The following is a 113490-nucleotide window of genomic DNA, read 5'->3' as shown; positions in this document are numbered from 1 at the left end:
AAAAAAAAATCCCATTGTTTTTCCTCATGGATATTGAATATTGGAAAACCACTGTACATCTAGTATATTTCAACAAAATGAAATATGATTTCTTTAAAGCAGAAAATTATTTCCATTAGTTACATCAGATAGAAAGCTTTTACCTGTAATTAAGTAAATCAATTCTAGGCTTGAAACCCAACCTATGCCATAAATTAGACTTACAAAATATGTAACCTTTGGTTGACCTATATTTCATTTTTTAAATTGGGCCCCATCACAATCTGGTGACCAATAAATAGAATACCATGAACAGTATCCCTTCTATGTGTTAGATATTATAAATGATCTGCCTGGTGCATGCAGAAAGTAAAAGCTATTGGTCTTAACATTTGGGGCCCATCTCTGAAAGCATAATATATCATTTCTACTTTATAGCTTTCTGTATGCAAGGTACCCATTTCTTACCCTTAGAAATGATGCAGCCATAAATTCAAGTACAAATGCCTCACAAACCTAACTCCTGAAATATGTATTTATTTTGATAACCTTAACTGCCTCCAGCTTTGGGAGAGTGAAGAGCTCCTGTATTTCTTAAGGATGACCCTGCTCTGTTTTTGAGAAAAGCCATCTCACATCGGCATGTGACGTACCCAGCATTTTCATCCCAGCACCTGCCACACGGACAAACATCACACATTTTCCCAATAGTTTCAGAAAGGAAGTGAGCCTAGTAGGTAGGTAAGAGCTCTAGCAATGGCAGGCAGTAAGGAATTTGAAGAGCCACTTGGTCACTGACTGGTGTGTGGCCTTAGGCAAGTGACTTAAATTTCAATTTCCTCAGCTGCAAAATGAAAGAACAACCCCTGAGATTGTTGGAAGATGGTGGACAACTCAGCACAGTTCCAGCACATGGTAGGTGCTTGATAAAATAAACGTTATGTAATGGTATTAATAAGATTTTTTCAAGATTAATATACAGCCCAATCAACATCTACAAAAGATTTCTTTGCCCCTATTTCCCCAAACCAGAAACTCCACCAACACTGCCTTGGGAATTATGAAAGACTCTATAAAAGAGGGCAAAGTGAGTCAATAATGTTGTCCTTCCAGAACTCAGGCCAACGCTTTAATGCTCCTGTGTATCTGTGTTTACCCATGTGGAGTCTCCTCTGTTTTGGGGGGCAGGAGAGGTGATCTCCTGGGATCCAACTGATTTTGAAGTAGACTTCTGTAACTTAGTGTCTTTGTGAGGACTGTTTTCGTGTTCAACATGAATTTAGCCTTTACTAAATCTTTGACCTTAACATCTCTGACCATATTGTTTTCGGTTTAATTAAGATCCTAAGCTCATGAAGAACATGTGTCTGTTTAATAGCTTGACAACGTTTAAATACAGAGATGCCTAGAGAATCAGCTGGTGGATAAGTTCTTTCAGATGTTGATGACTATAATATTGTGATATGCTTCAAAGACCTTCCTTCTCACAATAGAATTGCACATCTCTCCATGCTAGGAATCCCTGAATGGCCAAAGAACGACAGACAGAAGACTAAGAACCACCTTCCAGGGCCTTGGGGCATACACGGATGATCTTGAGAAAGCGAAGGAATGTTTCTCCCCAACAGCATTCCAACCCCGCATCCTGGCTGCTTCTCATTCTAGAACCTTGCTGAGAAAAAGGGAGATGATGTGGGGTAATGACACTAGTGGTCCTGGCAGATGGCCAGAAAGAGCGGCTCTGCACCTGGCAAATGGGGGTGTCAATGAATGCCCTGCCTTTAGCAAAGCACTTTGTTAATGATGAGCCTGTGGTAACAGCAAGAGTATGTACTGTAACCAAAAACAACAGGTTGCAAATTATGGACAGGTATGCACACAGGCCCATACACACATGCATAATACCACATCAATTATGTAAAATAAAGCATATTAGAAAGCACAAAAGCAATATACGGACACAGGAGTTGTCAATGGAGTTAGAGATTATGGGTACTATTTTTCTTTCTACTTTCCTAATACTTTTTTTCCAATTTTGTACAATCATGTATTGCTTTTATATATGAAAGATTCACTTAAAACGTAAAAAATAAGTTTGGGAAAGTTTACTTTTAAAGTAAAGGGCAATGAATGTTCACTTTTCCCCAACAGAAATGATATGTCCCACAAAACACTTTGACCACTGCCCTGATGATAAAGGTTAATAATCAGTAACTAGGAGTAAGCTTTCCAAACATCGATGTGAACAGCCTGCCCAGACCCTTCTCTCTGGATCAAATTGTTCTTTTTTTCTATTAAACAGTGTGGTCAATCATAGATGATTGAGAAATGTGGACAGAGTATGTGTGAGGAGAATAAAACTATTGGAAAGAAGTTAGTAAGGTAAACAAACTACAGTTCAAACTACTTTGAAAGCCTGTACAATTAATATCTTGACGAATAGCCTGATTTGTTTCACACACAAGAGTTTAGGCCTTAAGGATATCAATACCTTCACCCCAAAATGCAAGCCTCAAGGAGGGCATGGGCTTAGCTTTAACCAAAGTGCTGAGTGGGGTTGTAACTTTATGTAGCTGTAAGGCAGCCCAGTTTGTCTCCAGATCTTATTTTCAGGAGCTTTGGAGAAACGTTCAAGGTTCTTTTCATTGAGCAGAGCCTCTAGGCCTTTGTGTCTAGAGAAACCCAACCCTCTCCCACCTTGGTTTGATGATCTGATCCTCCTGCACCATCAGCCAAGCCCCAGGTGCTCAAGCATCAAGAAGGAGGTCCATATTCTGTATCTCCTGGGCCAGCTGATTAAGAAGAAATGGGGCCAGGGGCGCCTGGGTGGCGCAGTCGGTTAAGCGTCCGACTTCAGCCAGGTCACGATCTCGCGGTCCGTGAGTTCGAGCCCCGCGTCAGGCTCTGGGCTGATGGCTCGGAGCCTGGAGCCTGTTTCAGATTCTGTGTCTCCCTCTCTCTCTGCCCCCCCCCCGTTCATGCTCTGTCTCTCTCTGTCCAAAAAAAAAAAAAAAAACGTTGAAAAAAAAAAAAAAAAAAAAAAAAAAAAAAAAAAAAAGAAGAAATGGGGCCAGGTTGCCTGGGCACCTGTGTGAGTGCTGGGGAGACCATTCCTGGAATATTTCTCTTCTAAATTCTTGTCAGGGGGCGCCTGGGGGCCTCAGTCGGGTCAATGTCTGACTCCGGATTTTAGCTTGAGTCATGATCTCACAGTTCCTCAGTTCAAGCCCCCCACCTCCGGCTCTGTGCTGACAGTTCACAGCCTGCTTGGGATTCTCTCTCTCCCCTTCTCTCTGCCCTTTCCCTACTTCCTCAAAATACATAAATAAACATTAAAAATAAATAAATAAATTCTTGTCAGGGCTGTGTCTTTTCCACTGGAGGGTGGAGGCAAAGATTGTGGACCCAGTAGGCTACCAGCCTGCCCAGACTTGTCATCCACTACCCAGCATACGCTGCCTACTTGGAGTCAGGCAGTATCTACTAGGGGAACGGATTTTTCATTTGGTTTTGGCTGGGGGTGGAAGATGGGGAGAAATGGCTGGGGGTGCCGGGTAAACAGAGAGATTGTAGAGATAGTATGGAACACTTGCGGACTTCCATAGGACAGCAGCGACAATGGGGAAGGCGCGGGGAGGGAAGGGGGTAGTTGGGGAGTATAGGGTGCAGAGAACTGAGGGCGAGAGGATAGGCTGACTTAAACGTGTCAAATTACCCAAAGCGAGGAGTAGCGGGCGTGTGGCTTGGCCTAAGCTGGGGGGAAGCCAGCGGGAAGGGGAGTCTGGTAGAAGGGCGCTCGCAAGGGACCGCCCACCCCGGCCCTACGGCCGCTCGGTCGCGGCTGCAAGGCTCGCTCCGGCCCCGCGGGCCCCTAGGCGCCCGGGGGCTCCGGGGCAGCTGGGGGAGGCCCGCGGGCTCGGCGGGGCACCCGGGGTGCAGGGCGCGGCGGCGCTGATACCTTGGTGCCCTGGTGGAAGTCGTCCACGGACCGCGCGCCCATGAAGGGGAACTGCATGTGCGTGTGCGTGTCGATGCCGCCGGGCAGGACCAGCTTGCCGGCGGCGTCGAGGACCCGCAGGCCGGCGGGCGCGCCCCCGGGCGGCAGCAGGTCGCGGCCGAGCGCCCGCACCACGCCGTCCTCCACCAGCACGTCGGCCACCTGCGAGAGGTCGTCGTTGACCACGCGCCCCCCGCGGATCAGGAGCCGCGACGGCGCCGCCATGGCGAGGGGGGGCAAGGGCTGCCGACCGCGCATGCGGGGTGGCCTCCTTCGCGGTCCCCGAGAGCGGCCGACGGCCTTGGCTCCGGGACCCCAGGGGAGCGCGCAGCCCGGGCGCACCCGCCCGCCTGTTTATCTGCTGGCCGCGGGGCGGGCTCCACCCCGGGAGGCGAAGCTGGCGCTGGCAGGCTGGGGCAGACCGGCTGCGCTCGGTCACCACCCCGACTGTTCCGTCGTCCCCAGTCTAGGGGTCCGGGTCACTGGGAGGGAGAGTCTTGGAGTTTTAAGCGTTTGTTTTCCCTTGTAAGAAAAGGCACTTTGGGGAAAGAAATCCACCTTATTCTGCCCCTTAAAGACGAACGTGCCTGTCCCAAGACACATAGACACAGGCGCTCTCTCTCTCTCTCTCTCTCTCTCTCTCTCTCTCTTTCTCTCTCTCTCTCTCTCACACACACACACACACACACACACACACACACACACACCCCACCTGCAGCAGCAACAATGAAAATACCCACGCCAGAAGGAACCACTTGATACTTGATCTGGATTTCCTTTTAAAAATATTTTTTAGGGGCGCCTGGGTGGCTCAGTCGGCTAAGCGTCCGACTTCGGCTCAGGTCACGATCTCACTGTCCGTGGGTTCCAGCCCCGCGTCGGGCTCTGTGCTGACGGCTCAGAGCCTGGAGCCTGCTTCCGATTCTGTGTCTCCCTCTCTCTCTGCTCCTCCCCCGTTCATGCTCTGTCTCTCTCTGTCTCAAAAATAAATAAATGTTAAAAAAAAAATTAAAAAAAAATATTTTTTATGAGGAGCAAATCATCCATCACACAACCCCAGTAATTGGCAGACACGGAGTGAAAGTTCAGAGTGAAATATTTAATCTCTTTGAAACTAAAGCAGCTTGGTATCAATGATTCTCCAGATTTTAAGAATGCAATAGGTACCAGCAAGTTTTTCTTGGAAAATAGCAAGTAATGTAATTCTAAAGATCCGGGTTTTAGTCCGATTTTTCACAAGACTGGTTTAGAGGTCTTCTGTTAAGTCTTTCACCCTCTTGGGTCCTCAGTTTTCTCATACATAAAACTGAGATATTTGTTCTCCCCCTCCACCCTTGCAGACTTCTTTGAGAAGCGGATATGGTGATGGATGTGAATGCACCTTAATAAAATGGGAAATACCATAGAAACCTAATGAACAAATACTGGCTTTGTAAGGACTGACCATGGAGGGGATTGGATGGGCAAGGGGGTGGGGGGTGGGGGTAAGGGATAAAGATAAATATCATCTTGTCCTCAAGGAGCCAGCCAATGGTGACACACATTCGATACTTCAATAGATGACAAAATATATAAAACAGAAAATTCTACCTTTGAGAGAGGATAAAGATAAGAGTTTGGGGGAAAGGGAGAGTCGACTTCTGTCTTGAAGACAATTGGATCTAGAAGATTCACAGAGAGGTATTTGAACCAGGATATAGAGGACACAGACATAAAGAGATGAGGGGTGGGGAAAGGAATGGCATGCTAGGCCATGGGAACAGAGTACGTAAAGGCACAGAGGAAGGATGGCAAAGTTGAGTCTGATAGAGCTAGACAACCTTGGACCAGCCCTGCACCCTACAGGGGAGGAGGAGGAAGCAGAGACAGAAGAGGGGTAGTCAGAAGGGGTATGGGAAAGCAACGTGTGAGGGAAGACAGCAATACAGAATTTCAAGAAGGGCAGCAGAGCTGAATGCTGTAGAAGGGTCGGAGAGTGTGGTAGACATCTGCTGTTCCAGCACCTGTTCTTGTCCTTATTCTGCTAACAGGCCCTGGAATTTCTCTGTGGGAAATCCTTCACCCAGGAGTCCTCACAGTGATGGGATGGGCACATGTCCCAGGCCAGCTGACTGTGCCTAGTAAGAGCAGATTCCAAGACTTTTGTTAGATGGAGCAGATGGGGACCTTATTCCTTCCTGCTGGACTTGAACCTGGAAGGTTATAAACAAGAGGCTTCTGGGAGCCGTGTAGACAACACAGGGAAACAGTCTTGTGAACAGAGCCAACACAGAGGACATGCAGGAGAGATGGAGAGAGGCTGGTTTCTCACAACATGGTTGGAGCTTCCGGAACCACCCGTGCCTCAAGTCCCCCCTCCTCTAGACTTTCCACTCTGTGGCAGTTGGTTGACTTCGGGTCTTCTGTCACTTTCAGCAGTCAACTGACAGAGACTGGGAAGATATCTTTTGAGTTTAAAGACAAGGCGGTCACATGTGACCTCAGGGATGGTGTTTCCAATAGTGGAATGGACGGTATCGTTGCAAATTTCCTCATCTCTCAGATTACACATACGTCTAAGTGATTAAAAAATTAGAAAGCCTCAGTAATTTCAGATTCCTGATTTGGCCATCAAGCCAGAAACAAGAAATCCAAGAAGGTTATGCAATTATTGTGAAAAGGCTGCTGTGTAAAGGTGAAAGGAATAATTATAAATGTAATGAAACTCCTGTAAGCTATCGAAATAACACACCACTGTAGGAAAATAAGATGGGATGCCAGGGTGGTTGCGACATCCTTTCTGAAACTGTCCAGGTGAATGACTTCAAAGGTTTCTTTATTTTATTTTTTTTAGTAGAGTCTTTTTCCCCCTTTTTTCCCTTTTAATTTTATTTTAGAGAGAGAGCTTGATCACGAGTGGGGGAAAGAGGCAGAGGGATAGAGAAACACACAGAGAGAGAGAGAATCTTAAGCAGGCTCCATGCTCAGCATGGAGGCCAACATAGGGTCAGTCGATCCCACAACCCTGAGATCATGACATGATCTGAAATCAAGAGTCTGATGCTCAACTGACTGAGCCACCCAGGCGCCCCACAGAGTCTTTTTCCCCCCATGTTTATTAATTTTTGAGGGAGAGAGAGAGAGAGAAAAGAGAGAGAGAGAGAGCACTCATGGGGGATGGGCAGAGAGAGACAAAGAGGATCCGAAGTCAGATGCGGGGGTTGAGCTCACGTACAGTGAGATTATGACCTGAGTCAAAATCAAGAGTCGGACGCTTAACCGACTGAGCCACCCACGTGCCCCTATTTTAGATACTTTACATCAAACCAACTTCCCATGTTTAATTAACTCAAACTTTTATCAGAAAAAGGGCTTTGTAGAATGTCGCTGAAGCAGGAGGAAGTGGCTCATGGAGATTCACCGACAGCAACACGAGACAGAGTGGGGAAGTTCAAGGAGAAGTGTTAGTTCACAGAAAGAGCTCTCCCTGATTCACCAGGTGGGATGAGCCTGGACAAAAGTGATCCTTGGAGGAAGCTTGTCCTCAGAACAGCCCCTCCTCTCTTCGCTTTGTCCTGTTCAGCCTCCTCCTTACCCAGAGGTCTACTTAAGGCCTCACTGGGCAGTAACAAGGATTTGGGAGAGAGAGACGCAATACTGGTGGGAAGCAAGACTGTCATTTTGCCTTTTTCTTGCTGGGGGAAGAGTCGGGTTGGTTGACTCACAGAACAAAGAGTGGAGGACTCACTGTCACCCAGAAGATTACAAAGATCGATGCTTAACCACAGAAATCAGCCCTGACTGATGATTTCAAAGGGCAGCAAGGTAGAGGAGAAAATGGCGACTTCCTTCACTGAGTGGCTTGAGTTTTTGGGAAAACAAATCCATCAGACCCAGGGGTATTTAAGTCCTCAGCAAGCCCAGAGTCCAGGAGTTTGCTTTCCCTATTCTCCTGAACTGGCCGGCTCCTGCTCTAGGACCCTGTGGCCCTGAGAGGGTTTCAAGCCACTGTTTATGGGCAGAGGGAAGGAATCTTCTCAACTGAAACACAAGGAGTGAGGTTGACAGGAGCTTGTAAGACCCACCCTCTGGGCTTTTAGAGTTTTGTGACTCTGGGAACAGGGACAGAAGCTCATTCAGAGAGTGCCTGGCAGAGTCTTCGAGTTTAACTCTTCTTGGGTCAAGGTGTGTGAATTGGAGACAAAGTAAGACTTGCCTTTGAGATCCAGGACTATTTTATTTCTGGTCCCTCCACTTCATTGGAGGCCCTTCATGGAAAGGGTGCCATATACAGAGTGTGAAGCCTGCAGTCATCATCAGGGAATGATGCTTGATGGAACTGATCCTGAAGTCTGTGTGCTGATGCCCAGGGGCAACATGTTTATCACTGCTCAGCAATGACATGCATGACAGGTGGGAACGGTCCCCTGCCTGTGGAGGGCCAGAGAGAGAGAGAGAAAGAAAGAGAGAGTGAGAGAACTGGCCATTGGACAACTCCAGAGGGCACCCTTCCCTGAAGCACCAGTCTTGGCCGGAAGGAAGGATGCTTGCCCTGGATAACAATACCAGCACCAGTAGCAAAGATTTATCCAGCACTCACGTCAAGTCAGGACTGGCCAAATGCTTTATGCACCTTATTTTACTTCACTCTCACAACTCTCTGAACTGAGTACTGTTTTTCCCTTTTTGAGGTCAAATGATTTGCCCAAGGCCGCATAGCAGTAAATGTTGGCAGTAAGCCATTCTGGAACTTGTGATTTGCCCATTATGTGACTCCGGATTCCAAAGCCAGGTTCAGATCCCGGCTGCACTGGGGCCTCAGGTGACGTAAATGGATACATGATGACCCAGAAATGAAATCCTGCCTCCCTGACAGTGACTTCTGACCTATAGCACCCGTGATGAGCTGTTTCAAAGCTGCTGCACAGTCGCCTAGATTGTGATGACTGTATTGTGGAGTGATTCTGTGTTCTTGTTCAGGTCACCAAGGACATGAGTGGTTAAAACAATTTATAAAGCAGGCAATACCGACCTGCCTTGGGGGAAAACTTTCAGACATGTTCTGGTGTGATTCCAAGAAACTCGAGGAAAAATACTTTACAAACGTTCTTATCTCCTATACAGTCTGGTATTAACATAATTTTTGTTTGTTCTGCTTCTGGTTTGTTTGTTAAACTATTCTGATGCTGAACTGGAAGTTCAGGCATGTCTTGGAAACGTAGGACAGTCCTTCTGCATTTCCTCTGGCTGCTCGAACAAAGCACCACAAAGGTGACAGCTTGAAAGAACACAACTTTGTTTTCTCTTGGTCATGGAGCCAGAACTCCAAAATCCGTTTCCCTGGACTATAGTCAAGCTCTTGGCAGTGTTGTTTCCTTCTGGGGTCTCCGAGGGAGAATTTGCTTCCTAGCCTCTTCCAGCTTTTGGTGGGTGCCAGCATTCTTTGGCTGTGGCCTCATCACTCCAGTCTTGGTCCATGATTGCAATTGCCTTCCACAGCCTCCCTCTTATAAGGACACTGTGATTACAGTCAGGGCCCAGCTAGGTAACCCGGGATAACTTCCCCCATTTCAAACCCCTCGATTTCATATCTACAGAGTCCCTTTTGCCCTATAAGGCAACATCCACAAGTTCCAGGGTCTAGGAAGATATCCGGGTATCTTCGGGGCCCCTAATTCAGCCTAAGATAGTGCCTATCATCATTCCCCTGAACAAAAAGACACTGCTTTCTCAAGCGAAGGGCTGGGAACACCACGCTGGGTTCAGAGGTTTCTTCTGCCCATCTGCCAGCTTCACTAGCTTGTGCCTACAGAAACCCTCCTGCTCCTTTAACTCACTCAGAATGTGCCACGGTTTCCGAGTTATTTTAATCTTTCTTAGCAAAACTTATTGCAGCAATATGATAATACGTAAGGAAATAGTGAAAGTGTACCCTGGGTTACAAAGGGTATAAAAAATAAATAAATGAGTAAATAAATGAGCTGATCTGCATATGAGTTCTGGCTTATCACCTATCACCTATGGATTCTTGGCTAAATTTCTTGGCCATTCTAAGCAAGAGCAAATCATTAAAAAAAAATGCCACTTGGATTTTTGTTGCATAGACCAAAATAGGGTTTGAATACTGTATTTTATATTTAAAAGTTTAAAAAATAAAAACAGTAAAATACATACAGTAAAATTCATCTTGTTTAAGTATATAGTGCTATGAATTTTGACAAAGACATGCAATCTTTTGCAGGCAACTACCATCGCAATCAAAATGGAGAGTATTTCCATCAGCCCCAAAAGTTTCCTTGTGCCTCTTTACAGTCAATCTTCTCTGCCCCCAGCTCTGGCCCCTGGCAACCACTATCTTCTTTCTGTCCTTTGAATTTTGTTGACTTTCGACTTGGATACAAAGTGAGGTGTAGAGTATCTGCAGGGTTTACCTACTTTGGTTCTAAAAGTCATCTTCAACTTAGTAGCGTTCTTCCTGTGCTGTACATCTAAAGCAACCCCACTCCCTTCCCCTTTGATGCCGTCAAGATACAAAGCAAAAGGGATTTAAGGCAGACCTTACTGGAATTTAGTCCAGACCCCAGCTGGGGCTGAGGCAGGGATAGCAGGCACTCTGCTGGAACCCTCCCAACACTGTATAAAGTTATGCAGACATGACAGTGTTGAGATTCTGATGCCCCAGGTGTGGGAGGAATCAGTGTACAGGCAAGAAGATGAAATACAGACACAACAGTCTGGGTGCGGCCCCTCTTACATGCACTGGTCTCATCGACACCCACGCCCTCTGAAGCAGAGACTTTCGACCTCTGCACTGGCCATGCCATCTCATTTTATGCTCTTACTTCTCTCACGTAAGGTAGTGGAGTTGTATATCTTCCTACTTCATTAAAAACGTTGTGCATCTTAAATTCTTGGGAAAAAATTATTCCTTTGCTGTTAAGCGGTACTTAGTACTAGACATGACAAACACAGTGAAAATGCTGTAGGTCAAGGATAATACCTAACTACCCATCTACTATGTAACTGTGTATTTATGGCCACTAATCTGTGATGTTATTTACCTGTGTAATCAAAAACCTATCGATGGCACACAAAAAGAGCTCACTAACTTCATGTTCACTTTGTCAGTATCACAGCACAGCACATGGAGGAAATGTTCAGCGTTGGGTCCACATTAATTAGATCACAGTTAAAAGTTTCTTTTAGACTTCTTTGGAGCTCCAAACTGAGCTTCAGCCTTATTTACTTTTCCATTCACACATTTGCCTTCAAAGAAGTTCATTGGAGTGTTACTAAAAACAAGTATTCGACTAATTGCGTTCCAAAATAAATGACTGTAATGCTAGAATAAACCACTAGATGGCATCTCGAAAAGACCAACTGTTCTTTGGTTCAGAAACTTTTGTGAATAACAGATAAGCCACTCCTGGTAACCTTATATCTGTATTTATATATAGTTATTATCCTCTCTTTAAAGTTGGAAAGGAAAATAGTTTCCTTGTTCCCTTGAATAGGACTAATGAATCCTTTTGTGGACATGTTAATGTACACATTCATATAATTTTATATTATATAAATTCATATTTATATAATAATTTCATATTATATATTCAAAATTCATATTATATATTTCAAATTATATATATATACTTATATATATACTTATATATATAAGTATAATTTCATATTATAAAATTATGATTTTCTAGATTTACAAAATATATGCTTCATATTAAATAAAGTCTTCACATTATGATTTAAAGAGCATATAGAGTGAGCAAACATAGTCCCTCCATAAATATTTATGGAATAGTTAATTGCTGAGCTTGAATCCAATAGGTACTGGGCTGAGGTTCTTATAAATGTTATCTCATCTTGACAGGAACTCCATGAGGTAGAAAGCATTACTTCCATTTTACAGATGTAAAAACTATGGTTCAGAGGGGTTAACTGCCAGAGTCACACAGTTAGTTGATCAGATTTCAAGGCCAATGGAACCGACAACCACTATATGGCTAAATAGATGAAACAATTACTTTTATCTTGCAGAATAATAAGCAAGAATATTTGTACACGAATAGCATAGACCTAATTCTAAAAGCAAAAGGAGAAAGGGAATATTGTTTGTGTTTTTGTTCTCTAATTGTTAATTGCTTTATGGAGATAAATTATACATCACAAAGTTCACCACATTGAAGTGTTCAATTCAATGGTTTTTTAATATATTTACAATATTTTAAAAATATTCACCTAATCTAACTTCAGAATGTTTTTTATCAACCCCAAAAGAAACTTGTACCCATTAGAAGTCGCCAATCCTAACTCTCCCATCTCCCCATTCCCTAGCCCTACGTAACCAATAATCTACTTTTTGTCTCTACAGATTTCAGGACATTTCATATAAATAGGATCATAGAATTAATTGGTGGTCTTTTCTTACTGACTTCTTTCACTTGGCATGATGGTTTCAAGTTCCTTCATGTTGTAGGATGTTTTCCACTTCATTCCTTCTTATTGCCAAGTAGTATTTCATTTTCTGGATATATCATGCTTTCATCCATTTATCAAATCATGTACATTTGGTTGTTTCTACTTTTGGGTTATTATGAATAATGCTACTATAATAATTCACATACAAGTTTTTATGTGGACATATGTTTTCATTTCTTTGGGTATGTACCTAAGAGTGAGATTTCAGGGTCAGATGGTAACTTTATAGTTAACTTTTAAAGTACTGAGAAACTGCTTTCCAAAGTGACTGCACCATTTTATATTACTGCCAGTGATGTATGGAAGGTCGTTTTTCTATATCCTTGCCAATGCTTGCAGTTCCCTCTCTGCTTGACAATAGCCATCCTAGATTGTGAAGTGGTTGTTTTTAAATTTTTGTTATTTTTTAAAAAGTTTATTTATTTATTTTGAGGTGGGGGGACGCAGAGAGAGAGGGGGAGAGAGAGAGAGAATCCTAAGCAAGCTCTGCGCTGTCAGCGTGGAGCCTGATGCAGGGCTCAGACTCACAAACCATGACATCATGACCTGAGCTGAAACCAAGAGTTGGATGCTTAACCAACTGAGTCACCCAGGAACCCCTAATCTTTTTGTTATTTTTTAATAAAGCAAATATGGTTCCAAAGAAAACAGAAATGCTCACTATGTGACTGTAATAAAATCTTAAATATAAAGTAAAATTTCTCCATTATTCTCTGTGCGAACATGTAGTAAAGAATTAGTTCATGTTCCAAGAATTATACTCCTTCCAACATCAATGACAAAGGCACTTACTGCTGCTGCCGATACTGCTGCTTCAGAGGACAATATCTACCACCCAGACATGTTCTGAGGATTAGAAATGATGTACATAAGGCATCTAGTACTACCGTTGGTGCTCAGGAAGTACTCAACACATGGATGCTTATTTTCACTCACTCCATTCAAGAAAATGGTTACAAAGAATCACTTTGCACACATGGCAAACAATTCTAATGGCAACTCATGAGCTAGAGGAATGGAAATTATATTGTATGGTGAAATCTCCATAAAAAACAGTAATAATGCAAATCCAGCCAAAGGAAACTAATAGGAACACAATGATGTTAACACTCATACGATGCATAATAACCAATACAAAGTCTGTATTTAAGTCAGACTTGGAAAAACTAAATCTAAAAGCCAAAAGAAATTTCAATGTTCTTTTTTTAAATTTATTTTGAGAGAGAGAGACAGTGAGAGTGGGAGAGGGGTAGAGAGAGAGGGAGACAGAGAATCCCAAGCAGGCTCTGTGGGGCCAGCGCAGAGCCCAATATGGGACTCAAACCCACAAAACCGTGAGATCATGACCTGAGCTGATACCAAGAGTTGGGACACTTAACTGACTGAGCCACTTGGGCGCCTGAGAAACTTCTATGTTCTTTAAAATCAGGGCTCAGCAGATAAGGGAAATATACATGATCCTATTGTAGTGAAAGTGAAAAAAGTTTTAGAATATTATTTATATGTTGCTTATTACCATAGTTTCTGGATACAAATAATTTCCCTGAAAGCCTGTTATTTATACTATTTATATTAGCTCAATGCATGTTACTAAGTCCATAGCATGTAGCCACATCTTTTCTGTTCAGGGCCCTGTGGAAATTCTTCACTTTGGCCTTTGTAAAGTAAAATAGATGTCTCTGCCAAGATACCACTTTTCATTGGGATGCAGACATAAGTGGCCCTGTAATCAAGAAAATAGGACCATGGCTGTTGTAAATCTGCTCTTTTGAGAAGCTCTACTAATATACAAAACACATAACACATAGTGGAGGGGAGAACAAAACAAAGGTATTAATTTGGAAAATGAATCTGTAATATTGACAACTAAAATGTATTTTCAACCTGTTATGCTCTGGGAAAGTCTTCTGCATAGTCTTTTTTTTTTTTTTTCTTTCTTTTTCTTTTGTTTAATCCTTATAGTAGTAACTCTTAAGGGTAGGTATTATCCCATGTTCCAGATGAGACAGCACGGCTGGCTGAGATCAGATGATGTATTCAGTTCTAAAACTCTTTAGCAGCAGAGTCAGGATTCAGACTGTGATGTGTCAGACTCCAAAGCCCATGCTTTTCCAGCTCACTCTATTTGTCCCTAGTAAAGCTTCCATGTCACTTTTAGGAAAACATTAAGCTTCTTAGGGCTTGAGCCTTCTTTCAGCACATGGGAAGATCTACCCTAGTTGACATCTCAGTAACTTCACTTGAAGTCACTCTTAGTAAATTCTTTGCGAATATATTTATTTCAGTATCTTAAATAAACCGTATGTGCCCTAGGTTAGCATAGGGTGACTTGGTCCTACAATGTTCTAGCACTGGTTTCCAAATTTATTAATCCCGAAAACCTTTTGTTAAATGAAATCTTAGTTACTTTTGGCAGAGAACAGGGCCAGCAGTTTATTGATAACCTGACCATCAACCATAACTATGCTTATTGAGCACGACACTACATTTAACCTCTCCTGTCTAACTTGCTTATATATATTATTTCATTTAATCCTCCAATCCACTGTTATTTCCAATTTAGGAACCGGTCGACAAGTTAGGAAGGTATTACTCTGTGGGTAATGGAGAAGCCTGTGACCGGTGCATCATGTAAGCAGAAGTCGAGGTAGCCAAGCCAACCAAGGCTTGTGCCGTTGCTCAGAGATATGACACTTTTTCTCTTCCTTTCCCCAAACCTTTAAAATGAGGCTCCTCCTTTTGCACTGGTGTTGGAAATGCAAACTGGTGCAGCCACTCTGGAAAACGGTGGGGAAGTTCTTCAAAAAATAAAACTACCCTATGACCTAGCAATTGTACTACTAGGTTTTCAATCAAAGGATATAGGGGTGCTGATTCAAAGGGGCACATGTACCCCAATGTTTATAATAGTGCTATCGACAATAGCCAAAGTGTGGAAAAAGTCCAAATGTCCATTGACTGATGAATGGATAAAAAGATGTGGGGGGTGTGTGTGCGTGTGTGTGTGTGTAATGGAATATTCGGCAATCAAAAAGAATGAAATCTTGCCGTTTGAAACAACATGGATGGAACTAGAGTATATTATGCTAAGCAAAATAAGTCAGAGAAAGATTACCCACCATTCACCTCTAATAAATTTAAAAATAAAGATTTCAGAAGGCGAGAGAGAGAGAGAGAGAGAGAGAGAGAGAATCCCACGCAGGCTCTGTGCTGTCAGCACAGAGCCCAAAGTGGGGCTTGATCTCATGATATGTGAGATCACAACCTGAGCCAAAATCAAGTCAGTTGCTTAATTGACCGAGCCACCCTGACGCCCCTTACCTTTGTAGTTGTAATCAATATGTGGACAATTGATGTACTTGACATATGATAGGAGAGCTGAGTTGATTTGATCCTTTTGGCAAATGAGCTTCTTCCTGGGACTGTAACACTGTTATTCTTAAAATATTCACTGGCAAGTTAGTGTTTATGTGTCAGGTCCTGTGGTAGATTGCAAATGCCACGAATTCTTTGCTGTGTCCACTATTGAGAGTGGGGTCTAGCACTCTCTCTATTGGATCTGGTTTGGCTTCAGTGATTTGTTTGGCCAATAGGAGACGGCAGAAGTGACATCCTGGGCCTTCTGAGACTAGGTCATAAGAAGCCTTGTAGCTTCTGCAGGTGCCTTGGGACACTCATTCTTGGATCCCAGTTTCCATATTTAAGGCAACACAAGCAGCCCCATGGAGAGGCCCACGTGGACAGGATTCAAGTGTCCTGGCTGAGCTCCCAGCCAACAGCCAGCAGACTTGTCAGTCATATAGGTGAGCTTTTTTTGTGAGTATATCCTACAGCTCCGTGGATGCAAGGAGCAGGATGAACCAATTGCACTGAGCTCTGCCCAAGTTACTGATTTGTGAACAAACTGAATGACTTGTGGTTGCTTTAAGTATAAAGTTTGGGAGAAGTTTGTTACACAGCAATAGATGACCAGAACATGTGCTAAGGCCTTTACAAATGTTATCTTAATTTATTCCTCACAATAATCTTATGGGGTAACTGCTATTATCCTTATTTTAAAATGAGGAAGCTGAAGCTCAGTGAGTTTGCATAATAATCCAGGTTTGTTAGCTCCAATTTGAATATGGGTATTTTTCTTTACTGATATTACTTCATTCTATGGTTCATCTTATTCAAAAGACAACTGTTGAGGCAGACAAGACTAAGGTCAACTCTTAGTTTTGTCCCATTGTCTTAGTTTAAGTCCTTCTAGGACTTCTGTCCTATTGGCACAGGACTGTGAGGATCCAAAGATCCATATAATGGGCTTGACAGATGGTAGTCATTCAACAAGGGGTAAATAAGTATGTGCTTTGAGAATTCTTTCCTATGACAAAAAAAACAGCTGGTGGTAAAGGACTCTTAGAAATGGTTTTTGATAGTGTGAACATGGGGATACACTCATTTAGGTCAGGTATGTGCTAAAACATGTCAAAAAGAATGACCTTTAAAAAAAAAATCCATAACATCACATAATGGTTAAACCACGTGTGCATATATGGCTTATGTTACAAGGCATAGAAAAAATACAGATTTCATTGAATTGGAAAACATTACTGATTAATCAGCTACATCTGTTACTTCCCTTCAAAAGATTCCTTCCAGCTCTGAAATTCTGTGAATTTTACTTTGCCTCATTCTACCTTGAATGTTGAGGGCCTCAGAAAAAGATGCAATCAGCCAACCTCCAGCCCCTGGTAGTAGCCACATGCAACTTGTAATTTGTGTGCTATTTCTGAACGAGGGTGCAGTTACTCCAAGAACCAACCTCTCTACTGCCTATCAATTGTTACACAGGGTAAGTAAAACAGGTCCTATGAAGTTGCTGTCATTGTCTCCCTTGAAGTTCAGGGGCAAGGGCGTGAAGGAACCAGCAAGCAGCTAGAATGGAGCTCTTATCATCACCGTCATCATCACTGGGTTTGTGGTAGGTACTCAACAAATACCTAGCAAATTGAATGTATAGTACCTTTTTCCTTGTCCTTTTAACCTGTCTCACCCATTTATTTCCAGCTGAACAGTGGATGATGGGGGTAGCAGTGGTAGAAACTGAAACTCCAGAGCTTGTAGAAAGACTCCCCTTCATCCTGTGCTTATGTTCTCAGTCCCGGCTGATGACAAGCGCTAAGGCAGGGCTGCTGGCCCAAAGAATCCTAACACAGCCTCCTTGGTTTCTAGTCTCTTCCAAACTAATCCTGGAGCCCTGACTGATGGACTGATAAGGCAAGACAAAGTACTATGTCATGATAATCTGAGTAATATCTACTAAAATCTGTATCCATAAACAGAGAATGTACTTAACAGTGTTCCTGGAACACTTAAAAAAAATGAGAAAGGACAAGAAACTCAAATCTCCCCAAATAATACATATAACATTTCCTGATCTTGATGCCATAAAAATGAAAATTAATGTAAGAACCAGAAAACAAAACTACTATTCACACCAAAATTCCATTATCTGAGGAAAAAAGGAACAAAGAAAAGAAAAAAGGAAAAAAATTTTCTTCTGTAAAACAACTTTTGGATTAAAGTAGAAATAAACACTGAAATATCACAATACCTAGAATATAAGAGTCATGACAACACCAATACATCTAAGTAATTCAGTTTAAACAGTGCTTAGAATTGTCTACACCTTAAATCTCACATTAATAATTAGAAAATAAAAATGAATGAATGAAGTGCTAACTCAAGGAGTCAGGGAAAAAACAACAAATGAACTAAGGAGAGCAAAAAGTAGGAAATTTATTAAAGTGGAAGTCAGTTAATTGGAAAACAGAAAAATTATAGAACAGAGATATTCAAAACATACCACTCTGGGAGAAACAAACAAAAAGTTCAAAATGTCAACTGTTAGCTATCTTATTTAAGAAGATAATAGGGCAAACATAATACACAAGGGAGAGCCATATGCACAAAAGAGAAAGAGAGAACTTTGCTCAACGCTATGCAACTAAATTTGTAAACTTGGATGAAATGGAAGATTTATGATGTCAGCTAAGATATAAAAACTACACAGACCAATTACTACAGAAGATAGCAACAAAGTTGTTAAAGAGCTGCTAGCCAAACATCCATCAGATCATTTCACTGAAATTTTAAGGAACAGAATATTCCAATGCAATTTAAGCTGTTCTGGACCAAAGGAAAAGGAAGTTTCCAAATTAACCGGCATAAAACTAAAAACCAAACTTCTTAAAAGACAGCACACACATATAAAAACTACAGACTAATATCACTGATGAATACAGTTGCAAATATGCTAAATAAAATATAACGTAGCAATATATTAAAAATATACACATGGCCAAGTAGTTCATTTCAGGAATGCAAGAATGGTTCAAAATTACAAAATATATTAATAAAATTCAACGTATTAAAAGATCAAAGGAGAAGAATCATATGATCATCTCCATAGTGAAAAGGCATGTGATAAAATTCAACATGCATTCTTGGTTAAGTTTTTTTTTAAATATAGAGATCGGTGGATCAATTGATTCTCCTTAACGTGATTGACTGATATATTTAACATTATTCTAGAAGTACTAGACAATGCAATTAAAATGTAAAGAGGTATGCAAGCTGGAAAATATGATTGTGTAACTAGAGAACACAAAAGAAAAAAATATTACTAGCTATAAGAAAATGGTAGTCTGGTAGCTGTGGAGAAAATTAATGTAAAGAAATCATTAGGCTTAACATATACTAAACGCAGATTGAATTATAAAAAGAATAAACTCTTAAGAACGAAGATCATCTCTATAAAGTAAAATGCGAAACATGTCTAAAGGAAACAACCACAAAAAGAATGAATGGGCACCATTTTTACATAGGTACCATGATTTAGACAGAAGCTTTAACATGATAATGATGTCCAATTTCCCTAGGTTAATCTATAAAAATTAAAATTGTCTAGGGGTACCTGGGTGGCTGAGTTGGTTGTCTGACTTCGACTCAGATCATAATCTCAGTTCTTGAGTTCGAGTCCCGCGTCGGGCGCTGTGCTGACACGTTGTTTCCTGGAGCCTGCTTCAAAATCTGTGTCTCCTTCTCTCTATCCCTCCCCCGCTCATGTTTTGTCTCTAATATAAATAAACATTAAAAAAAAATGGTTCAAAAAACCCACATACTAATGGGACTTGTTTTGTGAGACTTGAGTAGGTCAATTCTAAAGTTCAAATGGAAAAATAAGCAAGAATATTTAAAACATTTAAACATTACAGTTATTAAAACAGTATAGGGCTAGTATAAAAAGAGAAGGGTAGATCAATTGAAGAGAATAGAATTGGAGTCTAGAAACATATCCAAGCAGTATATAAATTCTATGATAAAAGTGTCATTTCAAATAGTAAGGAAAGAATGTATTATTTAATAAAGAGCTGCAGGATAAAATTAACTGGGGAAAAAATGGAGCCTTAAATTCCGGATTGATTGTGATTTAAGTGGGAAAATTGAAATAAAAGAAATACCCAACTTTAGTTTTAATATTCAAACTTAAATAGATACATTTTTCTCTTAAAAAAAGTACAAAGTATGCATAGTAGGTTACAATTTGTATTATTATATATGACATTTATATATATATGGACACATTTATGGATTTACATGGTACCTTTGGAGGGGTATACAGAATTTGGTATTGGTACTTGTCTCTTTGGAAGGGAACTAAAAGATGGGTGTCAGGGAAGGGGAGAGACTCACCTTCTACTGTTTGAACCAGGAAAATGTATTAGTTAATTATAGGAAGAAATTAAAATAGAAATGCCAGGAAACAAAACCAAGAAACCTATACAATATATTATTAGTAGGACCTAAATAAGATTAATTTGGTGATACAAATTCTGCTAGGAAAATATTCTATACGGGTCTGAAATGCATCTGAAAATCATACAAAGAGAACTAATTGAATTATTGCATCTTATAAGAAACATTAATTAAGAAGTTTTCTCAAAGGCAAATATATTCAGCTCCTTAGGAATTTTTACCCTCAAGTGCTGGTATAAGCTACCACCTTATTCTGAAGAAGACTGCCTGCCCTTCAATGTTCTTCTAGACACAGCGCAGTATTTTACGGCCTCAATCTGCACGTGCACCAAATTGCAACAAAAATAAAGAGCAACTCTGATTTAGAAAGTACCTCAAGGCAATACAAAAAAAGTGATTTTTAATTTTGGATACATATTAAAACATTTCAGTCAGTTCTTTCTGACAGCATAACACGACAAATACACAAGACCTCAAACATGCTTTAAAATGACATTCAGCAAAATATTGAAAATTTAATAAATAGCAATAATCACACACAAATACATATTTCATACTCAATCATTAAGCTATTAAAACAGACAGCTAAAGAATAAATAAACAAGAATAGACAATAAAAAAATATGCGGGGTTTGCAATTCATTCTACTTAAAAAAGGGGGGAGGATCTGAATGATTTCGTAATTTGCTTTCTGACGTGTAGCATGATCCTTCCCCGCAGTGAATAAAATATATCGAAAATCACTCTTACAATAATGCAGTCTTTAAATACAACAAATAAATATGAAACCAGCAAAGCAATTTCAAGTTGTAATAAAAACGCCCCCCCCAAAGCTATGGAAATATATAGTCATTGTGGTAGCAAATGACAGTATTGAAAGTGATAGTGCTTCTGCACTGAACTCATCTGTGACCTTGACATGACGTTAGTGCAAATCCCTAGGGTCCAATACAAGCATCACCCTGTACCAGGGAAGGATATTACCAGTTGGAACTTATCTTGTACAATTTTTGTACATTTTTTATAAAGTTCAAGATTTAATGCATAGTAGAATATCTTCATCTGCTTAATTCTGTCCCGAAATAGGGATGAAAAAAGAAATGACTTGGGATTTTACCATTTGGTTTGTACCATATTAGAGTATTAAAGTCAACATTAGAAAATCTATAAAAGAGTTTCACTTTTGCCATTAATTTTTCTAACTCTATCTAAATTTCACATCACAGAATGTTAAATGTAAGAGAAAAATTTGTAGACAAAGGTTTTTCCCTTTGAGAAAGCTCATATTATGATGAAATCCAATAATATTTAGACAGATGTCACCTAAATAAAAAGTCAGGTGAATATAAGGGGCTTTTTTTTTTTTTTTTTTGTACATTAACCACCTTGAAATGTGATATATTAAGTTACAAGATGTAATGGCAAAAAGCATAAAGGGTTCAATGAGAAGAAGGTATTATTTTGTACAAACAAATGTTTTAACATAGGATAGATAAACTGACAGTTGAATGAGTCAGCAGCCATACATCTACTGTGAACTACAGTACCAGGATAAAAACAATTAAAACGAATGGAAGAACATTATTGAACAGTATGAATACATAATGCAATTTTAGCTGCTAAAATAGTAAACTCTAAAGTTCATAGAGTTACAAGTTGTTTAATTTAACCATGCAGGCTAATATATAATAATAAGAAATCACCCTGCATCTTTTTTGCTTTTAAATTAAAACTAGTTTAATTGTGAAGTTTACAAAACAACGAACGGATGCTGCTCCGACTCGTACATGGCCTCGCTCGCTGTGATCCGTACCTAACAAAGTAACAAAGCCTCATCGTCACTTGTTTCATTTTTCAGTGTTGCTTCCAAGCAAGTGTCTGGGATCTGGGCAGTGTGGACGACGCCACAGCGCGCGCAGGGGCCGTCTCGATTACTTGGCCTCGCTCCAGGGTTCGCTGCGCTGCATGGTTGTCTAAACCCTTGTCCTTGCTCCGAGGCAAGATCGAGAAGAGGCCTGGAGCAGTCATTCACATCCAAGTCTGAAGCTCCATCGGACACCGGAATTAGCATTTCAACATCATCATCTTCTTCTCTTCCGTTTGCCCCATGATCAAGCTGTCTCAAAGGACTCTGGTTCTGATTTACGGAGCTTGATCGCCCTAATGTAAAACGTACCCAACGCAGCCCCTGAGTCATACGACTTAGTGCACTTGTGAGCTGGTGCCTCGCAGGACTCACACCTGGGGGTTCTACACTTGTCACATCCCTTCCACTATCTGTGTGACCACCTCGGGTACTCTGAGTTGAGGAACTTCCACTTGCTCCCACTGTTGCTTCTACTGCTGTCGTGGGAGGGACTTTTTGGGGCAAAGGAGCTGCAACCCCACCAGATGCTCCTGCCGTATCTCTTCTCTCATTTTCTGTGTCTGTGTCGTCGGACTCCACAGAAAACAAACTTCTGTGAGCATGACTTCTTTCAGGTTCTCTGCTGGTACTCTGACTAGGGACAACCTCATCTCCATCTGCTGAGACCAAAGCCAACGACCCTGAATGACGTGATCTTGCAAAATTAAAAATACGATTCCAAATATTGCTGGATCTGCCTGCCATTGGAAGCCTGATCGAAGTGAATCCAAGCTGAGATCGTACTGCCAGCCTCAGGTTTTCCAAAACAGAAGCCTACAGAAAATAAGAGGAGATCTTAAGATCGCTAACAATGAAGTATTAACACAGAAAACATGCTTCTAACAAGAACATGTTGTGGGTAAAGACACTATTACTCATTGTTAGAGTCTATGAAGGATGAATTCAATTCTCTCATCTGTAAAGGTTCACCTACCACAGAATCTAATCTATAACTCGTACCATTGCTCACTTAAGATTTTCCTGACACTGCATTTTATACATACAACTTTAGAGTGATGTTTCATATCAATTACAACAACTGTTTTATTTCAAAACTGGACGCTGTAATCCAATTCTAAAAGTGTGCCAAAGGGACAAAATTATTTGACACTGCTTTAGCTAGGAATGTAAACTAGGCTCTTTATCTGGTCTATGCCTTTCTTGTTTTTAAACACAGAACAAGTCAGACTTGATTTACAAGGTTGAAACTTTCCCAAACATGGTAAAGTTATATATATATATATATATATATATATTTCACAGCTGGTTCTCAAGGATTTGTTGAATGAATGGGTAGTGAAGATTGATTTATACTGTCATAAATAAGAGAATTAATTAATTTATAATACAGCACAGGAAACAAAGTTTAAGATTAATTTTTTTATAGCACTACAACACAACGGTATTTGAGACATTTGGACTCTTCTCAATCTTTAAAGATTAGGTTTTATTTTCTACAGCATAGCGTTAAGCATAAATTTTCACACCCTTATTCTTTGAAAATTTACTCATTTTCCTAGATGAATACATTAATGGGTTATTTTAAAAACATACAACATTTATATAAAACAGTCTTTAAGCTCCATCTAGTGGTTATAAAAAGGAGTATTCAAACTTGGAACAAACCCAGCTTTCATTTGTGGCATTTGGTATTTAAAATACAGTATTTCCAGGAAAAAATGGTGAGTTGACATATTCCCTTTCCAATGATGCTATAATTTCACCCTGCCAAAGCGAATGGCTCTCCCTTTCCCTTCACAGAAGAAAAGAGTTTCCCTTGATAGCATGTGTTCTCCACCTCTCTTCAAGATGGGTATTAAACTTACTTGTAAGTCCCACATAGGCCTTTTGAACATAATCTCAGGAATATAATTCACAGAAAGCAAAGGAACTACGATCATAGGAATATTTAATAATCTGGCACGGACTGTCAATAAGAAATCTGAAGATCAGCATACACAGATTTGCTATACAAATGAGTCAGATTTTTCACCAATTAAGAAGTATCTAATTTTATATTAAAAAACAAACAAACAAACAAAAAACCGGTTCACATCCCTAAGGAATTTCTCCATAGATGTGGTCCTCCCCATTTAGCATTTGAGTTCTAAGGCTTTCATGTGAGTACTATGTTATACCCAGCAGTGAACAGAAGGCTCTTCAGATAAGCTTCCCTTTTATTCAGCTATTACCCATCGAGATCAACAATGCTCACTTTCACATTAGAGTCCGTCATAGTGAAGTTCTCTACTTAGAGTTAAAAGTCTGTTTAATTAAAATTAATTTTACATTAGATTCCTAATGTTTTAGGGATAATTTTACATACTTCTTCAGTTTATGAAAGAAGAAAGCATTCTTCAGAAAGCATTTCTATTTTTGAATGGGATGGGAATTTAGAATATTCTTTTTCTTTTTAAAGAAAATAATAATTGATAATTAATAACAAATTGATAATGTGTTACCAAAAGTTTGAAATTTGAAAGTTTAATCTCATAAATGGAACAAAATCTAGCTTACTATTCATAAACATTTTATTTTAAAACTTTGTTGAGTATAATTCCCTCATAAGGCTAAACTATAAACCTAAAGAACGGTGTAGTATGTAGTAAAGAATTAAATGTTATTCAGAGTGAGGTCTGACCTTTGCCATCTGCTTCTGGGATGTGACCTCTGAGCCCTTACAGCATCATCTCTGACAGGAGTGTCCTAGCCTGGGGCCTGGGGCCCGGGGCCAGCCAGATACAGATAACGCTGTGTCTAAGGTGGAGGCTCTAAGCCACACCAGCAGTGTGATGTAGGGTGGGCACTGGACTCGGCAGGATCAGTCAGTGCGCAGGGGCTAGAGACTGAGATCAGCCACACGCGCAGTTAATCATACCTGCAAGGTGGAGCCACAGTAAAAACTCTGGAGGCTGCGTCTCGGGCGAGCTCCCTAGTTGGCAATATTCTGTGCACACTGTCATACACCCGTGTTGAGAGTGTAACACTGTCTTGACTTTGTGTGGAGACGACAGCTGGAAGATCTGGGTTTGGCACCCTCCTGAACCCTGTTCCAGGTGTCTTATTCTTTGGCTGAATTAATTTAGGTCTTGTCCCTGTAATTAACCATAACCCTGAGTATAAGAGCTTTCAGTGACCTCTGAGTCCATCTAGTGAACAGTCAAAACTGAAAATCATTTTGGGAACGTCAGAACTTATAATTTCTGTAAAGATGAGACCTGTTTGGTGTGGACTGTGCTTTCTTTAACTCCACAGTTAGCTGAACTCCTGGAGGCAGCTTCAGGGCATAGGGGTGGTAGGTGACAGATGGCAGATGATAGACTAGGTGGGTGGAGTTGACCATTGTTTGAGCTCCTACCTACAAAGAAACTTGCCACCTGGCAGGGCTGAGAATATATAGCTTTCTCTTATTTTGCACACAAAATTCTGACCAGTGGAACTTTTGAATTATTTACTTAGCAAGTTACATCTAGAGAAATGTTCTTAAAGCTATAAATTCTCACCAATATTTCTTAAAAGACTCAAATAAAGGTGACAGACTGTAGTCAGAAATCATATCTACCAGAAAGAAAACGGTTTTCCATCTTGCACAGAATTAAATCACTGGGAAAATAATGTTTATCAATTTTTATAAATATTTCTGAATGAATTTACATTTTTTTTTTAATTTTTTTTTTAACGTTTATTTATTTTTCAGACAGAGAGAGACACAGCATGAACGGGGGAGGGGCAGAGAGGGAGACACAGAATCGGAAGCAGGCTCCAGGCTCTGAGCCATCAGCCCAGAGCCCGAGGCAGGGCTCGAACTCACGGACTGCGAGATCATGACCTGAGCCGAAGTCGGACGCTCAACCGACTGAGCCACCCAGGCGCCCCGAATTTACATTTTAAATGTATACACCCTTATGTCTTTATGAACCCTGGTATACTTTAGGCATTGAAAAAGAAATTTTTAAAAAAATGCTAATAGGACTTTATTTAATTTTAATTTTTTATATTTTTATTAAATTTATTTAGTTCTGAGAGAGAGAGAGTGAGAGTGAGCAAGGGGCAGAAAGAGAGGAAGAGAGAGGGAGAGAGACATAATCCCATGCAGGCTCCTCACTGTCACTGCAGAGCCTGAAGAGGGGCTCAAGCTGACCAGATCTGGGGCTCAAACTCACGAACCATGAGTTCATGACCTGATGCTTCACTAACTGAGCCACCAAGGAGCCCCAAAATAGTGTTAATAGAACTTTAAAGAATTCGGAAACATTAATAAAATAATGAGTTACCATTTAAAGAAAATGATATGAATTCTTAAACACTGTACAATCCGGCTGTCAAGTTTTCCCTCAAGTCAGGTGGAAATATTAACTTCATTGCAATTACTTTTATTGTTAACTAGTTAATCTAATTATTGATATATTACTAGTTACTGTTTTTAAAAAAACCGGTATGAATTCTTAAACACCGTAAAATCTGGCTGTGAACAAAAGTTTTCCCTCTAGTCAGGTAGAAATGTTAACTTCATTGCAATTTACTTTTACTTATTAACTCATTAATCTAGCAGATTACTAATGTATTAATTTTAACGTTCATTCTTAAATCTTCTAGATGTTTAGTTCAAACAGAAAATAACTTACTAAACTTTACTTCTGAATTTTAATGCACCAAATTATCATAAATAGTAAAATGCTCAAGAATCACATAACAAAATCAGAAGAATGAAACCATTTGGTATTTTGTAGCATTTGTTAAAATACAATGAAACATAATTTCAAATCCTCCATATATTTAATAATCCTTGACTACAAGAATTATGACAAAGGTCCTTTACCATATATACAAATATAGAATTCATTTTAGGAAACAGAAATCATAAATTGCAACATACCTGATTAGGTGAACAAACAGGAAAATCTTCAACTGGTGGAATTAAACCCTGAGCAATCAACTGTCCATAAGAGGGAGGGGCTTCTCTTCTTAGCAGTTCTGCTTCCACTCTTGACAGCTGTGTTTCAAATGACCTGTTAGAGAAAACAGGGGAACAGAAAAGGTTAAAAAGGCAAGCTAAAATAATTTTTTAAATCAACAATGAAAAAGAGCTGAACCTTAATATATTTGACCGTTTTTAAAGCTTAGCCAACTAACATTTATTGGATATCTATAGCATTCTGACACTGAGAATACAAAGGCAAAAAGCCATGGGGCTTTCACTAGGAGCCTGGATCACTAAGTTTGAGTGAATTAGAAATTCCCGTAAAAGGTAAATATATTAGATCTTTAAAGCCCTAAGAACATAAGAGGTTTGAGACTTTAGGTGAAAGTAATCATCAAGTTCAACACATTTAGTTTTTAGATGAGGAAAAGAGTGAATGAGCCACCAGTACACTTTCTGGAATAGCTTGTTCTTATAAGACCTCAGACTCTTCACTGAGCTCTTATGCTGCAGTGTAGTCAAAAGCTTTCTGGCCAAAGAGGCAGCATGATTATTTTGATACTGTGCATCTGCGTGTATCTATTAGCTTACCTGTTGGGTATATGAAGTCTTTTGTTGAATCTATTATTTGTAATTCTCCTGGAACTGAGGGTCACTGTCTCTACAATGGTGTCCTAAGGGACCTCTCTCTGCCATTAGCTTCTCCCAAGTCCAATCTATCCCACACCAAGTGGAAGAAAACCCTCTCTGAAGGTCACCTTTTAATACTTAACCATTTCTTAATTAACTGAGAACTCTTGACACACGGCTGTCATGGACCTGAGACACTAGCCCCATGTTCCAAGTTTTAACTTTTAGCCCTTGATATGTATCTTAGGCTCCAGATGAAATGAAGTATGTGATACTTCTCCAAGCAATGCTAGGCATTCCTACTTTTATGCATTTTCCCAGGCTATTTTTTTCAACTACAATATCTTTTCCCTGTCTACATTCTACTTGTAGATTTCAAATGGCACTTGTTCAATAAAAGCCTTTCCATTCCCCCCCATCAGATTAGGTTAACTTTTGACTTTTCTTCTATACTTTGTTTTACAGCTTTTCTACCATTTATATTTTTGCCATCTTATTCCACTCACCAATGCCTTCCTCCTAACTGTACAGTGCCTGTGAAATTATGCCTTATTCATTTTTCTACTCATCCGTATTGTGCTTTGAACCTAGTAGGTTCTCAAATATTTAGAATTGAATTCTTACTTACAAAAATACAGGTTAAAACACTACAACTGAATATTGCAGCTTGCAAAATTCCTACAAAATAATCTGAAAACAAAAACTAGTAAATACCAGTTCTTAAGTATTTATTAGTTTTTAAAATATATTTTTAAATGTTTATTTTTGAAGGAGAGAGAAACAGTGTGAGTGGGGGAGGGGCAGAGAGAGGGAGATACAGAATCCAAAGCAGGCTCCAGGTTCTGAGCTGTCAGCAGAGAGCCTGATGTGGGGCTCTAACTCACAAACTGCGGGATCATGACCTGAGCCAAAGTCGGATGCTTAACTGACCGAGCCACCCAGGTGCCCCATCTAAGTATTAGTTTTTATGTGTTTAGCCTCTTGAGTCTTAGCCTTTTCACACTGATTTATAAACCATAAAAGATATTTATCTATTTCCCAAAATAGTATGAGACCAAAGTATACTGCTGATCACACTTAAAGTACTGTTGCAAATACTGGGGCCATGTTTATTGCAGAAGCCATAACCACTACAATTTTGTCTTGATACTGACCTTCGTTCAAACATTCTCAGAGAATAAAGCTTACAGGTACATCCCAATGCAATGACCAGTAACAAGCCACAGATAAGGCTGCCTATGACGGCTGCAGTTATGACTCTGGTAGGCACAATTACGGGGCAATTCTCCTCATCGCTGCCGTCGCCGCAGTCATCCTGGGAATCACACACCCAGCTTTCAAACACACAACGATTGTTTTTACAATGAAAATTTCCTGGCTGGCAAAAAAAGCAGTTTTTTTCATCGGAGCCATTTGGGCAATGATTCTGGTAGTTGCAGCGATCAGAACGAGGATAACAGACACCATTTCGGGAACAGGGAAATTCTTCCTTTTGGCACATGGTGCAATTTATTTCATCCCTTCCATTTGGGCAATGCCAATACCCATCACAACGCTGCTGTTCTGTGTAACACCCCCAGTTACCCCCACAGGGTATTTCCCACGGCAAACAGAAGCCATCTACTTGGTAAGTTGCATTAAATCCCCTTGCAGCGTTCACTTTATCAGCACAAAAATGTACCCTGATCTGTCCAGAAGAAGAAACAACTGTGAGAGGTGAGTGAGAATCAAAAGCAGTTAACACACGCAAAAGTTTGTGTGGATTCTCCTCTAATCCATCGTATATTTTGACGTAATCGCCATAACCAGTACCATCAAGTTTAAAGTCAGTGAAGCGTAAAATGACTTTACGATGATCACCAGTGTCTATTAACCAGGTGCAATTGCTTCCAGGAGGATAAAAGTCTGGATAGTTGGGAGAATTGAAAGTACCGTAAAAATATTTTAGCCACTGTCCACAAGTTGGCACATCACAGTCTATCTCATCTCCTAGGTCAAGGCAGTCAATGTTGCCATCACATTTTAAAGACTCAGGGAGGCAAGTGTAAACCTTGGTAAACCGAGACAGACACTGGAACTGGTTGTAGGCACAGGGCTGAAAAGAAGCAGCCGTTGGGGGACCAGCTTCTTTGGCACAGATCTCTTCATCGGAACTATCTCCACATTCGTCCATGTTATTACATTTCCAGGCTTCTGGTATACACTTCCCGTTGCCACAGCGGAACTGATCGCAAGCACAGCTTGGTTCTTCAGACTTCCCTGGGAGGATGTGGGGAGGACGGAGATGGAAGAAGGGAGAAAAAAACATACTCTTTGAAAAGATATATAACAGTAAGTGACACTTTTATAATAAATATTAACTAAGCCCAAGTGATAGGGTTTAAAAAAATCTTATTTTACAAAATAGATCAGTTCTAGTGGCAAACTAATATTGGCTCACTAATTACTCAACAGTTCAATTCATTAAACACTTATTGTTTGTTCCATGAAGACCTTAGTATTTTGATCTAAAGCGAAGAGAACACAAACTGAGGGGTTGCTGGAGGGGAGGTGGGTGGGGAATGGGCATTAAGGAGGGCACCTGTTGTGATAAGCACTGGGTGTTATATGTAAGTGATGAATCACTGAATTCTACACCTGAAACTAAAATTATACTGGGTGTTAACCAACTGGAATTTAAATAAAATCTTGGGGGAACAAAGAACAATTCTGCTTTTGTAGAGAACTCTCTTACTGCAGAACATTTACTGATATGATACAAGACACTTGAGCCAATAGACTGCACTGCCTAAAATTTGAAAATAATTTATTGCATAAACATCATTAGAATATTTTCAAATGAAGAAAAATTTACCCACAATAATCACCTTTCAAATCAATTTTTTTCCTATTTTTCATATCCTTTTCTAGTTCTTGTTTATGTCTATATCTATATACATACACACAATATTTTGCTGTATGTGTCCTACAGTATATTTTGTAATCCTATTCTTTAGAACCAAATTTCTGCTAAGATTATTGTAAGATTAACTTTATACACGGTTCATAATGATTCATGTGACCATAACACAACACTGCCACTTTATATTTCTATTGTTTTACACAACTGCATGAATTTGAGTTATGTTATAAATTCATTCATCAAATTAGCAGGGGCAAGGAGAGAGGAAAAAACCTGAAATACCTACAGAATTCCAATTATTGTAGTGTACAATGCTAAATATACACCAATAGTGAGGCATGGAAAGAAAATCAAACATTAGCTCCTGACAGTTCCCCAAACTGACAGTGTTTGGGATAATACATCTCCATTAACTTCTTATTTATTGGTAAGCAGGTGACAGAAAATGTGCTTCGAAAGCTAAATAAGTATTACAAAGACTGTGTTTTTAAGAAAAAAAAGCTAAAGGACAAGTACAAATTTTAGAAGATACAAAATGATTTTCAGCAAAAAAGTAGATATAATTTAAAGAGGTGAAAGAAGATTTGATACTACAAACTAGGAAGGTGGAACAGAGCGGTCTTTTTTGCGAAGCTGTGAAGACCATGGTAATTCAGACACACAAAAACATATTCTGAAGTAACTTTCAGGATGTCAGTAAACACTTGAGGGAAAAAAAGACTTACTTAAATTTTTTTAGTGTTTATTTTTGAGAGAAAGAGAGAGAGAGAGAGAGAGAGAGAGAGCGAGCACTGGAGAGGGGCAGAGAGAGAGGGAGACACAGAATCTGACGCAGGCTCCAGGCTCTGTGCTGACAGCACAGAATTCAATGCGGGGCTCTGACTAATGAACTGTGAGATTATGACCTGAGCTGAAGTCGGATGCTTAACCAACTGAGCCACCCAGACACCCCAAAAAGACTTAATTTTAAAATTAAGTATTTAATTAAAGTAATTAATTAAAGTAATTGATGTATTTAAAATTTGAAAACAAAATTGACCTTAGTTTATAAAATTAATCAGTTCATTAGAATATACAAAACACCTGTATGAGGCCGTGCTGTGCTTTAGGGCACCTGAACCTTCTTCAATCTCAACCCCCTTTTTTTTTTTAAATGTTTATTTTTGAGAGAGAGACAGAGAGACAGATACAGAGTGTGAGCAGGGGAGGGGCAGAGAGAGAGGGAGACACAGAATCTGAAGGAGGCTCCAGGCCTGAGCTGTCAGTATAGAGCCCGACATGGGGCCCGAACTCATAAACCGCAAGATCATGACTTGAGCCGAAGTCGGATGCTTAACCGACTGAGGTACCCAGGCGCCCCTTCAATCTCAAGCTTCTTAAGGTCTAGTCACAATTAGATATTGTTTAGAAGACTAGCCCCAAAGTGACTTCATACTTAACACTACAGAATTCTGTTCATTATCTTTCTTTTTTTTTTTTTTTAAAAACACACCTGAAAAATATGCCAGTCTGAAACCCTTTCTAGAAATACTGTCATCGGAATGGAACCTGATCCAGACGTGGTCTTGTGAAGAAATATATGGTGGTGGAACTGTCGAACCACAGGCTCTGTAACTTTCGATATTCTTGTATGTTTCTATTGTCAACCAGTCCAAACTGCATCTTCTGGACCCTTGAATATCAAAATCCTGAAAGCTACAAGTAAAAAGTCAGAAAAGGCTATTAACAAGGGTAATTTGGGGGAAAAATTTCACTTAATAATACTTAATAACTGAGGACTTTATTATAAGCCTTCGTTCAATATTCATTGATTCTCCTGGGTTTTCCAGGCATACAGCCATATCATCAGCAAATAATAATACTGTTTCTATGTTCCTAATGTTTGTATCTCTTTCTCAGATTCCTGAACAATACTTCTTCATAAAAAATACCAGATTCCAAAATAATGCTAAAAAAACGTAGGTAATAGTTGGCACCTTGTTCCTTTTTCTTCTTTGTGTGTGTTTAGGAAGGACCACTTCTAATTCAGAATATCCTAAATTATTCTGTATTTGAACCAGAAACACCACACCTAATCTGATAAGCTAAAGTGAAAAAGAGAAAGTCAGCCTCCTCTTAGATTAGACTGGTTCGTCTGCTTGCTTAGTGAGAAGCTTATAGCTTACACTTTCAGGAGATCAAATAACATAAATCTGAGCAAAGTAAAAAAGTTAAAAGTGAACAAACAAAAAATCTTTATCAGTGAAAAACCCCTAAGTTTGGAAAGACTTCTTTTTTTTTTTTTAACATAAGTTACATTATAGTCAAACATTGTCTTGTAGTTCACAAAATATGGGCATGCATTAAAAGGTATCAAAAAGTACACACAAAATTAGCTACTGCTATGAAAAAAGAGAAACTAAAATATTATTTTCCAATAACATGTCTCCACCAAAAAGGGAGTATCTGACTTTACCTCCTTGCCTCTGCCTTAATCCAAGTGATAAAGAAGTTAATTATCCAAGGATTATTACATGAGGATATTTCCTCTTTAAGTATTCTGAGTAACTACAACAAAGGCTGACAGATAATTTGATTGTTTCTAATTTCTCATTATTATGAACAATGCTTTAAAGAACCCTTATACATGTATCTCTACACGAGCAAATATTTCTCTAGGGCAAATTTTTCTAGAGGTAGAATTGCTAGGTCAAAACACAAAATTCCACTTTAAATTTGATAGACACTGACAGAAATATTTATACCAACTCACTCCCACTGAATGTATGTGAAAGTACCTTATATTAATGATAAAATATTTATCATTGTTCCATTTTACATTTCCTTATTTACCGAGATGGAAACACTTTTTCCAGTTTACTATTTCTTTTCCTATGAATCGCCTTGCTATATCATCCTTTACCCATCAGAAGTTTTTCTTATTCATTTAAAAATTCTTTACGTTGAACAAACACGTCCCTATTTGGGGGCATGTCTGTAACACAAGACGTATGTACTGATATCCACACGTGCATTCTCTCAATAAATAGCTGGTGAGGTAACTCCTGTTAACTTCAGTCATTAGTTGGCATGAACTGACATCTCTCATTGTGGTTTTATGTGCACTTCTCTGAAGACTAATGATGTTGAACATCTTTTCATGTGCTTATTGGCCGTTCTTACATCTTCTGTGAAGTGTCTGTTCAAGTCTTTTGCCCATTTAAAAAAATTGGGTTGTCTTCTTGAGTTATAAAAATTAATTTTATATTCTGGATTCAAGTTCTTTGTTAGATATGTGTATTGATAATTTTCTTCTAGTCTATATAAATTGCCTTTTCATTGTATCTTTTAATGATCAGAGGGTGTTTTTTTTTTTAAATTTTTAAAGTTGTTTTGAGTTTGAGCGAGAGAGAGAGAGAGAGAGAGAGAGAGCGAGCATGAGCAGGGAGAGGGGCAGAGGGAGAGAAAGAGGGGAGAGAGAAAGAGAGAGACACTGTTAAGCAAGGCTCCATGCTCAGTGCGGAGCCCCACAGGGGGCTCAATCCCATGATTCTGGGATCATGACCTGAGCCAAAATCAAGAGTTGGACTCTCAACCAACTGAGCTACCCAAGCTCCCTGAGCAGAGATTTTTAGTTTTGATGAAGCCTATTTTTCCTTTTATGTTCAGTGTTTTTAGTGTCCTCTCTAAAATATCTTTGCCTACCCCAAGATATTCAACAATGTTTTCTCCTAATGTTTTATATGAGTTTTAGTTTTTACATTCACATCTAGGATTTATCTTGAATTAATTTTTGTGTGTTCTCAGAGGCAGGTCAAGATTCTTACACTTATTTTCTTCTATCATGCATGGAACATCCTGGTCTGGTCATCCTGCACTTGTGGAGGGAGGCTTGGCTCAGCTTTGCCCTTATTTAGTCTTAGGTGAACTCTTTATTTTAGGACATTGTCTTTACCTATGACATTTCTGTGGTTTCAATGAAATCCCAAGGTATTTAACAAGCTCGTCCAACTCAGCAAGTTTCAGACTCCAAACTCTGTCTCAGCTACACCACACAGGCACTGAAATCCTTGCGTAGCTTTCTACAAGGCTCCTGGGAGTCTCTTAAGCATGCACAGTTCAGAAAACAGCAAGGAATTTGAGAAGAATTTATATGTAGATGTAAGACTTCCTACATTGGAGCTCTCTCCTTTTTGGATTTGCCTTTTCAATTTCCAGCCACTCTGACAGCCTCAACTCCACCCTGTGATACAACCACAAGCTGACAAGACTGTGGCAGTCTGCTTGAGTTGTAGTTACTACATTCTGCACGGATTAGGGAACAGACAGGAAGCAAACATATCTCACCAGTGTGGATCCCTTCTTTTAAGAGTTTAATCCCCTCCAGTTTCCTCCAGCTTCTGATTACTCTCCAGTGCCTTTGAGTAGTTTTTAAAAAACTTTTATCCAAAGTCGATAACTGTTTATGGGAGGGCTAGTCAGATTCAAGCTAAGGAATCCGTTAGTATGTTTTTATCCATTAAAATGTTTAAGATTGAGGAAAGCTGGATCCTTGTCCAGAACAAAAGAAATATCTATTCATGCATACGCTATTGGATTAATTTTGCTAATATTTCATTTAGAATTTAAAAGATCCATTTAAAAGCAAAATTAGTTTTTCGGTTTTCTTTTTTTTAATGCTTCACAGTAGTTTATATAACGAAGACTGTTCACATACCTGGGCCATCTATTTCAAGTATAGATCTAGAGTTGAAAATTTTAATTTCTTCGTTTTTTGGTTTAATCAGCTTTTTCTAAACTGGTATTGAGTCACTTTGATCATTTAAATTTTTGTAGAAATTACCATTTTATCTTGACAGTAAAATTTATTGGTACAAAGCTGTAAATCGTACTTTATTACATTAAACAAATTTCATGTTTGTGGTCTTTATATTTGCTTAGATTTTCTGTGGAGATAGCACAGTACTGGAAAAAAAAGGAGAGACTCATCTCTTCCTTCCCATTTTTTGTATTACTAATTCTATTTATCATCTTGTTGCATTTTCTGAGGGTTCTGGTACAAGCAGTGAAAACATGCGTCATCATTCTGGCCCTTGGCACTAAAATTAACTTCAATATTAAGTTTGATTTAAAATTTTTTTAACAGATAACCTTTCATCAGATTAAGGATTTCCTTATCTATTCATTTAGTAACACCTGCCTGTAAAATTACTCAGGTTTAGAATCTTATTCTGAACATTGATCCGATTTCTTTAGCGAATATTGATTTAATTAGCTTTCTAATTCTTGTTGAACCAATTTTGGTAATATACATTTTCCAGAAAATGGTCCGATTCATCTAACTGTATAATAATGTTACCACAAACTACTTGTAATATTCCCGTATGACTTTTAAAATCTCAAGAAATTAAAAAAAAAAAAAAAAAAAAAAAAGGGGGCGCCTGGGTGGCTCGGTCGGTTAAGCGTCCGACTTCAGCTCAGGTCATGATCTCGTGGTCCGTGAGTTCGAGCCCCGCGTCGGGCTCTGTGCTGACTGCTCAGAGCCTGGAGCCTGTTTCGGATTCTGTGTCTCCCTCTCTCTCTGACCCTCCCCCATTCATGCTCTGTCTCTCTCTGTCTCAAAAATAAATAAACGTTAAAAAAAAATTTTTTTTTAAATCTCTATTATTGTATTTGTAGTTATAGACACTTTTGCTCACTTTTATTAGTACCTTTTCCTTTTCTTCTTCAGTCTTGCTTTCAGATTTGTCTATTTTCCCCAAGTTTTCAGAGAGCCTGTTTTTTGTTTTATTGAATCTTATTGTTAATTCATTCTATTTTTTTCTGATCGTATTATTTTTTCTACTTAAGATTTCACCTGGAATTTTCCTTCTAAACTCCTGAGTAAATGGGGAGCTCATTTATTTCATATCCTACTTATTTCAATGCATTAAAGGCTGTAAATTTTTCACTAGGTACTCTACCAATGTGTTCCAACAGTTTTAATATATAATACTTTTATTATGGTTATTTTCAAAATATTTTATGAGTACAGTACCACTGTGATTTCCAGCATTAATGCAGGAGTTATTTAGGAATATGTTTCCAAACATATGGGCTTTTTATTGTGGTTTCTAATTTAATTGCATTGTGGTCAGAGAACACATTCTGAATGATGTAAAGTCTTAAAAAATGGAATTCAGAGTTCCTTTGTGGTTTAATACATTATCAATTTCTTATAAATGTTCCATATGTCTTTGAAAAGAATATATATATTCTCTATTCATTGAAATAAGTAGAATCACTATACACATATATAATACATGTTCCTACTGGATTAAGCTTGTTAATTTTGTTTATCAAATCTTCTATCTTTACTAATTTTTTTTGTTTAATCTATTAAATTCTAATTAAAGGTATGTTTATAAACTTCCACTAACTGGCTTAGTCAAACTTGCTTGATAATTCCCCATATTTTGCTACTTTGACTGTATTTTAGACTGTGTTAGGAGGTATACAAAGTTTACCAAGATTATATCTTCCTAGTGGCTTATTCCATTTGTTACTAATATTTTGTGTTTTAAGCTCAATTATATCTAATGTTAATCTTCCTACACTAGCTTTCTTTCTCAGTATTTCTGAAGTTTATCTTTTTTTATCCCCACCCCCCTTTTTAAACTTTCTGTGTTAGTTTTGTTTTAGTATGTTCTTAGAAGCCCTTTATAGGGGGATTATACCAATCAACAAACCAATAAACCCGATCAGATGGTCTATCTTTTAAAGGTTAAATGAGCTTTTTCCTGAATGGCCTTTCTATTAGAGTTCTAATTTTCCTCCTTCTTTTGTATTCGTAGGTTTTGGGTTTTTTTTTTTTTTTAAGTTTCTTTTACTTTTACTCAAGACTGCTTTCTATCGTTTCAGGAGTTATCTTTTGATGTTGTAATTCAAATACTAAAACATACTTTTGTTCTAATAAAGTCCAAGTAAGAGTATTCAGTGTTTCTATTCTCCTCTCAAAATGTCAAATTTGGTGGAAAAATTTGCAACCTTATTTTCACTAATCTCTAACTGAAATTTGAAATTTCACTTATGAATATAAACAAACCATTATAGTATTTATAGTACCTGTCACTCTGTTACCAACAGAAATCACAGATATTTACACATTACATTTCAGTTTTAATAGATACCTAGAATCACTATTTACACTCAAAATCACCTTGGAATTACAGTAGTTGTTAGAACCATCACTTACTAATATGTTAATAAATAAGCATGTATTACTATATTACATATTTGTAAAAAATATCAGATAGCTTTGTTCAATATAATTGGTTCCCTTTGTAATGGTGTGTATTATGATTTATGAGTTTAAAACATTCTGGGAAAGGATCTATAGATTTCATTAACTACCAAAGTGTTCACAGCATAAAAAATGTAAGGAAAAAAAAAACCCTGATGCACTTGTTGTGATGAGCACTGGGTGAAACTAATGTAACATCGTATGTTAACTATGTTGGAATTAAAATAAAATAAACAAAAAAAAAACCACCCTGATATAGTAAGTTTATCACGTCTGGAGTAAATTTGTGTTTGCATTTTGTGGCTGTTTCTGTCAGTATTAACATTTTCCATACATTTTGGAAATAAGGCTTATTCTTTAGACGCTTTTCTGGCTTACTCTCTCTCCTTTTAATCCATTCTCTCTCTATATTCTTCCACAGCCTGTGTTTTATAGTTACTTCCAACTGGGTCTGCATTCCAGAACAGTCTTAACATGGTGGTTCACAGCATTATAGGTCCTGTCACGGAGTCATTAGGTGGCCTGGTTAAATTCCTATTTGTTAGGGTATGTCTTCCCACTTCTTTAAGTTCTCAGCCCCATACAAACTCAGGCAGTGGTTAGTAGAAGTTCTTTTCAGCCTTCTTTCTTGAGCACAATAGCCTGACTCCAGTCCCTGGCTTCAAGCAAGCAATTAGAATCTAATCCTCTATCTTTTCTTGATAAGATGGCCTTTGTTGATTTTGGTAGGTTTCAAGGGAGAGGAGTAAGGTAAAAATGCCTTTACGTTACCATCTTTAACCAGTTTAAAAAAATTTTTTTTGAAGTCTGTTTATTTTTGATAGAGAATCAGAACGTGAATGGGGGAGGACAGAGAGAGAGGGAGACAAAGAATCTGAAGCCTGCTCGAAGGTCTGAACTGCTAGCACAGAGCCTGATGTGGGGCTTGAACTCACAAACTGTGCAATCACGACCTGAGCTGAAGTCAGACGCTTAACCAACTGAGTCACCCAGGCGCCCCTAACCAGTTTTTACAAAGACAGCTCTAAATATTGCTTATAGTCTATAATTTTAGTTTCCCTCCTTTATCTAGATTTTAATTTTAGTTTATTTTAAACTCAGGAATGAATGTTTTCTTTTTATCAAATGCTTTAAAACATCTGTCTATTCTAGATAATCATATACTTTTTCTTTGACTTGTTAATATGGTAAATTAATTTAAAATTTTCTAATAGTGACTGACTTGTATGTCTAAATGAGCCGCATTTGATTATGGTATAAATTTCTTTTGAACAATTTAGGATTACACCAATATTCACAAGTGAAACTTGGTTGTCTTTGTATGTATGTGACCCTTCTCAAGTTTGGTGTTACCATGACAATGATTTCAGTAAGAACTAGGACAATTACTAAAATCACTTTCCGATCTCATTAGGCTGGGTAAATCCAAATTCACTAGCTTTGTCTGGAATTTGGGAAATTTTCCTTTAGATGTATGGTCCATCTCTAATTTTGTTCTGCATTTCAGCATTGTGCTTGGTTTTGGTGTATCTTTGTAAAATCTAAAGGGTCCAACACACGATCAGAACCAAATGGCAGGGGCTCCTGGGTGGCTCAGTCAGTTGAGCATCTGAATCTTGGTTTTGGCCTGGGCCATGGTCCCAGGGTCATGAAATTGAGCCCTGTGTTGAGTTCCACACTAAGCGTGGAGTCAGCTTGAGATTCTCTCTCTCTCTTCCTCTGCTCCTCTCCATTGCTTGCTCAAGCTCTCTCTGTGTCTCTCAAATAATAATAATAAAAAAAGAACCAAGTGGCAGTGTTCCATGCAGCCTCCTCTGTGCTGGCAAGAATTGCCAAGTTTTATGGAACTGAGCTGGTAGGTGGCAAATTTAATTTTGGGGTTGGACTTTTAGGTTAAAAGATAAAAATTTCCCAAAACTCTAGTTTTATGTGGAAAGAAATCTTATACTTGGAATTCCTATGGTAAAAATGCTACTTTGTAAACACATTATAAGTAATAGAAAATAGGTGTATCGTCTGGGTTCCAGCTCGGGCAGTGTTGCAGAAGGATAACCTTAGTAGCACATCTTACCAATCCATCCAGCAAGACATTCACCCTTCTCACAGAGCAGAACGGTTTCCAGAGAAGCTCAGCTCTGGTGTTCCAGAAGATGTTGGCCTGGGGCAGAAGGGACCAGATGGAAAGCAAACCAGATGGCCCCTGTTTTACGGCTTCCACAGACAAAGGGGGATAGGACACAGTTGTGTTTCTCAAGAGACAGTGGGTGTCTCATTAGTTAGTGGATATAGAAAAGGAAGCTGGATGAAACATAAAGGGGATGAAGAGGTACAAACTTCCCATTATAAAATAAGTCAGTCGCCGAGATGAAAAATAGAGTGTGGGGAACATAGTCAATATATTATAATAACATTGTACGGTGACAGATGGTGACTACTTTATCATGGTCAGCACTGAATAATGTAGAGAACTGTTGAATCAGGATGTTGTACACCTGAAACGAATATACCATTGTATGTTAGTTATACTTCAAAAACCCCCACAAAAGTAGGCTAAATTTACAATCTTATTTGTAAAAAATGTAAAGAAGGGATTTGAGTCTGATGTGCAAGGTCTCTTCTGAATCTAAAATTCCATACTCTTGCCTATAAAAATGTTCCTAATGAAACAATGTTGAAGACGCGGATGCTGGCCTTTGTGCTGTTGCAGACACTGCCTCCGTGGTGGGCGTGACTTTCTTATTTGTGTTTCATTTCCAACCACAGTTCTTTAAGCACACTATTTTTTTTCTTTTTCTCCTCTTCAGGCATTTTTTTTTTTAATAGCCTTGATATAACTTCCTTAAGCAAGCATTATCTAGTTCCACTGAATATTTTCTCCTTAGTATCTTATCCTCAAGGTTTTTCTCTGCAATTTTAAATGTTATTAAAGTGAATCTTAATCTTCCTTATTTATATTTATTCTTAGAAACTTAAACTTATGTTTCTTCTAGGAGTATCTTTCATTTTATATTCTTAACAGAAGTTCTTTTGTTTCAACGTTACAAAAAAGGAGATTTTCCTAGATACAACGTTTATCCATTATCAGCCTGTTTCAAGTTTTATATATGTACATGTATACAGATAAACACTACAGTCATGTTTTAGCTTATTAAGATAGAGGATTCTACTAATGAGACTAAGGTTATGGGCTAGGTGTCCAAGTGGATTAGTGAGTTTTGTTTATTTGTCCCATAGCTAAAGGTTACACTCTTGACCCTAATAAGCTACTTCTCAAATGTGTACCTTTTGTTACAAAATGACCTACAAGAATATGGATGGCTCAGTGGAAATCCACTACCACCATCAGAAAACATTCAAAACATATACCCATACAGTACAGGAAGAATGGGCCATTAGTCCTACTCTTAATATGGTACTGGTAACTACAGTTTATTACATTTTTAGAAAATTGTCTTTTAATATAACTGCATGCTGAGGGATGATACTTGGAACCTGAATTTATATTCTATAAAATATTATATTTATAATAAAATATTATATATTAAACATATATATGTTTATATTATATAGAACATACAGTAATATTTATATTTATAATAAAATATTACATATTAAACATATATATGTTTATATTATATATATATATATATATAAATATATATACATAATAAAAGATTATACATAATACAGAAAGGTATCGGCATTACCTTATAGTAATGATTTCCCCTGGGTTTGCCCTTATGAACCAGCTGCAGTTGATCTTGGCAGGATATTCAGAAGGCCAGCCTGGGCTTGTGATTATACCACTTGGTGCTCGAATTTGTTCTGGAGTCTCTCCACAAGCTGTAAGAAGCCAAAGCAATCTTAGCTAATTATTATACTTTAAAACAGAGCACTAAGTAAATCAGTCTTTATTTAAAAAACAAAAAAACCCACAACACTTTAGAGATCAAATTATATACAATAAAATATGGTATTATCAACCTTAAAGAGTTTTTATTATTCTAATAAGATATTTTCTTCCCCTTAGTCAAAGGATCTTATGCTAATTAAGTACACATTTTGGGGAGGCATGGAAGTTTTCAAATTAGATCTCTAAATAACAGTTTAAGAGTCAGGATTACGAGCTTTAGCCATGGATTCTGATCAAGTGATCCATCTATCTTTTTTCAAAACTCACCTTTTAAATGCATTTTCTTTCTTATAAACTACCTATTAAAGTTCAATGTTTGCCGAACTACTGTGTTTAGATCCTTAAAAGTACCATTTTATTTTCTGGATACTTTAAATTAAAAAACTATTATATACATATGTATGTATATAAATAGTCTTCTGGACAAAATAATTAAGGGGAAGCACATATAAACACAACAGTAAGATCCTGGGTCATTAAGAAGTTAGTGGATGACTGGATAAAGACAGCAAAAGACTATACTTCAAAATTACTGCAAAGGAAGTCTTCAATTTATTCTATGAATATTTCTAAATTTTATTACAGGGTGATAAATGATTCCTAAATTATGTGAAAAATAAAGGCTTGAAATAGTGATTAAAATATCAGTATGTGATCAGATCTGAGTATCGTGAAGAAATACAGAATAAAGTCAAACTACTACCAACACTTTCCTGGTTTGTTCTTGCATTATCTTGAACTCTCACAGTGACACAGTGCACATTTTACCTATCCAGAAGTCAGCAGATAATGTGACAATTTATTCTCCCTCAATTTAAAAAATAGCCACTGGGCTACAAAAAATACATGATGAATGTTTAAGCTTTCAGTAAGATTTAAAACCCTAAAACCTCTTATTTGATGTAATTTCAATATATTAGATTATCTGATTTTTAAAATCAGATAGATAAGAAGTCGCAAATCAGAAGTGAGGAGAGCAGCGGCCAGAGGTACACACAGTTATTAGAAGTAATGGACGCAATTTTCAGAATAAAGTACGTGCTGAACTAAAAAACCACGACAGCTCAGAATATGCATAGTACTGCCTATCTTCCAAAAGGTAAGAGAGGACTGTCCTTTCATACTAATTAGTGGTCATTCGTAGCTAAAAGAGTTGTTGAGCGAATAAATGAATCTTTGTAAGCAAAGTGCCTGGTGTAATAGGTGGCCTTAACTTTCATGCGTTTTTGAGTTCTGCTGTTTTTAAAAATTAGTTAACCCAATTTGTAGATAGGCAAGAATCCCTATTACAATTATAATTTGTAAAAATGGTCATTTTTTTGATAGCAGAGGTTATATCCATTCAACTTAAGTTAGAATGCCAAGAAGTATATTATGCAATTAAAAAAAATTTATCTATAATGATCAAAATAAAGCAAGCTATATTGCTTAAAGACTCAATCCTTATTTCTATAGAATAACCCAATCTCTGAAGAAAAATCTAGGTTTTAAAAATGTACTTTAGTGAAGAAAAAAATATTCATGCCTAAAATGGGTCTACCCTGGAATTAGGGAACACTGCACCAAAAGGATCTTGTTTTTAATCACTTAAAAAAAAAAAAAACCTTCACAGCATAGAATACAAGGATATATCAAGAGCCTAGTACACATCTTATTGCCCATTCATAGTCAAAGCTTCCAATATTTTTTGTTAAATTTCATTGAGTAAAATTTCCCTTATAAATTTTTTAAAAATTTTGATGAATGATACTCTAGAAAATGATTAAATTCATCCGCATGTGAGCTTACTGAACATGAAGTCAGAGTTTTGCTTTTAACTTTGCTCTAATGAGTTATCACAATAATTAAAGAAAAGACATCCAAAGTCATTTATAAGAACTTTTTCTTTCTTCGTTATCTCTTGCCAAAGCATTTCGGAGTAGTATGCCAAAGCAAAAACCAGGTAGGGAGAATTTATGGCAACGTAGACAATTGTTAGCCTTTATATAAGTGGATGGACCAGTTATTGGTGAAAAGCTGGAATTTTATTAGGTTTTGGTTTTAAATTTCTCCCCCCTGAATAACTGAGACACCCATAGGTGGTGCTCTTATACCAAAAACTAAGTATGTTATGTTCTGATATGGATACTCAAAAATACTTCATTTTCATACGACTGCCCGAAGATAAGACACACTACCCATAAGAACGGTTATTTTGAGATTCAGTATTTTACATTTCTAATTCAATAAGTACTTTAAAAACAAAACTGTAGTATCATGTTTCTCCCTTAATTGGTTATGAATACATATTTTGATTTAATTTTGCACATTTGCAACATGACTGAGTTTGGCATTTTGTTTCAGATCCAGCTGGTGGTTTTTTATCAACACATTTTTTGCATGTACAGTACGTTGGGCATATAGATAAATATAATCTAGAACAGCCATAACACATACCTTTCTCTAAGAAAGAGTAAATTCAAATGTTAAAACAGTAAGATTAACATTAGAAACCACTAAAAAAGTTTTCTGTCCCTTTTGGGCTAGGAATTTACATATATATCTGGGTAGATTTGGATTCATGAGACCTAGATGCTATCTGTTCTACCTGCCATTTACTGGCTTTGTCATGCTGTAAACTACTTAACTTCTTTGGGTCTTGATTTCTTTATGTGTTAAAATAAGAAGTTGCTATTTGAATATCTCTAAGGTCTATTTCAGCGCTAACTCATGCCCACCCCCATATCCCATCATGATGATTTATTTCCACTACCCTTCTGATGGCTCATCAGGATGAACTCATACATTTTTCCGTATTTTCTGACTTTTTAATTTCTCTTTGACCTACTGAAATCTGATTCCAATTTGAATTCCATGAAAATCTTGCCAGCTGGCAAAACCATCACAGACATCAGTGCCGTACTGAAGGGATGCTCAATTCCCATCCTCCTTGATCTCTCTGGAGTATATGATAGTGGTTTGTTTCTTCTTGATACACTACTACCTTGACTTGCTGACACAGCCTCTCTGGCTCTCCGCCTCCCTCTGACTGTTCTGTTAGTTCTCTAGTCCAGGGCCTCCTTCTTCAGCCAGCTCCTGGAATGCTGGTGTTTATAGTTCATTCCAAGCCTTCTGCTCTCCTCACTCTCTAGGGAAGGGTCCCATTCCATCGTACAATTTCAGCTATTATCTACAGTTCATGGGTTTAAAATCTCTAATGCAGAGATTCTGCATTAGTCAAATGCCCGCTGGACATTCCAACATCAAATTCAACATGATCAGGATGGTATATTTCACAAATCTTTCTTTCTATCCTATATTCTTAATCTTTATTCTTAGGCATCAACTGGTTAAAGGAATAGTCACTTCATCTAATTCAAATAGAAAGGAAATTTACTTTAGTATTACAGGTGACTTCAAGGATTTCCAAGCATACGAAGTAAGTCAGGCCTAATAGTGACTAAAACTAGAGATTTCCAAGTCAAACTCTGAGAATGCCTTTATCACCTCTTAGGCCTGCTTTATCTCCCAACATCCACCCCAATCTTCCAACTGACTTCCTGTGAGTCCTCTATTTTTTTCATTATTTCAGGGTCTTCTTATGATTTCCCATTTCTAATTCATCGTAACCCTTCAGCTCAAGTACCTACCATCAACTGTAATATCATTTTTTCTTAAATTTATTTATATTAATGTTGTTAATTTTATATCCTTATATTAAAAGATTTGGGGTGACCTATTGTTACAAATCAATTTCATAATACTTAAGCCTCCATCCTCTCACTTATAAATGGGGATTTAAACACTACTACCATCTAGAATGCTACAAAGGCTAAATATAACTATTATGGTAAAGGACTTAGCACAGTGCTTGGATTGCAGTGAATTGTCAATAAATAACAGCACATGATCTACCAAGTCAGACTGGTTGGTAGTAATGCCTTGGAATGCTGTATTGAGATGGCTACTAAGGCTGTGTTCAGACTATGTGGGAAAGAGACACAGATTATTCATTTAGTATGTACTGGCACCATTATGCTCTAGAAAGAATGAGAAATTATGCCGCAATTAACTGGTTATCTAACATGGGCAGAAGCCAGGGTAAGGATGAGGTTAGGATACATACCCACAAAATAATGCTTTAGGAAATTAATTTTGTTTTGAACCACACTGCTTACATATTTCTGCTAGTCTGAAGCTCATCTTTCCAGATTTTGACTACATTCCCAATTTGGGATATACCAAACCTGACCTTCTTTTACCCATGTTTATTCTACCCATTCATTCTGTACTGCTTATCATAATTATTTTAGCCCCAATCTGACCGATTCTTCAGTGAGAAATAGTTTATACGTAACTAGTAGATAGAAGAATCTCGTGAGTATAATGCAAAGTTGTGACAGATTTTATTTCTAGCATGTTAATGATCTGAAGTAATCAGAAGCAGGAGTTTTTCACAGTTTAAGAAAAAATATAAACACTCTATAGAATGGCTTTCCTTTATTGCCAAGTGGTTACTTTACAAGCTTAAAGAACTGCTTGACTTTCCTCTATTTTAATCTATCTTGGGAGGTTGCTCGTACAAATGGGGACATGAAGACATTTTCCTGCTACGGAAACAAAACATTTTAATGAAGGGTATTTCTGAATTATATTCTTATTATTGATGAAGTTGTTCTCCATTAGAAGAAAATGTCTTCAAGGAGTAAGTAGGAAGCCTAAAGGATATGACTGCAAAGTCTGGACTGATTCTAGGTATAAATGCCAGGGGTATTTGACTGTGTTAGCATTTGGATTGATATTTCATCAGGGCTATACTTTGCAAAGCTACATAGCTGTAAGTGATCTGTATCAACACTACTTCTGTCACATGCCCTGTTAGTTTAATGTTTAATTTTAAAGAATGTGAGATTTTCTAGGAACACATATGTAGCATTATGGCAGAAATGACTATGTTTTAGTCTGTTCATTTTGCTTCCTTAATTGATCTCTTAATAACCAGTATCAACTCTCTTAGAATATAAACATCCACAAAAAACATGTGTATCTAATTTACTCTGGTCGGTATTTTTAGATATAAAGAAGCACTCAAGAATTTTGGATGATGATAATCCATTCTCTCTACTTTTGATAAATTTGGAAACAGAAACTCCCAAGTTAAAGAGGTCCCAAATGTTCATTCAAAGGATGGCAGCTTTCAACTTGGACAGCATCTTCTCCATAAGATTATGTAGTGAAGAGGTTATCTGACTGCTTATCAAATAAGAAAGGGAAAATTAGGGAATGAATAGGCAGAGATTCTCTGATGGGAGTTCTCAATAAGATTTTGATATTAGTTTTCAGGCTTAAAATCCAAAGATCTTACTGTATAGTTTAGAAAATGACAAAACTGAGAAAATACTCAAGATTTCTTCATGTTTAACCTGATACTATTCCAATAATCTCAAAGAAAAGCAAAGAATTATGGTTTTTAAGCTAGATTAATGTACTATAGCTATCATCTTTAAACAGGAAGTATTCAAACAACCTCTATTTTACAGGACACATGGCAGAGGAGAGGATAGGATGATTTCAAAATAATGTCAAATAAACTGCCCTTCAACTTGAGATTTCATGGTTTTAAAGCCTGAGGAGAAAAGAAGCAGGCAAGGAAATTTATGATTAGAGCTGAACTACCTGTAAAAGAAAATGAAAACTACAATTTCCTGTTCTACAGATGAAGAGCTGGGTTTCTTTTCAAAACTGAAAAAGGTTGACATTTTAGGACGATAAGTAGAGACTAAAAGCGACATGGAATCTTTGTGCCTTTGGTTTTAATAAATCACAAAACCGAAAAGCAAATAAAAATCAACTGTGCTCACTGACCACCAAAGTAGATAAAATACATATGAAAGGCACAAAAGAGCATGAGGAGAATTCATGGTTTCATGGAAACTGCAGTGTTGCAATAATGAGATATGCTTATTCATAATCCAAGAAACATAAAAACAGCCAGGAGAACATACAAAACAACATACGTAGTCCTAAGTGATATAATACATTTTAAAGTAATTTCACACAATGTATCATGAGGACATAGTGTTACTAAACAGACGCAAAGACCCACACATACAAAAAACCTGCATTACATAAGTATAAAACAGGGAGGGCTTACTTGACTATTAACACAGCATTTCCTTCACAGAGCAGAAGTAGGCAGAGCCAGAGTAATGAAAGAGCACATTCCAAATTAGAAAAATTTAATGACTCAGTTCTGTAGACGCTAGTCAAGCCAAGGTAGGCTACTATGAAAAGAAGTGATGTGATGCAAATAAAGAAACTGGTGAAGCATAGAAATCAGCTAAGAAGCAAATCCTCCAACCTGTAAAATTTCACTTTACAGAAGTTTCATTATCTAACAAGAGCAGGTTCACTCTGTTTATAAGCAAAAGACAGCATTTATAGTCAATGGTGGTCACTATCATTTGGCTGTCTCATTTTCAGAGTACAGTATTTTATAAAGATTAGCTCCATTATGTCTGATAATACAAAAGCAATTCCAAATGTTGAAAACACTACTGAGAAGAATTTAATTCCAATGGAAACAGATGTACTTAAGAAAAAATGCCATCTCCAAAATAAGAAAAGTGGTAAGCAAATGGTGACTACTAAATGGGCGCATGGGATGAGAGAAAAGAATGATCCGGAAAGCTGACGAGGGAATCACAGGGTACGTGGAAACGAGTGTGCCAGTGCAAAAGCAGTACAAGGCACCAGGACATGGAAAATTAGGATATGTAGATAGATGATTAGCATGCAAACCAGATACCTGCTGGTCCAGTTAATTTAGGAGAAGGGCAGCAGTTTGAAACTTAAAGGTTAATTATGGTGCACAAGGCTGAAGATGAGATTCCTGCTGCAAGTCAGAAGTTTATGGTTCATGAGTTGAAGGCCTGTAAATACAATCAAAATGAGGAGTGTGTGGTCAGGCCTGTGGATCACATGACTAATGATAATGTTACTGCCTGTCGGGTACTTCCTTTTAATTCTTAGTATTTAATTCCTAGTATTCTTTAACTCTTAGTATTATTATCCCTATTTAACAGAAAAGAACACAATGGGGGCAGAGAGAAATTAATTTTCCCAAGATCACAAAAAAGCTAGTGTCACAACGGGGGTTTGAACCTAGGCAACAGGCTTCGAGGGACACACTCTTAACCACTAAGACACACACTTGCCCTAGAGCTTCCTATGATACTTGAAATAATTATCAAGGAGGTGGAGGGAGCTGCCTCAACAGAATTTTAGTAAAGATAAAAGTAGTCTATTTTGGAAAAAAGAACTTTGGTCCTGTACTAGCAGACAGAAAAGGTTTTAAAGCACCTAAAGACGGATTCCTACTTAGTACAAATCTATGTAGTGACTGCAGGCAGGACTAATCTGCTTCTAAGTCTCTTTGGAATTAAGACTTTATAAACTCTATTCTAGGACCTACCTTTTATAATAAGAAAAATATACATGTAGGGGTTAATTATAGGTAAGATGTTTAGGGCATGGGATAAAACAGCAGTAAGAGGATGTGATGAAGGCTGAAGGAGACATTTCAAAGGAAAGAGGAACAGAGAAGGGGAAAAGCAGGGAAGGCTGGGGGACTAATGGAAGGTGGTAATATTCTTAATGTTGGACAGTCAGAGTTTGGGAAGCAAGCATGTTGAGTAGGAAGTCTATGGGCCACTGAGCCCAGTATCAGGCAAGTACCAGGCGAGCGTCAGAATCTGCAGATGAATGAAGTACAAGAGGGTCCCTCTTCAGACAGTCCCATGTGACACAGCTAAGCCCTTGCAACCTCCCCAGAAGACGATGGTTAGGAGCCCATGGTCAGGAAGAAATGACTTTAGTTTGAAAGTTCTCTTCTTACAACTTGACTGGGTGTGTTGCCCATCCCAGTGTTTTGATTTCTTTGACCTTTTGTTACGCAGATTCCTTGAATACCTGGTATCTGAGCTGAGCTCTCACATAACATAAATGTCAGGACAGTCAACACACTGAGGATGGACAGAACTGGAAGAAGAAAGAGACTGGACATGGGTAGAATTCCCTTAGAATTACTTCATGCTTCATTCCAATGTTTTCAGAAAGTCAGAAAACTAAACTTCTCTTTTTTTATGGAAACAATTACTAGCACCCTAACAGCAATATTTACTAGCTTAAGATGGGAAGGATTTAACTGTCATTTGAAAGGTAAGAATCAGTACAGGCAGAAAAGTTTGTATCAATCTATCACTTACACTCAGGACTCTCATTATTTTCAAACCTATTACCAGAAATCACACATTTCTACTACAAGTAGAATATTATAGTAGAATATTTCTACTATGAGTAGAATATTATAGTAGAATCCTTATAATTAAATGAATATTCCTTTTCATTAATGTAGATACATAACAATGAGTGCAGCAATATATTTATTCATGTTAGTTTAAATATGTTTTTTGAGGACCAAAATATTTCATGTGGTCTTCAGCTCTAAACAAGGCAGGTTGTCCAGAACAAACAATGATCAAGGGAACATCGCAGTTTAAAAAAAAAAAAAAAAAAAAATATATATATATATATATGTATATATATATATATATATACACATATATATATTTTTTTAAAAAGTCAAGAGGCACAAAATATGGAAAAAGGAGAAAAAATAGGAAAAAAAAAACCATACAGTTTTTCCAGTTCCAAAATGGTCATAGCACAATATGAATAAGATAAGGAGAGTACCCTTAATAGAACTATCCAAGTAGCTTTACCCTAAAATTTCTAAGTAGTAAGAATAATTCTGAATTTTGCTAGCAAAGTGTAAGATAAGGTAAATGGAGAAGACTCAAACTTTTATACCTTTTTTTAAGGGCATAAAAGGGCAATTTTCTCCTGTATGGGCATAAAAACTACTGATATGGTACCTACATTTCCCAATTTTAAGTACTACAGAAGAGTCAAATGCTAAGCAAGCTACTTCTATTTCCTGAATGGGAAATAACATTAATTTTGAAGTTTACTGTGATTCTTGCTGGAAAAATAGAAGAAGCAGAGCAGAAATCAGCACCCGAGCAAACACATATTGGCCTTGATGCTCGTGATGTTCTAAGCCACCTCTCTCAGCTCTGACAGGGCTTTTTATATACTCACATCTTTTTCCAGGAGTGTCTTAGTGTCTTGTCAAGAGTGACACCCAGCAATAAATATACTACCCGGAGTGTGTTTAAGAGAGGAGGAAAGAAGAACTACCACCTACTTTGTTCTGGATACTGTATTTCCAGTACTGCGGTTTAAGATCGCACCACCCCTTTTACGGAGCTATTAGTCAACTGGAATCCCAAGTCCGTTCTGCTCATCCACCAAGTGACTGGCTCTTGCACAACCGCTGCACAGTGCCTCTAATTCAAATTCATGCCTCAGCAAAATCACAAATAAGTCACATGCTATCTCACTTTGAAGAGTTATTCTCCAAGTAGGAAAAGAATTATTCCCAAAGTTACAGAGTAGTAGAGAAAACATCAAACCTTTGAATGCAATGTGTTACATCTTCACAGGATCTGGCTCGCTCACTCAAGTGGTTGAGTTTCACTTCCATCGTCTAAGTGTCACACACTTCTGTCACATTACCACCTGTTCTATCTATGGTCCTGGTGCTCACGCTTACTGTTTTAACACTGTTTCTTATGATAATATAATATAAAATTATTCTATATAATAATCTGCTATAAATATGCAATTGTTCAATAAAGACATGATAATACATGAAATATTATTACATAATACAGAAACAGGCTTCACATAAAATATTATTATATAATAAAACATCATAAATAATATTTAATTATATACTATGTAATGCTACATATAAAAGTACAATACATAAAGTTATATTACTATCATTACTTTCTTTTCTAAAAGTTTCAAGGAATGCTCTACTCCAGAAGCTAAAGCATTTCATGAATAAATTCTCTGAAGGCAGGCAATGCTTTTAAAAATTAACAGTATCTTAAAACATGTCCATTATTTTTTAAAAAATGAACTCTGTCTTGTATTCTCGACTCACTTTATTCATTTGAAAGATGGTTTCCTGGGTTCACATTAAGTTCTATTTTTTTTATATTCTGAAATCCTAAAAACCCTAATGGGTTCAGTATCACCTAAAATATAATAAACTTTATTTCTTTTCTCCATTTGAAACATGGATAAAAGACACACCATACAATACTGGTCAAAAGAACTGGTGAAATTCTTTTTAGGAAGTTTAGGAGGAAGTCCAGTATTTGCTTGAATAATTGAAAATAATATTAAAATCACAAATGAAAGGTACAAAGACCACTTACACCTGCTGCTTTATTCATGCAACTTCTCTATACTTAAAAAAATAATTATAAACTGCTATCAAATAATTAGAGTTTAGGCTTTATTTCCTTTCAGAAGATCTGAAAATTCTAGGATAATAAAAGTGTTATCAGACAGGATGTTCTTCCAGGGAAACTTCAAAATACTGCATTACAGTATTTAAGCCCAAAATGGTAGCTAAAAACAAAAGTCACTTTACAACAGTGCTCTAACACTAATGCAAAATATTACTAATTAATTTGTAGGCAAAATAACTGCAATTTAGAAAATAATATATCCTAATTAAAAAGGCCACAACTAATTATTTGTTTTAAAAGGGTTATAGGATCAGCAGTATGCTAGGCCTCTGAATACCATAATAGAAATTATAAAATGCAAATATACAAACACAAAGGTAATGACTTTAATAGAATAAAAATTCTGATGAAATAAAGGGAGGACAATACTTAAAAACTATTTGAAGTCGTTCATTTATATGAGGACTTAAAAATACAAAACAGATGAACATAAGGATAAGGGAAGGGAAGCAAAATAATATAAAAACAGGGAGGGGGACAAAAATTAACAGACTCTTAAATACAGAGAACAAACAGAGGCTTACTGGAGGGGTTGTGGGAGGGGGGATGGGCTAAATGGGTAAAGGGCATTAAGGAATCTACTCCTGAAATCACTGTTGCACTATATGCTAACTTGGATATAAATTAAAAAAATAAATAAAAATTTTCTAAAAATGTTAAAAAAAAATTTGAAGTCTATTTTATATACTCTGGTAATTCAGTTAATATGAACAAGGCTTAAAAAAGAAATTTCCTAAGTAGATATTCTCTTTCTCAGCTCCCAGAAATGCAAGACAAAAAAAATCCAAGTTAAATGTAAAGTAGACTCAAGACAAAGCTAACCTCAACTACCGATGTTATAAGGTAGGCATTTAGAAGCTGTATCACTAGTGACTTGGGAATAATGTGTTAATCCTCATATGTAAAAACGTTCTATTTGAGAAAGCAGCAACATCCAACATCTGTTCCTATTAGCAACCAGAAAATCTTCTTTAAAATTCAGGGTAGTTTTGCCTAACTATAAAAGAAAGCCAATCTCATTCTCTCATTCTATGCCATGCCACAACTCTCAGCCATGAATCAAAAAGAGAAGTAAACAATTACATTTCCGAACAGTCTGGGGAAAATAAAAGGTTGGGACTTTAAAAGAAATACGATAAGAAAAAAGTTTAAAGAGAAAAACATGATCACACCCAAGACAAGTGTTCTCATATACTGCAGACAGCTGTGTAAACTGGTATTGTCCTTTTTGAAAGAAATCTGTCAAAAAGTTTCTAAATTAAATTATTTATGACCTTTAATACACTAATCCCACTTCTAGAAATCTATGCTAAAAAAAGTCTTAGAAAAAAAAAAAGGCTTGCACCATGACCCAGACTAGGAAAAAACCATTGGAAACAATCCACCGATATGTTTAAGAACATTACAACATAGCCACTGAAGGGAATTTTATACAGGTATTAAAATAATGGTTATGAAAAAATGTATTCTATAAAATGTTCAACAGAAAGGGCAAGAGACAAAATTAGTTATAATTCAAATGCATATACAATTATTTTTAATATATGTACAGAAAAAGGACAGATGAAATAAAATACTATTATTAATTATACTAATAAGCAGAGTTAATGGGTGACTTTTTAAATCTTCTTGCTCTTTTTCCATATTTTTCTAAATGTTTGATGAACCTTGCATAATGAGTAAGTAAAATTTATGAAAACAAGTAAAAACCTTGATTTGGAAGTAATTAAGAATAGGGAGGGCATAACCAAATTATTTGTAGAATTATTCTGATTGAAATAAATATCACAGATCATAAAGTTTAAAGTAGATAAATTTAAAAAGTCAAATAGACTGGTTTAACTTACGTAAAGATCTTGTTATTAATCAATCTCACCTAAGAAATGTCTCATTCTATGCAAATGAGCAGTTAAGTTAGCTGTTTTAAAGATTTAGACATTTAAAGGAGAACAGGAGACATTTGATTTACACATTTTTTAAAAAGAACACTGAAATAGTATTTCTACTCTATCAACATATACAATTAAATTATTTGACAGTTCATATGATATAATTTCATGATTTTCACATATTATTAGATTTACAAAAATACCATTTGTCTTTCTCCTTCCTCTATTGTATATATGAAAGCAGATTTAAAATTCTGGACCATGAAAAGTTCTAAATAAAACATGTATAGAAAATAAAATTTTATCCAGTAATGCTTCCCCATTTTAAAATCATCTGATATATACTTTTTGATAATTTATGTTTTCTTATGCCAATACTTATAAGAACCAGCAAAAGGACAAAGACTTCTCTCTCTGGGCAAAGATTTGAGGAGGAGGAAGACAAAAATGAATAGAATTATTGGAAATAGAAACAAATTATCCCGAAGCCTAAGAACCAAAAATACACTGTCAATCAGAAATTAATCATTCCTACAATTCATATGAATTCTCAAAATTCATATTAATAAAATAAAATTAAGTACTTAGTGCTATTCATAATGAAATATGAAAAATAGTGTCATTTACTACTCACTACATATTGTAAATAGGTCTTTCCTAAACTCATTTTCTCAATTAATATGCTTATTATTCACTATAGGATACTACATTAAGACAACATTACAGGTGCATTTTGCACATATCTACTTCCTCCATTAAAATAAGTTCCTTCAGATAAGAATGTTTTACTCATTTCTTATTCCCACCCTTCTTGGCACAAGGTCCACAGGAGCTTTAATACATGTTAAATGAAACTTAATTCATTACACATAGGGTGACTTTTAAAAAAGCTGTTTATTTATTTTGAGAGAGAAAGAGAGAGCAAGCAGGGGAAAGAGGGGGCAGAGAGAGAGGGAGACAGAATCCCAAGCAGGCTCCACACTGTCAGCCCAGAGCCCAACATGGGGCTTGATCTCACTAACGATGAGATCATAACCTGAGCCAAAATCAAGAGTAGGATGCTTAACAGACTGAGCCACCCAGGCGCCCCACACACAGAGTGACCTTATATCCTGCACAGTCCGGGTTTTGTCTGTAGTACTAGAATAATAAAAATAGTGTTACTTCTCACTTTGAAAGTGTTCTGATTTGGACAATTAACTATGTGGAAACACTAACTGTAGGCAAATTAAAATTATTTCTAAAACTGTCAGTACAATTTCCAAAAAGCACAGAACTAGACTGGACAAGAGCACGGAGCACCATCAAAGAGAGTAGCAGAGGTAATATGAGAGCAGGGATGAAGCAGAAGCCGCCTCTGCTGCTTGCTGGTCTCAAGAGGAAGCAAGTCCTACATTTAGAGATTCTTCCAAAGGCTAGTTCTCCATTTAGACCAGTGCTGAAGGAGCTCTCATTTCACCTAGAGATGCACAGAAGTCAGAGAGCTTATACTATACCAAGTATTACATCTTCTATAGCTGCACACTGGCCAAAGCAAAACCACAGTGAATCTGTATCTGAGGGCACCTTTTGAGACAGCATCCATTTATTTTTTTAATGGGATAACTGGAATAGATTTCATATTATTCTTTTTACATAGAAGAAAGATTTTATAAGAACAACCTTCAGGAAAAACAATAAACCATTAATAAGGTTTCACTGACCTCTGAAATTAAGCATTTTATTGATGTATAAATTTGATGCATAAACATTTCATTAAAATACACATTTTGCTATCGGCTGAATTGTGTCACCCTCCCCAGACTCCTATGTTAAAGTCCTAACCTCTGGTACCTCAGAATGTGACTGGGTTTGGAGACAGAATCTTTAAAGAGGTAATTAAATTAAAATGAGGTCATATGGGTGGGCCCTCATGACTGGTCCAATATGACTGGTACCTTTATTTATTTATTTATTTATTTATTTATTTTTAAATTTTTTTTTTAACATTTATTTATTTTTGAGACTGAGAGAGACAGAGCATGAACGGGGGAGGGTCAGAGAGAAAGGGAGACACAGAATCGGAAACAGGCTCCAGGGTCTGAGCCGTCAGCACAGAGCCTGATGCGGGGCTCGAACTCACAGAGTGTGAGACCATGACCTGAGCCGAAGTCGGATGCTCAACTGACTGAGCCACCCAGGCCCCACTATGACTGGTGCCTTTATAAGAAGAGATTAGCACACAGATACACAGAGGAAAGACCATGTGAAGATCCATGGAGAAGATGGACACCTGCAAGCCAAAGAGAGAGGCCTCAGAAGAAACCAACTCTATCAACACACTGATCTCAGATTTTAGCCTCCAGATTTGTGAGAAAATAAACCTATCAAGTCACCTAGTTTATGGTACTTAGTTATGACAGCCCCAGCAAACGAATACACATTTCTAAATATACGTCTGAAATACAGAAGTAGAAAATAAACAAGATAAAAAGAAAATAAACAAAATTAATATATGCAAAACTACATATTCTAAGTGCTGAATTTTTAAGCTGATTTTTTTTTCAAACAGGAATCTATTTAACGGTAATTTTGATGTCCAACAAACATCAAAGCTTGGTGGCTTCGTAGTCTAATTTCAAGCAAACATAAAAATTATGAAGTAGAATCTAATCTTGATGAAATGAAGCAAAATTCTGAGCCTAATACTAAATCTGTCGAAATTTCCATAGCTCTCATACTCCATATGAATCTGCAAAACTCAGAAAACAATTATTTTGTAAATTACTACTGCATATTACAAAATAATGCATGGTAAAAGAAAATCCCATCCCAAGGGCAAGAAAGGACAACTGGGTTTTTCTGTAATAGAGAATAAAAAGTTCACTACAATGGTTTCAGATTCCACTTGAAACTACCTTTGAACTACAAATTGTTGAATTTTGGTATAATAGCAAAGAAGAATATTGTCACAATTATCTGACAAGGCTGTTAAAAATACTCCTCCTTTTACCAATTACACATCAGTGTGAGACTGGACTGTCTTCATATATGTCAAACAAAATAACATACTACAAGACTGAAGGCAGTCTTTTCTACAGATCTTTTTCTACAGATCTAAAAATCCAGCTATATTCCCTTAAGCTATTCTTTAAAGACTGCAAAATTATAAATTCTTACTGATGTTTGTCTTGAAAATTCATTTTTTATAGAATTATTTTATTAATGTAAACATGCAATAGATTCATTACTATTATTTGCAAGTAAATTAATGCATTTTAAAATAATTTCTCAGTTTTAATTTCAAATACAATAAATATCAGTAGCTAGAACCTACATAAAAAAAAATTCTTTGAAGTCCTTGTTATGGACTGCATTGGGTCCCCCGTCAAACTCATTTGTTTAAGCACAATTTGTCTGTATTTGGAAATAGAGCCTTTAAGGAGGTAAAATGAAGTTAAATGAGGCCATAAGGGTGGGATGTAATCCTATAGGACTTAGGGTCCTTCTAAGAAAAGGAAGAGACACTAGGGACCTCTCTGAACACAGATGAAATGCCATGAGAGGACACAGCAAGAAGGTGGCCATTTGTAAGCTAGGAAGAGAGATCTCACCAGAAACTAACCCTGCTAGCTTCTTGGTCTTAAACTTATAACATCTGGAATTATGCAAAAATAAATATATCTGTTACATAGGCCATTCAGTCTGTGTATTTTGTTATGGTAGCCCAGGCAGATTAACATGGTCCTCAATGTTTTGGAAAAATAATCGTAATTCTCATTAGCTATTGAAAATAGAAAAAGGGACAAAATCGAAGTTATTTTTTAAATAAGTTTATTTTTGCTTGATGTGTAGAAAATCATACAGAACTCAAAGACAAGAGAACAGTGAAACAAACTAAGGCACTCACTTCCATTTTTCAGAAAACCACACTTGTCAATGCATTTGGCTCTGCAAACTAACTCTTAGAGCTCCTAAGTCTACTAAGTTTTCGAATATAAAATCAGACATAAAACCAAAGAGGAAAACTGTCAGTTTTATTTCATCTGAGGAAAAAATAACCAAAGGACAAGATGACATGAGGAAATCAATCAGTAGATTGATAAATACACAAAGTATAACTTTTTTAACCACATAAAACTTATCAAGACTAAAAGGAAATAATAATATAATTAATACAATGGTAAGAAATTCTATTTCACTAAATGCAACAATAAAAGATTTTGCTCTCCTAAGTAATTATAGTTGACACAGCAAAAAAGAAAACAAGGCTGTGGAAATCACGTTAAGAACGAAAACTATAATAGTAATGGACCTTTATGTAATTATTAAGTTATAAAAGCTTAGATGAATGGGAGAAAGTGCATTTGCTTCAACAAGTTTCTGAATTTCACGGATACAAACATGTTGTTGGCTTGCTTTTTAAGAACATAAATTGTGCACTTAAGAACAACAATTTTATGCATAGTAGTAACTCAAAAAAATAAAGAAAAATGCTTTTCTAAGGCTCTAATACTAGAAACAGACTCAAAATTACATTTTAATAAATTTCATTTCATGTAACTTTGTGTGGAAAGAAAATACTAATGCAAGTCGAGCTAACTTTTTTTTGGTTTAATGTTTATAAGAAAAAATAATTATGCCGTCTGTATGGAAGAGTATAATCAATCCAGGGGCATGCAAGTATCAACTTTATCTTATGAGAATTTCTCCATGTTCCAGTTACTTCATTCCTTATTACATGCTGCAAAAAGCAGTAATAATTTTTATAGCCAAATATCACTTTGTAAGATACCAGGTGGCTTTCAATATTTACCATATAAGTCATGCATGAAATTTAAACATTACAAAAAAATGACTTACCAGTTGACACTCCTGAAATATGCACATTTTCAGAATGTTCTGCAAGAGCACCATTTCCTAAAATTAAACACAATAATAAACTAATTTCCAAGATAAAATTTATAAAGTTTTTTTCGGATTCTACCTTTAAAAGAAATACAACTACATAGAGCTACTTGTAGTGTTCAGGAACTAAAATCTCTTATGATAATCTTCAAAACAATACAATGAAGCCCCAAATTATAACCGTAGTAGGGATAACAGAACATTTTGGAAATCACAACAATGTGGTATTATATACATGAAGATCAAATTTATAGATCTGATTAATATCAGGAAAAAAATTCTATCAAAAGAGAACTCAGAACTACTATCAGAAAAGAGAATCACATACTTCTTCAAAACAGCATCCCACCAAGAGCATGCTCAATTAGTCCACAATGCGCTTACTGCTTAATGGTCATACATGTTGGTACTTAAAAAATAATAATGTCTTTCTTGCCTTGTCTTCTAAATCTTTCAACCTCTTCTCATCAACAATTCTAATGGTTCTAAGAGTAGGGACAGAATTACACCCTATTTTGGTATCTGCTGATTTCCTGCACTTCTTACCACAAAGATGGGCACATGGAAGCATTAAAATAACTGAAATAAGTTGCTGAGGGTCACCTCAAACTCCCATTTAAAGTGCTGAGGATATTTACTCCTTCAATTAATGTGAACAGTGTCCCTTCAGGTATTCTTTTTTTTCTTGTACCTATTGCTCATCTTTACTTGTAAAGTTTAGTCTCTCTCTAATCATTAGGTCGATTTGGCATCACAACAGCTCAGGAATCCAGCTGTAAGAGAGAGAATTCTTGCAGTGGGGTAGAGGAGGAAGCTAGGTGGGAGAAGGTTAGAGGGCTAAGGTAGAATTCTGACGGTTGACAAGAGTAGAGACAATAGCAAGCATGGTAATTAACAACTTGTCTTTCACAACCATCACATTCCTGTGATTGCCTGATTATTGTATAGCACCCTGCAATATACTAGGCTCTGGGAGAGCAGAATCTGCTTATTTGGCTCACCATTGCATGCACAGTTCCTGGAATAGAGCAGGTGCTCGAAGAGCTGATGAATGAATAAATGAGGGAGGTCATGATGATGAAGTCAAATCATACCAATTAAGCACTTGATATATTGTGTGGCGCATAGCACTGAACAAGTATTCACTTTTGTAATTGTGTAAAATATGCTATTATCAAAGGAGAAAATAGTCAGAAAACAACCTTTCAGCTCAACTACAGCGATAGCCTTCAAAATGAAAATAAATGTTTCCCTACATTAAAAATGATACAATGGAAATGGAGACAAAGGTGTGTAAGCTGTATTTAGTACAAAAATAAATCTGATTATAGTTATTTAAGTATTGTACATTAATACTACAGAAACCACGATTTATTTTTTTCAGCAATGTTAAATGCTACAGACATAGAATTGAAACTAGAAACCCCCACCTATTTAACACTTATAACTTATAAAAATAGGTACCATAAATAAAATGATGTAAAAACTGATTCAATAAAATCAATAAGATTTGCCAAAGGTCTGTATAAATTGCCTAAAGTTTTGCTACTCACAAACAGGTCAGCAGTACTGGCGTCACCAGGAACTTACTAGAAATGTAGGCTCAGGCCCCACCCCAGATTACTGAATCAGAAGGTACATTTTAACAAGATGCTCCCCCACTCCCAGAGATTTTTATGTAAATTAACATTTGAGTAGCACTGGTTCAAACCTTCTACTTGTATATTAGAAACAACCACAAATTATAACTGTGTAATCTGTGACCCTAGGTTTCCAATATCCTTAAAGTAGCATATTAAATTATCCTCAGGAGAGTTTTCATATTAAATATATTTCATACATTGATTTTTTTTCCCCCTCAATTCGGTAGGTAGACTAAGGCAGAAAGAAAAGAGTAACATAATGTAGTATTTAAGACTGGATTCTGAACTGGATTGCCAGGATTCTAACACCAGCTTTACTTACTTACTTGCTGTGCAATTTAGGCCAAGTTACCTAACTTCCTTGTGTCTTAATTTCATCTCTAAAATAGAGAAGATAATACCTATCTCAAAATGCTTAGTAAACTTCTCTAAAATAGAAAAAAAAGAATTTAAATCTCTATCAGTATGCAAATGAATAAACTAATATAACCTTATAATAAAATATTCAATAAACTGAATGAATTCTATATGTACTAACTTGGAAAGATATGCACATTAAGTTACATGTTTCAGAATAAGATTAAAATATGATCTGATTAGAAATATGATCTAATTTTAACTAAAAATGATGTATGCAGAGCTAAATGTATATATTTACATAAGCATATGATATACATATGTATATATACTTATATATATGTTAAAGAGTCTACGGGTATATATAAGTTGTGGAAGAAAACCCCTGGGACTGGAATTAAGGAGGAAGACACGGTTTCTATCCTTCAGCATTGACTGAATTTGTTATAACAGGTGTGGATTTCTTTAAAAATTTTAGGAGTATTCCTAAAAACACAGGTGAAGAGATTATAGTTCATTTCCCACCTTTGTAAATAAATGGAAGTCTGATAAATATTTTGAAATATTATAAAATATTTTAGTTTCATAAACATTAATGATTTTAAAACTGATAAACAATATCTGAAAACATAAAACATGACACTGCTAATTTCTCATACATTTACTCTACCTTAAAAAAATCCTATTTAGAAGTTAAAAAAAAATCAATGATTATTTCTGTTAACATAAATAACTTAATTTAATTAATTTAATTTAATTTAATTTTATATTTTATTTCAGAGAGTGCAAGCAGGGGAGAGGGGCAGAGGGAAATAGACAGAATCTTGAGCAGGTTCCATGCTGAGTGTGGAGCCCCATGTGGGGCTTGGTCCCAGGACTCTGAGATCATGACCTGAGCCAAAATCACAAGTCAGATGTTCAACTGACTGAGCCACCCAGGTGGCTCCTCCCCTTTCTTTTTCTTTTTTAATTTTTTTAATTCACTAATTAACTTACTTTTTAATTTACACCCAAGTTAATTAGCATATAGTGCAACAATGATTTCGGGAGTAGATTCCTAATGCCCTTTACCTATTCAGCCCATCCCCCCTCCCACAACCCCTCCAGCAACCCTCTGCTTGTTCTTTATATTTAAGAGTCTCTTATGTTTTGTCCCCCTCCCTGTTTTTATATATTTTTTGCTTCCCTTCCATTATGTTCATTGTTTTGTATCTTAAATCCCTCATGAATGAAGTCATATGACATTTGTCTCTTTCTAACTAATTTCGCTTAGCATAATACCCTCTAGTTTCATCCACGTAGTTGCAAATGGCAAGATTTCATTCTTTTTGATTGCCAAGTAATACTCCATTGTGTGTGTGTGTGTGTGTGTGTGTGTGTGTGTGTATGTGTGTGTGTGTGTACACACAGACTACACTTTATCCATTCATCCATCGATGGGCATTTGGGCTCTTTCCATACTTTGGCTATTGTTGATAGTGCTGCTATAAACACTGGGGTGCATGTGTCCCTTTGAAACAGCACACCTGTATCCCTTGAATAAATACCTAGTAATGCAATTGCTGGGTTGTAGGGAAGTTCTGTTTTTAATTTTTTGAGGAACCTCCACACTGTTTTCCGGAGTGGCTGCACCAGTTTGCATTCCCACCAGCCATGCAAAAGAGATCCTCACCCCTCCCCTTTCTTATAATTAACACTAGAAGTAAGTGAGCTACTTTACATATACTGCCATTCTACAAAAGTATTTTTACAAAGATGACAGTTATGTAACACAATTATTTCAATATTATAAACAGACAGCTCCCACAAATCAAACTGCACTCTCCCTAATGCCCCTCATCAGTCCCCAAGAGAAGAAAACTCCACACATAGAAGAATGCACATATGCTATCTTCTCACTATAACCACAGTGTTCAAATGCAGCCATGCTAGATGTTCTCACAGCAGTCCCTTTTAGAGGTAACATGTACTAGAAAAACATAGGGTCTGATAAATCATTACTTCTATAACTATACATTAATAGCTAATTAATTAATGGATCAGCTAATAAACTAGAACTCCTAATAAAGAGTTTTCAAGCAGGAAAAAGTTATTATCACCTAAATCAGGAAATAATGTATTACGGCTTAAATTGTTTTTAGCCCCACTAACCAAATACCAAAGTTATCAATCTCCTCTATTTATTATTTTTCTTTCCAAAACGAAACATGGTTTTGTAGTTTTTTACTGCAGTCAAATGAAAGAGAAAGAATCTTCCAAAAGTGATCCTGCTTTAGAAAAGAGGCCACATAAGGAGGTGAGTTGGAGCTGTGGAACCAGACTCCCCGCAATCATCCCCAACTCTACTATTTATTTAGTCATGAACCTTAAATAAACTACTTCTCCTAAGATGTGTTTTCCTCACCTGAATAAGCAGGATGTCATCATTAAGAGAATGCCTAAATGTACGGTCTGCATCCTTATTGCTTTGTAATTTTCTGTTTATTTGTGCTTATATTTAAGAACTGAAGTTCTTAAAGAATAGCTAATAAATAGAGCTAAGATTTGACAGATATGTGCCAGCCAAATCCTAAGTGCTTTACAAGCCTTCCCTCAGCTCATCCTTAGAACAATACTTCCTTTTAGAGATGAGAAAACCAAAGCTTCTAGCAATTTAGTAATTCTTTCAAAAAGCTAGTAATTGGATGAATTGAAAATTCAAATCCAGACACTAAGAAGTTTGTGTTCTTTAACTTTTTAAAAAGAATTCAGAATGAATGTATTTCTTGTTTACAAAAAAATAGTACTTAGCTTTCAGAGTTAAAACCTGCCTGCCACAGCAATTCCAGTTTGTATGTTGGAAAGTCACTGGTTTAAAATTTAATGAGCAGCATTTACAAGTAACTTATATACTACTCAGCATCCTACAATTTCATTTTCTATGTGCACTGAGAGCAGTTATCAAACATAAATACATATATATATACACACAAAAGCAAACATCATTCCTATTTTGCTACCATATGAAAGGGAAAAATCCAAAATCCTAATAGGGTTTACTAAACTCTCCACAGTCCAGTTCTATCTAACTACTGCAAAAGCTTCATCTCTTGTGATCCACTCTTTTTTCTTCTGTTCAGAAATACTGGATTTCTCTTAGAAAAGTGTCAGCTGTCTCTTCTCTTTAGACTTTCCTTTAATATTATTTCTTTAGGGACGTATCACCTGATGTTCCCGTACTAGGTTAGGTCATTCTGTATAGGCTCCTATAGTTTTTAATACTGTCACTTTCTGAAAATTTCCCACACTTGTGTTTTCTGCGTAATGTCTGTATTTCCCATCATATCTTAATCTTGGCAGCAGGGTTCGGGGGGAGGTGGTGTGATATGGTGATGGGACATAGCTAGGTTTGTTTTGTTTTGCCAAGTGACTAGCACAGAACATAACGCATAAGAAATACTTAGACCATATCTGTTCAAATAAAAGAATGGTAGGTCAGTACATAAGAGGCATAGTCCCTGCCCCAAAGAGTTGACAATCTATTGAGAAAATGATTAAAAAAAAACAACAACATGTGAAACAGAAACAAACGTACAAAACCAAAATAAAATTGGCAAGCTTCTTATTTAAGTGGGAAGCGCTAGAGACTTCTTTCTCTGCCAAAAATGGAAATGGAAGACAGGGGTGCCTGCTATAGTTATTACTATTAGCTAATGCAATTAAACAAGAAAAACAGTTACAAACATAAAAGGATGTAAAACTGCATCTATCTGTAGATGATATAATTGTGTATCTTTTTGGAAAACCCAAAGCAGCCAACAGAGAAATAATTTAAATATGAAAAATTAGTAAAGTAGCAGGATATAAAATAAGCATAGAGAGATCAAAAGCCTTTGTAAATACAAACAACAGCCAGTCAGAAAATAGAGACCCATTTTTAGTAGCAACAAAAAAAGATATTTAAAAACTCAGACACAGAACTCCTGCTGTTCCTCATGACAGAGCAATTGGTAATGGATCAGTAAATCTGCTATAACAACCAAAAAAAGGTGGAAAAAACATGTGAAAAAAATTCAGACACCTGGACAACAGGCAACATAAGACTATGATCTCTGAGAAAAGGAAAACAAATTAAGATGAGCTCTATTATAGCACTAGCTTTCTGCCTAGAGATTTTCTGGACCCTGCTACATTGAAGGACAACCCAAGTTCATTGTTCTAGTATCCAGACCAAATTTTTCTGAATTGTGCAAAGGCTACAAGACAATTTGTTGGACCCTTGTAGAAGTTAACATACATTTGTCTCTAACATTTCTACTAGTGTGATTATCAATCAGAAAAGGAAATAGTTTCTCCAACCTTCTTCTTACCAAATCCATATAACTTATAGATTTATTTCCTCTCCTACATGTTCTTCTATATTCTCCTATTTCTTCTATTCTCTATTCATCATCTGCCCTAGGGTATACTACTGGTAGTTGTTGGTTTATGGAATTCTAATGCTTCTCACTCCCTGGTTTGGAAAATCAAAATTGCATTTCCTCTTCCAGTCTTCTGACCTTTCTTCTCTCTTTTCTTGGAATTATTTTAGTATCTAAGTCAGGATTCTTGAAGTTATTCATAATACTTGAATCAACTCCTATAATCTTTGCACCTCTGTCCTTCAAGAAGCTTTTCAAAAATGGTTACTCTTATCCTTTCAGTTTGAAAAGCACATTTTGATAGAAGGGACATAAACATTACCAGTATTAACTCTCTATCCAAGCAATAGTTCTCTATATCTTTGTGTTATTCTTTATTTTACAAATGTTTCAAAGATCATTTTGCCATTCTTGGTTTTTTGTTCGACTCAATCCTGAATTTTCTCTACATTAGTAATATTTATAATCTATTCTTGGTTAAATATCCTTTCTATCTTGGGAATATGTTAATTAGTATGAAGTCATTGAGCAACCACTTAATTTCTTTAGATTTCTTCACCATTCATTCCTTCTGCGTTTGGAATTTTAATAACCAGAAATTATTTCTGAGATCTTAATAACCTCTCTGGACTATCTCTCTTTCCAGATTTCAATGTTGTGAAGGCATATTAATATTTTTTAATTACTTCTGAATCTTTAGGTGTTAAGCTCTCTGTACTCAATCCCATCTTTTTTCTTTACAGTAAACTCTACTGCTAACATGGGGCTCAAACTCACAACCTCAAGACCAAGAGTTACATGCTGTACTGACTGAGCCAGCCCTATGCTCCTCTTTTTTCTTAAGCTATTACAACATATTACGTCTTTTGGTCTGGTCAAAGTAAGGTACAGACTAGCACACTGTTTTAAATTGAATTGTGTCACCTAAAATTCATATGTTAAAACCCCAATCCCAATGTGACAAGGGGGATAATTATGGTTAAAAGAAGTCATAAAGTGGGGACCTAATCTAATAACACTGGTTTCTCTAAGAGGTGTAAGAAATCTCTCTCCATCTGTGCAGAGAAAACGTCATATGAGGGCATTGCAAGCCAAGAAGAAAATCAAATCTCATCAGAAACCAACACTGATGGCACCTTGATCTTGGGCTTCTAGTTTTCCAGAACTGTGAGAAAATAAATTCATATTGTTTAAGCCACCCAGTCTGTGGTATTTTGTTATGGCAGCCCAAGTAGACTAATACACACACTTTTCCCAAAGGTTTGCTGAACTAAGATGTTTGTGAATCCCTTGAAAGTGTATGAAAAATTCAGTACATTCTTCTGAAGAGAGGTTCCATTCTGTTTAACAAATACCTATAATGAGATGTTTCATGGAAAAAAAAGTTAAGTAACCCCTGGGAGATAGAGTTATTTTTCCTGCTTTATTTAATTACTGGTATTTTGAAACTATTATTTCAATCTGAATTATAGCCATTCATTATGTATTTTATAGACTTTTATGAACTGGCCTAAACCTATCTGCCATTTAAAATAATAGTAATAATTGGGGCGCCTGGGTGGCTCAGTCGGTTAAGCGTGGACTTCAGCTCAGGTCATGATCTCGCGGTTTGTGAGTTCAAGCCCTGCGTGGGGCTCTGTGCTGACAGCTCGAGCTTGGAGCCTGTTTCAGATTCTGTGTCTCCCTCTCTCTCTCTGCCCCTCCCCACACACGCTTTGTCTCTGTCTCTGAAAAATGAATAAACCTTAAAAAACAATTTAAAAAAATAAATGTAAAATATTTATAACATTACTTTTTATAAAAATGTACTTCATAATTTTCAAACCACATTCTTAACAGACTTTTGTAAAGTCAATGTTTTTATTTATAAACTTCCTACGGTACTATATTAGTAAGATTTTATATTTAAAATGTCTTCAAATAAGGGTATGATGACAATGAACTATTACTCAAACTAAAAATACTAAACAAATACACATTCTCCGTATTCAGAGAATGAATCAATCCCTTAAAGAACGTGCTAGATAATTATGAATCCTACTGTTGAGATGCTCAGCAACACTGTTCATGGAAATAATTTTCTTTATTCTAAAATAGCTTGAATCACTGATGTAGGAAGTCACAATTTACACCAGAAAGGAACACTAAAGTATAGGAGTTCAAAGGTTCCAAACTGTGATCCCTGTGGGTCACAAGAATAAATACGAAAATATGAAGGGATTCAGAACTCCAGGAAAAAAACGGGAAGAAATTATACACCTATACTTCTTATAACAGATTGAGATATACTTCACCATAAAATTCATCTTTTTAAAGTATACAATCTAGGGGCACCTGGGTGGCTCAGTCGGTTAGGCGGCCGACTTCGGCTCAGGTCATGATCTTGCAGTCCGTGAGTTCTAGCCCCGCGTCGGGCTCTGTGCTGACAGCCTGGAGCCTGCTTCATATTCTGTGTCTCCCTCTCTCTGACCCTCCCCTGTTCATGCTCTCTCTCTCCCTGTCTCAAAAATAAATAAACGTTAAAAAAAAAAAATTTTAAAGTATACAATCTAGTGGTTTTTACAATGTTCAAAAATTGTGCAACCATTACCATTATCTCATGGCTGAATGTTTTTATCACACCCAAAAGGAAGCTTATACCAATTAGCAGTTATTTCTTTTTTTTTCTGCCTGTATTTTATTTTTTCAATATATGAAGTTTATTGTCAAACTGGTTTCCATACAACACTCAGTGCTCATCCCAAAAGGTGCCCTCCTCAATACCCATCACCCACCCTCCCCTAGCAGTTATTTCTTTGTGTCCTCTTCTAGCCCCTAACAACAAATTTGTCTCTATCTCTATGGGTTTGCCTATTCTGGTCATTTAACATAAATGGGGTCACAGAATATGTGATTTTATGTGTCTGGTTTCTTTCACCAAGTTTAATGTTTTCATGGTTCATGCATGCTGCACCATGAATCAGTACTTCACTCCTTTTTGTGGTCAAACAGAATTCCATTGAAGGGATAAACCACATTTTGCTTACCCATCTACTGGTCAGTTGACAAACATTTGGGTTGTTTGCACTTTTTGTGAATAATCCAGCTATCAATATTTGTGTACAAGTTTTTGTGTGCATATGTTTTTAGCTCTCCTGAGTATATACAGAGTAGAATTGCTTGGTCTTTTGGTAACCCTACACTTACCTTTAAGAGGAAATGCCAAACTGTTTTCCAAGTGGCTGTGCAATTTTACACCCCTACCAGCAATGTGTAAGAGTTCTAATTTCTCTATATCTTCACCAACACTTGTTATAGTCTATCTTTTCATTTATTAGGTATCCTCATCGGCATGAAGTGGTATCACTGTGGTTTTGATTTGCATTTCCCTAATTTAGAGAAATGATGTTGAGGTTCTTCTTGTGTGTTTACTTTTTTTGCATATTCTTTGGAGAAATATCTATATCATAATTGACTGGATCTGTCTTTTTATCGTTGTTGAGTTGTAGCAGTTCTTTGAGTTCTTTATATATTGTGGATATGAACCTCTTATCAGATATACGACTTGCAAATATTTTCTCCCATCCTATAGTTTGACTCTTCCCTTTCTTGATGGTGTCCTTTGAAGCACAGTGTTTTTGATTTGAGCCCGTCCAATTCAACTATTTTTAATTTTGTTGCTTCTGCTCTGCTGTCATATCTAAGAATCGTTTCCTAACCCAAGGTCATGAAGATTTACTACTATGTTATCTTCTAAAAGTTTTATAGTTTTAGCACTTACATTTGGTCTCTGTCCATTTGGAGTTAAGTGTTGTATGCAGTTGAGGGAAGGGTCAAATTTCACTCTTTTGCATATTGTTAACCAGTTGTCTCATCTCAATTTGATGGAAAGACTATTCTTTCCCTAATGAATTATCCTGGCACTCTTGCTGAAAATCAACGGACTATAAATGTAAGTGTTTATTTCTGGAATCTCAATTTTATTCACTGATCTATCTATTCCTATGCCAGTATCACGCTGTCTTCATTTGGTAGCTTTGCAGTAAGTTTTGAAATCAGGAAACACGGATCTTCCAAATTTGTTCTTCCTCATTAAGATTTTTATTATTCTGGATTCCTTATTTTTCCATATGAATTTTAGGATCGGTCTGTCAATTCCTTCAAAGAGAATTGAGATTTTGATAGGGACTGTGTGAAATCTGTACATCAACTTGGGAAGTATCAACACCACTAATTCTTAATAAATATTACATCAGTACATTAAAAAAGGATATCTTTTCATTCATTTGGGACATCTTTAATTTCTTGCCACAATAATTTGTAGTTGCAGAGTATAAGATTTGCACTTTGTTAAGTTTATCCTTAAGTATTTTATTCTTTTTCATGCTATTTTTTTAAGATTTTATTCTTTAAATAAATTTTTCTTATGTTTATTTAGTTTTTGAGAGAGAGCACGAGTGGCAGAGGGACAGAGAGGGAGACACAGAATCTGAAGCAGGCTCCAGGCTCTGAGCTGTAAGCACAGAGCCCAACGTGGGGTTCGAACTCACAAACCGTGAGATCATGACCTGAGCTGAAGTCAGATGCTCAACGGACTGAGCCACCCAGGCACCCCAGATTTTATTCTTAAGTAATCTCTACACCCAACATAAGGCTCAAACTCACAACCCTGAGATCAAAGGTTGTGTGCTCTACTGACTAAACCAGCCAGGTGCTCCTCGTGCTATTATTAATGGAACTGTTTTCTTAACTTGATTTTCAGTTTTTCATTGTTAGTATATAGTAATACATTTTTTCTTGCATCCTACAACCTTGCTGAACTTGTTTATTAGCTCTAATAGGCTTTTTGTGAATTCCTTGCAACTTTTTTATGTACAAGCATGTCACATCTATAAACTGAGGAAGTTTCTAATTCTCTCCTTCCAAATAAGATGCCTTTTTCCCCCTACCTAACTGCCCTGCCTAGAACCTCCAATACAATGCTGAATAAGAGTAGTGAGAGTGGACATCTTTTTGTTTTGTTTTGTTTTGTTTTTAAGTTTATCGATTAATTTTGAGAGAGACAGAGACAGTACAAGTGAGAGAGGGGTAGAGCAAGGAGACAGAGAATCCCAAGCAGGCTCCGCACTGTCAGTGTGGAGTCCATGCCAGGCTCAAACTCATGAAACTGTGAGATTATGACCTGAGCTGAATCCAAGGGTTAGATGCTTAAACAACTGAGCCACCTGGGTGTCCCCTTGTCCTGTTCTTGATTGTAGAGAGAAAGCTTTTAGTCTTTCATCATTAAGTATGATGTTAACTGTGGGTTTTTCATAGATGCTCTTTATCAGGCTGAGAAAGTTCCTTTCTATTCCGGTTTATTGAGTGCTTTTATTATGAAATGGTGTTGGCTATTGTCAAATGTCTTCCCTGCATCCTCTGAGATTTCCCTATGGTTTCTGTCCCTTATTCTATCAATATGGTGCATTACATTCATTGATTTTCCTGTGCTGAGCTTCCCATTCCTGGGAAGGATTCCATCTGGTCATAGTTTATAATCCTATTTATATACTGCTGGATTCGGTTTGCTAGTATTTTGTTAGAGGATTTTTGCATCCATATAAATAAGGGAAATTAGTCTGTAGTTTTCCTTTAGTGGTACCAGGGTAATACTGACCTCATAGGATGGGTTGGGATGAGTTTGTACCCCACCCCCCCCACACACACACAAACACACACACACACACACACACAGAGTGCTACTATGTGTTTTATTCTCATTTAAAAAAATACCAATATATTGTTTTTGCTTCTAATTGTTTCTTGGTTTATTAAATTTCATAGATTACTGAACAGCAGATAATTAACTTATTGATTACATTATAACATTTCTGAAGAGTGACTAGTGACTTGTTTCACTCAATGTACCAGGCACAGTACATGGTAAGCTTAGTACAAAAGAAAAGTGTAACAGACAAATAAAGGTAGTTCTTTCTTGTTTCTCAACAGGCAAAATCTTCTGCAATGCAGGGGCCTGTGACTGAGGTTGCAAAGGGACACTAGGAGATAAACAGGTTGGAAACCTCTGATGTCATTTCTATTTTAATAGTCGGTGAAAACTTATGTGCAGAGAGAAGGAAAAGGTAGTTATGTGGTTTTTTTTTAATTGGCTTTGTTGAGGTTTAATTTACACGCAAAAAGTTCAGTAATTCCAGGTACACAGTTTGAGGAGTTCTAACAAATGCACACAGTTCTGCAACCACCACTATAACCAAGACACACATTTCCAAAATCCAAACAAAGGGGCCCATCTCTGGGCCCCTTTGCAGTCAACTCCCTTCCCACTCCTAAAGCCAGACAACTACTGATCACCAGTCAATGTCCATAAAGCATTATGCATTGCACTGACCTCGTGAGTTGTTATTTTAATCTTCTTCCTAAGGATACTGTTATCCCCCATGTTATGGACTAGGCAACTGACTCAGATTAAGCAAATTGTGCAAGAGTCTTCCACATAGGGATATGCTCAAATCCGTATCTACCTAATTCTAACATTAAAGACTGAGTTTTCATCTAAAAATACTAAATATAAATTTCTTGTCTTCCCTTGAAAACATTTTAATTAACATCTGTCTACATGTATTCCTGAATGGAAACGTACTGAGCTGATCTCTTTCAGGAGAAGGATGCATTTTTTTTTTTTTTTAAGGTAACCAACTGCCCCATGACTTTCTACTGTCATTCTGACACCAATACCCGATACCCTACCTTCTCAGTACATTTGTATTACTTTCTTGGTCTTTGTTAGAATTTGAATTTGTGACCTCTGGTGTATTTTGTGAGTCCAAGTTACAGTATAGAGATATGTATACAAGGATACAAAATTGTTAAAATCATAGTCTCTTTTGTAAATTTAAGTTTTTCTTGACATTAACTCCATGCTTTTTCTTTTTGCATCAAACATCCATATTGTTGTCTCTATTACCTTTATTATTTGTGCAAGATGAAACAGTAAATACTTTGTTTCTACTTGTGGTAGTATCAATGACCAGAGAACATGACATTCTGAATGTCATTTCACTTCTCAGGAAGATTGTTCTCAAGTTTATCAGAGGCTTTATCACAGGAGTCAAGGACACAGTAAGTCTAAAATCACTCTGGATCCTGGAGTCACTCATTAGTTCCCCTCTTTCCCTTCCCTTCAGATATTTCCAGTCTTTTGGTTCCTTTGTCTCCTCCTGATGACATGTATTCAGGTCTTCCTCATCCATAAAAGAAAACTTTTTTTTGCTGGTTCACCTCCCTGTTTCTGCTTCCCTATCTTAGTCTTTTCTTTCTCAGCCAAACTTTTTTGAAAGAAGAATGAACACTAAGGGAATTACCCTACCTACCAATTGCCCCAACACTTTCTCAATCTAGCTTTTACCCCTGGTGCATTTCTGAAACTCAAGGCAAAGATCACCAATGTTCCATCTATCAAACACTTTATTCTCAGAAATATGAACTCTATCTAAATCCAGTTTTCTGATAGGTGGAGAAAATCACCTAACTGTGAGGAACAGTGTCACTATAAATTCATGGTTTCAACTCTTCTGGATACTCAATGTTGGGACCATAGCCTTTTAATAAAGCCTTAGTCAGCTCTATCTTCTATTCCCTCAAAACCTACAGGAATCCTTTATTCCCTTTTGAGTCTCCAAACAACTTCCTCAACCAATACTCTTAGCAAATCATCTCCCTTCTCAACCATTCAGAGATCTTCCGGCATATTATCCTCCCTGTTTCTAGATACTCCTTCTCAACATACATGTTTAAAGGTTCAAGTCCTCCATGTTGATAAATCTCAAATTTCTACCCCTAATCAGCATCTTTTTCTTGAGTTGCAAATTTTTACCTGATACTCACTACCTTGTACCAGTCACTGTGGTTGGTGTTTTTCATACACTATTACTAAGCCTTGCAGCATCCTTGTAAAATAGATACTATCCCCATTTCACATGTGGAGAAATTGAGAATTAAAGAGTTTAAGAGAACTGCTGGAGGCCACACAGCTAGTAAGTGGCACTGCCAGGATTTAGACAGATTTGTCTAGCTCAAAGACCATACTCTTGAAATAACAGCAACGACTAATATGAGAAGTACTATTTGCCAGATGATGGTCTAAGCAATTTCCACGTTTCAGTACATTCAATCTTCATAATCACCTAACAAAGGGGCTGCTATTATTATTTCCATCATAAAAGTTGTCTTTTAACTTCCTATTGAACAGGAATTCAGTATTACCTTAATAGTACATATAAACTCAAACTCGTGTCCAAAACTGATTTCCTTTCATCTGTCTTCAGTCTGTCCCTCTTCCTATACTCTTCATCGTGGTGAATGACACCAGCATCTTCCAGTTGTCCACACAGAAACCTGGAAGTCATTCCAGATCTCTTCTTTACCATCCTCTTCCTCTGCTCAGGCACTACACATTAAGTTCTCTTGATTCTTTCCAGTCCTGCTATTTCAAACCTCCTTCATGTTACTGCTATTTATTTCCTGTTTGACTGCATTAAATAAGCTCCACGAGGACAGAAACAAAGAATAGTGCCTGGCCCACAGCAGACATTTAATACAGTTGACCCCTGAACAAGACAGGCTGTAGTTCAACAATCGTGAACCGCTCAGGCCCACCTATGCACAGATTTGGAGGGGGTGGTGATAATACAGTACAGTGCTGTAACTGTACTTTCTCTTATGATTTTCTTATAACATTTTCTTTTCTGCAGCTTACTAGATTTTAAGAATATAGTATATAATACATATAATGTACCAAAATGTATCTTAATCAACTGTTTATGTTATCAGTAAGGCTTCTCGTCAACAGTAGGCTATCAGTAGTTAATATTTTGGGGGAGTAAAAGTTATACATGGATTTTTGGCTGTGCAGGGCAAGGGGAGGTAGATGCCTCTCACCCCTGCATTATTCAAGGGTCAACTGTGTTTGCTAAATGTATGAATAAACGGCTTAGCTTGCAAGCTTCCTGCTTTTGGTCTCGCAGCTCTCTGATCCTTTCTTCACAATGCTACTGGAGACCTTTTTTAAAGGCATGTCTGATATTAATCTTCAGCTTATAAAACTGTAACTGGTTCAACTCCTTATATGTATTAAGAGCCTCTAGGGCCCACTATAGTCTGGCTCTTCTTTATCTCTTCACCCTCAACTTTTACTGCTTCTTGTCTACCTTTGCCTCACATATACATATTCTGGTTTTAACGCTGCTGAGGTAGTTTCTGAAACTGGTATTTTGAACATGATGTTGTCTCTCCCTGAAACAGTCCAGTGCACTCCCACCAGTTACTCACCTAACTCCTTCAACTCAGCTCAACAGATCTCTACCAATCGTAGAATGAGTTAGGAGTCCCTCCTGATGTTCTCATAGTACATCATGCTAGTACCGAGTTATGAGCATATTACCACTACAGTCCTTATGATCTTGTTTGGGGTTATTAATTGTTCATTTTCCACATCAAATTTTGAGTGTCTTAAGGGCAAAGAAACACCCCCCCCCCACTTTCTTCTCTCTTTCTCATTTTCACTCTTTCTTCCTGCCTTCCCATTCCTCAACAACTCTCTCCCAGTTTCTGACAGAATTAAGACCTCAGTAAATATGTGTTGGGGCGCCTGGGTGGCGCAGTCGGTTAAGCGTCCGACTTCAGCCAGGTCACGATCTTGCGGTCCGTGAGTTCGAGCCCCGCGTCAGGCTCTGGGCTGATGGCTCAGAGCCTGGAGCCTGTTTCCGATTCTGTGTCTCCCTCTCTCTCTGCCCCTCCCCCGTTCATGCTCTGTCTCTCTCTGTCCCAAAAATAAATAAAAAACGTTGAAAAAAATTAAAAAAAAAAAAAAAGTAAATATGTGTTGGTTTAATGAATCAAAATGATCAGATTTTGAAATCAAGCATGAAACACCCTCTGTAATTAATAACTTGGTTTCATGTTACGGCTTGCTCAGATGCTAAGAGGAAAGAAACGGCGAGAGAAATATAAATAGAAAGATAGGCATGTTTTCATTAGAGAATGAAGTCAGAAAGCCACAAGGGGAAAGCAAGATTTCAGATCCATTGTTCACTTGGATTATGGGCTTTAGAGAGCTATTTCTTTCTTTCTTTCTTTCTTTCTTTCTTTTTTTTCCTCTTAAGTCAGGTTTGTTGAGAATGTAAACGATATATGATAAAACTAGGATGTGCAGTTTTGTAAGACTTGCCAAACGTATACAGTCATGCAAACATCATCTCAGTAAGGACAGAGTACTTACATCATCCCCAAAGTTGACTGTGACCCTTCAGAAGCCAGTCACACTTCCCTCCCCCAGCCCCTGGCAACCTCAGATTGGATTTCTGCCCTTAGAGTTCTGCCTTTTTCTTTTTTTGTTTTTTCTTTTTCTTTTTTTTTAGTTAGCATATAGTATAATAATGATTTCAGGAGTAGAACTTAGTGATTCATCACTTATGCATATAACACTCGGTGCTCATGCTAACAACCGTCCTTACTGGCCATCACCCAGTTAGCCCATCCCCCCACCCAACACTCCACCAGCAACCCTCAGTTTGTTCTTTGTATTTAAGAGTCTCTTACAGTTTACCTCCCTCTGTTTTTATCTTATTTTTCCTTCCCTTCCCCTACATTCATCTGTTGTGTTTCTTAAATTCAACATATGAGTGAAATCATATTTATCTTTCTCTGTTGGACTTATTTCACTTAGCATAATACACATTGTTGCTAATGCAAGATTTAATTCTTTTTGATCGCCACATAATATTCCATTGTGTACATATACCACATCTTCTTTATCCATTCGTCAGTCCATGGACAGTTAGGGTCCTTCCATAATTTGGCTATTGTCAATAGTGCTGCTATAAACACTGGGGTGCACATGTCCCTTTGAATCACATTTTTTTATCCTTTGGATAAATGCCTAGCAGTGCAATTGCTGGCTCGTAGGGTAGTTCTGTTTTTAATTTTTTGAGGAACCTCCATACTGTTCTCAAGTGGCTGCACCAGTGTGCATTCCCACCAGCAGTGCAAAAGTGTTCCCCTTTCTCTGCATCCTCACAAACATCATTGCCCTTTGATATGTAAACTACTCGGTAAAAGATTGTTCAAAGCTCCTGAGCAGCTTCAGTGCTCAGGCTGCAAGGGAGTCTACTCAGCATCAGCTTTAACAACTTATTGGGGAGAGTGAGGGGAAGACACCAAGCCAAAAACGTGATGCTTTTGCCATTTTTGATTTTTAATGACTCCTGGGTTCTTAACAGCTTAAAGGTCATCAATCTAGTGAATATGTTTAAAGCATTCCTTTTTTCTGAGCAAATGGCTAGCTCTTTACTTAACTCTACATAAGCTCATCTTATACACTTACTCTTTCACAGAATCTTAAAATAGTGCCTTGCAGTTTATGCTGTCAACTTGGCATTTCCCTAGAGAAGTATCATACGTGAAGTTGAGGATTCTCCTTTTTCACATAACTGTAAAAAATTATCCAGCGTAAATATAGCTATCTCTACTATACTGGTATGTTTCTACAAGTGAACAAAGAGAAAAGTATTTATCTACCTAGTATGTATTAGTGGTTACACTATGTACTTCCACAAATTTTAAGTTACTTAATCATCAGAACAAATATTTAAGATAGGTGTTATCTCTAGTTTACAAATGAAGAAACTAAATTTTAGAAAGAGTAAAAAACTTGCTTATGGGGTCACAGCTAAGAAATAGTACCCAAACTTAGGTCTTAAAAAGATCATACATTTAATTCCTCCACTACACTTTCCAAAATATAAATGGGTCATATTTTGGATAATAATTTCATCATGTACAAAGCACTTTCCTAATACACATCCTTTAATTTTAAAACAATCCTGGGAATAATTGTTATTCCCATCTCATGGCCCAGGAAATTGAGACTCAGTAATTTAACTGACAGGACTGAAGTCTCATAGCTACTGAGAAGCAGAACGTTGTATGGAATACAGGCTCTTCTCCTATTAAGACCAGGAGATGTAGGTCCATCCTTGACAGATGCTCCTCCATCAATGATGTCTATATACAGTGGAATAGGAGAAAACCAAGGTTGTGCATACATTGACAAGGATTCCAAGAGGTGAGGGAATTTTAAAAAGGTAGATCAGGGGTAGTTAAAAGCAACACAGAAGGCAATACTAAAATCTACTAGAGTCAGTATATAATGGTGTGGGATACAGTGTGCAAAGTACATGAGCCTTGACATCAGAATCCTGAGTTTGACTTTTCTGCCTTTGATACTTATTTTTCTCTTGTATGTGTGTGTGAAGTATGTTAAGGTATATGCCACGTATCATTTCACCTCTATATACTTCAATATGCATCTCTAAAAGTATAGACAGACATTCTCTTGCCCAAATTCAATGCTATTACTTTAACAAAATTAATAATTCTTGATATTATTTTATCTAACCAGGCCATTATCAGATTTTCCTGGTTGTCTCATAAATGTCTTTTTACATTTGAAGCAGGATCCACAAAGTCTCAGTGTTTCATTTGGTGTTTAAATGCCTCTTAGTCTAGAGTGATACTCCCTTATTTTCCATTGCACTGACTGGTTTCAGAAACTAGATCAGTTGTCCTTTAAGAGGCTGTTTTCTGTGGTGTCACTTCCTCTGGGTGCCACTTAACTTTGTTCATCTAGCTCAAGGCTTAGCAAACTTTTTTCTGTAAAAGGTGCCAGATAGTAAATATTTTAGGCTTTGTGGGTCAGTCTCTGTTACAACTACTCAACTCTGACACTGTGGCATAAAAGCAGCCATAGACAATACTTAAAGGCACCAGAGTGGCTAGATTTGAATAAAACATTAGGAAAAAACAAAACAAAACAAAACAAAAAACAGACAGCAGGCTGGTTCTGGCTCAAAGGCCGTGGTTTGTAACCCCTGCTATAGAAGCTTCCACATTTTTGGTTGGGTTACTTCAGAGCTGGTGCTGGATGCTTTACAGGTATAATCTTAGGAGGCATGCACTATCTCCATGCCCTGCTTTTCATAAGATTGAGATTAATCAATAGGTATAGGTAGGGCAACCTGATCCCTCCGTCGTAAAGTTCACATATAACCGTCTAATAGTTTCCTTTACTGATGATTACAGCCTGAATAAATTATTTCATCAGGGGTTGCAAAATATTTTCTAATCCTGCCATTCTTTATACATTCATTACCTGAAATTCTGCAAAAAAATTTTCTCTCAACAAATGTTATTTGCTTACCTTAAAACACAGTTCACACAGAAAAAGGAAGCGTAAGTACTTAATTCTTCCCTTAAAATTGCTTACCTTCAGAGTATGGAGGTAGTGCCCCATTTATTACCACTGGTAACCAGTAACCTGTTATTGTAGTGTGGTGTGTGTGTGTTTCTTATTACATGTCTGTTATTAGAAACCAAGGTTTTTGTTGTTGTTGTTGTTGTTGTTTTGAATATTCAGGGAATTTCAACCAACTGTCTTCATGTCTTCATTACTCTGATACTTAAAAGTTCTCTCATCTTTGGCCAATGGCAACCCTTTTACACTGATTGGCCCCTGTGACTTTTGGCATGAACCAGTCTTTGAGAGTCTCCTTGCTTTCTGATTTATCAGACTGTCTCAGGCTCACCTCTTGTATTTTCTGCCCCAGAACAGAATCAGCTGCCTATCCATGACCCTAGTTAGGATCCTTTCAATTCAGAATGGTATTTAGAGATGACAGTTAGGGTTCTAATTGTGCTCTCTGCTGTTGTACTATTTATTGCGATGTATTCACTGATGAGGGTATAAAAAGGTACATAATTTTAGGGGCACCTGGGTGGCTCAGTTAAGCGACCAACTTCAGCTCATGATCTCACAGTTTGTGGGTTCAAGCCCCACATCAGGCTCTGTGCTGACAGCTAAGAGCCTGGAGCGTGCTTCAGGTTCTATCTTCCCCTCCCCTGCTCTCTCATGCGCACACATTCTCCCTCTCTCTCTCAAGAAAAAACAAAAGGTATGTAATTTTAAATTTCATGGGCAGAAGCTTAAAATAGTATGTTCTTTATGGAAAGCAAACTCTGTCTCTAATTATATGACCTTAAGAAATTATTTAATTTCTCTATGGCTTAGTTTTCTATAAAATGGAGTAAAAAACCAGGCCCATCTCATAGTTCTGATATAATGATTTAAATGAATTAATATAGGGTGCCTGGGTGGCTCAGTCGAGTAAGCGTCCGACTTCAGCTTAGGTCATGATCTCACAATCTGTGAGTTCGAGCCTCACCTTGGGCTCTGTGCTGACAGCTCAGAGCCTGGAGCCTGTTTCAGATTCTGTGTCTCTCACTGTCTCTGCCCCTCCCCTGCTCATGCTCTGTGTCTCTCTCTCTCAAAAATAAGTAAACATTAAAAAATTTTTAAAATGAATGAATATATATATAAAGTATTTAAAGCAATGAGTAGCATATGGCACTCAATAAAAATTAGGTATTATTTTTGTTTATTTTTGAGAAATTTGAAAGTACTCCAAACTTTGACCCGGTAAATCTACTTTTATGACTTAAAAGGAAAATAATAAAAAATTAAGATAAATATTCATAAAAGCATGTCTATTACAGTATTTATAAATGTCAACAAAACTGTAGATAATCTAATGTTCAACATTAGGGAAACAGTTTATGAGGAAAAGTGATATGGAAAAATGCCAAAGATATACGTCAAGCAATACCAATAAACCCATCAATCAAAGATTACCATTTCTACTAGTCAAATAGGAATGGTCATTTCAGTACACCCTAACCACGTGTTGATTTTTTTATGTCTTCATTGAACACTTGGAACACTTGACAGAAGTTTGATTTTTACATAGTTATTAAATTAGTATGTGGCATTTACTTGGCATTTTTTAAAAAAATTTTTTTTAATGTTTTCATTTATTTTTGAGACAGAGAGAGACACAGCACGAATGGGGGAGGTGCAGAGAGAGAGGGAGACACAGAATCTGAAGCAGGCTCCAGGCTCCGAGCTGTCAGCACAGAGCCCGATGCGGGGCTCGAACTCACCCAGTGTGAGATCATGACCTGAGCTGAAGTCAGACGCTCAACCGACTGAGCCACCCAGGCGCCCTGGCATTTCTTCTTTAAAGCTAATTTTTGTTTCTAATTTTATTAGCCATCCAATTACTATTTCTATAAAATTATTTTTTGTCCATCTACTGAGGAAGGAAGAAAATGAATATTTTATGTAGAAAGTATTTGCTTAAGTTATTTAATAGCCTCACAACAAACCTTAAAGATAGGTAGCATAAAATCCAATAACCCAATATCCTGCCATTTCAAAATCTCAATTAACAGCAAACCGAAATTAATTCAGAAAACACTAATGATCTGGTATCTGTGGCTCATTTATCAGCACCACAAGAAGATGAGTCCCAGTAATGAATTTAAAAGAGCAAATGTATCAGTAATTAATCAATTTGCATATAAGTAACAATGAGTTTAGGGAAATCTGTTAAGTAAAAATACAAAGAAGCAGTAGAGAGTAGGGGTTAAGAGCACAGATTCTAGAGCCAATCTTTCTGGATTCAAATCCTAGCTCTTCCACTTACTAATTATGTGAACTTGGCTAAAATACTTAACTTCTCTGTGTCTCAGGTTCCTTATCTATCAAATGGAAATAATAATAGTATCCAGGCTGATTAGGCTGTTATAAGAAAGCGAGTGTGTGTATATATACATACATGTACACACATATATACACACACATACACAATGATCAGAACACTGCTCAGCACATAGTAACTGCTACGTGTTTGCTACTGATACAAACATGAGTTTACAATCCCTTTTTGTCTCTTGCTGTTTCGTATAGCATAGCTTGGTATTCAAAGACTAAATTGTAACTATTTAAAAATATTTCTACTTTAATAACCTGTGTGCAATTTGGGTGATTGCAATATGACTTTTTAAAAAGTAACCCTGACAATATATCATTCATACACACACACACACACACACACACACACACACACACACACACACACATATATAAAGGGAAAAAAATCAATATAGATGAGATACACAATACCATAGAGGTCCCTCATCTTCTACAGCAACGCTTCTCATTTGAGAAATTTGAATATGAAAGAAATCACCTGTGGATCTTGTTAAACTGGAGATGCTAATTCAGTCAGGGACAGGACCTGAGATTCCACCATTTCTAACAAGTTCCCAGGTAGCACCAATGCAGCTGGCTCAAGAACAACACCATCAGTGGTCATGAATGAGCTTTCAGAAGTTCTGGAATTACACAATACCATATACAAAATTTTCTCTGAATGTGTATATGTGGATTATTTTCTGAGGAAAGGACCCACAGTTCTTACCACACTGTCAGGGGTGGGGGTGCAAGTAGGGGAGAGGGCAGGTAGAGAGTAAGACAATTCACAGGAGAGGTGAGAAACACACGTCAGTTCCAAAGCTAATTGAAAAAAACCAATACTGTCACTATGAAAAAGGAAAGTTATTTGTAAAGACAAATATTTTATATTTGTATAACAATTAAAAAACTTAGAAGACTAACTGAAGAATCATAGACCAATCTAAATTATAGACAATTATAACTTAGAAGACTAAACTGAAGAATCTTTACATTTGAGAATAAAAACACAAGGATATAAAACTCTAAGAAATGAGAAAGATAAGGACAAGACATAAAATATTCACTAAAGAGCAGTTCTTAAAGTAGACAACTTATAGGATAATGGAGTTAAAACACATATACAGATACACACAATATACAAAACATATGCATGAAGCTATCTTTTTACCACACATCTAGGTATTTTCAGGTAAAATGCCTACCAAATACCAAACGGTAATAATAACATAAGATACATACATAAACACATACTGGTGAAAACTGTAAACTACAAAGATAAAAAGGAAATTCTTATAAGCTTCCAAAGGAACAAAGGAATGAGAATCAAAATGGCAACCTAAGTTACAAGATGATAAAGTAATTCTGGATAGAATTCTGAATAGAAAAATACTGAAACCTGGAATTCTCCCCTCAGCCAAACCATTATTTAAGTGTGAAAACAAAATAAAGAAACATTTTCAGCTGTGTACACCTAAGTATATATACAATCAATACATATTTCTTAGGGAGAAGGAGAATACAATTCAAGAATGTACTTTAGCAAAATTTAAAAAATCAAAGACTTCAAGAAACAGAATATGGGATAAAGAAAATGATAAGGGAGGAGGAGATGAAAACTTAAGAAATCAAAATAATTAAGAATGGGGATGCAAATTTTAATGTAATTAATTTGGGAAAGTATTTTAATATCTTCTTTTTTGGCTTTATTATGTAAACTATCAAATAATACACAAAACAGTTTAGTAAGTTCTCATGTCTCATCCTCCCGAATTCCTGATAAGGGGTTAATATCCACAATATATAAAGAACTCCTATAACTCAACAAAAAGAGAATCCAACCCATTAAGAAATGATAAAGGATTTGGATAGACATTCACAAACAGCCAATAATGAAAAAAAAACTTCAACATCAATACTCCTTAGAAAAATGCAAATCAACACCACAATAAGATACCACTCACACCTACAGGGATGCCTGTAATGAAAAGAGGTCAATAACAAGCATTGGTGAAGATGTAGAGAAACTGGAGCTCTTACACATCGCTGGTAGGAGTGTAAAATTGTACAGCCATTTGGAAACCAGTTTGGCATTTCCTCATACAGGTAAATGAAGAATTACCACAAGATCCAGCAATTTCACTCCACGTATATACTCGAGAGAACTGAAAACAAATGTCCACACAAAAATGTACACAAATACTGACAGCTGCATTATTCACAAAAAGTGGAAACCACCCAAATGTTTGTCAGCTGATAAAGAGATAAACAAAATGTAGTTTATGCATACAATAAAATACTATTTGACTATAAAAAAGAAGTATTGATTCAATACTTCAATAACATGCATGAACCATGAAAAGATTAAACCAGATGAAAGAAGGCAGACATAGAAGATCACATATTGTATGATCTCATTTATATGAAATGTCTAGAAAAGGCAAATCTTTAGTGACATAAAGCTAACAGTTGCCGAGGGCTAGGGGGAAGGGAATAGGGTGGTGATTGTTAATACATACAGGGTTTCCTTCCAGGCTGATGAAAATATTTTAGAATTAGATAGTGATAATAGGATAATTCTGTGAACATACAAGAAACAAATGAATTATACACTTAAAAAGTCTGGACTTCATTATATAAAATTGTCATTTAAAAAATCAGAATAGATTCATGCAAATATAACTGCTTAATCTTTGACAAAGGTGCAAAGGTAGTTCAACAGAAAAAGGACAGTCTTTTAAACAAATGGTGTTAGAACTACTTTTCATACAAAAAATGAGCCTCTTCTTAAAATTTACAATGTATAAAAAATAAACTCAAAATGGATCTTAGACCTAAATATATAACATAAAAATAAAACTTTCAGAAAAAAAATAAGAGAAAACCTTTATGATCTGGGATTAAGCAAAGAGTTTTAGAAATGACACCAAAAACACAATTCATAAAATAAAAAACTGATAAATTGAATTTCATCAACTCAAAAACTTCTCGTTTGCCCCTCATCCTTCTTCAGATGTGCATCCACCTCCACTAAGGTATCTTATTGGCTTAGTCTTCAGGCCCATTCATTAGAAGGGATCTACTTCTTATAGGTCCATCTGTATTATCCTGCTTAGTGACACAAAGTTTAACCATACTAGGAATGAGAAACATTTCTGCTGTCAGCAGGACAAAGTTAATTGTTGCTTTCCTATTATAAACACATACTCTCCTTTCCTAATCTTAAAAAGGAAAATAATCACAACTGAAATGCTAAAATCTTTTATCCTCTTCCTAACCACTGAAATAAAAAAAAAAAGTTTACAAACATATCTAAAAGGATTAAGAGATTAGGGATTAGATATGAAAATCAAGCAGGAAGAAAGGGGAGAAAGTTTATAGGAGAGAAAGGAGTGGAGGGAGGAAGAAATTTAGGATTATGTATCGATCTCATAAATACGAACACAAAGTCTTAAAAAAAAAATACTAAGTGTATTCCAGCAGATTAAAAGAAAATACATCATTACCAACTTGTTATGGCCTATTCCATCCTTCAATTTACTCCATTCATAGGAATTCACTTACTCAAGTACTATCTGTAATTATGTTAGATATGATTGCTTTGCCTAACACTGGCCCTCATAAACACCTTACGATCATCTTGGAAATGAAAAAACTATGTGACAAAATCAATACCAATTCTCAAAAACTTATTAATGTCGGTATTTTAAAAAATCTCCAATGTGATTAAAAATACCAGAAACTTATATAGCAAACATCACACTTAAAATTAAAAAAAAAAAAAAATGGGGTATTTAATAGGTATCAACAATTGCAGATTATGGGGACCTTATTTGGATCCTGGTCCAAACACTGTCTAAAAATTCATGCTTATATGACAACCAGGGCCATATGTACATGGCTGGGTATTTGATGATAATTAGGAATTGTTAATGTTTTAAGTGTGAGGATGGTATTGAGCTTTTCTTTTCAAGCCATCACATCTTTTTTTGTTTTTGTTTTTTAAGTTTATTTATTTTGAGAGAGAGAGAGCAAGCAGGGGAGGGGCAGAGAGAAAGAGACTCTCAAGCAGCCTCCGTACTGTCAGTGTTGAGCTAGACGCGAGACTCAAACTGACTTGAACCCAAATCAAAGGTCAGGTGCTGAGCCGACCAACTGAGCCACCCAGGCACCCCTAAAGCCCTCACACCTTAAAGATACATACTGAAATATGAATAAATTAGCTGGGATTTGCTTCAAAATCATTTGTGTTTAGGAAGTGAGTAGAAGTCTAGATAAAACATGGCTGGCCATATAATAATTTTTTGAAGCTGGATATTGGGTATATCCGGTTAATTACAGTAGTTTCTCTATTCTTGAATATGTTTAGAATTTTCCAAAGTTTTAAAACTCTTTTTAATTATCAAACCCAAAGAAAAAAATTAAAGAACAAAAGCAGAAAACGCTAGAGAGAATATAAACTACCAGAGAACTTTCCATACACACTATTATCTAACATGATTCTATTTTTTAAAAAAGTACTTAGCTTTTAACGGAGATATACATACAAAAAAGTGCATTAATTGAATGTTTACAGTTCCACAAGTTATCACCAAAGAACCCTGAATCTGTGCAAACTCTCACTTAGGTCCAGAAACAGAACAGGACCAGCAGCTCAAAAGCTACCCTGCTCATCCTCTCTATCACAACCTCCCTGCTTCCCACTGACAGGGAACTACTCTCCTTGTATTCTAACTTCTTAAATTTTTTTTTTAATTTTTAAAAATGTTTATTTATTTTGAGACAGTGCAAGGGAGAGAGAGAGAGATTGAAAGAGAGAGAGCAGAAGAGGGGCAGGGATAGAGAGAATGTCAAGCGGTGAGTGCAGAGAGCTGGATGCTTAACCAACGGAGCCACTGAGGTGCCCCCTAACTTCTAAGATTGTGACCATATAGTAAATACTCTATAATTTTGTGTCTGACTGCTTTTGATCAACAAGTGAAATTCACCCATGCTACCTGTATCAGTAGTTTGTTCTTTTTCATTACTTTGTAGAAAGTTATTCTCAAAATATGGGCAGTGGATTCCTGGGAACCCCCAAAACCCCTTCAGAGTTCATTTAGATATGGTTTCAGATTCCATGTTGCAACTAAACTTAAGAAACTACTACTTCTCAAATTCTGGTGGCACATCAAAGAATATTCACATTTATCTGAAAAGGCTATTAAAATACTTCTCTTTTTATCGTAACACATCTATGTGAGACAAGCTTTCTTCCTACACTTCAACTAAAACATGTCACAGTGCACTGACTGCAGATACAGACATGGGAAATCACCTGTTTTCTATTAAGTCAGACATAATCGTAATTTGCAAAAATGTATGGCAATGCCATTCTTCTCACTAATTTTTGTTTGGAAAAAAACAGTTGTCATTTTACGTATTTTTATTTAATGTATGCTATTTATGGTCACATGTACTGGATTTCTCACTGTCATTTTAGATTTAATTGTGGAGTCCTGAAACCTACAAGTTTGAGAACTGTGGCTCTGCAATGTTCCCTTATGCTAATACACCATAATTAACTCATCTATTCTACTGCCCACGGACACAGGGGCTGGGTTTAGTCCAGGACTATAGCAAATAAGGATACTATGAATAATCTTGTACCTGTCTTTTGTCAGACATTATGTGTCCACTTCTGTTGAGTTTATACCTTGGAGGAGAATTGCTAGATCACAGGGCATGTTTATATACAACTTTAATAGATACGATTTCCAAAGTGGCTAATAAGCATTTGAAATGTGGTTACTCTAATTAAGATGGGTTACAGGTATAAAACTTACATTGTATTTTGAAGACTTAATATAAAAAACACTGTAGAATACCTCAGTAATTCTATTCTATTGATTATATGTTAAAATGATAGTATTTTAGATATACAGTATTGAGTTAAATAATTATTAACATTAATGACACTTGTTCCTTTTTTTTTTAATGTGGCTACTAGAAAATTTAAAACTAGGTATATGACTTACATTTGAGGTTCACATTATCTATCTGTGGGACAGTGCTGCTCCAGGAGGAAACAGAGGTAAAAGAGCCCAATAACAATACTGTATAGAAGAAGTGAGATGCTTCTCAGAAGGGCACCTTTAAGGAAGACTCCCCAAAGGAGGGAGTATCTAAAGGAAAGCCAAAGGACATGCAGGAGTTAGCTTAGCAAAGAAAGTGATAGAGGAAGGAAGGGAAGGGGCAGAGGGAACAGAATGTGCAAAGGCCAGGAGATAAGAGAACTGTGTTCAGTATAGCAGAAACATGGTGGAAGGTAGGGAGTGGTGAAAGGAAGTAACAAGAGACGAAAAAGGTAAAAACTAGCCAGATTATGAAGGACCAAGTGAATTATGCTTGTATTTTAAGAACAGGGAACTACTGTTGGGTTTTAAGCAAGAAAGTTACATAACTGTATCTGTACTTTAGAAAAGCCACTCTGGCTGCTGCTGTGTATCTGATTAAATCTGAACAAGACTAGGGGCGCCTGGGTGGCTCGGTCGGTTGAGCGTCCGACTTCGGCTCAGGTCATGATCTCGTGGTCCATGAGTTCGAGCCCCGCGTCAGGCTCTGTGCTGACTGCTCAGAGCCTGGAGCCTGTCTCAGATTCTGTGTCTCCCTCTCTCTCTGCCCCTCCCCTGTTCATGCTTTGTTTCTCTCTCTGTCTCAAAAATAAATAAATGTTAAAAAAAAAATTTTTTTTAAAAATCTGAACAAGACTAGAGTCATGATTAGTTGGGAGCTGTTACAATAACGTAGACAAAAAAAAGAAAACAAAAATGATGGGCCTGTACACAAAGAGTAGAGAACACAGAAGTAGAGGTATGTGAACCTTAGGCAAAATCACTGCTATCAAATTCAGTTTCCTCTATACCTACCCTCATATTCTAAGTCTTGGTGAAAAGTTTTAGTGTCACTAGAATGGGCAATAATAATTTCAAGAAACTGATTTTTAATTCAGAATATACAGGATACAAAGATTTATCTTTTCTCCAATTTGCTAACTTAACACCTAAATGATGCTTTAATAATCAATGAAATTAAGTTAAGGAAAGGCTTGCTTTCTTACTTAAGAGGTAAATCTCAACTACTAAATGTGGTACTGTGCGCTATGTAATGTATTCAGCATTAAAAGACTAGCACAATTTCCTGTTTCTCTAAAAACTGAAATGTAAGTAAATTAAAGGTAGATACCAATTTACTCTCATTCAGTGGTACAAACGTAAGTGTCAAACCATTTCGCTTCTTCACTAAACTGATACTAGCAGGGCAGTGAGTTATCAAATATTTAAAAGTCAACTATAAAACTACTTTGTCAGCTTCATTTATTTTGAAATTTTGGGACCTTCTAAAGTTGTATCCTCTGTAAATAAACTGCAACCCAGGGGAATAAAGACAAAAAAGGTCACTTAATTTTTTGTTGCCCTTTCTAAGACATAAAGCAATCTTTAATTGACCACTTAATATAAAGCATTTAACTTGGGCAAACAGGTCCTTGAAATCTAACTTTTGTTCTATCCTTTGCTTCTTACCTGAAATACTCTTCTTTTCTTATTTTTTAATGTTTGTTTATTTTTGAGAGAGAGATGAAATACTTTTAAAACACTGTAGAAAGTTATGTTCTATACTTATTTCATTGACAAAACTGATGGTCTTTAGAACTGGGTTCTCCACAGGCCACTTGTTAAGCCTCTCCCCTAACTGAAATCCTCATTCCTTCTTGTCATGTGTTGTAGAGCTGTTCACCACAATACCCCTTCTTGCACTGAGTGTTCTTAGCCTTCCCTTTTCTAGACTGAATAACAGAAACTTACCTTCCTAATGACCTAAACTGCTCTAATGAACTGTGGAACCTCTCCTCTCTCCTCCACTCGCCAGATCCCATGTCATATTACTTTAAGAAATCTCTATCTTCCCACCCTGAAACTTAGAGGCCTAAGTACACTGGAGCCGGTATTTTCCTCCTTCCCTCTTGTGACAAGAGAGGAAGTATCCCTTTCTTTCCTAGCAAAAAGCCAATCCATACTCTTCTATCTGCACTATTACTACCTTTGTCCAAACTCCCAAGTCTCTCACCTGGATCACAGCCAAAGCCTGATCACCCCATCTCTACTCTTGTCTACTTCACAAGTCTCCACAGAGCGGGCAAAAGTGACTCTTTTCAAACCGTAAATCACACCAGGTCCACTTAAACCTCTTATATAGTTACACTTAAAATAAACCCAAACTCTTTACCACGGTTTCCAAAACCCTGAGTTCTTGCCTAAGATTCTAAGCTCACCTTGTCGGTCTCCCTTATGACCACTGTGCTCCATCCACACTGGTTTTATTCATTTACCTACAACACATCAGCTCTTCTACATCAGCACCTGCTTGATTCTGGGTCTTTCAAACATGGTTCCCAAGTGCAAGGATCTCTTTTCCCAATCATAATATGGTTAGCCATCCTTTGGGTCTTACAAATGTCTCCGCAAGGAAGTCTTCTAATTACCCTGTGTCTGTTATTCACTATCTCAGCCTCTTGTGAGTTTCTTACTGTAACTTACTCACTAGACTATAAACCTTATGAGGGCAGAAACTAGGTCCATCAGCTTGTTGTGCCTTACACAGTGCCAGACAAAAGCAAACGCTCAAGGAATATTTGCTAACTGAACGAATGAGTAAAGAGACAGGATTAGGTTGCAATCCCAGCTCTACTACTCCTTAGTGGTTGGATCTTAGATAAGGCACACCTTTCTGAGCTTCAATTTTCTCTTCTATAGAAAAGGGGCAAACACCTGATAGGACTGCTGAAGACCTACTGAAGATTAACTGGCAATAAATAAAAACCAAGCACAGAATCTGAACTTAATAAATGTTACAAACTTAATTTAATAAACGTTAGTTTCCTTCCCTTCTTTCTTTTGCTTAGACAGTGATAATTCCTTAAGCTAATTCAGTATTGAAACTAATTCAGTATTGAAAATATGCATAGAAAGATAGATCTATATATAAACCTATTGTTGCATATACTTAAAAGACTGATGATATGCATCTCAACAGATGGACTGGTAACTTGTATTTGCAGGATCTAATCCTATGCTTTAGAAAATGGGAATAAGTAGTGTACATCTATTACTCACTTCTCCCCAAAAAACGGTGGGGGTGGGGGAGGGGGAGGAGAAAAAGAAAACAAGAGGGAAAGGTGACCTTAGAAATTAGAGATCATTAACTCAACTTCAATTCCTAGGTTTAGAACAACCTCCACTTACCTATAAAGACTTGCAGAAAGAACAAGATTAATACTTATTCTAAAATAAAAACATGTTCTATTTGCTTAAATCTATACAAATCTCATCTATATTTACTTACCTCCCTTTTTTACCTTTCATTCTTTAAACTGTAAGAGCATTGAGAAAAGAAAAAGAAAAAAAACAAGAAAAAACCTCAACTACAAAAATCAGACACACAAAAAGGTTTCACTGTTCCCTTAATTTCTTGATAAGCTTTAAATGGTCTAACCACAAAAGTCAGTCTTTTCTTTCCATTTTCTTTAACTGCTGCTCACTTTTCAGCCTGACATCACTTTTATGTTTTTGTCAGAGATTTTACTTTCTAGGAACCTTCTAAACCATTTATGATACATCATTCAAATCTCCACCATATTCTTCCTAGAACATAGCTAGCCCTCTGAAAGTGGTCATTTAATAGTCTCTGCCCGATAACTGCTAATAATTTTTAAGAAATGTGCTGTATACCTTCATATTCTCCCCAGGATATGGATATAATTTAGATTCTAAACCCAAGGAAGGGTTTATGTTAAGCAATTAATTCAGTTTTATTCAACATATTTTATGTAATCAAGCTTGACTTTTTTAGAAGTAATTGGAATCTGGTTTAGATTTTTTTCCTCACGTTCCAGTTATTTCTACAACCTTTCTAAAATTGGAACTTCTAGTCTATCCTTAAACTGGAAATTTATAAAATGCTGTTGAATGTTCCACAAAATTCATGGGAAAAGATTTACCATTAGATAGAAAATGCAAGGTAAAAAGAGTATTTTATGTTACCACAACCCTCTGTAACAGTACTGTGTATGGTAAAGACTTTTGACTATAATTAGCTGAAAACCAGTTCAAAGAAGAATTTTATCACAGGCCAGTCATGTATGCCAAGAAGAGTTCTTATTGCTATCAAATGCTCTGGCAGCAAGTAGCCACAAACTAACCACCTTCCAAGGCTATTGTAGAATGATATACAAATACCACAAACATTTCAAATTACATTTTAAAACTTCATCTAGGGCCATGTTCTCACACTAGGAACTGCAATCTATTAATGGGTCCAAAATAATGAGTCCAACCAGCAAATGAAGAATGTTGGGTGCATCACAGGTAGTAAAAGTGTTATTTCATGGTCTTCGTTTTGTTCTGTGTACTGGGAGTAACATAAAATGTATTTTAAGGGTGGGTTTCAGTAAGGAAAAAAAAGTTAGAAAACACTGATCGGGAAGTGGAAAAAGGATAAAGCAATGGAACTGTTACAATTACCAACTTATGGCTTGGGAGATGAGCCAACCAACAGCTTCTGTTGACTAGGAGACAGTTTCTGGAAACCTCCATGCACTTGCAAAAGCCAGACATCCCTATGTGAGATCTGAAAAAGCACCTTCTCCTATAGTCGGCCTAGGACAGTGCCCAGCAAAGCTCACAGTTGTTTCCACTAATGTTCTTATTCCTTCCAAATTCCAAAGACAGAAGTCAACTTTTACTTTTACTAATTCTCAGGGGCATTCAATAGTTAAGTTATAGCACCTAAGATAGAGCAGCTCCTGAAAGATAATTATTGGTTCTCAAACGACTACTTTTTTTTTTTTTTAATGTTTTTTCATTTATTTATTTTTGAGAGAGAGAGCACAAGTGGGGAGGGTCAGAGAGAGAAGGAGACAGAATCCGAAGCAGGCTCCAGGCTCTGAGCTGTCAGCACAGAGACCGACGCGGGGCTCGAACCCACAAACTGTGAGATCATGACCTGAGCCAAAGTCGGACGTTTAACCGACTGAGCCACCCAGGCACCCCACCAAACAGCTACTTCTAAAAAACATTACTATACTCCATATCACAATTTAGAGTTTCAAGTAAGGCCTTAACATTCAGAAAAGTAACTTGGAAGTCAAACAGTCACACTATTCCACTAATATGGTCACATTTAACAGTCACAAACATAGGCCACTAAAATGGCCATGTGAAGAGAATAAAAGCCAAAATAAACAGATTTATTTTATTTATTTGAGAGAGAAAGAGTGCAGCCCTGAGCAAGGTGGGGGGGGGGGGGGCGGGGGAGGAGAGGGGGACAAGGGGAGAGAGGGAGGGAGGGAGAAGGAGAGGGAGAGAATCTTAAGCAGGCTCAGCGTTCAGCTCCATCCCACGACCCTGGGATCTTGATCTGAGCCAAAATCAAGAGTACGACACTCAACTGACTGAGCCACCCAAGCGCCCCCAGATTTTTTAAAAAGATACATGAAATGTTCCAAGATTCAAGACACAACCCGGAGCCATTTAATACTGCCATTAATGCAGAAGACTCATTCTGTGAAGAGTTAGTTTGGAACTGCCTACATATTGAGCAACCTGCTTCTTTTCACTGAGCCATGTTAAGAGTTACTCTCAACACTCAGTTGTTTTAACAATAATTGCTAATTATTTTTGAAGCCATTTAAAAACACGTTTTGATGCATAAGGTACAGTTTCATGAATTACACCTAATATCTGTTCTAAAGGCCCAGTGTGATGAGTATTTCTCAGTAATACTCCTCACTAGTGCATATTCAAGTTAAACAAACCCCACTATTTATATAGAAGCACATCCCCCCATATTATTGTTATAGCTTTTTTTTTTCTCATATAAACCCACATACAGCTGGAGAGACAAAAGAGGACAAAAGTATAGCTGTAAAGAGAATTTCCCCAGTTGCAGGGTGAAGGGTCTCTGCTCACATAGTTTTAATATTCTGCCTGGCTCACTACCTCCTTTTTTCTTATACTTTGAAACTTGCTGTGGCTGGAGACATCAACCCTGGCACAATTACTTGCTAGTTTCATAACATGGTCCCACACTGCTGGAAAAGGAGTTTCCTTCTTTGCCTACCAACAGTTCGTCACTAAACATAAATTCCAAAAAGATAAATCTTTGATAAGCACCTACTAGAAAGTCGTTTTGTGTACAAGTACAAAAGAATGTACCAAGACAAATTACAAGGTTCACAGCCTCTTATCCCTGGAGGCAAAAAGACTTTTAGTTCAAACACTAATGACACAGATTTTCATGAAAGAGCTAAAAGAGCTCATTTATTTATCTATTCTGATCAGACATCACTAGGATTCAATTCTGATTATAGCAGAGGACAAAGCAGGACACTTCTAATCACCCCAGATTAAAGATGCTTTCTTGCTTTCTTCTCTCTTCTGGGCCATTACACCAAACCTAGGGCAGAACTATACCCACCTTCAGGCTAGAAGAAACAACATAATAGCTTATTGATCTCTGGTGTAGACCCAAACCCACAAGTCATCATGCAAGTGGGAATCACAGCTACTCGGTGCAACTAATACTCAAAAGTCACGCACAGGGTTTTCTGATCACACACAGGCATACCATTCACAATCACCACGTCGAATGCAAACCTTCCTCCGCCCTAAACAAACGAAAATGCACACTATATATAATGTATAATATATATAATACAGTATAATAATACATTAATCAGATCAGGCAGAGAGCAACACATTTTGAATCACACTGAAAAACTATTTCGGTTGCTAGTAAATGTTAACTTACGGTCATTAAATTCATTTGCAGTAATTTCTCAGGTTCTAACAGTTACCATCGCATTCGATTCCACAGATAAATGCTTCAAAAGTGGTAATATTGCTCATGAAGTACATACTGACTGAACTCCCATCACCATACCATTAGTGGAATTAGTGTTCGTGGCAAATGACTTAGATGTCTTATAAGTGAAATTTCTCAAGGAATGGCAACTCCTATTTACAGTATTTCCTTCTGAAGATATCAAAACACCACGCTAAGTAGTAAATGTTAAGCGTGTTCACAGAAACACCTTTTCAATGCGTTCAACTGATAAACTAAGAACGGTGAAGTCAGAAGTGGAACTCAAAGTCTCAAGCAATGAATGTTCTTTCTAATTAATTCCATTCAGCTCTAGTTCAGACCCTGATGTAACATAAAGCTTAGACCTCACACAGTCTCCAGCCTTCTCTCAACCTCAAAGGAGTGAGTACATGCGACGCAATCCACAGACTGGAATGAAGCAACAGTGACAACATTAGCGGCCAATGATGGATGAAATGACAAATGAACCAGGAGTCGGGGCAGACATCTACGCCCTAAGGGAGAGAGTGAGGTGGGGCTGGAAACTATTTTCTGGCCTTCTCCCGCGTACTGCTCCCAGAGAAGGGACAGGATCCAGCACGCCCGGGATCAGCGGAGCCTCGGCCTCCGAGGTGCTGGAGTGGGACGAGAGCGGTAGGCTGCTTTTTCAGGGAGTGGGGAGAATGGGGAATTGGTGCGGTGGGAATTTCACTGGGGAGAGAACTTCCTGACCCCGGAAGGGTCGGGGGTGGCAGGACCGTCCCGAGAGCGGCGAGGGCGACCTCCTCTTCCTTCTCACAGTCATACATCTTTGTGTGCGTGGATTGTGCAAGGGGCCCTCGAGTCCAGGTCGGGAAGTCCGCCCACCACCCCCTCGCTCCACCGGGACTCCCTCCGGCCGGGACGCCCAAACCCCTCTCCGACAACCCCGAGGGTCTAGAGGTGGTGAGCGGACGAAAGCATCTTCGTGTGTGGACACCCCTCCGGGGCATCCACCCCTCGCCGGGTCTTTGTCCCGTCGGCGGTGGGGTCTCTCCCCGGTTCTCCCGGGGAACCCCTGTCCTGGAGGCCTCGGGGCCCAGGGTCGCCCCAGCTTTGTTCGGTCAGCGGGGCGCAGGGACGCGGACACTTACCGTACACTCCCGCGAGGAAAAGCAAGACCAACGCAGACCTCCACCGCGGAGACTCTTTTGTGCTCCAGCGACGGGCCATAACCACGGCAGATGGAGGGAGCGAGGATGAGATGGAGGAGGAGGAGGAGGAGGAGGAGGAGGAGGAGGAGGAGGAGGAGAAGGAGGAGAAGAAGGAGGAGGAGGAGGAGGAGGAGGAGGAGGAGAAGGAGGAGGAGGAGGAGGAGGAGAAGGAGGAGAAGGAGGAGGAGCTGGGGCCAGACGCCGCCGCCACCGAGCCCCCGGCTGCTCCCTGCGCGTTGCGCGGCGGCGGGAGGGGGAGGGGAGGGGCCACCGCCGTCGCCCGCCCGCGCTCCCTCCCTCCGGCCCTCCCTCCTCAGCACGCCAGCTCCCACCTCCGGCGGCGCGACAGCCCTACGCGGGGCGCTTTCCCCGGGGCAGGGGCAGGCCGAGCGCGCACAGGCGCTGGGAGAGGGGGCGGCGGAAGCGCCGACTCCGGCCTCGCACCGCACAGGCTAGCCGGCGCCGCCACCAGCCAGACGGAGCGCGAGCCGGGACCCGCGCTCATCCGTGCGATCGGCAATCACCTGGCCCGCCTGTCTTGGTTCCCGCCCCGCGTTCAGCGGGTCTTTCCAAGTCTCGGGGACCGTTTCCCCGCGAGTAGTGCCAGAGGAGTAAGGCAGTGCCAATCGATGAGCGAGCACGCGAACGCCGGCCGCTAGGTTCCCGCGAGCTGGGGAGCGGGGCCCCGCAGCGGAGCTCCGCCGCAGTCGGAGGCCTCCTCGCTGCTCCTACGGGTGGTGTGAGGGCAAGTTGGGAGGCTGAGGATGGTTGTGCGTGCGGGGAGAGTGGGTGAACGGCGGCTAGGAACTTGGGAGTTCCTCTCCCCTACCCCTGCTTGCGTCCGCTTACTATCTGCGCAGAGCTCAGGGTGTGTGGGTGCCTTAGTGCTGCCGTCTCCGGCCGGCTTAGTGTGCACGCGTGCTGAGATGCTCGTGCTGGACACCCACGCTCAAGGTGCCCGGCGAGAGTCCAGCAAGCCTAGAGCGCGGTTCTCTTCCAGTCTAGCGTGGAAGCCGCGGGAAGCAGTTTGACTTCGCAGGGTAGGGCGGGATGCGCGGCTGGAGAAGGTGCGGAGGGTGGGGGGCGTGGGGTGTCTTTCTACATTCCCTAATTTCCCTAAGCATCTTCTCCCAATCACAGCGAGTGCGACTCCTTCCCTTGACACTCCGTAGCACTTTCTAGATACTTTTGTAGTGACACTGGCACGTCAGACCTTCCGCCGTGTAGTTTTAAAGCGTTTGTCTATTTTTAAAGTGTCTTTACGTCTCCTCTCCCTTACTGATATCATTGGCCTTTACATGCACTCCCCTGGCTATTCATTGAAGACCTACAATGCGCTATGCTGTCTCCTAGACACAGGTTAACTCTTTTTAACCCCCAAAAGCCTCGTGAGATTAAATAATATTACCCACATTTTATAAATAAGAAAAGGAGACTCGGAGAAGTGAAATTACCCCAAACGATACAGCAAATAAATAGTTTGAAACAATTTTTCTCATTCCAAATTCAAGACTGTTTCCCCTGTGTCACAGTTTACTCTGTAGCACAATGCTTAGTGCATAGGAGGTAAATGTTAAATTTTAAAATATACATTTTGAAGGTACATTTAGGCTTTGCCTCTATCCTCTACCGATTCGTCCCCTTAAAAAAAAAATTTTTTTTTTCCAGGAAATGGTATTTCGAAAAAAAAAGCTTATTAGAAAACAATAGAATATCCAACAATTAATAAATTTTGTATAAGCTGACAAAAAGAAAAAACAAAAAACAATGGAAATCCAAAAAGTGTTTTCCGTTCTCATTGGAGAAGAAGCAGCAGCTTCTTTGTTTTTCATTAAACAGCCAGCAGTTGTCTGTCCTAGTTTTAGGATTCTGGATTCTATTTCATTGTTTCTTTAGACCTTTTTCTAGAAATTGCACTGCCATGATAGCTGTGCGTAGGACAGGACACAAAACGAAGAGAGCCTAGACTGCATCTTCCCCTCTCCACTTTTAGTACCATTCCCATTCAAGGAACAGTATCCCCAAGACAGGGCACACAGTGTCATCAGTCCCGTGACACATGCATTGACACCCTTCCCACCAACTATACTTGGTCCTCCACCCAGACCTGTCTTCTGGGATGTATCAAGTTCTCAAACTTGTCTCAGGGTCCATTTGAAAACACTTAAAATTTGGCGAGGACTCCAAAGAGCGTTTGTTTATGTAGTTCATATCTAGGGATATTTACCGTTTAGAAATTAAAACAAGTTTAAAATATTTGTAAATTCACTGAAAATAAAAATTACAAGTTAACTTCGTTTTACAAAACAAAAGTTGGTGAGAAGTGTGGCATTGTTTCCATCTTTGTAAATCTCCTTGATGTCTGGCTTAATAGAAGACAGCTGGATTCTCATATCTGCTTCTGCATTCAATCTGTTGCAATATGTTGTTTTGGTTGAAGTATATGAAGAGAATTCAGACTCACACAGATACACAATTGGCAAAGGGAAGATTTCATGTCCCTCCCCGGGATTCTCAGATAAAACTTTGAGAACTGTTGATCTAGGTGTCTATCTTAACACCTTTGAAACCTAAGTATTTTGTTTCTCGTTGCAAAGAATTAATAAATATCTATTCTAAGGGATTAGAAGAATAGTGCTTCAATGTACACCAGCCAAGGATATTTATGTTGCATGAAGGAACATTTTTATTTATACAAAATCTAATTCTGATAGACTATCCAGACATTTGGTAAGCAACACAGCACAGAATACATATTCAGTATTACCCCTTCTTACCTAATCTATCTAACCTGGCATCTAAGTGTCTACTGGGCTAATATATCAAATAACTTCTACAAAAAAAGCACTTAGAAATTTATAAAAACTGTGTACAGTACTAAGTATCAGTTAACAGTTTTATTGCAGTTGGATTGACGGTTTAGCTTGGCCAGTGTTCCTATCTACACCCTATAAAACATAAAGTGTGCTCCTGAGACTCATATGGTTCTTAATCTGGATCCCTGGATCCACAGATGGGTTTCAAGGGGTCCCTTAATCCTCCTGAAAGTGTATGAAAATTTTGTGCGCATGTCTTCCTATTGGCATAAGTTTCATTATTTTCAGGAGATTCTTAAAGTGTGTGTCAACCATTTTAAAACGTTTAAGAAAGCTTAAATGAAGCAACTATTTGAGTTGCTTTTTTTTTTTTAAACATGTATTTATTTTTGAGAGAGAGAGGGGTGGGAAGGGGCAGAGAGAGGGAGACAGAGGATCCGAAGCAGGCTGTGGTCTGTGAGCTGGAGCCGATAGGAGGGCTCAAACCATGAGGTCATGAGGTCATGACCTGAACCAAGAGTCAGCCCTTCAACCGACTGAGCCACCCAGGGGCCCCTGTGTTGCTTCATAATCCTTTTCCAATGGTTCTCAAACTCCTCAAAGGCATGCATTCAGGAGTGGAGAAGTATATAGACTGTTTCTTTTTCCCTTGGCATATTCTGAAAAGGGCCACAGTCCTTCATTTTATGGAGACATGCTCTTAAATAATCCTTTTGTTTTGATTTTAAACTTCTTCTTCCTTATTCGGTTATCACCGTATATAATGGTTTAATTTTCACTCTTGTCACCAATAAAAATTCATTCCTTCTAGTGTAGACCCTGTTCCATTTAGTAGCATTTGAAAATCTCATCAACACTGTGAGGTTAGACTGGGAATTTAAGTCTACCACTCTGAGCATCATCTTTTATTGGAAAGAAAATTGATGATAGTGGTTTTTCTACTTGGCATGCTGCCAGGCAAAGCTAAATCTTTTAACTCCTCCTCAAAGGAATATTATGTTTAAAAAAGAAAAGCAAACTTGATAAACACATATAACTAAAAGGGAAAGAAAAAATTTTCAAATTGAAGTTACATAAATAAGGTATCTTTACAAGCAAATTGTAATTTCCATTGGAGTTGAGTAATACAGGGTAGCAAATGAGATCCATCAATCTAGGCGACTTCTATACCAGTTCCCTAGCACATTTATTGTGGTTATTATTTATTATGTTCTGTGCTCTGACAGCATACCCAGCATTGTACCAAGTAGTCAAAGACATAATCCTGGCTCTAAATTAAATAGCCCCAATCCACATAGATTTAGTTTTGCCCTCGTAAACCTACTTTTTAATTGTAAAACCCAACTGTAGAGCATGCGTGATTTTACAGTGCTAAACATCTCTCTCGTAGACATATGTAGCGGTTGCCCCTACCAAGAAAAAGGAGGGAAGGGGGAATTAACTACAGACATTGGTACTTAAAGATACTCTGAGTGTTTTTGTTGTTTAATTGCTAGATTTCCAAATGCATTTAGATGTGTTAATTTTAAGCTCTTCCTATGATTGATTGAGGATGTGAGCTGGAGATGCTCATAGAATAGAATCTTATCCCCTATGAGCCCATCAGAAGTGAATTTGGCAATTGTAATGGCAACACAATGGCTCTTTATAGGCTAATTTCAGACATGTATAAGTTGTTTGTTTATATTTTGCCCATGTCCAAAAAGGATTTGTGATCCCCAGTGTATTTGTAGTAGACTATAGTTGTTAAGAGTGTAGATCTTAAGAGTTTAACAGAGCTGAGTTAACCTTGGTCAAGTAACCCAACCCTTTGTGTCTCTTATTCCCACCTACAAAATCAGGAGAAAAAATGGGGCATCATTAAATTACGTACCTGCCTTAAGTGGGATAATAATAATTGCTAATATATGTTGAGTGCTCATGGTATACTACACATTTCATCCTCAAACAATCCTCTGATGTTGATACTATTATTGACTCCCCCTTTTCAAATGAATAAACAGGCACAGAAAAGTTCAGTAATGTTATCAAGATCACAGATAGTAAATAATCAGTATTTACACTCAGGCAGTCTAACTCCAGAGCATGCCGTCTTAATCATTCTACCATGTTGTATGTAAAGCACTGAATAGAATGCTAGGCACTTAGTAGATACTCAATAAATGGCAGTTACTGTTATTAAACATATAAATGACATAAGCAAAAAAAATGCTTATTCTCTAATATCATATAATTTAAAATAAAATGTACAGAGTATTTTCTGTCTTCCTTTTATTTCCTGGAAGTAGCTGATAGTACTGTTAGTTTGGTTTAAGTTAGACTTAAGCCTCTTTTAGATTTCTTTTTAAAAAGAAGAGTCATTTTTAAAAAATTTATTTCCTTGAATTTTGGAAAACATCAAGTGAGTACCAGTTAGATGAAGCATAAGTCTGACTTTTTGATGCTTGTACTAATTTTTTTTTTTTTTTGGTGACCTTGTAGTCATTATTTATAGTTTCCTTTCAAGATCAGAGAACCTTAGGTTGCTTATCGCCCTAATCTTTAGAAAAGATCTATGACAGATTTTTCTGATCCCAAAGAATACATCAAATCATATAAAACTGCTCAGTCATCAGGCCATGAAAACAGAGGTCATTTCTACTAAAGAATAGATTACTCCAGCTTGATCATGAAAAGAATATTCTCCTTGGAAATACCCAGGCGGGTTTGCATTTTGAATATGTACCAGCTGTGATGGAAAAGAACAGTCTAATCCTTTCGATTCCTGTAGTCCACTGCCTCACTTGCACAGCAGGGGACGTGAAAGAAATAATGTCAAAAAGCATTTCAGTATAAAAATTTTATTCTCATACCCAATGAAATGAATTAAGTAACTGAAGAAAAGTTAAGCACCTCGGAACATCGTGTCGGTTGGTTCTAGTCACCAAGTCGCTTAACTGCAGCCACCAAAACTTTTTTTCCAGGTCAATTATTAGCTCTGCTTAAGTACTGACACCGCTGAGACGGAAACCCCAATTTATAAATACTCATCTGTACAAAATTTCATGAAATAGTTTTAGCCCTTTCAACGCGGGGCTTAAGGGTAATTACTGGCAATTAGCAAGTGGCGAAACAGCTATGAGGAAGCTGCTTCAGCTGGCCCGTGAATGAGAAAAAGGACAGTCCCAGAGCACATTGTGCTGACTTTGCTGTCTCTGGGTTACATTCCCAGCAGCGCTAACCTTCAGTACTCCAGGGACTAGAATCTGTGGGAATGAGGCTCCTTAGGACATTTTTTTTTTTTTTTTGCCCTTTTTTTTTTTTCCATTGCCTCGCACAGGCAGAGCAGAGAGCCAGGCTGCATACCACGCACGCTTTTTCTTCCCACTCTCTTCCCCTCTCTGTATTCAGTCAATGATGTCTTCCAGGAAGTCTGTTCTCAGTGATGTTCACCCTCATCAGATCAGTTAACCTGTTCCCTCAGGAGTCTCCTTCTAGCACAGGCTTCAGACCCATTCTGGCGAGCCAGTTCATGGGCACTCCTCATTAACTCAGAAAAAGTGTGTTAAGAATTGAGACACTGGGGCGCCTGGGTGGCTCAGTCGGTTGAGCATCCGACTTCGGCTCAGATCATGATCTCACGGTCCGTGAGTTCGAGCCCCGTGTCGGGCTCTGTGCCGGCAGCTCAGAGCCTGGAGCCTGCTTCAGATTCTGTGTCTCCCTCTCTCTCTGACCCTCCCCCGTTCATGCTCTGTCTCTCTGTCTCAAAAATAAATAAACATTAAAAAAAAAAAAAAAAAAGAATTGAGACACGGACCCATCTCGGGAAATGGGAGAAGCATTTTGAATCCCTGGACTGATGTTCATTTGCTAATCTGAAGAGCAGGACTAGCATATTCAGATTCCCCCATCTTCACTGAGGAAGGTGGATAAAGAAAGGGAGAGAAAGCTCCAGTGAGACAGGGAATTTTGTCTGTTTTGTTCACTACTGTATCCTCAGCACCTAGAAGAAGGCTCATCTCCCAGCGGATGCTCAGGAAACGTGTATTGAGTGAATGAATAAGAGACATGAGGAATGAAATAGATCCCTGGGGAAAAGGAGAAGCAGAGCTGTTAGGGTCCTACAGAGAGAACCTGTGTTTGTTCTGACATCAGTGTCCAAGATGGCCTGAAGAGAAGCCTGCTTGCTTTGGAGCCCAAGCACAATGGAGTGAACCATCGGTTCTTGGGCTTCTAGGAAGAGCCAGTAGACCTCACTGCAAGATGAAGCACCTATCACCTTGTGTGCCGATATTCAAGATAGTTCTCAAAGAGGTTTTAAAAAACTATTCTGGTGTTTAAGTTCTAGTTTTGAACATTGTCTAAAATTTCCAGTATATGACAGGTTAAGTGGATTTTTTTAAATGTTTATTCATTTTTGAGAGAGAGAGCCTGAGCCAGGGAGAGGCAGAGAGAGAGGGGAGCAGCCGACAGCAGTGGGCCCGACGCGGAGCTCGAACTCAAGAACTGCAAGATCATGATCTGAGCCAAAGTCGGACACTGAACCGACTGAGGCACCCAGGTGCCCCTAAATGGATTTTTAGTGGTCTCAACTGGCCTTATAAGATCTGTAAGTTGGGCACTACTGATTTTATTGATTATTAACGAGACCTTTGCTCTCTAACCCTGCAGAAACCCTCAGAAGACTTTTCAAAACCTTCTTCAGAAAGCTGTAAACTAACACCTGTCTATGAAGTTAAGCGGAGTTAATCAGTCTAAGAGGTGATGAAATCAGTGCCCAATGTGAAGTCAGGATCAGAGGGCAAAGAAGAGAACCCAGACAGCCAGACCTTTGCAGTATGAATTCAAAATTTATTCAATAGATCATGAATTGCTGGGTCCTCAGTCACTCCCAATTTAAAACGTAAGTACAGGGATGCCTGGCTGGCTCGGTTGATAAAGCTGCAACTTTTGATCTCAGGGTTGTAAGTTCGAGCCCTGCACTGGGTATAGAGATAACTGAATAAATAAATAAAATAAAATCTTTAAAATGTAAGTACAAAGAGCACTTTCCACTTCCAAATTCAAAAGGAAGTTATCTTTTTTTACGTATCATTTGCTATTTTCAATATTCTCTCCATTACTATGAATTTGCTAAAGTTGGTCGTTAGGCAAAATAAAATCAGTTCTCTAAGAACTAGAATCTTGTTGGGATTTTAATAATAACTCATTTATATTTTTGAATCCTTGAAATATGCTAAAGATTGTAAAATGTGGAAGTTTACATTGCCAAACTCAATCACCTAACGGTGGGGGTTCTCTATCTGGCTAGTCATTGCAGATACAAGGGATATTATAATCTAGTGGGGAAACAAATATCCCAATAAATATAAACAACACTCATTCATTAAGCAAGTATTTATTGAGCACCTAATATGTGCCAGTCATTTTTTTTTTTTTTTAAGATGCTGGGCCTGCTTGGTGAACAAACGTGGTACCTGCCACGGTAGAGGTGCACACACATAAGATATACCACAGGGGAGAGTTAGAGAGGTCCTCATGGAGAAAAAACACTTGCTTTGAGAAAGGAAGCCTTAGTGTGAGAACAATAATAAAAAAGGAGGTAGGCCAGGGTTGACAGAAAAGCATTCCAGGCAGAAGAACATCAAGTAGAAATGGGAGAGTTAGATGCAGTATGGGAATGTAAGTAGTTTGGTATTGCTGACTTAAAAGTGTGTGTGTGTGTGTGTGTGTGTGTGTGTGTGTGTGTGTTGGGGGTAGGGAGGAAATAAATATAATCATAAATCATAAGGGGTCTTTAATAAATCATAAATCATAAGGGCTGCAAATATGTGTAGATTTTATTCTGTAAGATGCAGGATGTGGGGAGTCATGAACAAACTGTGAGCAATGGAGTCCTGTTCCATTTCCGATGGAGCCTGGAATGGGACAGGGAGGGAATTTGGGGACCAGTTGGGAGGATATTAGAGCAGGGAGGAATGAGGCAGAGTGGTGAGTGCTCACCGGCCATAGGAATGGGGAGTAGTTAGCTCAATCAACAGTTGTTTGGAAGATGAGAATCCATGCTTTGTAGTCTGAGCATCTGGATGGCAGCATCTTTCCACATAATGAGGAATATGGGAGAGGGAGTGAGGTAGGCAGAAGAGGACTGAGAAAATGGGGAGTATAACTTTGGACCAGCACAGTCAGATGGAGTCCAATAAGCAGTTGGATACACTGTAGATCCCAGAGGAGAGCAATGGGCTCCAGATGGAAAACTACCAGCACTGATAAGATTACTTTTGGAGAAGATGGGTTTTCCCACAGCTAATAGGAAAAGCATCAGCATTCAGGGAATAGAGGTAGTAGAGGGAAAACAAATGGCCAGAGGGTAGGAGGAGATGCAGAAAAGCCGATGTCACAGAAACCAAGCACAGAGAATGTTAAGAACAAAGGAGGGGCAACGAACATAGATGCCAAAGAGCTCAAGTAATAAAAGGTCAAGACCTGAAAAGGAATGAATAGAATCGGCTGCAAGAAAGTCCAATGTACATTTCTGAAGCCTTCTACAGATAACTGTTTGGCCTTGAATTTAGATCAAAGATGAATTCTGGATGATCTATATTTTTTTTTTCTTGCTTCATCCAGCATTTTAGCATTTCCCTGCCTCAGACTTTATGTCACAGTATTAATCCATTTTAAGTTCAAATTTAAAAACTTCCAAGTTCAGCACTGGCCCTGGACGTGACGTTGAAGTACCCAGTTTGTCTTCCTCATGCAGTATTTCCTTGTTTGGTTATGTCCCCTCTTCCTTCCCAGCCTTGCTCACATTCTCTTCCTCTGACCTCAGACTCCTGACATGTTCATGCTTTCCAACCCTCACCTTTTCTGCATCAGAAATAATTCTCGAGAAAGACCTTCATAAGTGAATCCATGTTGAAGTCAAATATGGTTTCTCTCCCAGGAGGACAAGTTCAAGGGAGAAAACATTAAACATCTGTAGTACACATTTCAGGGTGGAATGTCAGTGGATGGCGGAGAGATTTGGGGCCTGGGAAGTTTTCCCAATGCTCCTCTCAGGTGACCTCTTAACACAAGGCTATCCTTGCCTGAGGTATCCAGGGCATCCTTGCCTTGGGTACCCAGCCCAAGATATGGCTGTGCAAGAATGCCCAATTTTTCCTCCTGGAACCATACTAAACCTTTAGAAGATTTAAAGGTCACAAACATTTATTATATCAGTAATGTTCTTTTTGGAAATTATATTTTTGGCTGATAGTATTTCAATGTACTTAGTTGCTAACATAATAGCCAAAGAACACATACACTTTATCTTGTTTACTGCCAATTACTCTGTCACTATTTTGCTCAGAGCTATTGGAATAACTTCAAATGTGGTTTGGGACAGACAGGTTCAACTCTGCAGAGGCCATGTGTCCATGTCCACTGAATCAGCTGCTTCCTGTTGAGTTTTTAAAAGCAATATTAATGACTGGCTTTTGTACAGCCAAGTAGCTTGATCATGCTTTTAATTTAATTCAGTTTTTAAGGAAAGGGAAACAATCTCATTCATCATTTTTTTTTTTTAAGATTCCGTTTATGTGTGTGGCCTAGATATTGCATTTCCTGCAAGGGTCTCTGCTGAGGTTCTTTGATTGGAAATAAAGAATGGCTCCGTGAGTGAAAAATTTTATTGTTCTGCACTTTGTTTCTAAAAGCAAAGGTAAATGGCAAGAGGATTTGCCTGTTCGGACATGCAATGGAAAACGAGATTAACTTTTTCTCAGTGTATCATTTACAATGTGTTCTGCTTTCATGGGTATGTTTGTCTCTCATGTAAATTAGTTATGCTCTTAATCCTCTATTTACACTTCAGCCTGAGGGAACACGGTTCCTAATAAACACATGGTGTAAAAGTATTCTTTTACCAAAAGAGAGGAGGAAGTGGAACTGCCCAAGCATATTCTCACCAGCAAAGGCCCAAGTACCAGAGGCCTGTGTGGGTCCTGGCCAGAGTTCAGTGACAAGCCCCCAGGGGCCGGAAGCAGGAGATTAGCGAGGTCTTCTGTTTAGATTCCATTTGTGTTGTGTAAGAAACCGAAGGAAAATCTCTAGCACATCCCTTAATGGTCTGACTAGAATAAATTGGGTATTCCTTAAATAGTATTTAAGGAAAAGCACTCTCTAAGAAATAGAAGCATTACTCAATGATGAGAAACTTATCATCAGAAAAGAGAGCCAGGCATAGACATGTCAGAATAAAAATAATCTACTCAGGACCTGGTGTGATTTTATTTTCTCTGAGGTGCTGTCAAGGACCATTAAATAGAGGAGGCATTTATAGAATCATAAGCCTGTCAGAGCTGAAAGGGTCATTTCTAGTCCAATCTCCTAATTTTACAGGTGAGAAAACTCAGGCCCATTTGTACAAGGGTACTAATACTCTGTGAATTCTGCTAGAGGACAGGCATTCTGGGAGAAATGGGGAACCAGAACTAGACCTCACACTTGGGGGGAAGGGGGCAAGAAAGAGGGACTGCCTTCCAAAAGCAAAGCCCAATCTCATGAAAAAAGCATGGCATGTGCAACCGAGGATACAGCACCCAAGAGAAGGTCTTATCCTGGATAAGTATCCTCAGCTAGGAGGGCTGGGGCAGCAGGATCATTCTGGCAGCTGGACAGGACGTAATGATAGCACGGAGGTGGTAATGGCAGGCCAGCGGTTGGGATTGGGAAATCTAAGCGGGTAGCGGATCCTGAGCCGGCAACTTGGGCCTTGGCGACGCAGCCACCCGCGCGCACGCGCTCGCTCGGGCCACCTGCGCCCCGAGCCTCAGTCCGCGCTCGGCGCCGGGGGTTCATCTCCAGTTCAGACACAGGTGTCCCATCCTGCCCTGGAAAGAAGGGAAGTCTAACAAGAGCCAAACAGGGCTCCAATCTCAGAAAGATACCTAACTAGGGGGCCGGTTCGGCTAAAAATGTAGAATCAGCCTTGAATTGGACTGGATGTTCAAGATGGGGATTTGCAGCCCTGGGGCAAGAGAGATTCCTACCACCAGGGCACAGGGTGGAGCTGATAGAAGCCAAGTAGACAGATGGTGTGTTCCAAGATGCTAGGATAGAACTCCCTAAGTTCCTCTTAAGGAAAAGATTTTTCTAAGCATCTCTAGTATGTGGAAATCCAGTGGTTCCAACTGCGAGGAGAAGAGGGCTTCAAGTCCCATGAAAATACAGATGAGATGGCACACATCCAGGGTGCTATGGCTGTAGCAGTCCCATGAAAATACATTTAGTCACTTCCAGCATTGTGGACCCAACTTCATTTGGAATACTTTTGTGCATTATCAGTTTACTTTTCACATTTAATTGATGAATCTGGTCTAGGGATTTAACCCTCGCAATTCTCACATATAACTGATATTATTAGCAACATAGGGATGGAAACATAGAAGAAAACTTGCCCTTTCCTTCCTCATTAATAATACTGATTGTTCTCATGGATGAATTTAATAATAGAGCTTTGAATTGTGGCTCTTGCTTTTGTTACTAGCAAAAAGAGGAAAATGACGAACACTATAATTGGAATTGCATGCAACATTTCAAGAGAGTGGGATAATCTCTGTTACTTAAGAATTGGTATTGGGGTGCCTGGGTGGCTCAGTTGGTTAAGCGTTCGACCTCGACTCAGGTCATGATCTCACGGTCCGTGAGTTCCAGCCCCGCATCAGGCACTGTGCTGACAGCTCAGAGCCTGGAGCCTGCCTCTGATTCTGTGTCTCCCTCTCTCTCTGACCCTCCCCCGTTCATGCTCTGTCTCTCTCTGTCTCAAAAATAAATAAACATTAAAAAAAATTTAAAAAGAATTGGTATTACTCAGTTCAGCCTTTACTGAGGCTGTCAACTTGGCTAGGTCATGGTACCAGAATGTTTGGTCAAACACAAGTCTAGATGTTGCCTTGAGGGTGTTTTTTGTATGTATTAAACATCTAAGTCTGTAAACTTTGACAAAAGCAGATTATCTTCTGTAATGGTGGGCCTTGTCCAATCAGTTGAAGGCATTAAGAGCAAAGACAGATTTCTTGAAAAAGGAATTTTCTTCAAGACTGCAACAGAGAAACCCTGCCTGAGTTTTCATTTTGCCGCCCTAGGGAATTTGGACCTCAGCATTAGTTCTTGCCTGGATTTTTAGCCTGTGGGTCTGCTCTACAGATTTTGGACTTGCCAGCCCCCCACAGTCACATGAGACAATTGCTTAAAATAAATATCTAGCAAGCTAGCTATCCTATTAATTCACTGTCTCTGGAGAACCTTGACTACAGTCCATGAAATGCAGAAAACCTTAAATACCTCAGGTAGCTAGCTTGGTGTGGTTAGGCAAGTAGAGTTTGCATTCTCTAAAAATGTTGTCAGGAAAACAACGCATCTCAATACATTGAACTTCAATTTCCCACGTCAAGACTTGATTAGTTTTCTGCAAATTTGACTCGCAATAAATCTTGCATCTGACAAATCTCTGCCATGTTTCCTTTTCGGGTCTCTCCAAGCCAAGTTTTAGTAGTGACATGTGGAAATATCTGAGACCGTGGCAAATAGGAGAATGTGAGAATTTGAAGGGCACTTTGATGAGCAGCCTAGATCATCATGACTTCACTGTTGCCAAGCACTGATTTTTATTTTTATTTTTCATTTTTTTTTTTATTTTTTATTTTCGAGACAGAGACAGAGCATGAACGAGGGAGGGTCAGGGAGAGGGAGACACAGAATCTGAAACAGGCTCCAGGCTCTGAGCTGTCAGCACAGAGCCTGACGCGGGGCTCGAACTCACGGACTGTGAGATCATGACCTGAGCCGAAGTCGGCCGCTTAACCGACTGAGCCACCCAGGTGCCCCATGCACTGATTTTTAAAAATAGTGTCAAGTGAAGCAATTGATGTATTGTTTGTTGTTAATCACAAAACATTTAATTAACCAGGTATTTAAAAAAAAATCCTTTTTCCACTCATATTTGTATGATTTCTTAAAAGTTGAAGCAACCTAAAAGGATCTCTAATCTAGCCTACTCACTTTGCAAATGAGGTGCAGAAAAATTAAATGACCTTGAATAGTGATTTATTTTCAACCCGCAGATAGAGTGAATTTTTAAAAACACATCAGATCATGTTACACCTACTCAATACTGTCCAAGGACTTCTCAACTCACTCTGAGAAAAAGCCAAAGTCTTTTCAAGTTATTCAAGCCACTGCTTGATCTCTATCTTCCTTCTACACCCCTTGGTTACCACTTTTGACCTCATCTCCTTCCATTGTCTTCCTGGCTCAGTCTGTATCAGCCGTTCACACCGGCCACTTTGATGTTCCTTGGCCACTTTGATTTCCTTGGACAGACCGATGACTCTCCTACCTCAGGACAGAGATGAGCACTGTTAATAAAATGTTCAGGAGAGCCCATTAATACAGAAAAGGTGTCCATATGTGGTGTAATCCAGATGGAAGGCAATTAGGGAGGTAACAGAGGAATGTTCAGAATCAGGGAGGTCTATCAATACATTTTGAAGACCTCAATTCATAGGAAAACTGAACAAAGAATCTTAGTTTCTCTACCACACGTCAAGTGGGTAACAAAGCTAGGCAAGACCATTGATTCAGCAAGTGTACTGAGCACCTACAATTTGTCAGATGTTTTAGGCTCTGGGCATAAAGGGGTAAACAAAGAGGACTGCAGTTCTTGCCCTTAGGGAATGTAGGTCCTAAGTGGAAGAGAACACACAATAAAGCAGATGAGTAAATGGGGTTTGTGACATCACAATGAATGTTATAAAGAATAATAAATAGGAAGGAAGGGTGAGATAAGGATTGTGTTGGAGGAGGTCATCAAGAGGATGTAGTCGCTGTTTGACCTGAGAGCTGGACCCGGGCAATCAGAGGCTCCTCACCCCTTCCCCAACCCCATTCCCATCCTTAGAATATATGTTCTTTCTACTATTCCCACACTAGCGGCCCTTTCTCAAGGATACAGCCTTGAGAGAGTAAGGTGTGTTGAGACTATCTGGACTGAATATATAACTGAACCCAGCTAAGCCCTCTATATAAGCTTCTCAGGTTCTAGAGGGTGGATGGGGGGATCTGTTAGTCTTGCCACCACCCAAGACGAACCTTGTATGTAAGTTCTCTTGCTTCTTAAACCTGCCACCTAACATCTGGGGTGGTCTGTGTCTCTCTTTGGCCTCTCTTTGGCCTCCATGTACAGGGGCTTCATTTCAGATTTCACCCAGGAAGCTCTTGAGGTTGAAAGCCAACGGATTATCAGAGCTGGGAATAGGGGAGAGGAAGGTTCAATTTTATGCAATGAAAGTCCTACTGAGAAGGTGACATTTCAGCCAAGACTGAAAAGAGGGGAGAGAGTGAGCCACATGGACATCTGAAGGAAGAGTGAAAAGGGCTGAGTCCTGAGGTTTGATGAAATTACCAAGGAAGTGAGGGAAATAAGGAAGGGGGGCCCCTTGGCCTTGGGGTCTTTCTTATTGTGAAGAATCAGCAAAAGAAACTGAGAGGGAGAAGCTAATGGAAATAGACCAGGAGGATGTCATCATCCTGTAAACCAAGAGAAAGAGCTTCCAGTTGTAGAAAACAATGAACTGACAAGCTGCTAGTAAGTCAAGTAAAATGAGGACTGAGTATTGATCATTAGAATTGCAGCAGGAAGGTCTTTGGTGACCTTGAGAGGATTAGATTCAGTGGAATGGTAAGGATGAAAAGCAGAAGGGAGTGGATCTAAAAAGAATAGAAAGCGAGGAATGGGAGACAATGAGTGCAGACAACTCTTTGGAGGCACTTTTTTGTAAAGGGCAACAGAGAATTGAGATGTAAGGTAAAAGGGGATGTGGAATTAGAGAGGCTTTTTAAACTTATTTTTTTAAGATGGGAAAAGTGACACCATATTTTTATAGTGTTGCCACTGAGCCCTAAGGGAGGGGAGGAGCCTGATGAGGCAAGAGAGGGGGAGAGTTTCTGGAATAGCTGAGAAGGGACGGGGTCATTGGGTAAGTGGAGGGTTGCTCTCAGACAGGAGTACATGGGAGGAAGGCAGGGTATATGGGCCAACAGCAGATAGGTGAGTAGGTTGTGGGCATAGCCTGACGAACTTCTCTTCTGGTTGCTTCTGTTTTCTCTCGGTGAGATAGGAAGTGAGATATCAGCTGAGGGAGGACTCATCTTCCAGCCTATTAGAGTTCTTGACTTACTTTGTGGCTGGGAGTGGGAAAGAAGCCTCCTATTGAGGAAGGAAATGCATTACTGAGATAAGTGAAGATAGGGATCTGAATTGGTTGGTTTTAAGCAAAATTAAATGTGACCTAATCATGGGCCCCAGCTGGCCATATTAGTCGTGGTTCTCCAGAGTAGCAGGCTATATATATATAATTGTATCAACACAGAGATTTTTAAGGAATTGGCTCATGTGACTGTGGGAGCTGGCATGTCTGGAAGTCTATCTGCAGGGCAGGCTGACAGACTGGAGATCCAAGGAGAGTTGATGTTGCAGCTTGAGTCCAAAGATGGTCCAGAGGCAGAATTCCCTTTTCCTGGAGAAACTTGATTATTGCTTTTAAGGCCCCCAAGTGATTGGATGAGGCCCACCCACATTATGAAGAGTAAACTGCTTTACTCAAAGTCTACTGTTTTAAATGTTAATCTCATCTAAAAAATAATACCTTCACAGCAATGTCTAGACTGTGAAGACTGGGCACCATGCCTAGCCAATTTGACACACCGTAGCGGTACTGTCTGAATTAACCAAATTAACCATCCCTGAATAACCATATTTACCAAATTAGGCATCACAGTGGTATAGTCTGAAGAAATGAGAATCAATGTGACAAGGACAGGGAATGGAGGAGAGAGGGTGAATGGTGTGGAGGGAGCAATGGGGAGCAAGGAGGACATCCATACCACATTCAGTCTGACTCAATACTGGATCAATTAGCTACTTACCTACAGAGTTTTACTGTGCCCATAGGAATGGGACTGGTTCTAGAGTCAGGAACCAAGGTACCCTAGTAGGTAGGCATTGCATGGTCTGCAATTATTAGAGCAAGTTAGGGCATGATTACTGTGGTCATTGACATTCTAGCCAATATGCTAGATATACTTGTCTAAAAGTTATAGCACTTGAGTGCCTGAGTGGCTTAGTTGGTTAAGCGTCCGACTTCAGCTCAGGTCATGATCTCACAGTTCTTGAGTTCGAGCCCTGCATCAGGCTCTGTGCTGACAGCTCAGAGCCTGGAGCCTGCTTGGAACTCTGTGTCTCCTTTTCTTTCTGCCCCTCCCCAACTCGCGCTCTGTCTCTGTCTCTCTCTCTCTCTCTCAAAAATAAACATTAAAAAAAAAATTTGTTTTTAAGTTATGGCACTTTATCTCATTTCTTCTCGTACCATAAAACATAAAATAAGACACATATCCATGGAGCGTCTGGGTGACTCAGTCGGTTAAGCATCTGACTCTTGATTTCTGCTCAGGTCATGATCTCACAGTCATGAGATTGAGCCCCATGTCGGGGCTTAAGATTCTCTTTCCTCATGCTGTCTCTCTCAAAAATAAATAAACATTAAAAATACTAAAAGAAAAAATAGGGCGCCTGGGTCATTCAGACGGTTGGGCAATGAGTTGGCTCAGGTCATGGTCTCGTTGCTCATGGGTTCAAGTTCCACGTTGGGCTCTGTGCTGACAGCTCAAAGCCTGGAGCCTGCTTCGGATTCTGTGTCTCCCTCTCTCTCTGCCTCTCCCCTGCTCGCACTCTGTCTCTGTCTCTCTCTCTCAAAAATAAATAAACTTAAAAAAAAAAATTCTCTTTTTCTCTCTTCTACAGCCCCCACCCACCTATGCTCTGACTCTCTCTCTCAAAAAAAAAAAAAAAAAAAAAAAAAAAAGATGTATATCCTATGGAATAGAACAAAATAATCCTTTAGGCTTATTTTTATTTAATGTGTATTTTCATATTTTTCCTACTTTCTGTTTTTAAAATATAAAAATAGTTTTAGGGACACCTGGGTGGCTCAGTTGATTGGGTGTCCAACTTTAGCTCAGGTCATGATCTCACAGCTCATGGGTTTGAGCCCCGCATTGGGCTCTGTGCTGACAGTTCAGAGCCTGGAGCCCACTTTGGATTCTGTGTCTCCCTCTCTCTCTGCTCCTCCCCTCCTCACACTTTATGTCTCTCTCTCTCTTTCTCTCGAAAATAAATAAACATTAAAAAAACTTAAAAAAATATTTTTAGAAAATCATCATGTGATAATGAATACTGGGCATTTGATTTTAATACTAGCAACAATGGGGGGCGCCTGGGTGGCTCAGTCGGTTAAGCGTTCGACTTCGGCTCAGATCATGATCTCACGGTCCGTGAGTTCGAGCCCCACGTCAGGCTCTGTGCTGACAGCTCAGAGCCTGGAGCCTGCTTCGGATTCTGTGTCTCCCTCTCTCTCTGACCCTCCCCCGTTCATGCTCTGTCTCTCTCTGTCTCAAAAATAAATAAATAAAAAGAAAATAAAGTTAAAAAAAATAATAGCAACAATGGTAATGATTATCAGCAGTTTTCCCAAGTCACAAAGAATTCCATTATG

At 38.1% G+C, this 113490-nt stretch overlaps 2 protein-coding genes across 3 annotated transcripts in view; both read right to left on the bottom strand.

Annotated features, from left to right (window-relative positions):
- Positions 1–4299, bottom strand: part of DPYS (dihydropyrimidinase) — an 82438-nt gene extending 78139 nt beyond the window's left edge. Inside the window, exon 1 of the mRNA XM_049633016.1 lies at positions 3938–4299. Within this exon, the coding sequence (XP_049488973.1) occupies positions 3938–4234 (297 nt within the window). The 5' untranslated portion in view covers positions 4235–4299. The remainder of the gene's footprint in view (positions 1–3937) is intronic.
- Positions 4300–20633: 16334 nt separating this feature from the next.
- LRP12 (LDL receptor related protein 12) lies at positions 20634–95562 on the bottom strand. Of its 2 annotated transcripts, XM_049633014.1 has the most exons (7): positions 95043–95562; positions 58940–58996; positions 41576–41711; positions 32100–32302; positions 28860–29964; positions 27031–27163; positions 20634–22928 (listed from the first exon to the last, which is right to left on the bottom strand). In XM_049633014.1, the coding sequence occupies exons 1-7, from the start codon at positions 95119–95121 to the stop codon at positions 22062–22064; spliced, it is 2580 nt and encodes an 859-aa protein (XP_049488971.1). In that variant the 5' UTR covers positions 95122–95562; the 3' UTR covers positions 20634–22061. The 2 variants fall into 2 exon arrangements, with proteins under 2 accessions (XP_049488971.1, XP_049488972.1); XM_049633015.1 differs by lacking the exon at positions 58940–58996.
- Positions 95563–113490: the final 17928 nt, after the last annotated feature.

This window comes from Panthera uncia, chromosome F2 (genome assembly GCF_023721935.1).
Source record: "Panthera uncia isolate 11264 chromosome F2, Puncia_PCG_1.0, whole genome shotgun sequence".
Lineage (NCBI taxonomy): Eukaryota > Metazoa > Chordata > Mammalia > Carnivora > Felidae > Panthera > Panthera uncia.
This window is presented reverse-complemented; position numbering and strand designations above follow the sequence as displayed.

Coding starts and splice junctions, on each gene's coding strand:
- LRP12 (XM_049633014.1), bottom strand. CDS start 95,121: ATGGCCCGTCGCTGGAGCACAAAAGAGTCTCCGCGGTGGAGGTCTGCG. Junction 58,997..95,042: donor TTTCCTCGCGGGAGTGTACG/GTAAGTGTCCGC, acceptor GTTTAATTTTAG/GAAATGGTGCTCTTGCAGAA. Junction 22,929..27,030: donor CTGTTTGTTCACCTAATCAG/GTATGTTGCAAT, acceptor TATTTTCTGTAG/GCTTCTGTTTTGGAAAACCT.